The 144179-nt window shown below is 37.3% G+C and overlaps 8 protein-coding genes across 13 annotated transcripts; 1 reads left to right on the top strand and 7 right to left on the bottom strand.

Moving 5' to 3' along the window:
* Positions 1-20628: 20628 nt before the first annotated feature.
* Positions 20629-25634, bottom strand: LOC149923120 (sarcoplasmic calcium-binding protein 1-like). Its single transcript, XM_090163519.1, has 5 exons — positions 25372-25634; positions 25187-25300; positions 24238-24370; positions 24077-24180; positions 20629-21929 (listed from the first exon to the last, which is right to left on the bottom strand). Exons 1-5 carry the CDS (start codon positions 25477-25479, stop codon positions 21765-21767), a joined length of 624 nt encoding a protein of 207 aa, XP_090019645.1. The 5' UTR covers positions 25480-25634; the 3' UTR covers positions 20629-21764.
* A 653-nt stretch (positions 25635-26287) lies between these two features.
* Positions 26288-66183, bottom strand: LOC149923121 (uncharacterized). The gene is made up of 7 exons (XM_090162354.1): positions 66118-66183; positions 65313-65421; positions 60556-61012; positions 49051-49274; positions 30751-31226; positions 28088-28196; positions 26288-26637 (listed from the first exon to the last, which is right to left on the bottom strand). The coding sequence occupies exons 1-7, from the start codon at positions 66181-66183 to the stop codon at positions 26306-26308; spliced, it is 1773 nt and encodes a 590-aa protein (XP_090018480.1). The 3' UTR covers positions 26288-26305.
* A 1499-nt stretch (positions 66184-67682) lies between these two features.
* Positions 67683-76372, bottom strand: LOC149923122 (polyamine-transporting ATPase 13A3-like). Of its 4 annotated transcripts, none has more exons than XM_090162541.1 (24): positions 75928-76364; positions 74356-74562; positions 73801-73968; positions 73599-73738; positions 73331-73475; positions 73133-73267; positions 72999-73065; positions 72811-72939; positions 72478-72747; positions 72171-72406; positions 71888-72094; positions 71718-71822; positions 71504-71660; positions 71319-71439; positions 70931-71258; positions 70768-70869; positions 70591-70670; positions 70340-70492; positions 70110-70279; positions 69479-69629; positions 69258-69412; positions 68812-68900; positions 68495-68744; positions 67683-68436 (listed from the first exon to the last, which is right to left on the bottom strand). In XM_090162541.1, the coding sequence occupies exons 2-24, from the start codon at positions 74413-74415 to the stop codon at positions 68195-68197; spliced, it is 3660 nt and encodes a 1219-aa protein (XP_090018667.1). In that variant the 5' UTR covers positions 74416-74562; positions 75928-76364; the 3' UTR covers positions 67683-68194. The 4 variants fall into 4 exon arrangements, with proteins under 4 accessions (XP_090018667.1, XP_090018665.1, XP_090018666.1 ...); XM_090162539.1 differs by having other exon boundaries at positions 67683-68439; positions 75928-76361; XM_090162540.1 differs by lacking the exon at positions 75928-76364 and having other exon boundaries at positions 67683-68439; positions 74356-74994.
* A 60-nt stretch (positions 76373-76432) lies between these two features.
* LOC149923123 (SAC3 domain-containing protein 1) lies at positions 76433-77987 on the bottom strand. The gene is made up of 8 exons (XM_090162543.1): positions 77877-77987; positions 77747-77809; positions 77541-77669; positions 77325-77483; positions 77053-77259; positions 76850-76990; positions 76605-76794; positions 76433-76547 (listed from the first exon to the last, which is right to left on the bottom strand). Exons 1-8 carry the CDS (start codon positions 77924-77926, stop codon positions 76458-76460), a joined length of 1029 nt encoding a protein of 342 aa, XP_090018669.1. The 5' UTR covers positions 77927-77987; the 3' UTR covers positions 76433-76457.
* Positions 77988-86061: 8074 nt separating this feature from the next.
* On the top strand, positions 86062-87350 carry Urod (uroporphyrinogen decarboxylase). Its single transcript, XM_090162929.1, has one exon. The coding sequence runs from the start codon at positions 86218-86220 to the stop codon at positions 87301-87303; it is 1086 nt and encodes a 361-aa protein (XP_090019055.1). The 5' UTR covers positions 86062-86217; the 3' UTR covers positions 87304-87350.
* On the bottom strand, positions 87342-90320 carry LOC149923125 (interleukin enhancer-binding factor 2 homolog). The gene is made up of 9 exons (XM_090162928.1): positions 90211-90320; positions 89919-90020; positions 89665-89850; positions 89495-89597; positions 89231-89413; positions 88995-89161; positions 88741-88917; positions 87741-87834; positions 87342-87566 (listed from the first exon to the last, which is right to left on the bottom strand). Exons 2-9 carry the CDS (start codon positions 90015-90017, stop codon positions 87436-87438), a joined length of 1140 nt encoding a protein of 379 aa, XP_090019054.1. The 5' UTR covers positions 90018-90020; positions 90211-90320; the 3' UTR covers positions 87342-87435.
* A 2175-nt stretch (positions 90321-92495) lies between these two features.
* On the bottom strand, positions 92496-94099 carry LOC149923126 (uncharacterized). The gene is made up of 2 exons (XM_090163874.1): positions 93947-94099; positions 92496-93360 (listed from the first exon to the last, which is right to left on the bottom strand). The coding sequence occupies exons 1-2, from the start codon at positions 94024-94026 to the stop codon at positions 92610-92612; spliced, it is 831 nt and encodes a 276-aa protein (XP_090020000.1). The 5' UTR covers positions 94027-94099; the 3' UTR covers positions 92496-92609.
* Positions 94100-105603: 11504 nt separating this feature from the next.
* On the bottom strand, positions 105604-112355 carry LOC149923127 (galactosylceramide sulfotransferase-like). Of its 3 annotated transcripts, XM_090162617.1 has the most exons (6): positions 112207-112355; positions 111887-111984; positions 108852-108937; positions 108415-108548; positions 107587-107838; positions 105604-106926 (listed from the first exon to the last, which is right to left on the bottom strand). In XM_090162617.1, the coding sequence occupies exons 3-6, from the start codon at positions 108894-108896 to the stop codon at positions 106083-106085; spliced, it is 1275 nt and encodes a 424-aa protein (XP_090018743.1). In that variant the 5' UTR covers positions 108897-108937; positions 111887-111984; positions 112207-112355; the 3' UTR covers positions 105604-106082. The 3 variants fall into 3 exon arrangements, with proteins under 3 accessions (XP_090018743.1, XP_090018744.1, XP_090018742.1); XM_090162618.1 differs by lacking the exons at positions 111887-111984; positions 112207-112355 and adding an exon at positions 110964-111038; XM_090162616.1 differs by lacking the exons at positions 111887-111984; positions 112207-112355 and having other exon boundaries at positions 108852-109286.
* Positions 112356-144179: the final 31824 nt, after the last annotated feature.

A 144179-nucleotide genomic window follows, 5' to 3' on the forward strand; every position in this document is an offset into this window, starting at 1 on the left:
AAGCCTTTTTCTCTACGACAACGTTGCGTACATCAATGCGAAGAATCGCAAAAGGTACAAAGGCCGTTTAGCGAAAAGGGGGAATAAATTGGCGGGGTGACCCAGCTTGCGGTAAAGTTTTAGGTTTACATTCAATTCAATATAAATAATAATTGTTTCTGTAAATTTCTGTATTCAGGTAAATAAAATAATTTTTCCTCATTTTTCAAGACTATAGACTCTTAAACGCGCCTTCCCAATCGACCGCCATTACCTTACAGTCTACGGGGAGGGTGATGAGAAAACCGGTTTTGGGGGATGAAATTTCTGCGGTAGAGGGCTGGCTCGTTGGTTGTCTGTACGATAATGGCGGCGCCCAGTAAACGTTTCTAAAAAGAGTGTCTGTACGATAATGGCGGCGCCCAGTAAACGTTTCTAAAAAGAGTGTATACTGAGGGAAAGCAAAATATTAAACGGGAGCGGAAACTGAGCATTAAGTAATAAGCCCCATTTTCATGCTCGCTGGTAGTGGATAAAACTCGTCAAAATTGGCTTCCGCCACTCGCAAGCGTGAAAATAAAGCTAAAATATCTGTTTGAAACAGATCGACGCGGAAAGTGATAAAGTGTATAGCTGAAGCGGATTTTGTCGATTTTTACCCGCTACCAGCGAGCATGAAAATGGGGCTTTATAGACGATTAATGAAACGGAGTGGAACACGAACGGAAATAATATCGGATAAACAAACGGAGCGGAAACGGACGGAAAATATTGACGATAAATGAAACGGAGCGGAAAGGACCGAAATGATAGGCGACAAACAAAACGGTGCGGAAACGGACGGAAAAAATGGGCTTGAAATCAACCGTAGCGGAAACGGACGGAAATATTTGGATAGAAATAAACCGTAGCGGAAACGGACGGAAATAACGGACGATAAACAAAGCGGAACGGAAACGGACGGAAATAATAGGCGAGAAACTAAACGGACCGGAAACGGACGGAAATAACGGACGATAAACAAAGCGGACCGGAAACGGACGGAAATAATAGGCGAGAAACTAAACGGACCGGAAACGGACGGAAACAACGGACGAGAAACAAAGCGGACCGGAAACGGATATATGTACCATAACGGGAAACAAAACGGAGCGGAAACGGTGTGGTATTTTCGCTACTCTGCAGCTCTCTACCCTGAAATTTTCTTCCCTATTTTTTCCGAGGATTTTCCAATAATGACTGGACTACCTCCCCAGCCGCGTAGGCTAGGCAGTAGCGTGTAGACTGAAGTTTATTTAAGCCTTGTTGATTTTCCAAAATGTCGTACTTTGATATTTCGAACGCAAAAATCGTCAATAAATTATTTATAAAAATTAAATGTTATAGAAAATGGTCTAAATACAATAAAATAACTTGACATTTTCTGCCTTTTGTTAAGTCTTTTAAGATTCAAGAATACTTGTCGTGCGTGGTACGGCATCGGTCTACGCTTCGTTAACATCCTGGAGAAATTGGAAGGTTAGGCTTAGCAAAGAGGCCCATTTATTTGGTACATCGTTTTGAACGGTTGAACTATATTATATTAAAGCTGGTTTCCCACTCGACGGAAAGTATGCCGGAAAGACGATAATAAACGCCGAGCTGATAATTGATTCCTATTGGATATACCGCTAACGTTCAACTTTACGCTGCTAATTTTCCGTCAAGTGTGAAACCAGCTAACGTATTCCGACAATCTGTGAGCGCATTAAGGTTTCTTTAAACCTCTAGGAGGTAGAAATCCGCACTTCTCACAAAGATTATGAAATATGTCAAATTAATTTAGCATTCTATCGAAGTTATCGAGGGGCAGGTCACTTTCATTTTGGGTGCGTCTTAATCATAGTAATAGGATTAAATCAGGGTAATCATGATTAAATCAGGGTATTCAAGATTAAAAAATCTAATCCAGATTTAAAATCTAACCACGATTTAATCACTCTGATCACGATTTAAACGAGATTTAATTATTCTAATCAGGATCAGGATAATATTTTTAATCAGGAAAATCTAATCAAGATTAGAAAATCTAATCAAGATTAGAAAATCTAATCAAGATTAGAAAATCTAATCAAGATAAGAAAATCTTATCAAGATTAGAAAATCTAATCAAGATAAGAAAATCTAATCAAGATAAGAAAATCTAATCAAGATAAGAAAATCTAATCAAGATTAGAAAATCTAATCAAGATTAGAAAATCTAATCAAGATTAGAAAATCTAATCAAGATTAGAAAATCTAATCAAGATTAGAAAATCTAATCAAGATTAGAAAATCTAATCAAGATTAGAAAATCTAATCAAGATTAGAAAATCTAATCAAGATTAGAAAATCTAATCAAGATTAGAAAATCTAATCAAGATTAGAAAATCTAATCAAGATTAGAAAATCTAATCAAGATTAGAAAATCTAATCAAGATTAGAAAATCTAATCAAGATTAGAAAATCTAATCAAGATTAGAAAATCTAATCAAGATAAGAAAATCTAATCAAGATTAGAAAATCTAATCAAGATAAGAAAATCTAATCAAGATAAGAAAATCTAATCAAGATAAGAAAATCTAATCAAGATTAGAAAATCTAATCAAGATTAGAAAATCTAATCAAGATAAGAAAATCTAATCAAGATTAGAAAATCTAATCAAGATTAGAAAATCTAATCAAGATTAGAAAATCTAATCAAGATTAGAAAATCTAATCAAGATTAGAAAATCTAATCAAGATTAGAAAATCTAATCAAGATTAGAAAATCTAATCAAGATTAGAAAATCTAATCAAGATTAGAAAATCTAATCAAGATTAGAAAATCTAATCAAGATTAGAAAATCTAATCAAGATTAGAAAATCTAATCAAGATTAGAAAATCTAATCAAGATTAGAAAATCTAATCAAGATTAGAAAATCTAATCAAGATTAGAAAATCTAATCAAGATTAGAAAATCTAATCAAGATTAGAAAATCTAATCAAGATTAGAAAATCTAATCAAGATTAGAAAATCTAATCAAGATTAGAAAATCTAATCAAGATTAGAAAATCTAATCAAGATTAGAAAATCTAATCAAGATTAGAAAATCTAATCAAGATTAGAAAATCTAATCAAGATTAGAAAATCTAATCAAGATTAGAAAATCTAATCAAGATTAGAAAATCTAATCAAGATTAGAAAATCTAATCAAGATTAGAAAATCTAATCAAGATTAGAAAATCTAATCAAGATTAGAAAATCTAATCAAGATTAGAAAATCTAATCAAGATTAGAAAATCTAATCAAGATTAGAAAATCTAATCAAGATTAGAAAATCTAATCAAGATTAGAAAATCTAATCAAGATTAGAAAATCTAATCAAGATTAGAAAATCTAATCAAGATTAGAAAATCTAATCAAGATTAGAAAATCTAATCAAGATTAGAAAATCTAATCAAGATTAGAAAATCTAATCAAGATTAGAAAATCTAATCAAGATTAGAAAATCTAATCAAGATTAGAAAATCTAATCAAGATTAGAAAATCTAATCAAGATTAGAAAATCTAATCAAGATTAGAAAATCTAATCAAGATTAGAAAATCTAATCAAGATTAGAAAATCTAATCAAGATTAGAAAATCTAATCAAGATTAGAAAATCTAATCAAGATTAGAAAATAATCAAGATTAGAAAATCTAATCAAGATTAGAAAATCTAATCAAGATTAGAAAATCTAATCAAGATTAGAAAATCTAATCAAGATTAGAAAATCTAATCAAGATTAGAAAATCTAATCAAGATTAGAAAATCTAATCAAGATTAGAAAATAATCAAGATTAGAAAATCTAATCAAGATTAGAAAATCTAATCAAGATTAGAAAATCTAATCAAGATTAGAAAATCTAATCAAGATTAGAAAATCTAATCAAGATTAGAAAATCTAATCAAGATTAGAAAATCTAATCAAGATTAGAAAATCTAATCAAGATTAGAAAATCTAATCAAGATTAGAAAATCTAATCAAGATTAGAAAATCTAATCAAGATTAGAAAATCTAATCAAGATTAGAAAATCTAATCAAGATTAGAAAATCTAATCAAGATTAGAAAATCTAATCAAGATTAGAAAATCTAATCAAGATTAGAAAATCTAATCAAGATTAGAAAATCTAATCAAGATTAGAAAATCTAATCAAGATTAGAAAATCTAATCAAGATTAGAAAATCTAATCAAGATTAGAAAATCTAATCAAGATTAGAAAATCTAATCAAGATTAGAAAATCTAATCAAGATTAGAAAATCTAATCAAGATTAGAAAATCTAATCAAGATTAGAAAATCTAATCAAGATTAGAAAATCTAATCAAGATTAGAAAATCTAATCAAGATTAGAAAATCTAATCAAGATTAGAAAATCTAATCACGATTTAAACGAGATTTAATCATTCTAATCATGATCTAATCTTTTATATCAGGATTTAATCATTTAAACGAGATTTAATCTTTCTAATCAGGATCTAATCTTTTTAATTATATTTAAACGAGATTTAATCTTTCTAATCAGGATCTAATCTTTTTAATTATATTTAAACGAGATTTAATTATTCTAATCAGGATCAGGATAATATTTTTAATCATGATTTAAGCATTTAAATCAGATTAGAAAATCTAATCAAGATTAGAAAATCTAATCAAGATTAGAAAATCTAATCAAGATTAGAAAATCTAATCAAGATTAGAAAATCTAATCAAGATTAGAAAATCTAATCAAGATTAGAAAATCTAATCAAGATTAGAAAATCTAATCACGATTTAAACGAGATTTAATCATTCTAATAATGATCTAATCTTTTAAATCAGGATTTAATCATTTAAACGAGATTTAATCTTTCTAATCAGGATCTAATCTTTTTAATTAGATTTAATCATTTTAATTAGATTTAATCATTTTAATTAGATTAAATCATTTTAATTAGATTTAATCATTTTAATTAGATTTAATCATTTTAATTAGATTTAATCATTTTAATTAGATTTAATCATTTTAATCACGATTTAATCAATATAATCGATCGAATCGATTTATCATTAAAATCAAAACTAAAGTACGATTTAATCATACTAATCACGATATAATTTTTTTAATCAGGATTTAATCATTTTAAACAGACTTAATCATTTTAATCAGATTTAATCATGATTAAACGTGATTTAGTCAACTTAATCGTGATTAAATTGAATTTAATCAAAATAATCACGATTAAATCGGATTTAATCTTTTGAGGGGTGCGTCGTTAATCAAGGAAGTGACCTACCCCTCGGGGATATCTTAGATCACCTCCGTCTGAAAATTTTATCAGTCCTACTAATGGTGAATTTGAATCAGCTTGCGATACGTTTTCAATGCACAACTGACACAATTTATTTTCCTCCATGATCCGAGTAACGTTGCCAGCCAAATACGTTATACTTGCTAGTTTTAATGTTGCTCTCTGCGTTTCTGGCTGTTCGTCCAAACCACAGAGTAAATCGGTTACATCGGATGGTAGCAATTTGTCTTGGTTAAATGTATTTGACATTCTTTCTAATTCTTCTAGTCCAACATCAAGCCTAGCTTGTAGTTGTAAAAAGCTGTCTAAAGGAACGTTAGATGTTTTGGGATTTTATTTTGCAAGTGTCCCTTTCTTCAAAATATTTTCTAAACTGAAAATTGTAGCTCTGGCATCCAGCATGTCATTGCCTCCGGACATTTGTCTTAGGATATGAAAAAACCCTAACCGTGGCGTTTAATTTTCTCGTTAAAGTTAAATTTACTAGGGAGAGTCCTTTTAGATTTTAGAATCGCTAGCGACTGAAAAACCAACGATTCTCATATAGAGACTGTTACTGGATTAAAATAAAGACGGGTTAAACAACAACAATTTATTTTAGAGAAGCAAAAATTCGTAAAGTTACAAAATAATAAGGAGATCTGTTCTCGACCAGTCTCACATTTCAACTGCCCGCTATTCCTTTTTTACAGCGCCACTTTCTCCAACTGGAGGCAAGTTTTTTAACATGGTGGCCGGGAACAGAACCGAGGAGGATCCCATTGTCCCTCTCTCTTTTATCGAGGCGATTTTTCGGTATTTCCTCAAAGAGCCCGCGTGTCATAAATGGGCTTGGTGCTGCTCTGGGCCCAAGTTTACTTTAATGAGTGCAACTGCACTCGGGACAATAGCAATCCTCGATCGTTCCCCATCCGCCACCACTCTATTTTATGACTCTTGGCTTTTTAGGCCAAAGGGCCTATTTTACAATATTTTGTCATGGAAACATTTTAGACCAAATTATTATTAGTTTTTCCTAGCATTACTATACTTTAAATTTTGTCCTACATTAAGTTTTACCTAAAATTAAATTCAATTAGAATTACAAACCCAGAGTTTTAACAGGATACTGAAGAACATTTCGACAGCGTCGCTGGTTAACTTTCTTGTCAAGACAAAATGAAAGCCAGATTCAAGGAGGTCTTTCACACGAGATATTGTGGACATGCTAGTTATGTAAAGAGCTTCATGTGTTTCTTTGTTAGAACTGGCTTCTCGCATTCTGATAGTACACTATTCTGATACAAAAACAAATCATCTTTGAGCCAGCCAAGTCTCTCGTCATCGATTGAAAAAAAAGGAAGCTTGTTTGGATTTCTTGTCTCGTATACAATGCTCTTGGTGCCTATATTGTGCATATCGTACCATTTTTGAATAGTCTTCATGTAGGCTATAGTAGGTCCAGCGGTTTTGAACTTGTCAGCCAATGGATGGCTTCTTGGGTAGGTCTTCAGATACTGAAGAGCGGCTACGACTGGAGGAGAAAAGATATCTATGGCTCGCTTCACATTCATCTTATCAAAATTTGTTGGATAAATCGCCTTTCTTGTAAGGCAACGAACGGCTTTGATGTTTTCCTTCTTCTGTAGCTCGTAGAGCTCGATGACAAACTTGCCTGACACATCTTCTGAACCTTCTTCACTGATAGTTTCGAGAAACTTTGTTTTGATGTTCTTGATGATGTGGCTAGGATCAAAACTGAGATGTAAATGTCTTGATTCTCTATCCTCAGGGTGTGGAACTGTTGGAATAAGGGTGGTACGTGGACCATTTCCTAATAAGCGGAACATTGCACAATTGGTTTTGTGGTTATCAACTGAAAGTTGAAAGATAATAAATCCGCAAGCTTCTATTTATTGAATAACCGACAATGTTAACTGGTAAAGCTCTTCACCTGTGAGTTGTTTTGAGAAAAAGTACGCACCAGAGATGTTAAATGCGATGGAAATTCCACTGATCAAAAAACATAGAAGTTGATTGGCAACTACTGAATCCTGACATTAGGCTCTGATGTACTCGCTGTAGCTGAGACACTTTTGATGTGTTTCGTAGTGTCTTTTAAGCCGAAGATTCTGTCTAACTTCTTATCGTAGATGGCTTGTGGTTTGATGGTCATTTCGTCAATAATCAGCGAGACTAATCGGTTTTCGGGCTTAAGTTGACTCGCTTCTTACATCAGTCTTTCTTTGATGATTGGTGACACGCCTGTTTCACCGTTAATACCTCCGACATATCTTTTGAGCGTTCGCTTGGATGGTAAAGATAGAATGCGATAACGTCTTGGGAAGTTGTATCCTTTCGGTGAAGAAAAGTTCCATATAGCACGTTGTCTTACGGAAACTTCATTCCACGTAGGGCGCTTTTTCTTATAGTTGCAAACTATGTTCAACAAGAAAATAGCATCTTCATTTCCTTTGTCAGCGTGAGACACAAGTTGTTGACCCTTTTTTACTGGAGGCGTATTGGCTTTGTTGAGTTGATCCCAGAGAGAGTACTTTTCCTTTTGCAGATCCTGCAACTTCTGATTTTGTCGCCAAACTTTGCACCTCAAGTTGTTAATTGTTCTCTTCATTTGCTCGATGTTTTCGTGAGTTGGGGTATCAGGAAAAGTAAGAGGCATCTGCAGCGTATCAAGTTCATGTGGTGCAAATTGCTCTTCGATGCTAAAAGCGGGTTGATGAACTCTTGTTTCTTGAAAAGTTGAAGTAGATTCTCCTTTGGAAACTTTCGCAGGTGGACAATCTCTGGTAGTAGTCTTTCTTGGTTGTATGTAAGTTGGATACTGAGGGAACACAGATGGAATAGCTCCCTTTTTAAGTAGGCGTTTTTTGAGATTTTCACAGTAATCCGATCCTTTGAAATGTAAGCTACAAACCAGATTCCCTTTTGAACTGTAGGCTTCATTTACACCAAAATCCTTCCTTGAAATTTTTTCAATCCATAATTTGCAAAAACCTGTATTCGAGGAAAACTGATGAAATTCTACACTTTTGTCTAAATTGTCTTTAGATGTTGATAAACAAAGTGGCACAGAACAACGGTTGTATGGTATTTTTTAAGCTTGGCAGGTTTATCTGTTAAAAGAAACAAATTTACCACATTTCTGTATAACACAAACAGTAAGCTAATATAATCATGAATATATTATTTTTAAAATAAATTAATTCGATATAATTGAATGAAATAGTTTTGTGATAAAATATAAACATTACTTAGATATTTAAAAATTATTATACAATACAATGATTTATTACTTAAAAAATTAACATTTATAACTAATTATTGAACAATTTTTTAATTTTTAAATAATAAAATCAATAACAAAGAATAAAATTCAAAACTCAGTTTATATACTGCGATTATAAGTTAATAATTGTTTACAAATGTTAAGAAATCATGATCTTATTCAAATATTGTATTGAAAGCTATTTACAAAGCAGAACCTTGACGAACAATGAGTAGGCTTAGGAATTAACTGATATATTTCAAATTATGGCAATATCTTAAAAAAACAACTCTTTCAACCGAAAGCTTACTTTTTAATGGTGAATTGGTTGAGTTTTCAAGGTGAAATTGGAAGTAGTTCTAAACTGTTGAAGCAACCGCGAACAAGTTAATTCTCCCGCCGTTAAAATACATGTAAAATCGACTGAAATATTTGAATTTAGGGCGGGCCCGACAGCGCCTCTATCGGTAAATTCTCACTGTCGCGAAAATACATGGGGAGGAAATTCTTTGCCGGAGCCGCTATCGTCGCGAGGAGAGCGCACGCGGAGCAAGCGCGTGCAGGGGGTCGTGCTCAAACAAATGTTTAAATTTTTGCGTCAAAATATCGCTTTCTCATTGGTTAATAAGTGGGCGGAGCCTAAACAAAAGCAAATTCCAAAATACCAAACTCGTCATTTACGAGAGCCGGAAAAATTGTCTTTGCACCACGATTTCGATTTACGAAATCGTAACTTTACGACATTGTAAATCCGCTCTCGTAACTTTACGATCCTCGTCTCTGCACCGGGCCCAGTTTCTTTAATAAGTTGACGATTCACGATTTGTCCAGACGCCTTTCTTGAAATCTAAGTATTGGCTCGCGCATTTATTTGTATTTTCCGGATCACTTCTCTGATATGTAACTTCTTTTGGTTAAATTTTTTGGTAATCCTCTGAAGAGATAAAGATATTAAAATACCAATCCTGGTTTACTTGGTTGAGTTCGAAGGTGATTAATCCGGAGATAATTCGTATGAACAGAAGATTAGGAGAAGTTACTACGGAGCCTGAAATTCTCGAAACGCAAATGCCTTACAAAAGCGTGGGGGGGGGGATTACTTTCTCGTTGAAAATTCCACCCCCCTCAAAAGGAGAGAAGATTCTCGAGGGACGCTGGGTAAAGATACCGCCATCTAAAGTGAGCTAACGAAATTAAAATATCGTCTGCTATATCGTACGTATTACAAGGCTTAGATATTAAGTGTTGTTAGTCATGGAAGCATGGATTAAACACAACCTTTACTAAGTGTTTAATCCATGGTCCCAACTACCACTGATTCTGTAAGGGTGGATTAACTCTTCGTTTTGATGTCCACATTGGTAAATTTGTTAGCTTTTGAATCGTTTTTCTTTTTAATTTCCGGCTTAAGAAACCGATTTAAAACTTGGCGAAGGCTTAGTATTCTTTACAATTTTTTTATCGAAATTACATGCTTTTTCGTTTTAGATTCGCTAATTAAATAATAACTATGGGTTGAAGCATCCTAGGAGGATGGAAATTCATATTCATAGATGCATCGGTCTCACTTCCTAAGCTGTTAATATCCATAATAGATCGCAAAGACGTTTCAGCGGTTACATCTAACACATAGGATCCTTGGTTATATCGGCTGCCATTTTCCCGTGTTTCGATAAATTTCCACCAGGTACCGATCTCGGTCTTACTCCCGTGATAGGGGGGGGGGGGGCAAAATTGCCATCCCGCCTAGGCTTCCCCCCCTCTCTATCTGGTAAGTCAAATGCGCCCACAGTGGGCTCTATGGCTCTATGATAACTTCCTCTAATCTAATTCTGGTATGAACATATGTGTAAAGGGCATTTTCACTCACGGAGCCTTCTAACGCGATGGAAATTATGTTTTTTATCTTTACCCAATGACACGACCACCAGAAGGATGAAAATTTCGTCTTTACGCGCTATTATTAAGTTATTAATATTCGCGACCTCCTCTTCACTCTTTTTATTAAAAACCATTTTATCCACTACTTTATTCACCAACTTGCGCTAACTAATACAAACTCGTACAAAGATTACTGTGCTAGAAATACCACTGCAGCCGAGGCAACAATTCTAAAACTAAAACCAAAAATGCTAAAATCACGTCAGCGACCGCGAGTGACCCATTTTGAAGGTCATTTGACTCATTCCATTATCGCCCACGAAAAAAGGGACGAAAGGAACCTATCTTTTATTTTTAGTGGGGTGCAACCGTTTAAAATTACAAAAATGACCAGACCCGACTTCATTTTATATCGTCGGGGTCCCCGTACGAACACTAGTTTATAGTACCATATTATGTTTAATATACTATAATTTAGCAATACATTATTATAATAAAATATGAAATAAAACAGTGTATAACATTTATAATAAAAATATAATGTAATAATCATGAAATTATCAGCAACCTCGTTATTGGGAGTTCCGAAACTCACTTTGAAGCAATTCAAAGACTGAAGAGTCAATATTTTAAAAGACAGGGCCGTGCTTATGGGGTGGCGAGCCTTGCGGTCGCCCAGGGCCTCTAAAATTTTACCATAGGGATGTATATAACGGAGGGCCTCTACAATCAGTTTCGCCCGGGGCCGCGAGACCTCTAAGTACGGCCCTGTTAAAAGAACATTAATATGCCTCGCGGATACTGGTTTGTTTAATTACGTTTTCACGAACCGTTGCGAAACCTTATTTCCGGGGCCCATCAAGGGAAACCGCGGCAAAATGAGCATTAACTTATGTCGATTAATTAGCTTGTGGGTTAGTTTAAGCCCATCACTTTTTCGGACTTTATTCTATGATTTTGTGATATTTCCTTTATCAATTTTAAGCTATCATTGAGATATGAATGGGTGACAACTTGGAGCAACTCCTTCCGCGTAGTGTCATCAAAGTGAACTCTAGTGCTAGTGGGTGGGGAAAGCATAGAGGCAGACGACAGAAAAGAACACGTCAAACCAAGGTTCGTAAATCGGGCATGACGTAAAACTAACGACGAACTGCGAACGATAACATTATCCCCGCTGCTACGATTTTATACTTCTCAGAATGGAAATTCCCCAAAACTTTGTCTGTAGCGCCATCTGGGAAATGCAAAAATGGGATTTTAGAATTCTGATTGATATTCTGATTGAAGTTTTAAAAATGTGCAGATTTGCATTCGCTGACTATAGCCAAAGCCTTCTTAAATGGAAAAGTCAAGAAATACAAAAAAAAAATATTGTCTCGTGTATGTATTTTTAAAAGCATAAAACTAATATTAAATTTTATTTGAAATACATAGATATTATAGGAAAAGTAGAATTAGCATTATTTTTCAAAACTGATAAAAACAGTACTTCAATTTTAGCTGAAAATGTATTTTTAAAAGCATTGAGATATTTTTGGGTAAAACGAAAATTAACGGTTTTTTAAATTACTTAGATAGTAAACTAGCTTCAATTATAGCTGTAGATATAATTGTAAAATGCTTGTGATGTTGTTTGATAAAATAGAAGATTTGATGTATAATTGAGTCATTATTTCTAATTTAATTTACAACCTTTTGGTATTATTAAACATAATTATGTAAATAACTTTATCAAGTATTTGTATATAATCATAAGTCTATAATAAAGGTCATAGACTTATGATATAATCGAGTATATATCTAAAACATATTGCGACCGAATAATAAATTTCAAATCTCCCGCGCGGAATTTACCCCATTTAATCGACATCTAGCGAAATTTCCAAAAGGAGAAATTCAACCTCCTTTTTTTCTTTATGTCCAGTCATAGATTTAAGAAGGCTATTCTATAGCATTATAATATATAATTTATAGAGGTCGGTAACGGTTAATCATTATCCATGTTTAAATGGATTTTTTTCGGGAAGAAACTGTAAACAAAGAAATTTACCGGTTAATATTTCGGAAAATGATTAAAAAACATGTATTATTCGGAAAATTTTAGCTTTTTATCGAAAAAAACGTCGTTTTTTCCATTAATGTTACAAATTTATCAAAAAATTAATCGGATAATACAGAAATATAAATTACTTGATCAAAACGTTTTACGAATAATTTTGAGAGCTTTATCTATTGAATAAAAGTTAACCATCCCCGACCTCTATATAATTATGAAAAGTAATAGTAATAAATTATAGACTATAGGAAAAGTAGGCACTAGATGGCGTCAATCAATTCCCCGAGTTTGAGAAATGTCACTTCATGGTGCCAGCATTCAATATTTTCAAGGTCTTAGTTAGTATTATTATTATTAATGAAGGGGTGAAGGGCTAAGGAAATGCCCGTTCGCGCACGTCGACCGGAGGTCCATTGTGCAAACCCGAACCTTAAGACTTAAAAAGTCCAATATCCGACACAAAATGGAGAATCCTCTTGGCCGGCATATTATAGAAATCAGAAGTTTCCAGTTGATGCATACCAAGATGCTCGAATCTTTGGGCCGCGTAGTAATCGCACCTACAAGGTCTTAGTTACTTAGGCGTCCTTGGTGCAGCGAGGGTTTTTATAACGGAGCCTTGGCCTAACAGTTTTGATTATTTAATTAACTAATTGATTAGTTGAGAAGATATCATCTTATTCATCAAAGCTAGCTTCGTTCCAATTGGGCCAAACCGGTCTACTGTTGGGCATTCTGGATAATTTATAAAATCTTTAATATCTCTAGGGTTTACGTTTTTTTTCCTTTTATGTTGGACCTTTCGAGCTTATAGCATCTTTAACTAAATAGCGAACAAGCAAGGAGGATAGGAAGGGAGGCGAAGTAGGAGGGATGAACGCTCCAGCATCCTTGTAAGAAGTTTAGCGCGAACTCGGCGGGAAAATTTCGGAAAAATGGCGGCAACACGTAGCGTAGTGGCCGCAATCTTGCCGCCATTTTTCTGAAATTTTCCCGCCGAGCGCGAGCTAAGCTTCTTACAGGGATACTGGCGCGTTCATCCCTCCTACTTCGCCTCCCTTCCTATTCTCCTTGGAACAACCAAACCCCCTTTAAAGGGAATATAACCTGCAAAGCAATCTTTAAGGAAGACCCCTTCAATTTTTCAAATTTCCCTGTACAGTAGCGCCAAACATTTTTAAAGCCAAAGGCAAGAGCGGCTAGATCTGCAAACGTTGGTGTTCCACACCAAATACCTGAGGTTATATTCCCTTTAAGCGCTAGCCTAATTTTCTTTTTATTCCTGAAACTCGTAAACTTTGTAATGGAAACTAAACTTAAGGATATAGACCGTGACTAATTTCATCGACACTCGGTTTTCAACGTCAAACTTTATTTTTTATTCATTAAATATGGTGTATTTATAACCCTTAAGAGGCTGCTTTTGGTTTAATTACATTTACGTTTGATATATTTTATAATTATTTCATAGCACCGCAACAAGACAAACCACAGCTCCGTCCCGGTCCATCGCACTGTTTTTGCACACTTCCTTTTTCAAAGCATTCGCTCCGACATTTTATTTGCAAGTTTGACTTACATTCGCGGAAGACGCTTTAAATTGAAAAGAAAGGAAGAGATTTAAAAATTATCACGCTTTTTTCGCGTACTCGCGAATTGGGATATTTTCTAGGGGGTCCAGTGGCGTAGCCAGAAATTCGTCAAGGGGGGGGTCAAAGTATGTCAATGTTAATAGGGGGTCGAGAAAGGGGTGGAAATATAGTCAAAGGTAGGCCCAAGGGGGGTCTGGACCCGGAAACCCCCCTTGTCTACGCCACTGAGGGGGTCCTATTGATCCCTCGACCGCCTGAGGGTCCTGGCATTGGTATTATCAAGTCTGCTCGTCACTATTTGTTTACGGAACGACACCGCCATCTATCGGCTTTAAAAATAACTATTGGTGGTACTTGTCAAAACAAAGGGAGGCCTAAGCTGACGTCATGGGTGAACGAGGTCACGCTGACGTATGACGTCAAAGTACCATCTTAGTTCGTCTGCTTATTCTTCTAAGGGCGCATGTGTCCGATATTATTGAAACTCGCTAATTTACAAGAAAATCCTTACCATCTACCCGCCAACGCTATATCATGTACAAATTACAATATGTTAACTCTTACAAAGTTTACGTTTTCAAGGGGTAGCTTAACCTGTCTAATCTCAATGCAGCGTTCACCCCCACCGCCTTTCAACATATGAATGTAAACAAGATGTTACGGACATTTAAGTACACACAATCCCTCCTGATGTATTACCTATATATTTTGAATATTAAATCTAAAATTAAAAATAAATTTCAATCATCTTGTACCAGTGGTGTAGTCCTAAAATAAAAAGAACCGGGGCGCTACCGGGGTACAGCCAACTTCGATTATGCACGAAATCGAAGTTGGTTGTACCGGCAAAGGATTGTATTTTGTTTCTGTTTAACGAAATTATGCATCAAGATGATATTCCGGATAGCTGGAAAGAGTCACGTGTTACTATGGTTTTCAAAGGAAAGAGAAAGGCTGAGGAAGAACTCAGTTCCTATCGTCCTATAGCAGTAACGTCGGTCTTCTACAAAGTGTATGCCATTCGTTGGAAAGAACGCATTAGCGGGTATATGGAATTAAACGGCTTGCTCGATGAAGCTCAGTAAAGTTTTCGAAGAGGTAGAAGGATTTCGGACATTATTTTTGTGCTTTCTCAGCTGGTAAACTCTATCAGAAGCAGGGGCTCTCTATATATTCTGCGTTTCTTGACCTTCACAAGGCGTACGACAGTGTCAATCATGATAAGTGTTGGAAAACGTTGCGTGGCTTCGGCTTTGTCCCGAGTGTCGTTCGCCAAATTCAAAAACTGTACGCTGATAGCTCGTATATATACACAGCCCAAGGTGTTACTACTGAGGCGTTGAGGTGTGGTGTAAGTTTGCGCCAGAGGTGTACACTGTCCCCCGTACTGTTTATTTCTTATATCAATGGCCTTGCGGTGAGTTTGTCCGAGTCGGGAGTTGGCGCTAAGATCGAAAAGGTGGAGAAGGATAAAGGTGCCTCTGTTGGCAAAGTGTCGATCCCTTGCTTACTGTTTGCATATGACATTCTTCTTTTGGCATATTCTAGGGCGGATTTACAGGAGCTGTTGGATAGAGGTTCTGCTTATGCTGATTCCAAGGCGTTAAGGTTTAGCCCAGAGAAATCAAAAGTTTTGATGTTTGGTACGTCAAAGGAAGCTAGCCCGTTCCCCTTTACGTTGCAAAACGCCTCTTTGGAAGTGGTGGAAGAGTAAAGCTATCTTGGTGCCCTGTTCTGTTCCAAGCCTAACTATATGGAAAATCATGAGCGCAACCTTGTAGCTAAAGCTACTCGTCTACGGTGGGCGGTCAAGAATATGGCGGATGGATCATATAACAAATACAGTGTATCTAGGACTTTGTGGAAAGCTGTGGCGGTACCCACCACCATGTATGCAAACGATGTTCTACCGTATTCCCGGGTCTCAATCACAGCCTTTGAATATGCTCAGAGATAAGTTGGCCGTGCTGCACTTTCGGCGGGCCCTTTCGCAGCTAAGGCTGCAAATAAAGGTGAAATGGGTTGGAGCAGCATGGAGGAACGTGAAGCTATGAATAAGCTGAAATACCTAGGGCGGCTGTTACTTATGCCGGCGTCCATGCTTCCTGGTATAGTTTTTAGATCGCTGAGACTTCAAGGAGTTGAGACCAGGCTACTTAAGCATATGGCACAGCTTGATCGTGTCTATGGCAATGGCACGACCCGGAATACAGCGAGGAACGAGAGAGAATGGGCTGCTGTAGTAGCGCGAGATGTTCATGAAGCGGCGGAGAGGCGTTGGCGTAATGATGTCAAAAGCAAGAATAGTCTGAAGCTCTACCAAGTGAAACAGAAGCCACAAACCGAATCGTGTTATGATGGATCTTGGTGTAGTGGCCTCCTGTTCGACGCTAGAACGGGCTGCCTTCTGACGGGAGAGGCAATATTGCATCGGTTGTTTGGTTTTGAACCGGCCTGCAAGCTGTGTGGGAATGCCTATGAAGACATCGCCCATGTACTCTTTCATTGTCCGGTTGGTGAAAGCGATGAAGATATCTTTGAATGGCGCGTGCGGAACCCGGAAATCTCCTTAGAGCAGCGGTTCCCAATTTTTTTTGCTATGGAACCCTAAATTATCCACCTAATTCTGGCGGAACCCCAACTCATTTTTTTATCATCTTAAACTCTTGACACAAACAAAGATGGCCGCGCTGCGAATTCTCGGAACCCCTGTGACCCTTCCACGGTACCCCAGGGTTCCGCGGAACACCTTTTGGGAACCGCTGCCTTAGAGGAAGCCCTTGGATTGTCAGGAAATTTTCATCACTTGTATATAGTTAAACACATTCTGGTTACCTGGAGGGCTAATAAAGATAAGTGTCGTCTTGAAAATATTTAGGAATTTAAATGTTTATTCGTTAGATATATAATTTTATTGTTGCATTATGTAACTTATATTTGATACTTTCCAGTACTTTATATTATATATGTTGTGTATTGTTTTTAAACCGTGCTCCCTTCAATTTGGTGACGCCGCCCCGATTTCAAGGGGTTGTACTTTGTATGTGTTTACCAATAAATCTTAAATATCAAATCTATAAATGTACATCCAACTTCAATTTTTAACGTGATCGAAGCTGGCCGTACCTAGGTAACGATTTGAAATTGTTATGGTATTTTTCTGCGGGCAAAATTTATCATAAATTCACACACCCTTTATTCCAAAAAATGATATACGAAATAGAAGCAAGGCGCGCCCTGGCAAGTTGAAAAAAAGAGGCAGGGCCCGCCCTGGCAAAATGGAAAAACTAAGGCGGGGCGGGGCCCTGCCTTTGAAAAAAGCACCGGGGCGACGCCCTGCCCCGCCCTGGCCCGACTACACCACTGTCTTGTACATTAGCTTAATAACCCCAAGAGGAATTTTATCGGAAATGAATTTTTCGAGATATAAAGTAGCGAAACGCGGACACGTTATATTAAATTAATTGTTAGACAAACCGAATTTTCGAGATACCGGGGGGGGGGGGGGGGCAGAATAACATAGTGTGGGGAATTGGTGCATGTAGCGTAGAGCCTTCACACCAAGCGCGCCAAGGGAAAATATATACAAATATATATACACACACAAAAAAAAAACAGTGAAAAAGCGAGAAACATAATAATGAAAATGAACAATATAACTATAAAAAACGACCGAGTAAAATACACAATGAAAGGAGTTCTCAGATCCGAATGGCACGTCGGAGAATGACGCAGGTGGCAGCGACCACCTCGGCGAAGCCCGCGTGAACCGCCTTGAGGACCCCATCTAAAGAAACCGGTAGATGCCTCTTGTGGAGGGCGGAGTGTAAACGCAGCCGAGGTGCAAGCTGGTCGGGGCAGACGAAGATAATGTGTTCCACAGTGTCAACAGCACCGCACTTCGTACAACTGTCTGTGGGAGACAGGTTGAATCGAAAAAGTAGCGTCTTTGTCGCAAGGCGGTTGCAGCCGAGACGCGTAAGCTGGAGACGCGTGATTTCGCGTGAACCCGGTAAATAAGGTAGCGAAACGCGAACGAGTCATATCATCATAGATGGCGCCTGTATCAATTGGCACGAAATTCAAATATGACAAAAGGGCGTACGCGAATTGGCCTTAAATCTGACTTAAAATTAAAATTTATTAATGCCACCGAAAACGTAGTTCAGAAATGATCAGCTGCACCAACCAAGTCGGTCTTAATAAACCAATCGATGGCAAATGATGATATTAGGCTTAAAATTATTATTGAAACTTACTTGAAATCATATAAACTATAAACTAAGCAATGACAAAAATCTGTGAAATTACGAAAATGGTTCCGAAACGTGATACATTTTACCAAATTTTTCCGCAGAAAGCATTAGGAAGTCACTCCCTTATGTTAGTGGGAACTTAGTGCCCCAAGCGGAATAATTTCGCGTAAATCGCGAATTTTCCATACGTTCGTTAACGTAGGAATCATTTAAAGCTGGTGGGCCTTCTGAGTGCAGCGAGAACATATCTAAATTTTTTCCACAGAGGACGCTACTAACGTCGAAATCAAACCAGATACTTAAGCTACATATTGATCCAAACGGTGTCCCTCGCTTTGATTGGCTCATTTGTAAATAACTAATTATAATAAATTTGAATATTATAAATGATATATAAAATTTAGACTAAAGTCCATTAAGTAGAGTGTAAGTTATCTAATTATAAAAATTATGAACGACGTTATGGTTTCGCTGATTTAAATTTTAGCTTCCTTTGCTATTAATAGATGGCACCACGCTCTCCAGTAAAGTCGTTTTTCCGAAGAATCGGGAAGATCGTGGACCAAGAATCTAATGGGACTCACTGCTTCCCATATTTGGACACGGTAGGCGTAACCTAAATTTAAAAAATAAAAGGTTTAAGACTTTCTAAGCCTAATCATTTAACCGACAACAATGGCGCCATTTTGTAAAAATTGAACGTGAACGCTCCAGCTTCTCTACGGAAATTGACTTTAACGACCAGTGGCGTAACTAGGAACTCCACCCCCCCCCCGCGCGAAAAATGACTGGGGGCCCTTTTAAATAGCACCGATTTTAATCATAAACGTTTGGGGGACCCTAGTTCTCACCCGCGGGGCGCTATTTACGCCACTGATAGCGACGCCAGGCTTGTCCACATTGAACTAAAATTATCCGTGATTTTCCTATTCCCAGTATCCACGCGTGCTTTTTAAAGCCTGAACAGTGAGTCCCCTTAGATTCTTGATCCATGGAAAGATTCATAGCTATCTCTAATAACAAGGCCTATATAACGCAGCACGAATCCATACCTCTACTTGGAATGCTTATCTTGCCGTATAGCGTATGGTAAGATCACTCTGACGGCTTTGGCCCAGTGGCGTAAATAGCGCCCCCGCAGACCCCGCGGCGTGGGAAGGCCCCCGAGAACTAGGGGCCCCCAAACGTTTATGATTAAAATCGGTGCTATTTAAAAGGGCCCCGAGTTGTTTTCCGCGGCGGGGCCCCGGAGTACCTAGTTATGCCACTGCTTTGGCCCCGCCTACGAAATAAAAAATCCCCTCTGCGCGCGCTCCCCTCTCACATTGTTGTTTGTTAAGTTAACATAGTGACGTTAAAAAACCGTCAACAACCTCGAGACGAAAATCTGTCGCGATAAGCATTCCAAGTAGAGGTATGGATTCCTGAGCGTAGCTCTATGGGATCTCGGATCATAATACCAGTGGCAATGATAGAGCAGACAGTTGCTTTGAATCGCTTTAAATACGCGAGTTATGCGGGAGAACAGGCTTTAAAGGGAGTAATATTCGGACGTTATTCTGTCAGCTTAGAAGCGCGCGCAACTGTCGGAAAGGAGTGGGAAGGAAGAAACGACCATCTAGCGAGAGATTTCGACAACTATATAATAAATACTTAATTGAACAAATTAGGTGGCGAACCTATGTGGGATCCGTTTCTAGCTTTGTTAAAGGGAATATAACCTGCAAACCAATCTTTATGGAAGAACCATTCGATTTTTCAAATTTCCTGCAGTGGCGCCAAAGGCAAGAGTGGCCGGAGTTGCAAACGTTGGTGTTCCACACCAAATACCTGAGGTTATATTCCCTTTAAGAAACGTGTACTTCTGGTACAATTTTACACCATTTTGTGTTTCCTCTCTGGTAAAACAGCATTTACGACGCAAAAATTTAGGCATTTTACCCTCATAGGCGCTACCTCGGAAGGCGGCGCAACGCCCCCTATACTCGTTTGGGTCGCGAATAGAATCAATTAATACGGTTGGTTGTTATGGATGATAAAATGAGCGAAAAAGTAGATTAGTCCATTCGGAAAAGGGATAAAAAAACTAAACCCTAAACAAATTTGAAGAAATTTAAAAACTTAAAAATTCGATAAAAAGGTTTTGTGGGAATAGTAACGATATGGTAGAATATTTAATTACAACTTGAAAAATACTTTTATCTTTCGATTTTTATTGATACAACTTCACAAGTAAATTGCCCATTGTTAGGAAATTTCAACATTAATGAAAATTAAACGCTAGAATAATAAATTCACCTAGCTGATTCTAATCTACAGTATTGCATTACTTAAATATAAAATACCACAGTAAAAGCTGGTCTTTTTACTAAACGACCCTGGGTTAAAAGTATATCATCAATACCATAAGTAATGATGTATACAAAAGTGTCTGACACTTGGGCATACGTTTTACCAGAAGTAAATGAACCGAAGTTATCAGATTGCTATACTCCCCATGTTGGAGGCGTTTTCTTTATAAAGTTACATTTTGACCTCGAATTAAAAATTTTGCGCGCTTCTAGGCCGGAAAAAAAACGTTATTGTTTTTATGAAACCGTTTTTTATACATAAAAATAGCTAAACCCACAATTCCCAATTGCAATTTATCACGTCAAACGACGGGGATGGAAATTAGCTTTTATTTGACTCGATTTTATCATTATTTTCATAAGGAAAATGCCCTACGATTCTGAGCGCTATTTCGATAACTTCGGTTCATTTACTTCTGGTTTTACTACAGCTATTTCAAAAGAAATAACGAAATAGCGCATCCCAGTAACTACTTCGTCCAATAAAGTATCGCCAATTAATTTTGAAATAAAGTTGATAATTAAAAACAGTCTCTTCGTTTTGAGCAATAATATTTTTTCGAATTTCAGATGAAAACCTTTATTTTTCAATTTATTCTATTTTTAAATTTGAATATGGTTGACCAATAGTACTTAGCAACCAGAACCCACATAGAACACTATATTTAATTTCTGTTGCTAATCCTTAGTAGTGTTGCAAGTCGGAAAATTTTCCACGGAAAATGACCGAGGCCTTTTTTATGTTTACTGATATTAGACATTTTATATCAATAAAAAGTTAAAAACATTAAAAATCCATAAAAAGTAATTAACGTTTAAATTTTTTATTTTTCCGATTTGCGGAAAATTTCCCGAAATTCATAAAATTTTCTGGAAATTTTTCCGCATTTTATTTTACCGGAAAATTAACAACACTACTAATTAGTCTTTGGTGAAGAAAGAACGTAATAAGAAAAAGCTCGTGGATACAAGTGTCACACTTATAGTTATTATTTTACTTATGTCAAATACCAAGCCATGCAAAACCTCACTAACGAACTGGTAACTTTAATTACGGGGCGCTGCTCTCTTTAGAACCTCGTCCGCCATGTTGGGGTCCAACGGTCCAAATATATTCCTGCTGGGTGTGTCCGGATCCGTGGACGTAAAGAACTGAACGACCAGCTCTTGGAATCTGGCCAGGCTAATTCCTTCGCGCCTTTTGTCTTCGGTCTAGGAAATCACCAATTAACAATAAGTACATTGTAGCCTTCGAAATAATTAGATAGCCATATACACTTGGAATGTCCGAGAAAGGCTATTTTGAACCCGATGATTCTCAAAGAAACGGGCGTGGAATATAAACTAGAGATCCAAACAAATCCGGGATTTGAGTCGGATAATTAGGCTTAAGTTTCAACTTTATCCAATCGTGTTGGCGCCATCTGTTTCTATAAGCAGACACTTTTGCAAAATATATTAAGGTTTAGTTTTCCAATAACACGATAGATGGCGCCAACACGATTTGATTAAGTTAATTTACTAGGCCTAACTCTCCAACTCAACAGATACTGTCCCGCGAAACGGTAGGTCCTGGAAGGTGGATTTTGATCTCTATTTATTCTACCTCATTGGCGAAACCCGGCTCCTAGTCGAGAAGTTCACTTACCTTCTTTGCTCTGTTTTTTAACCTTCGAAATACGTGATTTCACGCGGGACTAAGAACAGTTATAAATAACCTTATAAATAGTTGATTTTATAAAATAAAAGTAGTCTGGCCCAACTTGCTAAAATGTAGCTTTTACGTCACAAGACCCAGCTTTATTAGTGTATTCTTCGCACGAGTGCTTTGCACGCGCGCTAGAAAAATCTATATTCCTAAGAGACTGTGACGTAAAAGTAACATTTAAACAATAAGGTCACGTTACTTTATAAATAGAACAATTCAACAAAGTTTTCAGTGTGAAAACTAATAGGGGTTTCTTAAATTCAGTTTCAACATAAGCAACTTCCTTTTCACCCATGCAAATGTTTTAATAATACTCTGTTTCGCCAAGGACAACGTAAACCATTACGTACTGACCGACTGACAACTCTCCGCGAACTTCTCCTAGTATAGTCTTAGTCGATAGCTACGCCGCAAAATTTTCGTTTCGAAAACGAAAACATTTGAGAGAGTTGGCCGTTTTCGGTCTATCGAAATCTGGCAGCCTTGCCTGCCTTCCGGCCTTTATCTTCCTACCGAAAATGGCCGACGATTACGCCGCCGAAAATATGTTACTAAACTGATCGGCGACGTTTTTGACCGTTATTTTGATATATCGACTAAGACTATTTGGAGGATGCCCGGAAAATCGCCCTGCAGTCTTTTCGACGGACCAGCCAAGGCCTATTGAAAATTGAAACCTTTTCAAAAGTGTAAATAACGCTTACTTTTGGAAAATAATGATGAATTATTGAATAACTTTTATAAACACTGGCTCCATTTCAGAAGTTAGTTTTTTTCGACTTTCAAACCTAAACGCGTGTACGCTCGTATTTCTTGTCATCAAACTAACCAACTATTTTGCCAACCGAAAGAGTAGGAAGCGACGAGTTTGCTGTTCGGAAACTTCCTATTTCGCAATCACTCCACAACCGACTATCATTAACCGAATTAATTTTGCGCCATACTTATGTTTACTATGTGTTACTTATGGTTTCAGGTAAGTCTACTTTCCGAGTGAGTGTCCTTGATATTTCTTTTCCCGGCAGCCAGCCAATGAATTCGAAAAAACGCGTGACGTCTAACATTCGACGTGGTTTAAAGGGGAACGGCCAAGCTTTTCCAAATATGGCCTTATTTCCGTATCAAAATATTTACAAGACCTTCAATATACTAACACGTACCTTTTTTTGTCTTGAAAAAATAGCTTTTGGCCCAAAAAGTTGAAACGAAAAATAACGCCAGGTGTTTGGGTTTGAATTTTCGCCGCCATCTTAGGGGCTGCCGCCAGCGCCCCTAACCCCGTATGAGCGATTTGCGAACTATCCTAACTTATAAAATCGCGCAATTTAGGCTTAGGTCTCTTATAACTGGAACGCGCCGCGCGTGAAAAACAAATTTTTTGCGTCTTCAGCAGCGCGCGCTTTTACGTTGTTTTTCTGTCTCACCGAGTTCTCACCAGGTGTCGCGGAGGACGCGCGCTTTTCGATTTCCCGAAATTATTTTATTAAAAATTAACCACTCAATATTTTTTGATGCGGTTTTCGCCATAAATTTTAGTATTTAATGGACCATAGGGCTATCTAACTGGTTAAAGCTTGACCGTTCCCCTTTAAGCCCCGCCCCTTTCTTGAGCAGCTTTCGCAGCGCATTCCAAGTGTCCTGATTGACTAACGTTCAACATAGAGCTGAAGGCGCTGTCAATTTCCCTCAGATTGGTGACGTAACACCAGAGAACGGCTCCCAAACGGTATTCTTCCAAGTCCCAGACGTTGTCACCTGTACAAAATAACAATAAGTTTAACCCCTACTAAGTAGTTTTGTAATAAAACTTACCTTTCTTGTCAATCATGTGGAAGACCTCAATGGAGAGATTTTGCAGAAAATCCGGCAGCTCACTGAAAGTGTTGGTATTGTTGGTCTTGGCGTACATGAAGTTCACGAGGTCGTCAAAGTGAACTTTACCTTCCTTCGGTGGAATTAGGTTTATAATTTTAATATTTCAAATTAATTAAACATTTCAAATGGCTAAAAGTTTGCTATTGCCGAAGGCTTAGTAAAAGTTAACCGTTTTTTAATGAAATTTTTAACGTAATTATATCTACTGAGGTTACAATGCGTAGGAGGGTGGTGGCAAGCCCTTCATGTCACGCGAGCCAACAGCTCCCTACACTAACTATTACCGTTAACCTCGACAAGTTTTTATGGAATTATTATTAAGAAGGCCCCGCAAACCAGGGAAAGGTCAACAGTTTCATATTAACCCTTGGCAGGGCCCCTAAGCTTCGAGCTTCTTTGGGGCCGTCAAACGCTCAATATTCCCTCCTCCTTGTGGCGCGTTGGCCCAGTGGCGTAGCTAGCATGGGTGGCACCCGGTGCGGATATCATGGAGTGCTACTTACTAGTCAAAACGTGAACTTCTCTAGTTTGTGTAATTTTTTCACCGTCAGGTGTCAGTGTCACCTTCAAAACGGCTCCTAATGAGTGGCCATCCCCCCTAGCTACGCCACTGAATGTGCCCTAGGCTTCAGCTTAGTCAGCCTTACCGATAATGCGACATTGAAAGTCAGGCAATTAGATGTTGGTTGCAAATACATAACGTTTATAAAATGTAGGTTTAAAATTTACCAATTATGTCTTAAAAGAAGGTCAGGAAAACCAGGGAAAGTCACGGAATTTTAATAAGAAGAAATTGTAGCTACATAACCACTACCCACCTAAAACGCCACCCAACAGAGTTCCGTCTGAAGGGTGGAGATCTTATCTACGTCACTCAGAGGCTTACTTTATCGACTCCAACATCCGAGCAAAGACTTTCCCACATCAGTCGGCTGTGAGTCAGAAACTTCTGGTGAATGACTTCGTTGAACGCTCCGTTGTTCTGCTGGAAGGTTGCTCTCTTCGCGAATTGGATAGAAAATACATCTCGTTCATTGGGGAAATCTCTATTAGACCCAAATATCTACGTACCAAAGCGAGTAGTTCGTGATCAGCCCACGAGATATAACCGTTTTTATCCGCGTCTAACTTCTCGCTGAAGAAGACCACCAACCTCTTCTTGTAGTCGTCTTTGGTCATGTTGCAATCCGGACTGGAAGTAGCGAACCGAACTCGATGACAAACAGCGGCGGAATGGACGAAGAGAGAGCCCTACGCGAACTTTTTTAAGTCAAATTTAGTAAGCTTTGAGACAATGGTGAAATAGGATACACATCTTCTTCGAAGACATTGTCTCAGTCGCTTTCCGGTAATCGAACACCGCTTTAAATTCGGTAGCTGAGGTAAGAAAACCTTCAAAAGAAGACCAAATGCTTCCACGCTCGAAATCCGACACGAAGAACATTTTATTGAGAAAATCTAGAGTTGTTAATTTTTCCGGAAAAATAAAAGGGGGAAAATTTTCCGCAAATCGGAAAAATCAAAAAATTTAAAGATGAATTACTTTTTAAGGGTTTTTAACTTTTTATCGATATAAAATGTCTAATAACAGTAAACATACTACAAAACATTAATAGCGTTACATTGTTAATCAGTTTAAAGCTAGTCTAGAGGTTTAGTTTTACTTTTAGATTCGAAAAATTGAGACGAAAATGCCGCTTTATTTAAATTTTGCAAACAACTTAGACTAATCATGGAATTAATTTTTTTTCGGAAAAATACGGAAAATTTTCCGACTTACAACACTAAAAAAATCCGTGTCCCCACCCTTGTGAATGAAAATGACAACGGTTGTAGATTGAGAAAACGGGGAAAATCATTTTTATTCTCTTTGAAACTTTACAAGGAACAGAAATATCGCCCTTCCACGAAACGGCAACATACAGAAAAAAAAATAAATATACAAGGTTTGGAAACAACTTTTGAAAAAGTAATCCCCACTGCGCGATAAATTATTATATTTTACTTAACCGTAAACTTGGTTGTCCCCGCCCATTAGAGACCTATCCCGGTCACTTTTTAGCCTGTTATGAACGGGGGAGCTCAGGTCTTGGAGACAGGCTAAGGGTTGGTAAGATGGACTGCCGAAGTCGCAAACGGTCAGCTCGTAACTGGACGAAGCCTGGTCGCGATTACGAGGGGACGAGCGCTCATCCGCGTACTGATTCTCGGACAACGAAGATCCGGAAGCTTCGAAGTCAAAGTTCTCGTCGCCTTGGCTCCTGGATGACGGCTCTCGATTCGATTGTTGGCAGATGAATTCCGGGTCGCAGACGAATTTGTAAACGTACCGCTCTCCTAACCGTAACGATAACTATTAGTTCCCGCGTGTGGGGGAGTCGAGCAGGGCCACGTTAGCGCCAGTGTCTAGGGCCCCCACTTACGTAGGCTTAGATTCCAAAGGTAGCTGAACCGCTACGCCCAGCTGCGCGCTTTGGCCTGAGGTCCATTGGGACAAGGGGGCCATAGCCCCGGGGCTCGGGGAAAAAAGGGCCCGGGAGCATGCCTTTTAGGGCCCGGTACAATAGGAGTCCTTCGCTTGCCCTTCACTTAGAAGGGTTCGCGATGACATCATTTGCCACGGGGCCCGAAATGTTTCTGCACGGTCCTGGGTAGTGCTCGGAATTGTTTATTCATTATTCACAAATTTTCTGATTTATTTAACAAACGTTGGTAAAAAGGATATCATTTTGACTTATTTAATTATGTTTTTTACGCAACCAAGCATTTATTTGGAAAAAAGTGGCATTTATTTAAATAATTGTTTGTTTTATTTAAATAATAGGCTTATTCACAATTATCATTTTCATTCAACTATTGGTTATTTAAATAAATATTATTTAAATAACGCCGGGCTTATTTTATTCATGGATAAAAATTAATCGAAATCCGAGCACTAGTCCTGGGTCCATCGCACAATGATTACATTACAATTAATATATAATAACTCAAACTTGAAGAAAAATAACAAATATCGCCGATGTCAAAAACCAAGGAGTAAGGTCTAAGGAATCCGCGTACACCGTACTACACGTTCGCGGCCTAGTATAAAAGTAATGAACAACCTAACAGCTAAAACACTTCCTTTCCTTTAAAATACTTAAAAAATACGAGAAACCGAATTTTCGTTTAAAATACTTAAAATATTTGACGATTACCGAAAGGTACAAATTCAGTATCTCACCCGCCACGAAAAACACGCCACGAATGAGTCAATTCCGAAACAACAGGATCCGGCGCGAAGTTCAGCGAACATTTTCCCCCGGCGAGTTAAAATAGACGATCATTTTTTGCCGCTAAATTCGCTCTCGAATCTCCTGAAGCGGTTTTCCACTCAACTCTTTATCTCTTAGCAGTTTCCCACTCACGAGTGCTATCCCCCTTTTTTCGTTTCGTAAGATTCACTCACTCATTTCTCTCTTCCATTTTTTATATTATAAAATCACTCATTCATTCTAGTTAATAAAAATTAACTAAGCATGATCAGCTCCATCTCCTACGATTAACGGTTTATTGCTTACCACTCATCTCGCGCTCCTCTCAGGAGAGTGAAAAGCTGTGAGCAGCTCCTCTCAAAATACTCATTTCACTCCATCGTGAGATGAGAGCGCCCATGTATGTTTAGGAGACAATAAAATGCTACGTTTGGGCCCTGTTAGAAGACTTTGCTTAGGGCCCAGTCAGAAGGCTTTGCTTAGGGCCCGGAAAACTGCTAACGTGGCCCTGGTTTTGAGATGAATATATTTACCCGCGACTTTCTGCATGATCCCCTTCTCATAGTAGTAGCGGAGTGAACGGCTCAGCTTGTCGTAGTTCATGGCTGGTCGGTTCTTCTGGACGCCCCATTGTCTAGCTACCTGTACGTTATAACGCATCAATTAATTCATTAATTTGTCAATAAAGAGATTAAGCAACGCGCTCTAGACGTTCGCGAAATTAAATTCTTTAAAATCAGTTAAATGGAAAAATAACTGTAGGTTTAGTTCCATTTAATTTTCTATTAACACTCGTAATTTGGGCTGTGCAAATAATTACACCAAATAATTCAATCGAATACCAAGTCGAATATTCGACCTCGAAATTGTTCGCCTGTATATTAGTTTTTTTTTTCAGATCAAAAACTTGAATATTCGAAAAATGTAGTAGAAAATATTTGGTATTTCAAATAGTTTGCAGAACTGGTCGAATAACCGAAGGGTATCAAGGCCATCAAAAGATAACGCGACGAATAGTAGGTATCTTTGGAATTTCCTAGAACTGAACGGTTAATCTATAACTAAAACTGTTTGATATATGAAATACTATTTAGTATTTGATCAGTTTTGTTATAAAATTATTCGGCAAAATTATTTGACGTTTTAAATATTCGATTTGTTATTTGCTAGAAAGCAATATTTGATATTCTATTCGCTCTCCAAAAATGGTATTTTGACACTTCTACTCGTAATACTAATTTTCACTCAACGAATACACTTTCCGCTAATGTCTAATGGTTTTGGAATTTTTTTTATTAAAATCCTTACTTTTAATTAATTTAATAATTTTTAACTTAATAACTAGTGTTATTGCAAACCCTCAATGAGTAAAAAAATTGGATCAGCTCAAAAACTACAGTTATAAGTGTCTCATTATTTAATTAATAAATTAAATATAACCAAAACTATTTTAGAAGTTTAACTCCAAATTAAAATTATTTTTCGCACTAATTTTCATCGTCCAACAAAAACGATAATTAAAAAACAATATTATAAATTGTTTATAAACTAGGGTATAAGGCAAAAGACGCTTTTAAACATACTAAAACAGGTAATTTTAACAACTCCGTTCGCTACCAAAAGATAAGAATAACGTAGAATAACATGAGCTGTTCTGCTTGAAAATGGTAATATTCAGTATTTTAATTTAATAACTGTGCAAATATTATACGCAATGTGACATAACGCTACCTGAAATGTACATTTTAAGCAAGTATATATATAATAATATTAAATGTAATAATAATTGCAATAATAATGTGATAAAATAAATTACTAAAAAATAAGGTTATAATATCACTAAAATAAATGAATAAGTCCGCCTAATATACAAAGGTGTTTCAAAAGGTTATGTAGGGGGTGAGTTGAGAAGTATGCTTGTTTTTTCCCATTTTCCTACGATGAGTTAAAAGAGTGCCAGAGAGTTTCAAAATGTGGCCTACTAGGTTTGGTTTCGTGTGATAGGTAAAAAAGAACTTTGTTAACAAATCGAGGTAACCAGCGTAAAAAAGTACAAAATACATATTTTGCTACTTTGTTCTTCTGTGTTTAATTAAACTCATTGCACATCTCTTATTTACTCATTTGTTGTTTGTTATTTATCTCAATTGCCACGCATTTGCAAATTCATCGTACCCCTGAAATTGCATTTCCGTTCTCTTTGGTTTTGAGCTTCTTGCAGCCTACTTCCAGGGGCTAGTAGGCCACTTTTTTGAAGCTCTCTGGCGCTCTTTTAACTCACCCCCTACAACTTCTGAAAATTTTTGCCTAACCTTTTGAAACACCCTGTAGAAACTATCGAGGATTCTTATTTAGATTTTTATTTCAAAAGTAACGTATATCGACTCGCTTGATTTTAGCTCTCCGATAGTGAGTTCGTCAGGATATCTAAAATATTCGAATCTCAAATTCTCAAGTATAAACGCAAAATCGAAACAGTCAAAAATGATCAAGTAAGCTTCGCGATTTTTCGTTCAAACGGTTATAGTGTTTTCCATTTGATTGCTCGAAATTCGCTCCGAGACTGTCTCTGACGTCATAGGTCTCATCCCGATTTCTATAGAGTAAAACCGCAAATCGATCATTCCACGAACATATTACCGCTCTTTGATGTTTTTCGTCGGCTTGTAATTTGAATTTTCGCGTCTTGGATTGCAATTTTGCCCAAAAATCTAATAGGAACACGCCAAAATTTCCTCCGATCTCGATTTCAATCCGTTGATCTGTCCAAATCGGCAGATCCGTTTTGGCTAATCTCCGAGCACCCGAGAGCGGGAAATGGAATACGCGAAACTTAATCGGAACAGATCGGAACACGCAAATGGAACGTAAAATGTTGATCAGAGCGATCTAGAACTCTCGAGAGCAATCAAATGGTAAACGCTATTAGAGAGCTGTGCTTTTTTTCAGTAATATCAAGAATGTATTGAAGTTACTAAGAATATTTCAGCATAGCGTTAACCCCTGGTACCATCCTCACAGCTTTTGCGGAGAAAGTTCGTCTGCATTTAAGGGGCATTCAAGGTCATACCATATAGAAAACTTGAATGGGAAAGCGGACGAATTTAAACTCCAAAGGCTGCGAGGATGGGAATCAGAATCCTGTGGTCCAATATTCTTAGTAGCTTCAATACATTCATGGTAATATGGTACTAACTTGCTCCGGATCGACTAATTTGAACTCCATGCCCCTTCCGGTCCACGCGATCACCTTGGAATTAGCCGGGTTGTCCAATAGCGCCACTAAGAACTGCCACAGCTGAAGGCTCCCCTTCCGCTGTTGGCATCCTTGGGCCTGGACTCCGCCAAAGTCCGGGTTGAAATAGTTGGCCTGATGGTGGCTGTGGTTGCCTGGACTCGGAGCCGGCGTCAAGGGAGACGACGGTGGTTCTAGCTTCACTTCGTTCTCATTGGGGATGCCAGAATCGGCACTGTACGAATTGGGATGGTGGATGCGCTGAGAGTGGCCGAAACCGTGCTCAACCAGGGATAAAGGTCGCTCGGACCGGTCGAAATGCGCCGGTGGCGAATGGCGAGCCTCAACGGAGCAGCTGTTCGATCGCGGCTTCGCTCTGACCGTGTTCGACAGATCGACGTACTGCTGTTGAACCGGTTCATGCTCGCAAGTAGTATCTGTTTGGAGAAAGGATTCTTGTGGGTGAAAACTAGGACTTGTTTAGTAGAATCTTATGTAACATAATCAATCACAGGAATCCATATCTCTACTTGGAATGCTTATCCCGCCGTATCGCGGATGGTAAGATCACTCTGACGGCTTTGGCCCCGCCTACGAGATAAAAAAATCCCCTTTGCGCGCGCTCCTCTCTCACGTTGTTGTTTGTTAAGTTAACAAAGTGACGTCAAAAAAACCGTCAGCCACATCGAGACGAAAATCCGCCGCGATAAGCATTCCAAGTAGAGGTATGGATTCCTGTCAATCATAATAGTTACCCAGCTTAAAATGTGGCTCTTACGTCACAAGACACAGCTTTATTAGTATAATCTTCGCACGTGCGCTTGAAAAACCTATACTCCTCTGGCGACTGTAGACTTGTTAAAGTAAAAGACTGTGACTTAAGAGCCACATTTAAACAAGAAGGTCAAGTTACTTTTTAAATGAACAATTATGCCATCTAGGAGCAACAAACACAAGGATAACGCATCCAGCCTTAGACACGCTATTAACGCCGTGTTGTGTACAAATTTCATTGGACGAACCTTTACGCTAAACGTTTTACGGAAAGGGGGAAGACAATTTCCGAATTTTCTCCTTCCAACGGAAGCAGGCGCTAAAGCGTCTAACCAATGAAAATTGTACACAAGAATTTGCACGACTTTTGACGGGTTGCGTTCTCCTTGCGTGGGGTGCTGTGTTTGTTGCTATATGCCATTTTCTTTAATGAAATTTTGTTCACGGGCTATGACGTAAATTACGTCACTTCCAACTCCATGACGAAAAACGCGTCATCAACTTTATAGATAGGAAACGGAAGTTAGTGTAGCGGTTTTTGGAAACGTGCGTTTCTAAATTTGACAATACCAAGTTTAGCTCGTGCCTCGCGATCACGTGATTTCGTTTCCATGGTAACCTTTTCAATGTTCGGTGTTAAACAAGGTCTCATTGAAATTTTTCTATGGAATTGTAACGCAGAGGCACCTTTACATGTATGTTATATATGGTAGAATTAAGAAATTTTCAGTTTCCCCTGTGTAAAATATACGGCTTAATATCTTCCCTACAAGCAAAAACACGTCACCTTCTACGATAATAAAATCAGATATACAGTCTTCAGACTTGAATGAACTATAGCGAATGATTCCCTCCCACTGAAAAGGATACTACACGCGGGTATCTATTATTACCAGGAGGGGAGGGGGGTTAGTCTGCGGGGGGAGGTCCCGAAAGTGGGCATCGCGGGAAAATAGGGCGGCTGGCCCGATTCGGAGCTAATACGGCGGAAAATAATGCTTTTGATGTTGTCAAGATGGGAAATCAATTCAGAGATTCCCCCGCCGCCGCAGCCCTCTCTTTTCAACTCCGAATCTCTTCGCTGGCGACCTTCCCAGACAGTCAGGGTGCGCGTGGGCTAACGCCGGCAGAAACCGCGACAATTATGTCGTCCAAAACTGTATCGAAAGAACGGAGGGTGACCGACATTATTTGCGATTCAAATGACGCGTTTTCGCCGAAGACCGTATCCAATTAGCCGCTCAAAATCATCCGCGGAAGCTGCGCTCTTCAATGACTGCCAAATTTATGTTATTCGCGTTATACAAGGGTTCCTACAGCTGTCCGTTACGCAGCGGGGGGTGTTCGTACAGAACGGATCCGACGATGAAAATAATTTTTGCAAAAAAATTATATAGCCTACTAGCGGGAAGAACTGACTTCATCATTCAAAGGAGACAATGAATATTTGCGAAGTGAAAAAGAGCAAATCAGCGCGACCCATTGACTTTAACGATTGGCTGTTATTAACGCGCGTGTAGCTCGGATCCACCTAGATAATACCCGCGCTATAAACTATCTGCATAAGTAACATAATACTTCTAAGTATGACACTTGTAGCCTTGCTCGTGCATTTTTTCTTACTAAATCCTTTCTTCACGTAAAACGACTATAATACTAGGCGAAAATTATTCGCTAGTTTTGGAGTAATTTTTTAGGAAATAGCGAGCAACTTCAAAATACAGTTTGGCTGTTATAGTATGGAAGAAGTTGGTAGTTTGGGGTAAAAGGTGTACTCTTTTCGTCCCAAAGCGAGCGAATAGTTTTGGCCTAATAATAATCAGCTAGGCTAATACCCTTGTTTACGTTTGCTCAAAGACCTATTTTTTTTTAAATTCTTCAAGTTCTTTAGGGTTTAGCTTTTTTATCTCTTTTCATTATGGACTAATCTACTTATTCGCGTATTTAATACCCTTGGCACCACCCTAGGCCCAAGTCATCTAGCGATTTTTAATGCCTTAAACATATGGCCGGGTTACAAACTTACAATGCGTAGGACGGTGGTGGCCAGCCAACAGCTCCCTACACTAACTATTACCGTTAACCTCTACAAGTATTTATGTATACAATCCACGCACTGGTTTATTTTGCTTGATAAAGTCGTAAGTTAACTTTAATATTTAACCTCGAATATCTCAGACCGCAGACGGAAATATAAAATTTGGGTTCTATAACGACACGTTAAAAATTTCATAAAAATCGGTAAAGTTTTTACCGAAGAACTCGAGGAAAAACCCCTTTATTCTAACTAGCAAGTTGCAGCTCTGTAACTCGTAAGTTATACACTCTTTGTGATTTGAATTATCTATTGGTCATCCAAAAAGAGTCAGAATTCAAATTCAGTCAATCATATAGTATACTTCAAAAATATTTCGTCTGTTGCGTAACCATAGAGCGGCTAAATACGCATTAAGCGTTCATTAGATCAGTTCAGGGGTCCCCAAACATTTTGAATGGCGGAACCCTTTTTTACCTGAAAAAAATCCGCGGAATCCCTAATGGGGTCGGGGCCAATCTGTGTTTTTGTTGATTTATAGCAAAAACATCCCCGGATTTAATTTGTCACTTTGGGGAATATTTTACTGAGAGCTAGTAACGGAGTGACGTCATCACAAGCGCTATCAACGGCTACGTTTAAGCCCTATTGGTTATTAGCACTTTATATATTTTTTACCAAATAGTTCCGCTCTATTTAGAAACTTTTTTGGTGTCACTGTGAAGAAAGGATAATACTTATAGGTACTAGGTGGTTTCTTTTCGCCTGTTCTCGGACTAAAAGTGTACTCTTTTTACCCTAAAACGTGTTATTCGCCTGTTCCAGGGATGAAAATTACTGCGCCCCATAAACTCTTCACTTGTTCCGGAGTATTAGGGCTACTCTTTTTACTCCTTCTGAAAACTAGGAGCAACAAACACAGCACCCCACACAAGGAGAACGCAACCCGTCAAAATTTCAAAAGTCGTGCATTTTCTTGTGTACAATTGTCATTGGTTAGACGCTTTAGCGCTTGCTGCCGTCGGAAGGATAACATTCGGAAATTGTCTTCCCCTTTCCGTAAAACGTAAGGCTCGTCCAATGAAATTTGTACACAATACTGCGTTAATAGCGTGTCTAAGGCTGGATGCGTTATCCTTGTGTTTGTTGCTCCTAGCTGAAAAGGCGGTGTAAGCGAGTAAATCGGATTTTGTCAACTGCTAGCCAGAATTTATCTGCTATAAAGGCTACAGGCAGCCATTTTGGAATAACGTTTTTACCCTGACTCGAACTCTTCTTACCGTACTCCGAAATCCTGGAACAAGCGAACAGAAACCAGCAATGTTACTTATGCTATCTGGTTATATTTTGAGAAACCTATGTGCTTATATAATTTTTCTTTCAAGATTTAAATAGAAAAATGATTTCTTCTGCCTGTTTTCCTTGAAGTTTGCTTCCCGCCGCGCAAATATCCTGGTGGTAGGCCAACCGCGGAACACGTTGGCCTACCACCAGGATATTTGCGCGGCGGGAAGAAAACTTACAGGAAAACAAGCAGAAGAAAACCTAGGCCTTTTTTAAAGGTAATCGAATTTAAGTTTTAATAAAAGTTATTTCCGCGTGTTTGTTTATTCATAAATTGGTCAAGGAGCTTGTCTATTCTAATATGCAAATGGAGGTACAGTGAAGGGCCTCTATTTTGCATATTTTGGGGGGTTTCCCTTCAATTTCGGTCACGGAACCCTCTTGGGGCTAGAAGAGGGACCCCCGTATGACCCCTCAAATACGGCGGACGTGGATTGTGAAATGGGTAATAAGACGGGAGCTCGTGCATTTTTCAGAGACCCTCGAGGCCAGAGATAATACGTAATCGGATTAGGAACATTGGTAATTTAGCCAGATAATCTGCCGTCTTATATACCATTATTTTGAAGGAATTTCCCATTAGCCTAGTTCTTAATATGACTCGTCATATCACGGTTTATTTATCATATTAGAGAGGCAGTGTTGCCAATGTACGAAAGTTGAAATTCCCTTTGCTGGATATTAAATTTCCCACAAATTCCCACATCTCTAATTAGCCTTTTCAGTTTACGTAGTGGCAAATGTAAGAAGCTCATAAACTGCTGGATTTTCGTCTGCTAAACAGACGCTTTATTGAAAAATCGTCTGCTTAGCAGACGAAAATCCAGCAGTTAATGAGCTTCTCGCACTTACCACTACGTGGCTCTATGTAAACTGAAAAGGCTAATTAGCCCCGCCCCCAGAAGAAACTCAACGGAAAACATGCCATAATATTTGGAAAATTAACTTTTTAAAATTAAATTTTATTGAAATGACAATTTTTAAACATTTTGGTTACTAGGCCTCTGAATTGATTGATTGTAGTATTAGCAGGCGCCTCCTTTATTTTATTTATAAAATCCCAAGATTCACGAAAATACACTGCTCTAGATAATTTTGGGCACACATGAAAATTCCCACAAAATCAACGTTTTTGAAAAAAATTACCTTTTTCCCACAGAGCCAAAATAAACCCACAATATGGAAAGTTTTCCACAATCGGGCAACACTGGAGAGGCTGAGCAAGACACGGCCAACTCGCGCCATAGCGGCCAGACCATTCGTTGAAGTTTCTATGTTAACCTACAGTACGAACAAAAATATATCTCGGCTGTGAGCGCCCCTAACGGAAATTTATTGTTAGAATAGTTTTTGCATTGAAGCCAATATAAAAACGAGCGTGGCGCTGAACGCCAATAGTATGTAGCATGGTTTATAGCGGGAAAATCCTTGTTCATGGAATTTCAGCGAAGGGGTTGGCCGCTATCGCGCGAGTGTCAAAGTTGGCCGTGGCAGAGCAGTCTAGAACCATTATAGTGAATTTCTCTAGTCACCTTCAAAGAGATAGAGAAGAAATAGAGGCACTATTGTATCTGGCGAAGTTGACCGGGAGTGTCGACCCCCTTTTCGCAATGTATGAAGCCATGAGATGGGCAGATTACGTGGCGCCATCGACGCGCGGTGAAATGAAATACATTATGCCTTTTGGAAAATCAACTGCCATTTGATGTAAACAAAGGATAGATGGCGTTGCAAATTCTGCCCATCTCCGTTTTCAAACATGCATGGGGGGATGAATTTTCCCGGTCAAAAACTCCCTCTATTTCTTTTCTATCTCTATGGTCACCTTGGTCTAGAACCGCGGTTCCGAGAATTCGCAGCGCGGCCATCTTTGTTTGTGTCAAGCAGTGTTTCCACTTTGCGGCGAAAACTGTCTTGGTGAGCACCAGAAATTTTAAAACCGGCGAAAAGGAACGGCGAAATTTGCGGCGTAAATATTTTCAGTCAGAAAAACTAAAAAATCATCGTCTCTATAGTCCCCCTACTGTGCCTCCATAATGGCAACCCATTCAATTTATTGGCAGAGATAAACTTTATCTAAAATAGTCACCTTTTGTAAAAAATAAATATATTGCCTAAATCTAAGATGGAAAACAAAGAGAAGAAACATATGCAATAACAATAAAGGAAATTAAGGTAAATCTATGGGGGAAAATTGTGGAGAAAATCGACTATAAGACCGGCGAAAACTGGTAAAATTTCCCCTAAAATAGACGAAAATCTAGACCGCAGAGTGGAAACACTGGTGTCAAGAGTCTTTTAAGATAAGTAAAAAAATGAGTTGGGGTTCCGCCAGAATTAGGTGGATAATTTAGAGTTCCATAGCAAAAACAAAAATTTAGAGCCGCTGGTCTAGAAGTTTGAACAACAACGTCGTGAGTCACGTGAACATTTTAGACGTTTTTATTTTCCAGTTTGAACTTCGGACTTTGGAGTCGAATATTTAACATCTTCAAGTCGACGCCATATTCCTGTCGAGCTACGAGCTTACGTGACACGTCATAAAATGTCTATAGTGTTTAAATCGGTTTAAATACCAATACTGATAATTATAATTTTCCAACTCAACAAATCGAGACAGCGTCATGACAACTTATTATTTATCTGGCAAAGTACTTGTTAAAAAGCGTAAATACTTGTTTGAATTGAAATACGCCTAAGCCTTGTACAATTAAGAGTATACAAAGAGCTAAATTTGGGGTACAACCGGGCACACGAAGAAACAAATAATTGTATTTCTACCCATACATGTTTTAGTATTGTTCAAACGACGTTTTGAATTATTCGTGTACCCCTAGTTAGCGAAAGGTACGCAATTTGTTAAAATTCGATTGCAAACGTACTTTGATCGCTTTAGCCGACGAGCTGAAAGCGCGCTTAAAGGGGAACGGTCAATCTTTAACCAGTTAGATAGCCCTATAGCGCATTAAAAACTTAAATTTATGGCGAAAACCGCATCAAAAAATATTGAGTGGTTAATTTTTAATAAAATAATGAAATTTCGGGAAATTGAAAAGCGCGCGTCCGCCGCGTCACCTGGTGAGAAGTCGGTGAGACAGAAAAACAACGTAAAAGCGCGCGCTGCTGAAGACGCAAAAAATATGTTTTGCACGCGCGGCGCGTTCTAGTTATAAGAGACCTAAGCCTAAATTGCGCGATTTTAAAAGTTAGGATAGTTCGCACTTGGAGGAGAGAAGTATACTTCCCTCCTCCAAGGTTCGCAAATCGCTCATACGGGGTTAGGGGCGCTGGCGGCAGCCCCTAAGATGGCGGCGAAAATTCAAACCCAAACACCTGGCGTTATTTTTCGTTTAAACTTTTCGGGCCAAAAGCTATTTTTTCAAGACAAAAAAGGTACGTGTTAGTATATTGAACGTCTTGTTAATCTTTTGATACGGAAATAAGGCAATATTTGGAAAAGCTTGGCCGTTCCCCTTTAACCGATTTTAAAGAATATTTTTCCTCGTACGTTGTTGTTAAAACTTCTAGATCGCTTTGCTCAACCTCTCCATTGATAAACACCAAATCTTACTTGTAACCAATAATTTTTACAACGATTTCGGATGCTATCAGTTTAAAAGAAGCTAAATGTAATATTTTCCCGATGATTTACTTAATTAACTCCCTATTTGTTTACGAGCTTAGCTAACAAAATTAAATAATATAAGGAATCTGCTCTAAGAAGCGGTGAACTATATATAAGTCCTACTTATGAAACTCTTAAGTAGGTCCCGAGTAAGTTAAGCTTTCGACTTGGGCGATACGTCGCATTTTGAAGAGATCACCGCTCGCTCGCGAGAGAGTACGCTTTGGGGCCATACACTGATTATTAATTCAAACGCTTAATGGGGGATTGCAGCCTGCAGCGCGCTACGAAGAGATGGCATTATGTTCGCAGGAATCGGATCAACTCGCGAAGAGGAGGGACGGACGGGAAATTAAGAGCACCTATAATGAGGACTCCGCCAAGGCTTCGGAAAATGACCCGGAATGCCCAGGCTTATGTTACTAAATACTCTCGAGAAGCCATTTTCCCAGCGATAAACTCGATATTTATCGAAATTTAAATTAACTTTCAAGTAAAAATATAATTAATTACGGTCTATAATTACTTTTGCTTTAAAATTAATTGTGAATACTAAAACGCTAAAGTATACACCCAAAAGTGACCCAATTAGATCTATTTTTGACCTAAATACGTCTGTAGAAGCACGGCCAACTTTGATTTCTCGCGCATCTCTCGCGCTACAGCGGCCATCTCATTCCTTGACGTTTCTGTGTTAACCTATGAGCAAAAGATGTGTATGACGTCAGCGCCCCTAGTGGATTATTATTTTTAGTATAGTTTTTACATTGAAGACAATATAACCACTGAGCGTGGCGCTGACCTACACATTATAGTACAGTTTATAGGGGGAAAATCCTTGCTCGCGGAATTTCGACGAATGTGTTGGCCGTAGTAGCGCGAACAGCGCGTGATCAAAGTTGGCCGTGGTAGAAGTGTTCCAACCATTTTGGAACATGTTGAGAAAATAAATTTAAAGATAAGACTACGTGGAAACAAAACTTGAGACTATTTACGGTACATATACAGTTTGAATAAATCAGCCCGTAAGGGGAGATTAGTAAGTCCTCAAATTACTCCGCGAAAGGAGAATGTCCTTGGCGTGGCCGACTAGCGTCCAATCGATGTCACAGTCGTCTCTTTGGAATCGCAAGAAGTATCGAATAACGAGATTGGGCTCATTGGCAGCGGTAGGAAGTACCCGAAGGTAGTCGGACACGATCCCAAAATATGCTCAACGTCCTCAAGAGCGTCGCCACCACGGTTGGGACATCCTGGGTCATCTTTTCTACCCCCGGGTGAAGCTATCTACCAGGGGCAGTTCTCGTTTCAAACTTAAGAGTGAAGTCCAATAGAAGCCAAATTTGAAGCGAGGGTGATAAAGCAAAGTAAATATATAAAAAACGTATTCATTTTCGGCGATTGTATTAACAGGAGCAGAAGTCGTTAATGTCAAGTTCTCCAGATTCGGAGCTTAAATTAGGCGGAAAAGTCAATTGAAAGCGTGGATTATTATAGCGCGCGTTTTCGTTTTCGCAGATTAAGTCCGAGAAAAGCGCGTTAACCCTTTCGCCGCCCCCCTCCGTTAATTGTTAAATGATAAATGGATTTTGTCTCTTCCTGCAGCCAAGCCATCGCCTCGTCTTCGCCCGAAAGGGTTAAACTGGAGGCGCCGCGGAGTATCCAAAGGCTTATCATTGTTGACACAGATGAGAAAGTGGCCCCTCTAAAGGCTCCGATTTACGATGGGCAAATAGAGAGTCATAATCACCCCGACGCGCGGACGACATCCACCCTTCAAATTTTGCTTTTTTTCCCTCTTGATTATTATTCGATCTTCCAAAGCCAGTTTTATTCCACCTTTTTCTCTTAACTTTAATATCGTAAAGTAAAGTTTCTTTTTTAGGATAGTTAGTATTTATACGGGAGTATATTTGGGCGATAGTAAGTTTCGTAAACGTGTCGCAGTTTTTAATAGGACTTTGACTTTTCGATTCTTTTTAAATTTATCGTTTTCCAATTTCGCGAGTATTCGACCACGCCTTAATACCCAACGCCATCTGCTAGGATTTCCTTCAAACATTTTTTAATCCTTTCCACCGAATTTGTACCTCCAAGTACTTAACTTTTTTTCACCCTCCTGTAGAGTTACTAAAGCGTAAGTGTTACGAATGTAAATGAATAACTTTTGAAAACAAACTAACAAAAACGACGTTAGGTGGCGGTTTACGCAACGGGGGTTCCGCGGGCAGCTTCCATTCAGGGGCCCTTAATATTATCAGGTCAGAAGGGGAGAGAGGCTGAGTTGACGAGAGCGTGAAAGGGAAAAAAACGCGTTTTCTGTAGCTGCGAGGCATCTTTGTGTCAGCCTGGTCCCTAATAAACACGTGTCAGCTACACGCGGAATTCGGCATTGAGCGGCGACCGAAATTTCCCCGACTGAGAGGAGAAGGATGAATCAGCGAAAATCCTGAAAAACTTGCCCAAAAACCCACGCTGCCTTCTCCTTTTAGGAAGGCAGTTTCTCTGTTCTCTTTCCCTTCTATTCCCATGCATGTTTTATCGGCAGATTACCTAAAATGTAACTTATAAATATATCGGTGTTTAATGGAATTGAAAGGACAAGATTCATCCCGGAGAAAAAAAAAGAGTCCCTATTAATAAGTAATTGCAGAAGTATACAGGGTGTTTCAAAAGGTTATGCAAAAATTTTAAGGAGTTGAAGGGGTTGAGTTAAGAAGTACGTTTTTTCCCCCATTTTCCTACGATGAGTTAAAAGAGCGTCAGAGAGCTCCAAAGTGTGGCCTACTAGTTCCCGGAAGTAGGGTGCAACAAGCGCAAAACCAATTGATTGCGGCTAGCTCGTGGTTGACCTACTTCGTTCCTGTTTGTTCTGTAAAACTAACAATACGTTTGTAACGAACCAGTCGCGGAGAAGTTCAAGTAAAAAATTAAGTGCCGTACCCAGAATGTGCCTGTCTCACGTAATCGACCTTAGACATTGGTAATGGTTCGTGAGACGGGGATACGCCGGTTCGGGTAGCTTTCCTGGTAGAGACGTTGAGCAGCCAAAGCATTTCTATCCGCTAGTCCATACACGAAATGAACATCCACCCGTTCTTCCGAAGTGAACGAAATTGTTGCGGTTTGAAAGCGATGAGAAATCGCGGTCCATCACGACTTTAAATACGGTTTAGTTGACTTTTTACGCTGGTTACCTCGATTTCGATTTGTTTATCACACGAACTTAAATATTTGCATTTCCCTGCTGCTTGGTTTTGCGCTTGTTGCAGCCTACTTGCAGGGGCTAGTAGGCCACACTTTGAAGCTCTTTTAACTCATCGTAGGAAAATGGGAAAAAAACAGGTATACTTTTCAACTCAACCCTTATAACTACTTAAAATTTTTGCATAACATTTTGAAACACCCTGTATATAAAATCTCTTACGAGAAAAGTATTGATTTTTATTATGTAAATATGAAACGTGTAAATTCGCTGTAATGGGGGTACAGTTTGAATATTAAAAAAGCCCCCCCCCCGTAAACGTAATAATAAATAACCAAAATAATATTTGTTACTACTTTTCTAATTTGATCCCCCGATCGTAACTGAAGTTACGCTTTTAAAAAGTAGCTGTATGATTTTGCTAAGAAACATATTTTGAAGATTCAGAAGGAACCTGCCCCTTGGAACCTGCTAAGGCATATGTTTCAAGCGAATAACTTTAGCAAGTTAGGCAGGGTTGCCACACGTCAGGGAAAACAGGGAAAGTCAGGGAATTTAAAAATATGACTAAAAGGTCAGGGAATTTAAGAATTTGTAAAAATTCAGGGAAAAGTCAGGTAATTTAAGAATTTTTAAAAATTTAGGGAAAAGTTAGGGAATTTAAGAATTTGTAAAAAATTCAGGGAAAAGTCAGGGAATTTAAGAATTTGTAAAAAATTCAGGGAAAAGTCAGGGAATTTAAGAATTTGTAAATATTCAGGGAAAAGTCGGGAAATTTAAGAATTAATTTGTAAAAATTCAGGGAAAATGTCAAAGAATTCAATTTTATCTTGACACTTTTTGAAGGTGATTTTACTCTAGATCTATGACAAATTCTATGATTATCATGTATTTCCTATTTTCCTTGTTTATTAAATAAGGAGAGTGAATTGTTTAGAGCGTTTTAAAAGGTTTACTACCAAAGCAAAACTAAGTTTCTTCAGAATATCATCGGTTCTTAAAACAAAAGTTAGTATTAACTTTTAATAATATAGTTAGATAGCTATGCCTTGGTTCTAATTATAGCGAAGAACGAAAATAAAACCAATTCAATAAATCCTTCAAAGATATGCTGGGACTATGCTGTTTCGTTTTAGATATATAACTGCTGTCTCACTATAGAGAAATTAATACTTCTTTCTAAGATATATATATTATTTACTTCTAGTATTTTGTAAGAGACATATTATACACTTCTGGTAGTTTATAAAAGATATATTATATACCTTTAGTAGTTTATAAGATATATATTATATACTTCTGATAATTTATGGTAGATATATTCCTTTTGGTAGTTATTAAGAAAAATATTATATACCTTTAGTAATTTATAAGAGATATATTATATACTTTTGGTAGTTTATAAGATCAATATTATATACTTTTGGTAGTTTATAAGATCAATATTATACACTTTTGGTAGTTTATAAGATAAATATTATATACTTTTGGTAGTTTATAAGATCAATATTATATTCTTTTGGTAATTTATAAGAGATATATTATATACTTTTGGAAGTTTATAAGAGATGTATTATATACTTTTGGTAGTTTATAAGATAAGTATTATATACTTTTGGTAATTTATAAGAGATATATTATATACTTTTGGTAATTTATAAGAGATATATTATAAACTTTTGGAAGTTTATAAGAGATATATTATATACTTTTGGAAGTTTATAAGATCAATATTATATACTTTTGGTAGTTTATAAGATCAATATTATACACTTTTGGTAGTTTATAAGATCAATATTATATACTTTTGGTAGTTTATAAGATCGATATTATATACTTTTGGTAGTTTATAAGATCAATATTATATACTTTTGGTAATTTATAAGAGATATATTATAAACTTTTGGAAGTTTATAAGAGATATATTATATACTTTTGGAAGTTTATAAGAGATATATTATATACCTTTGGAAGTTTATAAGATAAATATTATATTCCTTTGGAAGTTTATAAGATAAATATTATATACTTTTGGTAGTTTATAAGAGATATATTATAAACTTTTGGAAGTTTATAAGAGATATATTATATACTTTTGGAAGTTTATAAGATCAATATTATATACTTTTGGTAATTTATAAGATCAATATTATATACTTTTGGAAGTTTATAAGATAAATATTATATTCCTTTGGAAGTTTATAAGATAAATATTATATACTTTTGGTAGTTTATAAGATCAATATTATACACTTTTGGTAGTTTATAAGATCAATATTATATACCTTTGGTAGTTTATAAGATCAATATTATACACTTTTGGTGGTTTATAAGATCAATATTATATACTTTTGGTAGTTTATAAGATCAATATTATATACTTTTGGTAATTTATAAGATCAATATTATATACTTTTGGTAGTTTATAAGAGATATATTATATACTTCAGCTAATTTATAAGAGATATATTATATACTTTAGGTATATATTATACAGGATGTTATTTTTTAGTTCGGACAAGTTTTTTTTTAAAGTACTTCAGGTAGAAATTTGGAAATTTTATGGTTAAATAAATACACCGGGTACATTGATTGGTAAAATTTAAATTTTTTCTGAAAATATTTTCACACTTTATGAAAAATTAATTTTGCAACACTAGGTGCTCGATCAATTTTGTCAAATGAGAATTTGTAGAGCATCAACTGAAACCTTCGAATACTTTTGATTCAATGGAAAAATACTTATTTTTCACTGAAAATAAACTGGTTTGATCCTGGAAGGCGATAGTCGCGCACTTTATTACGAAAGTATACACTCTTTTACGAAGTCGGTCATTTCATTACAGGCCTAATTTAAAATAGTACAGGCAAGGGCACCTGCACGTGCTCATCAACTCGAGACGTCACGTGCACTTACCGCGTGAAGCGGCCATGCATGCGCAGTTGCACTATTTGAAATCAGACCCGTAATAAAATGGCAGCTCTCACAAATAAGGATGTAAAAGAGTGTATAGCTTACCCATCTAAAATTTCAATCGTTATTTTTGTTGCGAACGTTTTTTAGCGTTGAAAAATCTTGGAAAGGTATTTTGAAACATCTAATTACACATAAATGGTTTGAAGCTCACAAACATTTTTGGTTTTTAAATGGAAGTAACTTTTTGTGAAACATCATCAATCGATTTAATAATTTTATTCACGATTTAATAATTTTATTCACGATTTAATCATTTTATTCACGATTTAATCATTTTATTCACGATTTAATCATTTTATTCACGATTTAATCATTTTATTCACGATTTAATCATTTTATTCACGATTTAATCATTTTATTCTCGATTTAATCATTTTATTCACGATTTAATCTTTTTATTCACGATTTAATCTTTTTATTCACGATTTAATCTTTTTATTCACGATTTAATCATTTTAATCACGATTTAATCAATTTAATCGGTCGAATCGAGATTTTATAATTAAAATCAAAACTAAAGTACGATAATTTAATATTGATAGTTCTATCGCAATTGCGCTTGATTATCGTTCTAATTTCTATTCGTGATTTAATCATACTAATTATGATTTAATCTTTTCAATCAGAATTTAATCATTTTTATCAGATTTAATCATATTTAATCATTTTTATCAGATTTAATCATATTTAATCATTTTTATCAGATTTAATCATATTTAATCATTTTTATCAGATTTAATCATATTTAATCATTTTTATCAGATTTAAACATTCTAATCATGATTAAATGGAATTTAATCAAAATAATAATCTTTCGAGGGGTACGTCGTTAATCAAGGAATTAAGTGACCTGCCCCTCGACCTGAGGTTTCGTAACCGTATGTAGAAAGTAAAATAACCGAAAGATGTCATCTAATACTTTTATTGAAAATCAGGGTGTACGTATTAGCATCAGAGATAATGAACGTGCGCTTTTTGAAAAGAAAATAAAACGTCATGCGACGTGGAAGTGACGTAACGCTTCCGATGCGGTTACGTAACCTCTGGTGGGCTACTAGCTTAAAGCGAGCTGACAGTGACTTTCAGCAGACTTTGGTAATGTAGAGCCTAAGTTTCGTGAATCGGGTCATCCTAATTTTGACTTTGAGAACCCTGTTCTTGTATATTTTGCCGCATACCCTCGAAGAAGTTTCGCGACCGCTAGTGCCAATTTGGGTTGCAGTAAAAACCGAGTTTAGAAAATTTAACGCAAATAAAGATACCATTCATACAGAAGGACTGATTAATGCGGTGAACGACGATCCTCAATAGACGCCAAAAGAAATTATTCGCTCCAAAATAAAAACCGTCAAAAGGAAGGGTTTTTAAATTAAAAACGCGTGAATCTCGATGATATCGCCCATTTTTTCGTCGCACGTGTAATTATTTATTCTGATAATAAAATAGAATCACGTGGGCTTAGCAATATTTATCTGCATTTGTCTTAGCCAATAAGATTATCCCTTCCGAGCAAGCACGCGCCAATTTACACAATGAACCGATGAAGATTTTCAAATCAATTTCTTTTAAGATCTATAGATCTTAAAAGAAATTGATTTGAAAAAATTCAACGGTTATATTGTGTAAATTGGCGCGTGCTTGCTCGGAAGGGATAATCTTATTGGCTAAGACAAATGCGGATAAATATTGCTTAGCCCACGTGATTCTATTTTATTATCAGAATAAATAATTACACGTGCGACGAAAAAATGGGCGATATCATCGAGATTTACGCGTTTTTAATTTAAAAACTCTTCCTTTTGACGGTTTTTATTTTGGAGCGAATAATTTCTTTTAGCGTCTATTTACGCGCCATGTTCTCTTTTTTTTCTTTTTTGCTAGGCTAATACCCAAGGCACCACCTTAGGCCTAAGTCATCAAGCGACTTTTGAAGCCATTAATTCAGGTGGCCGGGTTACAATGCGTAGGAGGGTGGGGACAAGCCCTGCATGCCACGCGTTCTTTTTCTAGAGATGGACCTTTCAACCATCAAAATAATCACTTATGGCAGGACGAAAACCCTCCCTGAGGATTCAAACCTCTTCACCACGTTCAGTTCCAGCGCTGAAATGTTTGGGTTGGACTTTAAGAAAATCGTTTGATTGATCTAGTGTTCCCGCCTCAAAATCTCAACGGCCAGAACTATTGGCGATATTTAAAGAACGAACTTGCAGATGCAATCGACGACCTTGCTTTGACCCGCAAGGTCTCCCGATCTGACACCGCTAGACTTTTTTCTGTGGGGATTTATCAAAGAAAGGGTTTACGCAACTCCTATTGAAACTAGAGCTTGTCAAGAAGTAAGACTAGAAATGAGCGCGCATTTTATGATATGATTGTCCGAGCTCAAAATTGCGTTGTAGCCCATGGTGGTATAATTGAACCCACTTGGTAAACAATTATTTAGCGTGTTTGAAAAAAAATATTGTATTTAATAAAATCCGAATACTGAACGTGCAAACTATTCCGCGTGTGTGGCATTTGCATTTTATTACAACTAGTAGATTTATTCCTTAATTGGAGGTTTCCGTCGATTCCCATGATACGCCAATGAGTGCGTATCTTTGCTATATCTTCCCAGGATCAAACAAATTTATTCTGGCTCGCCCAACATGTCAATTTTTCAAGTCGCTCTTTTCAGTGAAAAATAGGTCTTTTTCCATCAAACGAAAGATATTCGTGGGTTTCAGATGATGTTCTACAAATTATCATGTGACAAAATTGATGTAGCACCTGGTGGAGAAAAAATAATTTTTAAAAGAGAGTGAATTGTTTTTCAGAAAACTATGAAATTTCACCATCAATTTCAAATTTGTAGGGTTAAGTAGTTTTCGTAAAAAATCATTTGTCCGAACAAAACAAAACACCCTCTATACTTCAAGTAATTTATAACAGATATATAATTTATCTTTTATAAATCACCAGAAGTATCTTTTATAAATCACCAGAAGTATCTTTTATAAATCACCAGAAGTATCTTTTATAAATCACCAGAATTATCTTTTATAAATCACCAGAATTATCTTTTATAAATTACCAGAAGTATCTTTTATAAATCACCAGAATTATCTTTTATAAATCACCAGAATTATCTTTTATAAATTACCAGAAGTATCTTTTATAAATTACCAGAAGTATCTTTTATAAATTACCAGAAGTATCTTTTATAAATAACCAGAAGTATCTTTTATAAATCACCAGAATTATCTTTTATAAATTACCAGAAGTATCTTTTATAAATCACCAGAAGTATCTTTTATAAATCACCAGAAGTATCTTTTATAAATCACCAGAATTATCTTTTATAAATTACCAGAAGTATCTTTTATTAATCACCAGAATTATCTTTTATAAATTACCAGAAGTATCTTTTATAAATCATCAGAAGTATCTTTTATAAATCACCAGAATTATCTTTTATAAATTACCAGAAGTATCTAATATATATATGTCTTATAAATTACCAGAATTATATAGTATAAGATATATATTATATATTTCTGGTAATTTATATGATATATATTATATATTTCTGGTAATTTATGAGATATATATTATATATTTCTGGTAATTTATATGATATATATATTATATATTTATGATAATTTATAAGATATATATTATATATTTCTGGTAATTTATATGATATATATTATATATTTCTGGTAATTTATGAGATATATATTATATATTTCTGGTAATTTATATGATATATATTATATATTTATGATAATTTATAAGATATATATTATATATTTCTGGTAATTTATATGATATATATTATATATTTCTGGTAATTTATGAGATATATATTATATATTTCTGGTGATATATATTATATATTTCTGGTAGTTTATAAGATATATATTATATATTTCTGGTAGTTTATAAGATATATTATATACTTCTGGTAGTTTATAAGATATATATTATATATTTCTGGTAGTTTATAAGATATATTATATACTTCTGGTAGTTTATAAGATATATATTATATATTTCTGGTAGTTTATAAGATATATATTATATATTTTGAATCGGGCATTCGAACAGAAGTGGTTATAGTGACGCTGTACAATTGGCCCTAACTCTAAAGCCGCGTCCACACAATTGCTTGAGACCAGTTTCCATTGCTAGTTTCTCTCAACGTCATCGGTGAAAAGTGGCATTCAAACCGACTTAAATTGGGTTTTAAGCTTGAGGGCGACCGTGGCTTTAGAGTGATAATGTCTATGTATAAATGAAGGTGAGAATTAACTGACCTATTCGTGTCCGATGGTTTTGAGGGTCGTGATCTGGTAGATTTGGCTTGTTGGCGAAAGGGGTGTCGTAAAGGCAGCCGGCGGCTTGAGGAGGAGCCCGTGGTGGATGATGATGGTGATCTTGCAGGCCCGCGCACTCTCCTCCCGCCGAATTAGTGGGGCTGGGCGTGGCCGATGGAGTGATGCAAGGGCCGACTTGGCACGAAGGACCACTCTCGGGGTTCCTAATTACCAAAAATCGAGTTCAGAGATGTAAGAATTTAACGAGATTGATAGGGTACTAAATATGCCCCATAAAAGAATGTCTTACGAGTATTATCGGAAATTGATAATAATCCCCTTCGGGTATAAGTATCTAACTCCTCTCTTCGCGTATGTGAAAAACGCGTTACCTAATAACCATTATCAGCTAATCAGCTAAGATAATACCATAAGTAATATAAGTATGCCAATTAACGAGATCTACAACCATAGTTATTGCGTAATCAAGATGTTTTCTCAGCGCAGAGCCCTCTAGTGTCTAAAATATGCGAGACTTCCGTTAAGATGAAATACCTGGTTTCCGATAGATAGGCGGAATATTAGGCTAAAATGATAAAAATTAAAAAAGTTTTTTCGGCGCCACCAGCTCATGTTTTTTTTATCACGCGTGATTCGCACGCTGGCTTCAAAACAGAGCCAAAGCCCCTCGCGACTCCAGAACGTGCTCCCCGATATTAGGCTTAAATTTTTATCATAAAGTAGTCATCCAAAATGGTAAGTCGCGACTCCTAGTCACAGTCTGTCAGAATTTATAGCCCGGTGTATCTAGTAACAGAGACCACACCACCGGAGGCCTATCATCATAGTGCCAAATCACAGCTTGAAGAGAGTATCAGTGCCGAAAAAAGGTTCAGTTAGAAAATTCGGGGATCTTAAACATCATTTTGCGCGTGCAAATACGCCGCCATGTTAGGGTATAAAAGCGGGTAAATAAGTCTGCTATACCTCACAATGTAAAGGTACTGTCACGCGCAAAAACGAACTTTTCAAATCGGTCAATTAGCATTAAAGCAATAGGAAGTGTCATACTTATTATTATTATGTTACTTATGCTAATACCCAAGAAACCAAACACAGGGCTGCAACACGTCAGGGAAATCAGGGAATTTAAAAATGGGCCTAAAACGTCAGGGAATTCAGGGAATTTAAAAATGGGCCTAAAACGTCAGGGAATTCAGGGAATTTAAAAATGGGCCTAAAACGTCAGGGAATTCAGGGAATTTAAAAATGGGCCTAAAACGTCAGGGAATTCAGGGAATTTAAAAATGGGCCTAAAACGTCAGGGAATTCAGGGAATTTAAAAATGGGCCTAAAACGTCAGGGAATTCAGGGAATTTAAAAATGGGCCTAAAACGTCAGGGAATTCAGGGAATTTAAAAATGGGCCTAAAACGTCAGGGAATTCAGGGAATTTAAAAATGGGCCTAAAACGTCAGGGAATTCAGGGAATTTAAAAATGGGCCTAAAACGTCAGGGAATTCATGGAATTTAAAAATGGGCCTAAAACGTCAGGGAATTCAGGGAATTCAGGGAATTTAAAAATGGGCCTAAAACGTCAGGGAATTCAGGGAATTTAAAAATGGGCCTAAAACGTCAGGGAATTAAGGGAATTTAAAAATGGGCCTAAAACGTCAGGGAATTAAGGGAATTTAAAAATAGGCCTAAAACGTCAGGAAATTCAGGGAACTTAAAAATGGGCCTTAAACGTCAGGGAATTCAGGGAATTTAAAAATGGGCCTAAAACGTCAGGGAATTCAGGGAATTTAAAAATTGGCCTAAAACGTCAGGGAATTCAGGGAATTTAAAAATGGGCCTAAAACGTCAGGGAATTTAGGGAATTTAAAAATGGGCCTAAAACGTCAGGGAATTCAGGGAATTTAAAAATGGGCCTAAAACGTCAGGGAATTCAATTAAATCTTGACACTTTTTTAAGGTAATTTTACTCTAGAACTATGGCAAATTCTGTTACTATTATTTAAATCCTTGAAAGGTTTTTTAACGTTGAAATAACTTTTGTACTGAAATATAAGTTGATTAAATTTATTAACTTCTGATAAATGTAAAAGTTAAAAACTGACTAATTTTGGCCTTAAAAAGTCAGGAAAAATTATTTAAAATGGTGAGGGAAAACAGGGAATAGTCAGGGAATTGGAACCTGATAATATTGTGGCAACCCCGAAATAGGCCTAAGTCAACTAGTGACTTGTGAAGTCAATTACCGTGTTCAATTGCGTGAGAGGGTGGTGGCAAGACCTTCATGTCATCAAGATTTTATGGTAATGAATCCGAAGAACTCGAGAGAAAACATCTCTAACCGCAGCAGGGAGATAACTTACAAACTCAACGTGGAAGGAGTTGTTCCGAGGCTAAAGTGGTCATCCAGGATTTTATTTCGAGAGGGGGGGTTCTAACGTTCGACCCCCTTTGAGAACTTATACTAACTTAGGATTTCCACCCCCTCCCCTTGATCAGTAATGTACCCCCCTCTTGATCCTTAAATACGCCCTTAATTTCTGTTTATGGCTAAGACTAAAGAAAGCACTTCACCTTAATCCTTACGGGCTAAGAAAAATGTCGACTTTGATACTTCCACCCCATGAAGGTTTATCATAAACTTATGGTATTAACTATAAAACTATTATGTATGGATTTCTTCCCTGGGATAAACGCGCTCTACATCCGTTAAATTAATTTGTGAATTAAATTATTCAACATACCACCTCTGTTTAAACTTTATTTATACTTTTCAGGATGTTTAAGAAATAATTATTGTTTTTTTTTCTCTGCCGGCTGGTATTATACGTTTGGAAACCCGCTCAGGAAAATTTCACTTCGAAAATTACATAAAGGTGTTTTTGTCTAGGCGGCGTTATACCATATCCAACGAATAAACCAATTAAACAATTATTCATATCAAATCTTTTTTATGGCTATAGAACCACTTTGATCCTCTACAGAACTCTGAAAGATTTCATAGAGTATATTTAGAAAAATGTCGAAAGGGACAAAGGGTATAGCCAAGCGATTTTCATCCCAAGTGCGTGAACCTTACGTTTTTTCTGGACTAAACGTTTGACCTTGGACGAATAATTACTGGACCCGAAACCAAATGGCACGCTTGTTGCTTTTACGGCAGCGCCGCTGGTAGCGCCGTTGTGTCAAGTATTGAAAAGATTTCTATCCAAATAATAAACACGTGCCCAATATTAACAGACGACGTTAGGCCTAGCGTTCTTAGCTCGTCACTGTCGTCAAAGCTTACACCTTTATTTCCATTTTGACTAGGTATTTCTAAATTTATAATCTATTTAAACCTTCACACAAACTATATATGCAAAAACATTAAATTAATTAAATCATTAACCTCTCATTTTTATTCCAATACAATTATTACTGAATAATATAAACCCTTATTAAAATTTCAAAAGCCTCACTTCTATTAAAAACAGCGGAGCAGACGACGGAATGCGGGTCATCTGACATTTTTAAGCACGTGTTTTGTATTTTTATAGAAATATTTCGCGATTCTCTCGATAGGAGCGCTGACGGGCGATGCAAATTGTGGAACAGAGGATTTTGCTTAGGTTTCGAGTCCAGTAATTATTCGTCCAAGGTTCCTGGAAGCCGAAATTCGATGGCTAAGTTGGAAGGGTTTCGGAGATGGGAACCGGAAGTTGAAGCTGGCAGTCGACAGGATGTAGATAGATAGCGAATAGCAGTGACGACCACCTTAGGCCATCGAGATAAATCTAGCTGAGACATTTCCAAACCAATACAGCTACAACTCGTCTAATAATAATCAGCTAGGCTAATACCCAAGGCACCACCTTAGGCCTAAGTCATCAAGAGACTTTTAAAGCCATTAATTCAGGTGGCCGGGTTGCAATACGTTACGTAGGAGGGTGGTGGCAAGTCCTTCACGCCACGCGACCCAACAAGAATTATTACCGTTGGCCACAATTACTACAAACTGGCTGTGAAAGCCGTAAAAATGGACTGTTTACTTTCAAAACGTTTTAAAAATGAATAAATGATTTTTAGAATGAAATTTGTTTTAATTTAAGAACACATTCAATAGAACACTTTAAGGGCATTTTAAGATCATTTAACCTGATCTTAAATTGTGGAATTTAAGAGCATGTATCATTTATGGTTCATATTAAGCACATACTAAGATCATACATTGTAGATCACTTAAGCACTTTAAGAACATTTTTTTTATTAATTTTTAAGATCATTTGAAGTTTTGAACATAACTAGATTACTTGTAGAGCGTATTAAGAATGTTTCCAAAATGATCTTACAACGTATATGCTCTCCAAAAGTTGGGAAGCATGAAAAATATTGGTGCGAGTTTTAAGGGGGGGAAATATTTTTCCTTTAGCTAGAAGATTGAATAATGGAACCACAAAATGACGATTGGCAATTTCCCAAAAACGACGCTGTTATCCAACGCATTTTCCCAACAAATTACCCAGAATTGGAACAGTGTCGTGACTAGGATAATGCATCTAACGCGGTGAATTGGAGCCCAGTTGGCGGAGTGCAACGTTCGACTCGCAACAAGAGGAGCCGGGTTCGATCCCAGCTTGTGGCACTGGGTGAAAACTCGGAACCACTCCTTCCGCGTTGAGTTTGCAAGTTCTTTCCCCACTGGTTAAAGGGGTTTTCCCTCGAATTATTCGGTTTCCCCTTCCATAAAAACTTGTTGAGGTTAAGTCTAGAGGTCGGGGACGGAAAAAAATGTAAACAAAGAAATTTACCGGTTAATATTTCGGAAAATGATTAAAAAACATGTATTTTTCGTAAAATTTGAGCTTTTTATCGAAAAAAACGTCGTTTTTCCGATTAATTTTACAAATTTATCAAACAATTTATCGGATAATACAGAAATATAAATTACTTGATCAAAACGTTTTACGAATAATTTTGAGAGCCTTATCTATTGAATAAAAGTTAACCATCCCCGACCTCTAAGGTTAACGGTAATAGTTAGTGTAGGGAGCTGTTGGCTCGCGTGGCATGAAGAGCTTGCCACCACCCGTATAGGAGGCATTGTAACCCGGTCACCCGAATTAAGGCTTTAAAAGTCGCTGGATGACTTAGGCCTAAAGTGGTTCATCGGCTCAGGTCGAAGAAAGAAATAATTCGGGAATTGGTTACGTCCCAAAACAATATTACAGAATATATCGAAAATGTTTAGGATAAATAGGCGTATGATATTTCCAATTCCAGCAAAATCCAATCATAATATCAAAGCATATTATAATTCTTTTTTCCCTAAACATAATATTTTTCAGGAAAAAAAAGAATATACGTATTTATAAATTGCATTTTTGCACCCCCCTCTTTGTAATATTAAAATGAAATAGCTTAAGGGGAGGAGGAGCACGGGGCTCGAGGAGGGTAGGGGTACGGAAGGATGGCTATTTTACGTCAAAGATGATGGCCGAAACCCGATCCGAGAGAGCCTGTTGTTTCTCCCCCGGGGAAGGCTTTCCTGCCGCGCCGCCGGGCCGGGCTTAAGTAGCCGCTTTCTCGATAACAGGGAATCCGATCGGCTGGACGCGGACGCCCGGCCGGCTGCCCGCCGTGCCTCCCTCCGGCCGTCGCCGCCGAGAAACGCTCCGACCTTGCGCGGGTCAGGTACGGCCGATACCTCCGCCTCATATTACTACTTTTACAAGCCAGATATACGGTTTCACTCGAGCCCAGCCTAGCTTCGCATTTTCGTTTAAAAAAATATTGCCAAGACGACACGAGGACTCTTTTCATTATGACGTTAGCGGCTTTTTCTGCTGCCCCCTCCCCGCCTTCCCCCGCGACCACCGTTCTCTCTATCCCTCAAGTGGTCATCTTATACTCCTATGATTTATGGACGGGAATAAAAAATGGAAATTGATGCTTTACGTCGTCTTTGGCCGAGATTGCTCGTATAGATCAAAGGTCCCCTCGCATTTAAATACACGGGCCATTCATAATCACTGACCAGACATCCGCATTTTATTTAGCGAATAATCGTGACTTTTAACTAAATTGTTTTATCCTTGTGGGCCAATTATGCCTACATTGTGTAGTTCTGAAAGTCCACTACGGCTCTAGAATACCTAAATATCCATCTTTTATCGGGTCCGTAAAGTTCCCTATTTTTATCAGGTCACTAAAGTTTCCAATATTTTTCACCAGGTCACTAAAGTTCCCAATATTTTTCACCAGGTCACTAAAGTTCACCTATTTTTCATCGGGTCACAAAAGTTTACCTATTTTTCATCGGGTCACTAAAGTTCCACTATTTTTCATCGGGTCACAAAAGTTCCTCTATTTTCCATCGGTTCACTAACGTTAATGTTTTTATCAGTTCACTAAAGTTCCCCTATTTTCATCGGATCACTAACGTTCCCCTATTTTTAACAGATCACTAACGTTAATTGTTTTATCAGCTCACTAACGTTAATTTTTTTATCAGCTCACTAACGTTAATTTTTTTATCAGCTCACTAACGTTAATTTTTTTATCAGCTCACTAACGTTAATTTTTTTATCAGTTCACTAAAGTTCCCCTATTTTTATCAGGTCAATAACGATAATGTTTTTATCAACTCAACAGTCTCCCTAGTCATGTCATTAAAGTTCCCAATTTTCATCAGGTCACTCAAGTTCCCAATTTCCATCAGGTCACTCAAGTTCCCTATTTTGAAAAAGACTATTTTCAAAAAGGTAGTTCCAATTTTCATCAGGTCACTTAAGTTCCCTATTTTGAAAAAGGTCGGAACAACCTTTTTGAAAATAGGGAACTTAAGTGACCAGATGAAAATTGGAAACTACCTTTTTGAAATAGTTCCAATTTTCAAAAAGTAAGTTCCAATTTTCAAAAAGTAGTTCCAATTTTCAAAAAGGTAGTTCCAATTTTCAAAAAGGTAGTTCCAAATTTCAAAAAGGTAGGTACAATTTTTAAAACGGTAGTTACAATTTTAAAATTTCTTGTTCCTTTTTAAAAATTTTTATTAATATTTTCAAACATGATTCCTATATTCAAAAATATGATTCCTACATTTAAAAATATGGTTCCTATAATCAAAAACATGGTTCCTATAATCAAAAACATGGTTCCTATATTCAAAAACATGGTTCCTATATTCAAAAACATGGTTCCTATATTCAAAAACTTGGTTCCTATATTCAAAAACTTGGTTCCTATATTCAAAAACTTGATTATTATAAAGAAATAGATCCTATTGTGAAAAAAAATGGTTTGTATTCCCAAAATGTGGTTCTCATTCCCCAAAAAATAGGGTTATTATTTCCCCAAAATGCGGTTCCTATTACAAAAATAAGGTTCCGATTACTCCCTAAATAAGCTTCGTATTTCCCAAAAGTACGGTTTTTATTTCTCGAAATCCGGTTCCTATTTCCCCAAAATAAGGATTCCTATTCCATAAAAGTACGGTTCATATTTCCGGAAATATGGTTCTTATTTTCACAAAATTCGGTTCAAATTTCCTCAAAAGAAGGGTTCATATTCCATAAAAGTACGGTTTATATTTCCGGAAATAAGGTTCTTATTTCCACAAAATTCGGTTGCTATTTCCCCAAAAGAAGCTAGGGTTCCTATTCCATAAAAGAACGGTTCCTATTCCATAAAAGTACGGTTCCTATTCCCCCAAAAATAAGGTTCATATTTCACCAAAATTAAGTTCATATTTCCCCAAAATTAAGTTCATATTTCCCCAAAATTAAGTTCATATTTCCCCAAAAATAAGGTCATATTTCCGCCAAAATAAGGTTCATATTAAAAAAATAAGGTTTTTATTTCTCGAAATCCGGTTCCTATTACCCCAAAAGAAAGGTTCCTATTACCCCAAAAGAAAGGTTCCTATTCCATACACGTAGGTTAATATTTCCGGAAATAAGGTTAATATTTCCCAAAAATAAGGTTCATATTTCCATAAAAATAAGGTTCTTATTTCCCCAAAAATTAGGTTCCTATTACCCTAAAAGAAAGATTCATATTCCATAAAAGTACAGTTCCCGAAATAAGGTTCTATTTTCTCCCAAATGCGGTTCCTATTTTCCCAAAAATAAGGTTCATATTTCCCCAAAAATAAGGTTCATATTTCCCCAAAAATAAGGTTCATATTTCCCCAAAAATAAGGTTCTTATTTCCCCAAAAATTAGTTTCTTATTTCCCCAAAAATTAGGTTCATATTACCCTAAAAGAAAGGTTCCTATAATCCTATTCTATAACAGTACGGTTCCCGAAATAAGGTTCTATTTTCTCTAAAATTCGGTTCCTATTTTCCCAAAAATAAGGTTCATATATCCCCAAAATGCGGTTCCTATTTTTCCAAAAAAAGGTTCATATTTCCCCAAAAATAAGGTTCATATTTCCCCAAAAATAAGGTTACTATTTCCCCAAAAATAAGGTTCATATTTCTACAAAAATAAGGTTAATATTTCCCCAAAAATAAGGTTTATATTTCCCCAAAAATAAGGTTTATATTTCCCCAAAAATAAGGTTCCTATTTTCCCATAAAGAAGGTTCGTATTTCCCCAAAAATAAGATTCATATTTCCCCAAAAATAACGTCATATTTCCCGAAAAATGCGGTTCCTATTTTCCCAAAAATAAGGTTCATATTTCTCCAAAATGCGTTTCATATTTTCTCCAAAATGCGTTTCCTATTTTCTTCAAAATAAGATTCATATTTCCCCAAAAATAAGGTTCATATTTCCCCAAAAATAACGTCATATTTCCCGAAAAATGCGGTTCCTATTTTCCCAAAAATAAGGTTCATATTTCTCCAAAATGCGTTTCATATTTTCTCCAAAATGCGTTTCCTATTTTCTCCAAAATAAGATTCATATTTCCCCAAAAATAAGGTTCATATTTCCCCAAAAATAACGTCATATTTCCCGAAAAATGCGGTTCCTATTTTCCCAAAAATAAGGTTCATATTTCTCCAAAATGCGTTTCCTATTTTCTCCAAAATGCGTTTCCTATTTTCTCCAAAATGCGTTTCCTATTTTCTCCAAAATAAGGTTCCTATTTTCCCAAAAATAAGGTTCATATTTCCCCAAAATGCGTTTCCTATTTTCCCAAAAATAAGGTTCATATTTCCCCAAAATGCGTTTCCTATTTTCACAAAAATAAGGTTCATATATCCCCAAAATTCGGTTCCTATTTTTCCAAAAAAGGTTCCTATTTCCCCAAAATGCGGTTCATGTTTCCGCAAAATGCGGTTCTTATCTCCCCAAAAATAAGATTCATATTTCCCCAAAAATAAGGTCATATTTCCCGAAAAATAAGATTCATATTTCCCCAAAAATAAGGTTCATATTTCCCCAAAAATAAGGTTCATATTTCCCCAAAAATAAGGTTTATATTTCCCCAAAAATAAGGTTTATATTTCCCCAAAAATAAGGTCATATTTCCCGAAAAATAAAGTTCATATTTCCCCAAAAATAAGGTTTATATTTCCCCAAAAATAAGGTTCATATTACAAATATAAGGTTTTTATTTCTCGAAATCCGGTTCCTATTAGGCCAAAAAATAAGGTTCCTTTTTTCCCTAAATAAGGGTTCCTATTTCCCCAAAATGCGGTTCCTATTTCCCCAAAATTATGGTTCCTATTTCTCCCTAAATAAGGTTCTTATTTTCTTCAAAATGCTTTTCCTATTTCCCGAAATAAGGTTCTTATTTTCTCCAAAATGCGGTTCCTATTTTCCCAAAAATAAGGTTCCTATTTCCAGAAAATCCGGTTCCTATTTTCCCAAAAATAAGGTTCCCATTCCCACAAAAATAAGGTTCCCATTCCCCCAAAAATAAGGTTCCTATTTCCCCAAAATCCGGTTCCTATTTTCCCAAAAATAAGGTTCCCATTCCCACAAAAATAAGGTTCCTATTTCCCCAAAATCCGGTTCCTATTTTCCCCAAAATGCGGTTCCTATTTTCCCAAAAATAAGGTTCCCATTCCCCCAAAAATAAGGTTCCCATTCCCCCATAAATAAGGTTCCTATTTCCCCAAAATCCGGTTCCTATTTACCCAAAAATAAGGTTCCCATTCCCACAAAAATAAGGTTCCTATTTCCCCAAAATCCGGTTCCTATTTTCCCAAAAATAAGGTTCCCATTCCCCCAAAAATAAGGTTCCCATTCCCCCAAAAATAAGGTTCCCATTCCCCCAAAAATAAGGTTCCCATTCCCACAAAAATAAGGTTCCTATTTCCCCAAAATCCGGTTCCTATTTTCCCAAAAATAAGGTTCCCATTCCCCCAAAAATAAGGTTCCCATTCCCACAAAAATAAGGTTCCTATTTCCCCAAAATCCGGTTCCTATTTTCCCAAAAATAAGGTTCCCATTCCCCCAAAAATAAGGTTCCCATTCCCCCAAAAATAAGGTTCCCATTCCCACAAAAATAAGGTTCCTATTTCCCCAAAATCCGGTTCCTATTTTCCCAAAAATAAGGTTCCCATTAACCCAAAAATAAGGTTCCCATTCCCCCAAAAATAAGGTTCCCATTCCCCCAAAAATAAGGTTCCCATTCCCACAAAAATAAGGTTCCTATTTCCCCAAAATCCGGTTCCTATTTTCCCAAAAATAAGGTTCCCATTCCCCCAAAAATAAGGTTCCCATTCCCACAAAAATAAGGTTCCTATTTCCCCAAAATCCGGTTCCTATTTTCCCAAAAATAAGGTTCCCATTCCCCCAAAAATAAGGTTCCCATTCCCCCAAAAATAAGGTTCCTATTTCCCCAAAAATACGATTCCTTTCCCGAATTATATGGTTCCTATTTGCCGCATTTTTTCGTTGTTTAATACCTAATTATTTTCCAGATTTTAGTTGGGAATTAAATGGTTTTTTAAATTACGCAATACTACAAATGGTGATATGAATGCGATTGAAGATACGAAAACGCCTTTAACGCGATTTAATACAATTTGAATCGAGGAGCGGGGGGACATTATTTGGGTGGATTTGATACGCGCTGGTACTAGAAGGGGGGGGGGAGGCGAAAGTGGTAAAAAGAGACGGTGTCAAATCGATACGGGGGGGGGAGGGGGTGTGGGAACGAAAGTAGTCCAAGTTGTTGTGTTTGGAACAAATTTGATCAGCTCGCAGAGCTAACAAAATTTTGTCGAGTGCCCTTCTCGTCAATGGAAGCGAGAGTGAGAGAAGCTGTTAAGGTGTCGTTCAATTTGCATCTGAATGAGAGGAGATTTTTTGGCGGCACAATGATCGCTCGAGCGACAGAGATGCGAAAACTTTCCAGCTCCGCGCGATAGGGGGCGCCTCTTACGAGCCTCCCTTCCCCGCCGACGCCTTTCAATTAGGATACCAGTTTACTTTGCGATCCTTTTTGCTAATTAGATTCGGAAATCCGACTAGAGAAAAATCGGACAGCCCCCCTCCGGACCAGAACTGTTTTGTCAAAGTCCAAAAGGACAAATAAAATCTGAAGAAACTCACCAATTCCTCCACCTTCTGGTTTCATTGTCGCCGGCGAAATTGCCACCCAGAGGTTGAATCTCGTTGAAAGGTCGGTAACTCTGGCCGTCCTGGTGGATAGGTCGGGGGGCACTTTTCGGCGTGGTCAAGTCGGGATGGTCGTCGCCGTAGCAGTCGCTCCGTTCGACGTCGTTGGTCGGTTCGAGCTGATGTTGGTCAGCGGGTCCTCTTTTGAATTCGTCTTCGCAGAATTTGGCGGAAATTCGGCAGTCCACGGGTAAGGAACTGGTCTGAAGGTGGTACCTCTCGTAGGTGGTGAAACATTCGCGGCGCGCCGGAGAGGCGTTGAGAGCCGGCGCTTCCAAGCAATTCACCTCGCCTGAGATGTTCGCCGACGGTGAGACGTTTCGATAGCGGCTCGCGCAATACGAACACGACGGCGAAAAACGGGTCCTACATTCGTAATGGCTGGGGTAGCCTGACAAAAATAATACATAGATTATATGGTACAAAAGTTAAAGTATTTCTTCCAATATATACCTAAAGTACCGCGTGTGTTTATTGCAGTGAAGATACAAATTAAAAAGATAATATTTTGTTGAAAACAATATTTAGCACAGTATCGTGTTTCACAATAAATTAATCTCCTAATCCAAAATTAAGAATATCAAAATTCAACTTTGATTGAAAAGTTAAATCCAAAATGTGTTATATTTGATTAATTCAAATTTGATCAAAATTATTTGATCCGAACAGAATTGGATTCAAACTGTGTGTACCTTGATTTCAGTTATATGCAAATTTTAAAATTGGAGCAATACGTTATCGAAGGGATAGTAATAATACTAGAAGTAAATGAACCGAAGTTATCAGATTGATATATTTCCAAATAGGATTTTACTACCTGATTAGAAAGCAGATACGTGAATACCCACAATTCCTCGGTGCCATATGTCGCGGATAAAGTATTTAGCTTTCCATTATTTCAAAAATTAGATTAATTTACTTCTGTAGAATAATTAATTTAGGTAGATATTTCTGACAATATTCACTTAAGAGAGGAATTTCGAATTTCATCGCTGTTTCCAACATTCGAGTAGTGTTTTTAACCCATTAACAATGTTGGACTACAGCTCCGTTTTTCAAAACTCGCAAAGTTAAAATAACATGAAATAGCCTAAACAAAAAACGTTTAGGTCTTTATGTTTATTTGTATGTCAGATAAACAAATACATAAGGGTGTAATGATTCACGTGACCTTAACAATGAATTTCTACAAACCACAAAAACCGATTCTAGATTGCAGCGAAAGCTCTTGATTTTTCTAAGCAAATTAAATCCTAGAGTTACGAACTGTTAGACGTTAAAAATGAATTTCTACAAACTATAAAAACGATTCTAGATTGCACCGAAAACACTTGATTTTTCTATGCAATTTAAATCTTACTATTCAGAACTTTGTTACATCCACAATGCCAAAAACCAGGGCCTAGAAAGCGAAGGGCAACACCCCTTCAAAATATCTAAAGGCAAATAATGTAATTGCAACTCCAACCTTTTGGCCGGCTCAAAGCTTAAAGGTATTAAAACCATAATATAAAAATGAACCCCATAAGAGAAAACTGTTTTTAAATTTAACCTTAAATCATCAAAAATCTAAAAAAAAATAAGTTTATAATGCGTGCATTCATAATTTAAAACCGATTAAATGACTTAAATCGATTTTGATGGAATTGCCTGTACTCGTAAATCCGATATTTCTAATAAACGTAACAATATTCTAAAAACTTGTATAGGGGAACGGTAATAGTTAGTGTAGCAATTGGCTCGCGTGACATGAAGGGCTTGCCACTACCCTAATACGTATTGTAACCCGGCCACCTGTTTAGGGCATTAAAAGTCGCTAGATGACTTGGGCCTAAATTGGTGCCTTGGGTATTAGCCTAGCTGATTATTATTATTATTATAATTGTTTATCTCTCTAAATAACCAAAAGAAATATAAAATTTTCAAAATATGGTGAAACGTATTGATGACTAAGTAGAATTCAAATTCTGCACAGATACTATTTAAATAGCCATTAGGTCCGGAGACTATAATTTGGCATCTTAAGCCCCCCTTTATCTCTCACCCCAACACTGGGACACGCGTCAAACCGGGTAAGGGTGACCCCTGACAAAAGGGATTGTTCGAGTCCATCTTTTCGCGCAGTCTCCAGGACGTGGAGTGCCCCCTCGACCCCGACCTCACTAAGCTCGCGTCTACGGGGTGTGTATTACGACCCTCCAGCCGAATTTGCAAGTAAAGTACCTCATTGAAGCCGAGGGGTCCTGGGCAGCCCTCCCTTTCGCAAATGTATCGCTTTCAACACTCACTTTCAAATTTGCGTTATTCGTCGCCCCTTAGCTAACACTTTCCAACGCAACTTCGAAACGTCTACGGTATCCGCTAGTAAGCCTAGAGGTTTATGGATCGTCCACGGTCGTCTAGCTCTTCATTCAACCCCCGACTCTTTCGCGAGTCAAGGGGAGAGGAAATCTCAACCACAATAGGCCACGACAAATCCGTGAACATTAAGTTTGAAAGGTATAATGTCTAGAAATAACCCCCCCCCCCATTATTTTTTTATCCGTCGTCCAAAACTCAGGATCCGGAACCAATTGAATTTTGTTTGCTTCTCTGGGAGCTATTATTGAAACACGAGAATCGACGAAAAACGTATTTGAAAAAGAGTGTATATATTCTCTTCTCACTCCTCCACCCTCGTGTCTGTTCGTCCCCCTTTGGAGGCTATTGTATCTAGTATTCTACTTTAATTGAGCAGCTCTTTGTTTTTATTTAGATTGGCTAAATTAATTAGATGGCTCTTTGTAATGGCGTTATAACATTCCCCTAATTACATTACTGCCACTTTTTTGTCGAAGATTTGACATTTGGAGAATAAAAACCACATTGGCACGAAAGGGATAGCTTTCTCTCGAGTAATATTTTACTCCGAGAAAACATTATTGGAAAACTGCTTAGTTTTAAATCAAATGCGAAAATAAACTCTTGTGGCAAATTTAAATTTCACCGCGTTCTCCTCTGATGAAAAAGACCCGCGGTTATTCGACCAGTTTGCAAACTATTTGAAAATACCAAATACTTTTTTCCTATCTTTTCTAATATTCGACCATTTGATCAAGAAAAACGAATATTCGCGAACTTTCCCAAGTGCTATTCGATTCGACGAATCGAATATTCGATTTGGTATTCGATCGAATTATTTGGTCTAACCAAATATTTTGCACACCCATACTCCCTTCACTTACTATTACCGCAGGGTGACCACAGAATATTTTTAATTCCTTTAAAGGAATTATAGGAAATTTATCAGTGAAATATCTAGGAAAATATATAGAAAGAAAATTGGGGGTAAAAAGGAAAATATAGGAAGGAAATAGAAATAGGAGAAAATTAATTATACAATTAAGAGAAAACGGTTGTCAAAATTATTTAGAAGGGGAAAAACATTCAAAATAAAGTGGAGCACCGATAGCAATTGTTCGAAAACTATCGTGGAACAGTGTTGGAAATAAGCATCTTTAAAACCTAGGACAATATGAAGACTTCTAAGGGTAAAATATCAACTATTTTAATTTTTTCGGACGTTTGAGTTGAAATAAAGGTAATTATACAACATTTAATGAAATTATAGCCGAAGAACTCGAAAAAAAACCACTTTAACCAGTGGGGAGACAACTTGCAAACTCAACAGGGAAGGAGATTTCATCAAGTGCTGGGATCGAACCCGGTTTAATTAGCTTCGAGGCGAAAGCATGTAGCTATGATTGTACTAAAACGAGTACGCGTACTCTGTACTCTCCATGGAGACTACCCGAGGTGTTTTTCTTCGATTTCGTTCAAACTCAGGTTGTAAGTAGACCTTCGTGCAACTTGGAAATCGCTTAAAGGGTGGACAAGAATGGGCTTCGTTTTGCCATGGCAACCGAAAATGCTTTTGACAACTTAAATCTGATTTTGTTTACGGAAATTAACATTATTTAATTAATTAGAAACAGAATTCAGAACATGTAATTACCACAATTTACGCATTTTACACATGTCAATTTGGGTAAATATTCTTAAATTGGGTAAATTGTGGTACACATTAAGCGGGTAAATTGTGGAAAATACACGTTAAATGGGTAAATTTAGGTAAATTTACCTTGATTGGGTAAGTTTGGGTAAATATACCTTGATTTGGTAAGTTTGGGTAAATATACCTTGATTGGGTAAGTTTGGGTAAATATACCTTGATTGGGTAAGTTTTGGTAAATATACCTTGATTTGGTAAGTTTGGGTAAATATACCTTGATTGGGTAAGTTTGGGTAAATATACCTTGATTGGGTAAGTTTGGGTAAATATACCTTGATTTGGTAAGTTTGGGTAAATATACCTTGATTTGGTAAGTTTGGGTAATTTGTTTAAATATGGGTAAATACACGTTAATTGGGTTTTAAGTTGTCCAAAACACTTTCGGATGCCATGGAGAGTACCGCCTTTGGTAGTACAGGTTACGACAGGCTTTACACCAATTACGCGTGCGGTGGCGGAGTGGTTAGCACTTTCGCCTGGAAGCGAGAGGAACCGGGTTGGAACCAAATCGGAAATAAGCACCTCGGGTAATCTCCTTGTTGTCCGAAAAGTGGATTTTAGTTTTTTAAACAATAACGCTGAGTTCATTTGAGTTTAAATTAAAGTCATGATGAAATGAGGAAAACGAAATGAATGCTACCTTCATTTGATGATTCAGGACTGGCGCTCGAAAAGTAATGCTCCTCCGTGATTCCGCAAAACTGAGTTTCTCGACGAATTCTGACCTCGGATCGCTCCACGAAATAAGCCTGCGAAAAATCTAGAGTTGTTAATTTTCCGGAAAAATAAAATGTGGAAAAATTTTCGGAAAATTTTCCTGCAAATCGGAAAAATAAAAAATTTAAACTTTCAAGGGTTTTTAATTTTTTAAACTTTGTATCGATATAAAATGTCTAAAAACAGTAAACATACTACAAAACATTAATAGTGTTACATTGTTAATCAATTTAAAGCTAGTCTAGGGGTTTAGTTTTACTCTTAGATTCGAAAAAATGAGGCTAAAATGGCGCTTTATTTAAATTTGCAAACAATATTAGACTAATCATGGAATGAAAACTTTATTTTTTCGGAAAAATACGGAAGATTTTCTGACTTACAACACTAGAAAAATATCAAAAGCATATCGTTGAAATATTTAATAGGAAGCTCGAACGCGAAACGAATATTATTCATAAACTTAAAATAGACGACTTTAAACAAACGCTAACACCAGCTTAAGAGGTTAAAAATTTACCATAAAGCGAACTTTTGACTGTTTCTAACTAAATATTATATATTCGAGTAACAATCGAAAATATTTAACGGTAATATATTTTTTGTAAATATAAATATATTAAAATTAATAACTTAAAATGAGTAAAGTAATATTGTGGAATTTAAAATAACGCTCAACAGGTTGCTATCGCGATGTTAATAAAACGTTTAATTTCGGTAATAATACTTACGCCGGAAAGTCCAACGCGGCAGTTTCTGGGCGCCGAAGGGTTGGCTTTCGCGTCCCACGAAGACATGTTACCGATTTAGACGAGTTGGGGTGGCACAATGCGCCCAGCCGACGGGGGGGAACAATTTTGTCATATTGTCATCGGGAGATCTTCCATCTTATCGGGTTTGTACCACGCGGCCCAACTCGCAGGCGCTAAAGGATGGAGACCGGCCACGCCCCCGCGCGGGACAGCCCCGCGAGCGGGCTTCCGACTCTTACCTTCCAGCCAATGGGGGGAACGAAATGACGTGACGTGCCCGGCGAATAGGCGTCAATTCCAGCCGCTATTCCTGCCATTTTATTGATTTGGGGATGACGAGTTCCTGTTGCTCCTTTCGGTGCCGCTCGACGCCAATTATCACCCTAGCGACACCTTTCCAAAAATACTGAACATTTCGGTGGAAAATCAAAATATGATATTTCGGCGAATTTGAGGTAAGAAGGTAGTATTTAAAGAATTTATTACCATAGATTATTCCAGAGGAATTAATATCATCAATATTATACAGGGTGTTTCAAAAGGTTATGCAAAAATTTGTATTGGGTGAGTTGAGAAGTACGCCTGTTTTTCCCATTTTCCTACGATTAGTTGAAAGAGCGCCAGAGAGCTTCAAAGTGTGTCCTACTAGACCTTGGAAGTAGGCTGCTACATAAGCACGGGGATGCGCCGGTTCGGGTACCTTTCCTGGTAGAGACGTTGAGCAGCCAAAATATTGCCATCCACTAGTCCATACACGAAATGAATATCCGCCAGTTCTTCCGAAGTGAACTCCATTGTTGCAGTTTGAAAGTGATGAGAATTCGCGGTCCATCACGACTTTAAATACTGTTTAAGTTTACTTTTTACGCTGGTTACCTCGATTTGTTTAGAAAGTCCTTTTTTACCTATCACACGAACCCAAACCTTAATGTTCGCGTTTCCCTGCTGCTTGGTTTGGCGCTTGTTGCAGCCTACTACCACGCTTTGGCTGCTCAACGTCTCTACCAGGAAAGGTACCCGAACCGGCGCATCTCCGTCTCACGGATTTTTACCAATGTCCATCGTCGATTACGTGAGACAAGCACATACTGGGTACGTTACTTTATTTTTTACTGGAATTGCTCTGGGACTGGTTCTGGTTTCGCGCTTGTTGCACCCTACTTCCAGGGGCTAGTAGGCCACACTTTGAAGCTCTCTGGCGCCCTTTTAACTCATCGTAGGAAAATTGGAAAAAATAGGCATACTTCTCAACTCACCCCCTACAACTCCTTAAAATTTTTGCAAAACATTTTGAAACACCCTGTATATTACGTAGTTGATATTTGCTTGATTTAAGAAAAAACTCGAGGAGTTATTCACTGTTGCAAAATTTTGTACACCTGATTTCAGATTTCATGTGATTTCAGTTTTGATTTAACGTTATGAAAGCTACTGATTTGAAGTGATTTCAGTGTTTTCTATGCTGATTTGTACACCTGATTTCAAAAGTGGTTAACCCCTCGGAAAAAATATCTTAAAAATAATGTATATATAACGTAAGTAAATGAGATAACTATATTTCATTTTAATTAATAATATTAATAAGTTTCAATGAGAAAATACAGAATAAGTCCTAAATGGAGGATTTGTAGTATTAAGATAGAAGCTACGTAACCAATCCCATGCGGTTTACAAAACCAATGGCTTCGGTTGGTATACTGAGAAGCGAAAGGGGCTTTAAACCGCGTATAAAGGTTTGTTTAAACTTAACGAATAAAGTCTTCAAATTTAACGTCTGACATTTCGATAGAGAGACAAAGAGAACACGAAAACAACGACACGAAAATGTGGTGGTAGTGTTAACAGTTGGTCCCTTGGAGGAAATAGGTTCGTAAAATGCACGCCGTATTATATTAGTTTAAATAGAGTTTTGTCTTATCGTTAATTGAAATAAATGCGCCTATCGAGCGTGGTTGTCGATGGAACCGAGTCGCGGTTACCATACTCACCGAGATATTACGCTTTGTCCCAGAAACACCCGCGAAAGTTAAGCCTTAGCTTATCGAGGGGCGAATGATTACACGAACGAATCGCGATTGGAAGATCTGGGCAATTCGGGGGTCACTTGGTGGCGCGCGCCGCCGTCCTGAAATGTAACGAAGGTGGTCAGCGGCTGGCGACTCATCGGGTCGAAGCCGTACGGCTCGTTCTGCCGCTGCACCGACGCCTGCCAGTTGGGGGAGTACGAATCTTCGTTGGGACGACGCGTCCAACGGCTCGATGACCGCCTGGTCAAACTGGCGTCCGTCTGGTCGTCCACTGCTAAATACAAAAACATATACGACGCCATTCAAACGAAGACGCGAAATAAAGCTACCTTTTCTGATTAGCGACAATCGAGCCATGTCTCCTTTGCCGACCGGTGGCCAGTCGGGATTGGCGTTGATTTCGTCTTCTAGTCGTTCGAATTTATAGATGGCGCCTCGAATCTTTCGTATTCTGGGTAGTATTAGTTCGAAGATGATGTATTGGATAAATAACGTCTCCCACAAATAGCAGAATATGAAATTGGCCATGGACAGAGCGAAGATCATCAAGTGGTATTCGATGTAAGGCGCGGTTTTGAACTGTCTCCGGGGAGAAAGTAAGCGATTAGATCCGGGATGTTTCGCGCGCTCAATTTGCGGAACGTACATTGATGTATTGGCTCATAAACTCGGCCGGGTAGATGGTCAACCAAGCGACCATGAGAAATTGTACGACCACAACGCTGAGATAAAGTTCTGTTTCAAACATAAAATAATAATAGATATCTTACCATAAGGTTATGAATTGGCCTAGTTTTTCGTGCCGTTTAGATTAAATTGGGTTAGGTTTATGATAAATTTAGGTTCCAATATAAACACTAAGGTCTTTTGGTGGATAAATTACTTCCGGTTGCTAGAGGGCTTTTGACTAATGAAAATAGGGGACCGTTGCTACATTTAGTGATAATTTGTTCAATTTGCTTCTTTTCATCGTTAGAGGCGCTCATCTTTTAGGTATAAAGTAAATTTTACGTCACTGAACACGCGGCTATCAACAATTATTTCGACCAACTGACACACTTATGGAGAATAATTATCGACTTATGATCTTACTGTTAGAAAGGAAGTCTTTTCTGTAGGGCGGGCCCGGGGCGAAGATGACGGCTGCGATGACGTAGGACATCATGTTGGCGCTTAAAAGGGTGGTGCCCAGGTACGAAGGAGCGGACTGATGCGTTTTACTTTGATCGTACACGAAAGGTTCGTACCTTAAAGCGACGAATTAAGTCGGTTAGCGAAGAGACAGGCGAAAAGTTGAAAAGCGGTGGTGTTACCATGGCTGATTGATGCAATAGAGCCACGCCAGAACGTAGACTCCGATTTGAATCAGGATGAAAGTAATGATTGAAAATTGAGGTAAGAAACTAAGAATACTTCGGATGGGCGGCCTCTTGGCCAGGCCCGGAAACGCTTGCGTACTGCCGACTGAGGATCAACGATATATTATTACAAACGCGTATCACATACGCCATAAAATAGCATCAGCTCATCAGACTTGAAGTACCAACCAATTCACCGCGGGAGAGCATGTGGAAACGCGCTAAATTGTAAACTATGAAGCGTCATCCGTTGAAATATCCACGTTTAAAGGTTATATAACCTCTGGTATTTGGTGTGGAACACCAACGTTTGCAGCTCTGGCCGCTCTTGCCTTTGGCTTTAGAAATGTTTGGCCCCTCTGTACAGGGTAATTTGAAAAATTGAAGGGGTCTTCCATAACTTTGCAGGTTATATTCGCTTTAATCATAAAGCACCAGGAAATACGTTGATTAGAAATACTGATCTGACCCCTTTATTTGTTTTCTTTAATTTTAATATTATTTTAAGTGGTTGTTCGAGAGACACCATTCAAAGTTTAGTACTCCTAGTCTGATGAGTTCCTAATATTAGTATAAAGTACTCAACAAATTATAGGCGGGAATAGTCCCAGCACAATGTCAATGACGACATAGGCTCCGTCCGAAGGTTTCTGCCCATCCCAGAACATGAACAGAACCGAACTGAGCAGTACGAAACAGTAGGTGACCATGTAGCGGAATGCTCCGAAAGTAGCTGTCAAAGTCGCTCGGCCTTCTCTATTAGAAAAGTAGATTAAATCCGCGAATAAAGGTTACTCACGGTGTTCTATAATTTACCTGATGACGGTAGGAATGCACTGGATATTCTGCTTCTTGGAGGTAAAAGGTGCCGCGACTGAGGCCTCGGCCATCGACAGGGACACTCCGGCGTTGGCCGTCTTCAAAGCGCCGCAATCATTGGCGCCGTCTCCGCACATACCCACTTGGTGACTAGTATCGAAAAGACGCGAGCAATGTTAAATTACATCCGGTTCCGTTTCGCGCAAATCCGACATCACCGATGTCCGAATTGAACTTACACTACTCACCCAAGGTGCTGTAAAGCTTCTATTAAGTGCAGTTTCTGTTCCGGCAGCATTCGAGCGAAGATGGTTCCTTTGTGAACTATCTGCGGGGTAGAATTGCCTCAATCAAGTCGGATTGAAGATGGACTAATTACTTTAATTAGCCCATGGATAGAAAAGAATACCGCGATGGAAGTTTACTTTTTTCAATAATAACGGGTCGTGCGTCCTTATTAAATTGAACGTCTTTCCGTCCATTGCCAAATGATATTTTCCCAGTCGAAGCGCCGGGATGTGCATCTCCTATTCGAAAAAGGCGCGATTTTAGTTCAATACTTTTCGTATCATAAACTCCATCACGTACCTCTACTAGTCCATTTTGACCAACGTTGATTTTTTCGCTGTAGCCGGGTAATTTTGAGTAAGTATATCGAACTCTAAGACGAGTAGCGCTCGAATGGGTCAAGTCCGGTCCACCGTAGTCGGCATCCACAGAAATGACCGAATCGCTCTCGCTGACCATCCCGCAATCTCTGGCCACGCTTATGGCCGTCAATAAATTGTCACCGGTGACCATCAAGGATTTAATATTGGCGTTTTTCAACTGCCTCAGAGCCGGTTTCGATTCGATCTTCAGTTTATTTTGCAGCACGAGTAAACCTTGAAACTCCATGTCTTCTTCCAATACGCCTCTGCAACCGTAATTTGCGAATAAATATCACGAATTCGTAGTAAAACGTAGGCCTCCGTACCTGTCTAATTTGCTGACCTCCTCCCAGGCAAAATCACGTGACAAAGTTTTCTTTCCAACGGCAAGAACGCGAAATCCTTGTCGGGTATACATTTCCAACACGTCGTAGAAGTTTTCGGGAACTACCCGATAAAAAACCAACAGTTTTACAGATATGGTTATCTATATCGAGAATGCTAGTCATACCCGTATCGAAGGCGGAGAATGAGTAAATAACTTCGGGCGCTCCCTTCATGTACACTTCGTAGCAATCGCTTCCCACCGTCTTAGTCACCACTGTCATACGTTGCAAAAGCGACTCGAAAGGAAATTGACGTAAAATACCAATCTCCAACGGGGGTTGCTATTCAACGAGATATTTGAATAAAAATACATTTTCGTAAATTTTAAACACCCGTACATTTAGGTCTTCCAGAGTTACAGTCTTAGGGCTAACGATTCGAGGTGGAAGGATATCGAAATCCGCCGTCCGATCCACCATCCCAGGAACGGGTTCTTCCAGGTCCTTAAACGGTTCAAGACGAACGTGGTAACATTTTCCAACTGACTAAAGCTAAAGCGTATACTCACCCAATCAGCGGCTTCGAAAATTTTCATATCTAACGTATAGCCCATCAATTTACCATCAACTTTGGTCAGAGAATGACACGTAGTCATAGCCACGAGTAAAGGAGAACCGGCGATGGTCGTAAAGTCCCTGACTGCGGGCTGGAAACGAGCTTCCACAACCGGAACAACACCGGACAAATCCAAGCTATCTTCGGTGAGGGTCCCTGTCTAATAAGAAGGGTTTGGCATAACGGGAGAGGACCAAGGTCATCTACAAAGTAATATCGAAGAAGAAAAAAGTAACCTTGTCGAAGCATACGACGTCCAGTCCGCCACAAAAGTTGATGTACCGAGAGTTGAGGCAGAAAATGTCGTGGTTGCGGAGTCTTTTTTGAGCGTGAGCGTTGATACTGGTCATGACGGCTGGTAGCAGCGGCGGAATTACGAACGTGGCCACGTCTATTACGATAATGATTGTGTCCTTAACTAACGCCCCTAACGAGTGCCACACGACAGTCGTGTACACCATAGCCGGGACCCCTTTAATGATAAAACTCTGTTTCAGCGTATTTGGTTATATTAATTCGATGGAAAATAACGCTCTCTGTTACCCAATATAAGAAAAATGATCATGCTGATGAAAAGTTCCCGGTAGAGTCTGAAGTTGACGGGCTTTGGAAATAGAATGGAGCGGACTAAGTCTCCCTTGACAGTAGTGAATCCCGTTCGGTAGACGATGGCTTTGGCCGGGGAACCTTCCTCGGCTTTGGTTTGAAGAACTTGCGTCCCGCAAAAGAGAGTATTCTTCTTGTTGTTAATGGGCGAATACGGTACGCTGGGGTCATTGGATATCGCTAATTTCGTTATCGGTATACTCTCGCCTACGCGAACCTTAGTTTTAATACGGGGATCATAGAAATTATCGTGAATACATGGTATCTTACCGGTCAGCATACTCTCGTTGACCACGCAGCTTCCATTGACCAGAACGGCGTCGCATTCCAACATGAAGTTTTGCTCGTGTAGAACCAGGGTATCTCCGGGGACTAGCTCGTGCGACGATTTACGAATCTCTAGAGACGCGTAAGAACGTAAAGCGAATATCTCTTTGGTTATGGACATTGATACTTACCAATTCCGTCCCGAACTACGGTAACGAACGAATGCGAATGTACAGTGTCCCTTAATGCGGTACTTTGCTAATAAGTACCGTATACGTTAATACGCAATTTCAATACTCAACGTATCATTAAATTCAAGGAATACCTTTCTCGTTTCCCATACTGTGGCGCTAATTGAGATAATTGACAGAAATAGGATGCACAATGAAAATTGATAATAAACTTGAATGAGCCATACCACCACGATGAATATTTGATAAATGTAAAAGGGACTGGTAACCTGCGAAGTAACATAATTAAGCGCCAATTTCAATTCAATGAGAGAGTATGGTTGGACACTCGCCTCTTGCAACACTAAAGTATGAACCGGTTTAACGTCGATGAAAATAGAATTTTCCGTGTACAAATCTAGACGCTTTTTGACTTCGTCGGAAGTTAAACCCGCCGTTGAGCTATGAAACGAAGCGCAGTTCTCCAAGTCCAGACCCCTGTTTAATACGCGAGAAAATTGAGTCACTGGGTTATTGGTTCGATTCGTGGGTAAGCGAGCACCCATGGATCGAAGAAACCATAGAACAAATTCTATGGTTTCGCTAAAACCTCGTTCTCACCCGACTTTGGTGAAGAGGAAGAAATCCCTCTGCCAAACGTATTTTAGTCTTTTATTGAAGAAGTAAATGTGTTGATTGGGATTTGTAGCCGTTATTTGCGGCTTGATTACTTCTTCGATGTACTCTTGATCGTACGAATCCTGGACAGAGCGTACGAATGACGTTTTTGTTACGAAATGATTGAACGAGTGACGCTAGGTACCTGAAGAAGAATTTTCTGGGCCTCTTCCAGGGAACATCTTACGTGGCTTAATTTGATTTTGACGCTAGGCTTGTACTGAAGGAGAATTAATAACAAACCCCCGGTGCATAGAACGAGTAGCCACATCAACAGCGTTCGAGGAGTTGAACGTCTAAAGCCCGATATTATCTAACGAAATCAATATAGTTTGACTATGTAGTACTTCTTATGATTGAAAATACCCATTTCGCGAGATGGAAAATTGGAAGCAACAAGCGTGCTCAATTCAGCATACATCTACAATTTTGCTCGGTTCCGAGAAAATGTACGGCGATTTAAACGCTCTTCTAAGAACTTAAAAGGCGGCCGGAGTTTGGAACAACAGAAACGTTTACGTACATCCTGACAGAGGCTTGGAAAAAAGGCAAGCGGGGGGAGATGACAAAACGCGGAAGGAATATACGACACTATTTTGCATATAGCGTTTTGATTATGATTGATTTTGATAAGAAGAAATGTAAGGGAATAACAAAAAGGTGAAATAGTAAAGAGAGAGAGAGAGAGATCTCGGCCCACCATTTCATCTTCCTGGCCGACGTTGATTTTCTCGATGACGTCCGCTTGTCCCCGACCCATTTTCTCTCAATTTCAGGATTGTCCGCGTGAAGAGTGGGCTTTTTTTTCTCACAGGATCATCTTGTCCGCTGAGTTACCATGATCGAGGCGAATTCCGATAGGACTAGTCTGCGTCGGAACGGGGTTTATTAGGCTATACGGCAATGCCTGAAACAACAAAAAAGGCAATCGGAACAACACAAATGACGAGTCGAGGTTGATGAGGTGCTCTCGACGGCCGTACACAACACAGGAAGCGCGCCTGTAATTGTAGCGGAGAAGATATATTCCTGTATCTCTTCGTATACTTGATGGGGGCACAGGGGAGCGAGATAGATCGTGGTTTAGCGTTCAAACGAGCGCGTTGTATACGCCTTTAGAGACGTTTGTTGTCGTAGCGGGTAACTGGAATGTCGATTACAGCGAAGGGACAATTGATAGTTAATCAAATGAGCCGATTGAGAAACACCCGCCTCGCTTTCGCGTGAATTCTCACCACCACACCGTAAATGAATCCCGAACAATAGAACTTATATTGCATGTCCTGAATTGAAGATTTACTACGATTTAAGTATAGAGATTCTCATCTTCTCTTCAACGTTTTGTCAAAAGGTAAGAATTATTCGCGGCTCGTCTTGCAATAAGAGAACAGTTAATTTTGAAAATATTTTAATTTTATAGTTTTGGTCTAATTTTTGTTAACTAGTACAATTTAAAGAACAATAAAATTATCTTAAAAAAGAATGTCTTGAAATTTAAATTAACGCGAGGCATTTCGGAAGCCAATTGATTTGGGCATCGGGTAAAAAATAAGTTCATGAGGTTCTCATTAGAATGGACATGCAGAGATTCACAATGGGTTAAAGAGGACATAATTTTTTAAAGCTATTCCACGACGTGATATTAAATGGTATTTGAACGCGAGCATATCAAGGTTAAGTTTGTGTCCGGACCTGGGGGTCCGGACACAAACTTAACCTTGATCAGGTCTCACGCAAATTATCCTTAGCTACGCCACTGTTTAAAGACGAGGGGGTGCTTTAACACGTGTTAAATTACCATACCGATAACAAAAAAAACATACTTAAGAGAGTCTATATTAAGGTATTAAATCATCTAAATATGACGCAAAATCGCGCGCATTATAAACATAATAAAAGACAAACTTCTTCTTTCTTTATTGGATTACACGGAAAAAGTTATTTTGGGACAAGACATTTTAGCCGGTGTATGGATATAGGTTCGTATGTCTGTCTTTTTGGAAGAATTGAAAGGGTAGTAAAAACCAACGAATTTACCTGAGCAATAAATGACAATTAAGTATAGGCTAACAGCTCAAATGTTTTTTAGTCAGTGGCATTTTTTAAAAATTAAAGAAATATTATTTCACATGAAAAATGGTTTTAATAACGACGTATTTCGTCACCAATATACTTTGGATTAATAATTAAAAATTGTAAAGAAAAATACTATAACTACCAAAATTACGACCTTGAAATAACATTTATTGATATTAAAATTGGGGGAAATTACCTAATGGAAGCCTCATCAGATTGAATCCTTAATCGTCAAGATCACACCCGATTAATCCTCAGATTTATAATTAAAACTAATGCCGGTTTCGGAGTAAATTTTCTCGATTCTGGTGGAGTTATAGAATTGACTTACTACCTCAGAAAGAGCTACGATTAGCACTGGGCTTGTTTGAATGGCTTCTGATAAGGCCGGCAAAGATTAGAATTAATCACATGACCCCACCCGGCTCTTGTTAAGGCTTCACCATTGACGCAACCTTCCACCTCACAGTACGGGGATGTAAAATTGAGGTTCGCAAACATCTTACATTTCAAAACGCTGATAAGGTCTAGGTCTCCGCTTTGTAGATCCTTTTGTGAACGGGAGGGAAAGAACGTATCTTTATCTTCCAAGACACATAATATGGCTTTAATGAAAGCTGTGTGTAGCCAAAAGGCACTTTTCTAAGGCTATCGAGTTACAAATAACTCGATTAATGCGTGATAAGAGTATAATTCCCGATTTTATAGGTTAAAATAAATATCTTTTTATTTAATATTATTTGCACGTGATATTAATTTAGATAAATTTTCAGTCTCTAAATTATCATCGAGCCATTTTTCTCTCCTCGCTGACCTCTGTCAAAAAAATAATTCATTTTTGCTTTTTTACAATAATAAATGCGTAACGCTTACCATTGATTTATCAGTATTGAAAGACATTTTGGAAAAAAGTACAGATTGTTTTTCAACTTTCAGACAGTAATATTCGCAAAGCTGAGCTGTATCTTGGACATTTTCTATTCTTAACCAAGAAGATAATACACGCAAAGGGACATGATTATTTTTGCAATTAAAACCAACTGATAGTATCCGTAGAAAATTACTGCAATAAAAATTGCATTATTTAAGTAAACAAAATTTGTAAACATTTAACTCACAATCTAATTAGTTCAATGTGACGATGTAAACAGCAACAAATTAACACTGATAATTGGGAAAGTAGTTTTAAAACTCTATAGAAATTTCCATTTAAAAAAGCAAAATTTATTTTTAATGCCAATTTTACAACCACGGTATTCCTGGAAAGGTAAAAAATATATAATAACCAAAGTAAAGAAAACTAATGATAAAATATGAAAACCTGATGTTTGATGATAACTTTAACACGTAATGTAATGCTTCGGAGGATCCAAGATTGTAGATTATATAATAGGCGACCATTTCTGATATGATTTCACTTTCATGGAAATTTTTTTCATACATAATTAACAGACGTTTCAAAGATTCCATAAGTAAATTATTATTGATATGAGGGTCATAAACATTTAATGTCATTTCTTCACATAATCTGTGGTATTACAAACATTGAAACAAACTAGCGTGTTTAAATGTTCCAGATTTGTTATGACTTACTGATAAGACGAATAAATATAAAATCTAGTAGATGCTTCTAATATCCATATGCAGTTTAAATCCGTAAGTTCTTGGATAGTCATATCTAACCCAACTGCCCTCAAACGATCAGCTACAAACTCGTATATTGAATTCCAATTCTCATCCAACGAGACAATGCTTAAAAACGGCAAATTAATCTTTGGTAAATAAATGAAGTAAAATAAAGGTTTTTACCTATTAATTAAATATTCAACAGTGGTTTTCAAGACATGTGAAGGTCTTAAATCATCTAATAAGAATTCCCCTTGCCCAGCTGATGGTCGGGAATATTGTTTGACTGTTTTAGTAACGTCGGCTTTTGGTCTAAATTAAAAGATTTTCTGCATAGCACAGATTATTTACTACATTATTAAAATCTGGGTGCTGGTAAAGAGTAAGACCTGATATCTTTTTCAGTAGAAGATTTAATTTCAAATTTATGTAGCAAACGTTCACGCTCTCTCCTGAAAATATACGAGGCTTACAGGAACCTTTCTTTTAGAAAGTATCTAACTGTTTTAAAGACCTTACCATTTCATTTCACGTAAAGGACACATTCCGTTGCATTTACCAACTTTCATATTTCTGCTTTAGAATCCAAATTAAATTTCACGAACAAAGCCCTAAAGTCAGTCGATCTGTCAAACCTACGCCACAGCGTTGCCAGATCGAAAATCTGAAATTATCGTATCTAGGCCAAAAAATTATCTATTTTCCTGGAAAATTATCGTACATTTCTTTTTGGCGCTAAATTTTAATTCATACAAAAATGCGTTGAATTTAGATGATTTTTTTAAAGCACTACAGGAGTTTTATTTCAGGGAAATAAACAAAATGTCTATTATCATAATTAAATGAACTGAATATGATTAAAAATGTATTAAAAAATGCGGTAATAGCTAGGAGTAATAAACTCACACTCAGAAAATGTATATCATTCGCTTTTAAGTAGAAATGTTATATAAATTAATAATAAAATATAAATCGTTCGTAGGTTTTTAAAAAAATCTAAAGATTATCGTACATTATAGTACGTTGAGGCAGAATTATCGAAATAATGGTACGATATCGTACGCCATGAAAATTATAGTACGCCCTAAAAATTTTGATTAAATTATCGCACTGTGCGATAATTATCGTACGTCTGGCAATGCTGCTACGCCAGAATGTACCCGAATGCGCATTATGCGCTATTTCCATACAGTAAAGTTGTCGAAATAATGTATATTTAAAATATATATAACGCAGCTGTAGTAGTGTTGTAAAACATTAAAGGGGCTCCAAAGTTCTGTGGCAAAATGTGTGTAAAGTCAGTAAAGTGCGAAATTTACGGTTGACTCTGCCCGCCTCTGCCAAGGCCGAGTGAGGGGTTGGGGGGAATGAAAAGCATGCTCAATTATCTTTTTTTTTTGCCACTGAACTTTGAAGCCCCTTCAAACCAGGGTTGGCAAAATCCTTGTTTTTTTCAAAAAGAACAAAAACAATGTTTTTTATTGTTTTAAACAAGATTCATTGTTTTTAACTGTTTTTAAATCAATCAATAAAAAACACATAATAAACTATAAAAAACTATGTTTAAAACACGTTTTAAACTATTCATTATGCTTATGAATCAGACTCACGAGTAAACTCATTTAAAGAAATATTACGTATCATTAAAAGTGGCATAATTACCCTAAGTGTGTCAATAAGATGAATTTTTCAATGATACCTTGTTTAACGAAAGTGACATAAATGACGTCATTTTTTCCAGTGACGAGCATTAAAAATACCATATAGGGTACTTGAACGGAATTCGTGAGTCCTAAGTTTCTTTGGTCTGTTTAGAACAAGCTCTAATTGAAGATTTTCTGTGGGAAAGGCTCCTATTGGCACACTTAGGGTAATTATGCCACTTATGGTATTATAAATAAACTCACAGGGAGAAGAGTACACGCATATTTAAACGAGCCAAGAATTTCGCTAAGCGTTGTTGACCAACCATTGACGGCCTTAGGGTTTTCGATGCCCCATGCAAATACTACCAAACCTGTAGTAGTTTTTTTAATATAGCTATCATCCTGGAATTTTCGGTCGCATAGTACTAAGGGAAAATAGCTAGTTATCCACACATTGTTTTTAGTTTTGGTAAAAAAAATCGACCGAAATCCCTTAATTTTTATCTAGGAGTGCCACCTAGTCGGTTTTAACCCGATCTGTCCAGACAAGCCGTGTTTCTTGTACCGGCACAGCCCGACTAAACAGCAACCCTACTTTTATCTCGTGTATAGGTAGGGTCCCAAATAGATTTATATTGGCAGCTATATACATTCTATTTAAACAAAAAGAAAAATTCAACGCGTTCGTAGGATTTTTGCAGTGGTAGGAAATTTATGAAATTATCATATCGAGCCCTTTCAGTCGCTCTTTTCAGAGAATTTTAAAATCAAACTACCCGTTACCAATACAATTTACCTTTCTTGAGCCTTGGAATGGTTTTCTCTACCTTTTCCCTCATATTGATTAACCAAAATCTTACAAAAAACAATGAAAATTTACCTTATAAAAAACATGTTTAAAACAGATAGTTTAAAACGTTTAAAACAAATTGGTGTTTGTTTAAAATGTTAGTTTTAAACGTGTTTCAAACACTTGTTTTAAACATTTTGTTTAAAACTTGCCAACCCTGCTTCAAACCAGCCTTGGAAATAACGGTGGTCAGGTGGTCAAAGACCAGTTAATTAATTGCTCAGACCAGTTTATTTATTCAAAATTTGGGGGTCACTGGTCACCGTGTCCAGTTTATTAATTCGAAATAATAACAAAAAAACAGAAGGTGATCAGTTTAATAAGTCCAAATAATGGGAGATGCCCTATTAATCCAAGGTTTATATCAATTTTGATTTCCCTATTGACTGGATTTCGATGTATAGCGACTCCACTTACTACCGCCGCGGCCACACGTCAAGGTTTTATGTACAGTCCCTTCGATCGCATCCCTCGAACGAGTCGAAATGTCTAACCCCGCTCTGGCCTCAAACCCTCAATCATGGACTCTAAATTTAATGCCTCAATCCTCTAGTCTCGCTTTCCCCCGAGTACGGTAGGCTACCTGGCTACGCGGTAACCATGGATTAGTGTTAATCCATGCGGTAACGGACCGGGGACTCTGGAGTTACGGGGCCTAGAGAAAGAGAGATAATACGGTAAATTACGAGGGTCTTCTAGGCTATGGTAGTAGTCTTAGGTGAGATAGTACTATATTGTACTATTCTTGTGGTACTCATAAAATAAAGTTAACTATATTGAATACGTGTAAAATTAATGTTACCAACATAATCTAACTTCTAAACATGTAGTATAGGTTTTTTTTATGCTTATAAATGACATTGGAACATTTTATATAAGACCAGTTTAATAATTCATAAGCTAGGGGTCACTGGTCATAAGGACCAGTTTAATAATTCATATGCTAGGGGGTTACTGGTCATAAGGACCAGTTTAAAAAAAATCCTTATTTCCAAGGCTGCTTTAAACTACGCAAGAAAGTGAAAAAAAACTTTGGATGGGGTAAATATATTTCTTTGGAATAAACGCACAATATATAAATAAGCCCTAATTACAACTTATTATTACTTTTTGTATGAATGTATTCATTTCAACGATGAATATCGAACTGCATGATGTAGTCTGGCAGATAATATCATGGTCTCAGCATAGAAATCTCAGCCAATCAGAGCTAAAAGAGTGGTTCTGCCAAGAATTTAATGTCACCAGAGAGAATGACGTCACCTATCTCCCGCTATAGTAGCGGATCCAAGGAGGATTATTATCCTCCTTGGCGGAACCACTCTACGGCCTCTCATTGGCTGAAGATTCAAGGCGAACTGGCGTCAAGCTCGGCCGTAGGCGGCAGCATTCTAGTTACCTATGAGATTTCTATGGGTCTCAGTCGCTAGGATGGGAGGGGCTTAGTTACTATGACGTTGGTCTATAGTGCCGCTTATAAGAACCTTGGACGTTGGTCACGCGCCTTCGCGCAACCGAAAGGAGGGGGTGATTCTGTAAAAAATCGAATGGGAATTCGATCCCGATACCCTATACCATGGGTCAAATAATAATAAATCGATTTATCATTATTTGGCCCATGCCTATACCATGTCGATATCGACTTCGACAATTTGCATTGATTTATGCTTATTCGAAATCTTTACCGGATACCATTCGTCGAGATCTCGAAGTTCGAAATCTAGTTTTCGATTGGCAAATTACTAGCAGACGAAAAACAACAAAGCGCGGGAATATGTTCATGGAATGTTCCATTTGCGGTTTTACTCTAGTCAATAGGCGCTTAAATAAAACATCTTCCCAGAAATTGCCAAGAAGTAATATTTCCGACAGCCAGGACTCATAAGTTATTATTTCTATAGTGGTTGTTGAAATATTAGAAAGCTGGAAACTTTCTCGAACGTAACATCGGTTTTTGCTAAGCCTTAACATGCCAAAAACGTTGCCTGGTTTAAACGAAACACTTGTTGCATACCGTACTGCAAAAGTAATATGTTTAGTTCTAAATGAATGAGTTTTCATCTTTTTCCAAAAGATAATTTTATATGAAATGAATTAACTCTGCCTCCATGAGAAACTTTAAAATTGCCCGGTATTATAAAAATATTACATATAATTTTATTTATTTATACCATAAGAGGATGATAATAATAACAATATTATCTTCTTATACTTAGTTTTAGTAACATTATATAATTTACCTTAAAATATATTATCGACAATTAACATTAGTATGTTCCTTATATACGTGAGCCGACGCGTTTCTTATCTGACGCAAAATTCTTATGAGGGCAAAAACGCGTCTACATTTGGCTTAAATATGACTTTTTGGCTAGCCATTCTAACCGTTTAACCGACCGACCGGAAATAGCTCCTTCCCAGATGAATTTGAAGAGGGGAGTAGAAACCGAGTATCTTTTACTGAAGCGTCCATTGGAGCGAGATCTATGACGTCAGAGACAGATTCAGAGCGAATCTTGAGCAAATGGAACATTCCATTATAATATTCCCGCCCTTTGTTGTTTTTCGTCTGCTAGTATATTGAATTTTCGCGTCTTGGTCTGCCATCTTGCCAAAAAAATCTAAAAGGAACACGCAAAAATTGGCTCCGATCTCGATATCGATCCGTTGATTTGTTGATCGCCCAAAACCAATCTGCCGATTTAATCGGCAGATTGGTTTTGGGCGATCTCGGAGCCGCAGAGAGCGGCAAATGGAACACAAGAAAATTGGTCGGAGCAGATTCGAGCACGCAAATGGAACATAAAATGTTGATCAGAGCGATCTAGAGCGCTCGAGAGCAGTCAAATGGAAAACGCTATTAAAGAAGATCCAAAGTTCGGTGGCAAAATGTGTGTAAAGTCAGTAAAGTGCGAAATTTACGGTTAACTCTGCCCGCCTCTGCCAAGGCCGAGTGAGGGGTTGGGGGAAGGAAAAGCATGCTCAATTTTCTTTTCTTTTTTGCCACTGAACTTTGAAGCCCCTTTAAACTACGCAAGAAAGTGAAAAAAACTTTTGATGGGGAAAATATATTTCTTTGGAATAAACGCACAAAATATAAATACACACTAATAACAACTTATTATTACTTTTTGTATGGATGTATTCATTTCAACGATGAATATCGAACTGCATGATGTAGTCTGGCGGATAATATTATCAGAGAGTGTAAAGATTACACTCTCTGATATTATGGTCTCAGTCGCTAGGATGGGAGGGGCTTAGTTACTATGACGTTGGTCTATAGTGCCGCTTATAAGAACCTTGGACGTTGGTCACGCGCCTTTGCGCAACCGAAAGGAGGGGGCGATTCTGTAAAAAATCGAATGGGAATTCGATATCGATACCCTATACCATGGGCCAAATAATTATAAATCGATTTAACGTTATTTGGCCCATGCCTATACCATGTCGAAATCAACTTCGACAATTTGCATTGATTTATGCTTATTTGAAATCTTTACCGGATACCATTCGTCGAGATCTCGAAGTTCGAAATCTAGTTTTCGATTGAAAATTGGATTTCGAATATTTACAGAATAACAATAATAATAATAATAACGGCGCTAGCTTCTCCGAGGTAGGGGCCATAGAAATCAGATAACAAACTAGAACGATTTTTGAGATTTTGTCGTGGGTTCCGATTAGAACTTTAAAAAAACCCTGCCTTTGGTCCATGCTTTTCGTTTGGCTGGCAACGAAAGTTACGCCATCGGTGCCAAACTGGTGAACTAACACTCCATTTCGCCTAAGATTAAATGGCCGACTTTAGCTTGACGCTAACGCGGTTTTTTTAAATCTTTAAAGTAACTTCTGTTTAATTAAAGTTGAAGAATGGCTCAAAACTGCGTAATCAAATCGTGTAAGAGTACATACTCAAAAGAAAACATATCTTTTCACAGGTTAGTGTTAGAAATAGTTTTCTTTTTAGCATAATTTCCAATCGCTAAGAACGCACTAGAAAACGCGTTTCTTTCAAATCATAGAAAGATTGTTTTTATTAATAAAAAATGAAGAATGGTTCAAAATTCCGTAATTAAATATTTTAGGAGTTATGAAACTAGCTTTTAAATAAACCTTGAAACTTATTTCAATTCATATTTATAATTCACCGATGACAAAATTCGTGAAAAGTATTAATATCGTTCCGAATTACAACCTACTTTCTAAAATCTAATTTTTCTTTCTAATACGCGCGTTGACAACACATACTTTACCTAGCTCGGATATCTACATGGTGCGGGAAAAATATTATTTTTGAATGTTATAAAGCGATAAGCGATTTTTTAAGACGATTTTATATTACAGTTAAGTTCATATAAACGGGAAAAATTGTCAGTGGAATATTTCTTATATCATTTGGTAGGTTAATTAATGATAATTATCGCCAACTTTACATTAATATCAATGGGGTGGGGGAAAACTTTTAACCAAGTTACGCGCGAGCGCGCCTCTTTAGGCAGCGCAGATGGCGCTACTGTCGTTTTAGCCAAGAATCTAATCGGTACCTTGTCAGCCATTCGATTAAGCGTTCTAGTTTGTTATCCGATTTCTATGGTAGGGGCTTAGGGCCTATGATCTAGCGTCTGGTACAGCCAATTTAAAAAGTCACAATAAGGTTTTTTCTTAAATAAAATTATCAGAATATGAGCAAACGATGCCAAAAGTACATTAAAATGATAGTATCATTATTTATAAAGTCAAATTTACCAAAAACGATGGGGAATTGGAATTTTCGCGTCTTGGTTTGCCATCTTGCCAAAAAAATCTAAAAGGAACACGCAAAAATTGGCTCCGATCTCGATATCGATCCGTTGATCTGTCGAAATCGGCAGATCGGTTTTGGGCGATCTCGGAGCCACAGAGAACGGCAAATGGAACACGAGAAACTTGGTCGGAGCAGATCCGAGCACGCCAATGGAACATAAAATGTTGATCAGAGCGATCTAGATCGCTCGAGAGCAGTCAAATGGAAAACGCTATTAAAGAAGCTCCAAAGTTCGGTGGCAAAATGTGTGTAAAGTCAGTAAAGTGCGAAATTTACGGTTAACTCTGCCCGCCTCTGTCAAGGCCGAGTGAGGGGTTGGGGGAAGGAAAAGCATGCTCAATTTTCATTTTTTTTGCCACTGAACTTTAAAGCCCCTTTAATAGAGTAGTATCACCTCGTAGCTTTGGCTATGGCCGCCATTTTAGGCGCGTTTTTTTTTCTATAGGAAAAAGCATGGGTGACGTTGCGTGATGTAGCACTGACACTATTGACTAGCTTTCTGGACCAAGGCTTAGCGGGAAATTTTGGTTTCTTAAATTTTAATACACATTTTAATAGGTAAGAATATTAATAATAAAATCCTTTATTTATCATTATCAATAAATTTTGTTAGAGTACAAGTATTTTTCTGAGAATCACGATTCATTTTCTTTGCCGGTTAAAATCACGCAATCTCGGAAACATATTTTGGATCGAGTCAACGACAAACACCTTTCTCCTGATTGGCTTAGGTGATTACGTAAAACGCAGAAAGGCACCGCCCATCTTAGCCCCACATAAGGTAGAAAGGGTCATGATATAATAATAATAAAAGCTTATTTCAGGTAATAGAAAGCTATGCCCTATAGTTCGATATTCATGGTTGCAATGAATACATTCATGGATTTTGGTGTTATTTTGTATAGTCACCGTTAAAGCCTAACGGCCGAAATACCGCGTCTATTCTAAGTTGATCTTTTTCACTTTTTAGGTTATATCCTGCAGATTAACGGTGGATTTTTTTCTGTTGTACAAGCTCTGTGCACTTTAGTTGGTGGTTGCTCGAAACGCTGAGTGCGCAGTTTTCAGCCAACCTCTAGTTTCTAAGACAGGCCAGCGTTGCCAAACCGTACGAGAATTATCGTTTTGTACGATAAATTGACCTTCGATCCATAATGTTCGATAACGCCAATTGTTTGATAAATTAGTAATTACTCCAATTTACTCACGAATTGCAATTTATACCACAGAGAAAAGTCTAAGAAACTACGATCTTGCACTATTTATCCACTGAAGGCCTATTCTTTTTCCTTTCCGTTGAGATTAACATTCTCGTTGGTAAAATTTTTGTGGTCATTTTAAACGTTAATAATCAAATGTGTTAAAATCGTAAAATATACAAAAAAAGTCCCAGATAATTATATCGTGAATATTAGTTTTTCTATCGTACGATAATTTCCGGTGGCTGGCACGATAAAATTGCGTGATCAAGTTGCCAACGCTGACACCGGTCCTTTTTGAAGGCCAATATAAAATTCGGAAGAAAATTTCTTTTATATAATCTTTCTGTAAATTAAAATGGAACATAATTTCCCACCGATGAAAAATGAAGTTCTACTACAAGCGATAATGGGTAAACCAACACCTTATACTCCAGTGTGGATCATGAGACAAGCTGGAAGGTACCTTCCAGAATTCAGAGAAGTTAGAAAGGAACACGACTTTTTTAAAATATGTAGAACTCCAGAACTGGCGTGCAAAATAACTCTACAGCCCATAGAGAGATTTCCATTGGACGCTGCAATAATATTTTCCGATATCCTAGTAGTACCTCAAGCAATGGGAATGGAAGTAAAAATGGAACCGGGAGTTGGTCCAGTTTTCCCCAACCCCTTGAAAACACCATCAGACATAAAAACTCTAAAAACTGTTGATGTTAAAACTGAATTAGGCTACGTTTTTGATGCTCTTACATTAACCCGGCATCGACTCGAGGGAAAAGTGCCGTTAGTAGGGTTTAGTGGAGCTCCGTGGACATTGATGGGTTATATGATAGAGGGTGGTGGTTCCAAAACCATGTCTAAAGCTAAGAAATGGTTGTATCAATTTCCAGAAGAGAGCCACCAACTGCTAAAACTTATAGCTGATGTAGTAATAGAATATTTAGTACATCAAGCTCAGGCTGGAGCTCAAGTGCTCCAAATATTTGATACGAGTGCCGAGTATTTGGGACCCTCAATGTTTGAAAAATTTGCCCTGCCTTATTTAGAAACTATAAGCAAGGAAGTGAAGAATCAATTAACTAAAAGGGGTTCCAAAGCCGTACCAATGACAGTATTTGCCAAAGGGGCTCACCATTCAGTTGACAAATTAGCTAAAGCTGGCTATGACTGCGTTAGCATTGATTGGACCATACCACCCAAAGTTGGGAGAAGTTTGGCTGGACCTAACATTACTCTACAAGGAAATTTTGACCCATGTGCTCTCTATGCACCCAAAGATGTCATAAAGAAGTTAGCGGAAGATATGGTTACCCAATTTGGAACTCAGCGTTATATTTGCAATTTAGGGCATGGAATCTACCCAGATATGGATCCAGAAAACGTAGCTGCCTTTATAGACGCGATTCACTCTATATCCAAAAAGTTGAATGAAAATAAATAATTTCTATTTTGTATAAATTATTTTGGTTAATAAACTAATTGGTGGTTTATGAATGATTTATTCAACGATATAAATGGGTGTATGAATGCAATTTAAGATTTTTCTTCCGTTACAATATTTCATTCTTCACATTTAGGAATCCATCACATCTTCAGGTGATTCTTGCTCCATGTCTTCCTCCTTTTTGTCCGGAGGTTTCTCATAAGCCTTCCCCAATGGAGAAACAACAATCCCGTCCCAAACGCTCATTTCGGTAGCAATTGCTATATTGGTTTCATTAATAAAAATTATACAAGTTTCTCAATTTTGACAGCAAATAAATCTTTTAGAGAACAAACTTTTGGTATTCACCAAAATATAATAAATCTCCTTATAATAAAACATGCGACTTTGTAAAATTCCTCCCTTGCCCCAAAAGTGAAAAAAATAAAATATACCTCGACTTGGACACTTTTCAACTCCAATGACTTGTTTCATTCCTCCGTGAACAAAGACTCGTAGAAGTGTTTGGGCAGTTAAACAAAGCGCATCCTGCAAAGAAATATTACAGCTATTATAGACCCAATGCACTAATAACTTAATAAGGAGACGACCAGAGGTGATTTCATTTGAATTCGGGGGATAAGTAGACCTTTACGTAACTTGAAATTTTCCAAAAGGAAAAGTTTTGACGGGCTTTAGTTTTGCAACCAAAAAGGTTTTTGATTACTTAAAACCTACTTTTCCCTATGGAAATTTACATGGAGAAATCGCATATTTTAATGGTCCCCCCTTTGAAAAATTTTAAAAAATTGTACATTGGGTAATTTCTGATAAATTGGGATAAATGCATGTACATTTGGGGAAAAATAAGGAAATTGGGTAAATACAAGTAAATTTGGGTTATATTATTTAAAATTTTGCAATTCACTTGAGTTTACCCAAAGGGCATGCCACCACCCTCCTACACAATGTAACCCGGCCACCTGAATTAATGGCTTTAAAAGTCGCTTGATGACTTAGCCCTAAGGTGGTGCCTTGGGTATTAGCCTAGCTGATTATTATTATTATTATCCAATTTTACTTCCATAACCTAAATTTAATCAATTTTACTTGCATTTACTTAATTTACTAATATTTATAAAATGGGTAAATGCATGTACCCATTTTAAATGATATAAGCCAAATTTACACGCATTTACCCAAATTAACTTAAATTTACCCCATGTGCCATTTTTTTAAATATTTAAAAAAATTTCAAAGGGACCATAAAAATCTGCAATTTCTCCATGTTCATTTCCATAGGGAAAAGTAGGTTTAAACTTTAGAGTAATCAAAAACATTTTTGGTTGCCATGGTGAAACTAAAGCCAGTCAAAACTTTTTCGTATGTTACATAAAGGTCTTTTAATCCCCCGGGTTGTCTCCTTGTAAGTTAAAGAGTTTATTCTGTAAATACCTGTTGTTCCAAGCTTAGAATAGTGTGTACACGCACATTTCCACTTTCACAAGGGTCTGGAATTCCAGCAGATCCAGGCAAAAACAAACCAGAAGCTAGCAACTGCAAAACTCTTTTATAAGCAGCAGCTAATCCCAGAGGTTGCCGAGATGGGTGACTAGTTATGGAGTAATGAGCCTAAATAAAATAACCAAAATATTTAAGAAATTAATGGTAAAGATCAATAAGAATACTTTGCATTTCAGTGAACTGACCATTAGGTCGATAATCCAAGGGGTTAAAGGGTGAAATCCTTCAAAACGACTACGTAAATCACGAAGCAAACGTATCAATACTTTGATACTGGAATGATGGGTGTTTTCTTCAAACCATCGCGAATGTCTTATGGCTGCCAAATGATTTTGCAACAATTTCTGGTCAACTACAATGAAAGAAAATGAAGCAAATAATATTTCAAAGTTATTGTTAGATTGGAGTAAAACAAAATTACCATGTAATTCAGGATCTAGCTTTCGGGTATTTTGGGGCAAGGTGGTTATAAGAATTTTGGTCGTTGCTTGCTGAGTTTTGAGTTCAAAACCTCCCTCAATGGGGTTCAAAGTCAAAACTTCTTTAGGGTCCGCAGCCTTAACATCTTCCAAAACTTTGTTACCCAAAGCCTGAACAGCTTCCACTATAAATTTGTTAGACAAAATTGACTTGATTTATAAAATATTAAAATTTGTATTTAACATAATCAAACTAATGAACATACAAGTGGGGAGTGTTTTCAAGATGACGACCACGTCTGCGACATTATGGCCTAACATCATAGTTCCCTTTTTGAAAGAGCCAACTTGACGTACTTCTTCAATTTGCTATTATACAAGGTATTATAAAAATGATACTCTGTTAAATAGATGTATAAAAGCCATAATAACATACACAAGCGTCAAATGTCCCAGGTGCTACTGCTAGGTTCTCCAAGACAGTCTGAATCTTCGTTACAAGGTTAAGAATAGCAGTTTGTTCCTGAGGGTTCGGGGATAAATCTGTGTTTCTTTTTAACAGAGCCTGTGTAATTACGCTATCATCCGGTGCTGGTTTAACTCGTTGAAAGAAGTTTTCACACTAAATTACGCAATTTGTAAAGAAAATTTTCTAAAAATTTACTACACCAATACAACTAGTTATCTCACAGCGTGGAAATCAAAAGGTAAATGTGGTACAAAGATCTTTGGCTTGAACATGCCAGGTCGACGGCCACCTCGTCCTCCTCTGCCGCTTCCTCCCCTCATAATCTAGTAGTCAAACACAAAGGAATGTATACCAAGTATTTAAAATTATAGCCAAATTAGCCCTAAAGGTTCTCGGTTAAAAGACCAAGGCCTAACTTTTCGCCCCAAAATTCTTGTTCCCCGTAAATAAATAGCGTAAGCGCTATAAAACAATGAAAAATAAAAAAGAAAGAGCAATCAAATTAAAACTTACTGATATTAATTAAATGATCAGTCGACAAAAAATCGACTTACGCGTACTCGAACCAACGGACACAAAATGAAAATGGAGAGAATAAATTAAACTGCGACCAGACTCCAGAGAGAATGCTGCGACTGAGCGAAATGCCTGGCAGCGCTGTTAAGCCGCTAAGTTTATCATTTTGGGACGTTGGAGTCAAGGATATTAGAGAGAAAATGCCCTATACGTTGATTGAAACGAGGAATAGATGTTTCTCTCTCTATCTTCTAGTGACGTAGACAGTGGTGTAGTCGGGCTTGGGCGGTCCAAGACGTCGCCCCGGTTCTTTTTTTTTCAAAGGCAGGGCCCCGCCCCGCCTCAAGGGGGCCTCGATCAAGAAGATGTTTGAAAAAATATCTGTACGAGTTAAAATTTATGACGTCACCTAGATGAGCCTCCGTTGATTTTCAATACGTTCTCATCTGGGTGACGTCACGATTTTACATAACATCGCAAAACCCGTAATATTTTGATAAAAAACCATGCGATCGAGGCAACCTTATAGTTCCCTTTTTTACGAACCTTGGCCCAGCCTTGGTTTTTCCATTTTGCCAGGGCACGCCCTGCCTCTTTTTTTTCAACTTGCCAGGGCGCGCCTTGCTTCTATTTCGTAAATCATTTTTCTCGAATAAAGGGTGTGTGAATTTATTATAAATTTTGCCCGCAGGAAAATACCATAACAATTTCAAATCGTTACCTAGGTACGGCCAGCTTCGATCACGCTAAAAATCGAAGTTGGATGTACATTTAGAGATAGAAAAGAAATAGAGGGAAGATTACCACGTTAAGGCACCCCTGTTTTTGACCGGGAAAATTCACCCCCCCCCCGTATGTATGAAAGCGGAGGTGGGCAGAATTTGCAACGCCATCTATCCTTCTTTGTTTACATCAAATGACAGTTGATTTTCCAAAAGGCATAATGTATTTCATTTCACCGCGCGTCGATGGCGCCACGTAATCTGCCCATCTCATGGGAGTCATGGCTTCCTACATTGGCGAAAAGGGGTCGGCACTCGTGGTCAACTTCGCCAGATACAATAGTGCCTCTATTTCTTTTCTATCTCTATGTTTATAGCCATAGAAATCTTATACTCCTACCTAGAATGCTCCAGTCTACGGGAGAACCTTATGCCAAGTAATTTTGTAGCAACGACTAATGATTATATAGTCTTTGCTTAAGCTTCAGCCAATCAGTGGCCATTCATTGACTACGGCAAGGCGGTTAAAAATAGTAGAAGCTCAGACGATTTTTACAGGATCCATCCGATCCAAGCTCGCAGAATTCCCATAGGTTTTTGCTGGCGTTTTTCACATGAACCACTTCAACGTTTTTGGATTTTTATTTAATAAGTTTTAAGATTTTTTCATCTTTTAGTTTTGTTTTCATATTTAATTATTATAAGGAATATTTAAATGCCATTGTGAGGAAGATAAATACGATTTCGTTTAGGTTCGCTTTGAAAACTTTTAAGCCTAGGCCTGACATAGGCCCAACTTTTAAAATATCAGGCAATGCCAATGGCAGTTTTGGGAGAAGCAGTGACTGAAGGTCCTTAGTATTAACCTTTGTATTTAAAGGTTATTTCACATTTAAAGTTAGTAATATTATATTTATTATTATGTTTGTTGAAACTTAGATAAACAAAAACCTTATGAAAGAGTAATTATATCCCACTAAAAATACATTACACTAAAGAATGACACTTATGACGAATTGACGACAGTCATTGAATTAAACAGCAACAATCATACTGATAATTGTCTTATTTTTCAAAACTTTACCTTCTATTTAACAATATGCTTTTTCTCTGAGACGTTTAGCTAAGATAAATGTCTCGCACTCTGCTTAAATTCAACATTCCACTATTAAACAACATAAGAGATAATTCTCAACGAAGACCGATATTTACAATGTTAAATAAAGTGTTTTTTTAAAAAAACGGATATTGCAGTAATTATAGTCCTGAGTTGTTGTTCCACTAGGCTCACTGAACTTCCTGAAGTTACTTTTACCAAATCATCAATTAGGACTACACCCCTGGACGTAGAAAACCCATTTACACGGAGTGAACTCCCGTATTTTAAAGAAACACCTATTCCTTGATTGAATGAAGCGGAGAAGAACGGGATAAAAGAGGCTGAATTAAGATCGAAGAGGGGGAGGAAATTATTGCCTTCGGATTTCACTGTTCTATTTAATGCTTCTGAACTACATTAGTTTTTATTAAACATCATTTAAACGTTACATTAAAACAGTATATGATTTTTATATTTAGAAAATTTTAACCGCGATTAAAAATAGACATTTTGCGATTTAACAATTATATCACAAACATACCGATATTTACTTGGGACATTGACAAATAATAATCCTACACAGTTGCTGGTAAATCAATATTCCTGGCTAAAGCCATAGTATTTTGTATCTTACTACAATGGACGTCCAATCTAATACCACTTATATGGGGTATTTGTTTATCTTTGCAAGTGCAGTCTTCATCACTCCTAACTTTCATGTAGAAATTCTCTTCCAGCTTGTAGATCTCATACTTCCCGCATATTTGACTACGCCGAGGGTTCGTAGTCAGAAACTGCACCGTATCTTTGTGTACGTAGGCCTTGGAGAAACTCAAATTCCTGGAGTAGACATCGGGCAGAATTACTTTGTAGGAGCAAACGGTCCATTCGTTTCTTTGCCAATGACTCGGACAAATCACCTTCAATGGGAAACTCTCCAAAGTTGCCTCGATGTCAATATCGAACTCTACGGTGGCATTGGCTCGAGCACTATTACGTTTGACCGCTTTGTACGAAGACTCTGGCTTGGACGAATGGTCGTTGTACTTGGCTTTACTCAAGCTGACTAATTGCGATAGCGTAAGGGGGTTATTGAGCTCCGAATACCTGGATACGTAAGCTCTATTCCCTTCCAAATCGTACGTTTTCCGTTGTTTATTCGTTAATTCTAATTCATTCGAAGTATCAGTGAATAACTGACCCTCTCCATTGGCGAGCTGCAGAAGCAGGTCCATATTTGGAAATGTTGGCGAAGTTTTGTCAGATTCTTCGGGCGATTGTTCCGAGGACTGAATAGAATTTCTGGGATGAGACAAATAAAAATACCTAAAGGCACAAAAAATCATTAAATCAATATCAGGATGATCAATATCATATAATATATATCTTACGAGAGAAGTCCATTGTCCTATCTTGCTAATGTTATTGCTTTAGATACGTACATTCACGGGATCCCGCTTATTTTTTAAAATACGTTTCTGAGGAAAATATATAGTGCGGGGCAAAAAACATCATACAAACATTTCCTAATACTCTTCACATAGGAAAAAATGTGCGTTATAAACCCGTAATAATATCCCCAAGCGATGTAATTTTTACATTTTACATCGATTGACAAAGTAATACAAGCCGCTAAATTTTGAGTCGTGTTCAGGGCAATAGACGCTTCAATAAAACAACTTCATGGAAAATAAATTTCCATTTCAAAAAGCACCAAATAAACAGTAACTTGCGGGTCCAAAATATTACTTCTTAGCGATTTCTTAGAAGAACGTTTTATTTAAGCGCCTCTTCGTTACCATTGAAAGGTGCATAAGTTTAAATTTTAGTTCTTAGATGTATATTTATCTCGTAAGATATATATTATATAATTATGATAAAAATAATTTAGTTATAAAAACCAATAGCTTACGGATTGGCTTCGACACGAGTACATTGTCCTTTGGAAGCAACGTACAACAAGCCACAGCAGAGCAATATTAGCTTCATCATTGAAGTATTTAAGACGCGAAATTAAGACAAATAAAGTAACGATTTCGATTAATTTCACCGGTGGTTTGGCGCGTTCGCAAACTATCCCAATTATAACTAACATCGCAACTGTTGGATTCTTATATAGCCCAGGAAATCAGTTTTAGCCTTCTCCCCAGTTAATTAAAGGAAGGTTAAGCTATCAATTGTAAATATCAATTAAACAAAAACCCCTTTATGGCCGTTCTTTTATCCCATTTCAGTTCTAAATATAAATTAATCCAAACACTGCCCTTTCGACTGATAACAATTTGCCCCCTCCTCAAACTGGCTTCAAACGTATCTCGACTCTAATTAACCTTTTATACCCTTGATTTGATGTATTTTTATCGTTACCAGTTATGACGTTTCAGGTACGCATAAATAATTGTTTTAAGATAGAAAACTACTAAAACTACTTTGATTAAATGACGTAAATGATTTTTATTACTATTATTTTGCATTAGGCTTAGGGTTTAGTAAAATCTGTGATAAAATATATGGAGACTTCGGTCAGACATATCGTCCTCTACCCAGGGCCGTGCTTAGAGGTCTCGCGGCCCCGAACGAAATGCATGGGCGAAACTGACTTGTGAGTGTAGCGGCCCTCCGGTATATACATCCCTATGGTAAATTTTTAGCGGCCCCGGGCTACGGCTCGCCCCCCCCCCCCTAAGCATGGCCTTGCCTCTACCGACCGAGTTTTAAATTTAGTTTGGGATGAATCTATTTAACCCTATCATTAGCCACGGTATACTGCCAAAGTACGTGGGACCGAGCCTATTTTCGCGCCACACGAGTGATTTACTTCATTAAGCCAATAGCGAGCTAACAGTTTTACATCACACGACGTCACCCATGCTTTTTCCCATTGAAAAGAAAATTCTACCCAACATGACGGCCACACCCTAAGCTACGGAGTGTTAGTTCCCTATAAGAACGAATTCGCAAATTATGTCGTTTTAGGGCAAGATAGTTTACGAGAGCAGAATAGCCGCGAAATTACTTCTCACGGACGGTTCGCGTTTTTTTGTAAAAAATAAGGTTTGAAGTTATAAATATTTCTAGAATAAAAATACAAAATGAAGGAATGTAACTCCGATTTTTTTAAAGCGATTCTATTGAGTGCCTGTGAGGTTTTTAACAAATTCGCTGATACTTTGGAAGAAAACCTGAGGACCCAAATAAAGGCAGTGAGATTATAAATTTTTCCCTGATTGATATTTTTTCTTAATTTTATTTCTGTGGGGGCTCTGCCCTCGTTCGTTTTTACCTGTGGGGGCTCGAGCCCCAGAGGCCAGAGCCCCCACGGGATCGCCGTCACTGTCAACCCTGGTGCCAAACGCTAATAGCGTCTGCACGGTCTGCTAATTCGGCGCCTATCTAGTTTTTGATTGTAACCAAAAGAGGGCGTAGCGATAACTTTCGGTCGCGTATTTCACTAAAATGTATTACTTCCACCCGACCAAATTTCAATAATTCTTCGATGTAGGCTGCTACTATATAGTACGCGCCAGACGTTGATAAGAAGAGAAACCGAAACCTAAAAAAATGCTAATCTCCCTACTCGAAAAAACCGTTTCATAATACAGGTACTCGAATGGAGAGCCATTTGGGGGCCTGGCAACTATCTAATTAATAAGCAATTACCTGGCGGCGGGGGTATGCGAGCGGATAACAGCAATGACGGAACTCGATTCAGTTTCCCAGAATAAATATGAAAACATGGTACGTCACCGTACTTAATCGAACCGGATACAAAAAAAAATTAGTTTAGTTAATAATAGTAATAGGCTGTACAGAAACGTTAGTACAACATTTTTAAACCGTACTTTTTAGTACGAAATTTTCAAAGGCTAGTACGAAATTTAATGAAGCTGTAGTATGAAAATTTTAACTCTATAATTAGAAAGTTTTCAACCTCAGTTAGAAAGTTGAAATCACCAAAATATGAAAGTTTTAAACTAGTGTTGTTAATTTCCGGAAAAGTAAAATACGGAAAAATACAAAATTGAAACACAAATTACTTTTTAAAGGTTTTTAATGTTTTGAAATTTGCAAACCATATTAGACTAATCATTATTTTTTACGGAAAAATACGGAAACTTTCCGTAAAAAAAGACCTCGGTCATTTTCCGCGGAAAATTTTCCGACTTACAACACTATTTTCAACCTCAGTTAGAAAGTTAAAATAACCAAAATATTAAAATTTTAAACCTTAGTTAGAGGTTAACGGTAATAGTTAGTGTAGGGAGCTGTTGGCTCACGTGACATGCAGGGCTTGCCACCACCCTCCTACGCAATGTAACCCGGCCACCTGAATTAATGGCTTTAAAAGTCGCTTTATGACTATAAGGTGGTGCCTTGGTAAGTTGGGTATTAGCCTAGCTGATTTTTTTATTATTGTTAAGTTAAAATAACCAAAATATGAAAATTTTAAACCTTAGCTAGAAAGTTAAAATAACCAAAATATGAAAATTTTAAACCTTAGCTAGAAAGTTAAAATAACCAAAATATGAAAATTTTAAACCTTAGCTAGAAAGTTAAAATAACCAAAATATGAAAATTTTAAAACTTAGCTAGAAAGTTATAATAACCAAAATATGAAAATTTTAAACCTTAGCTAGAAAGTTAAAATAACCAAAATATGAAAATTTTAAACCTTTGTAAGCAAATAAAAATAAATATATTATGAAAATTTTAAACCTTTGTAAGCAAATAAAAATAAATATATTATGAAAATTTTAAACCTTTGTAAGCAAATAAAAATAAATATACTATGAAAATTTCAAACCTTTGTATGCAAATAAAAATAAGTATATTATGAAAATTTCAAACCTTTGTAAGCAAATGAAAATAAATATATTATGAAAATTTTAAACCTTTGTAAGCAAATAAAAATAAATATATTATGAAAATTTTAAACCTTTGTAAGCAAATAAAAATAAATATATTACGAAAATTTTAAACCTTTGTAAGCAAATAAAAATAAATATATTATGAAAATTTTAAACCTTTGTAAGCAAATAAAAATAAATATATTATGAAAATTTTAAACCTTTGTAAGCAAATAAAAATAAATATACTATGAAAATTTCAAACCTTTGTATGCAAATAAAAATAAGTCTATTATGAAAATTTCAAACCTTTGTAAGCAAATGAAAATAAATATATTATGAAAATTTTAAACCTTTGTAAGCAAATAAAAATAAATATATTATGAAAATTTTAAACCTTTGTAAGCAAATAAAAATAAATATATTACGAAAATTTTAAACCTTTGTAAGCAAATAAATATAAATATATTATGAAAATTTTAAACCTTTGTAAGCAAATAAAAATAAATATATTATGAAAATTTTAAACCTTTGTAAGCTAATAAAAATAAATATATTATAAAAATTTTAAACCTTTGTAAGCAAATAAAAATAACTATATTATGAAAATTAGAAGAACTTTTTTTATTTTTCTACAAGATAATATCGCTGATAATTCATCCGACAATGAAAGTACCGTTTCAAGAAACCAAGCAACTGTTCCACCTTTAGTGAAGCTTCCAAAATTATCAATTCGCCCCTTCGGCGGGAAATATAGCGAGTGCCAAACGTTCTAGTCCAACTTTGAAAACGTTATTCACAACAACGAAGGACATGGGAAATTAGATAAGTATACTTATTTACTTTCTTATTTGGTGGGAGATGCCTTAATGGCCGTAGAGGGTCTAGCAATATCTGAGGCCAATTATGAAATGGCAATAACAGTCCTACAAGAATGATTCGGCAGAAGAGACACTATCGTAAGCGAGCATATGAACGTCTTATTGAATTTACCTACTATAAGAAGATCGAGTGATATTTCCGGCTTACGAAAGCTATGTGACACATGCCGAATTCAAGTGCGAAGTATAGAAGCGGTAATAATGTTCCTTCAGCAGCCGCATTAACTACGAAGACGTGAAGAGTTGTCTATACTGCGAGCAAATGAGTTATTCAACTACAAGCTGCGACGTGCTGATTGTTACTGAGAAAAAGAGCATTTTAATGCGTTGCTTTATTTGTTTGAAGGAACGACACCAAGCGCGAGATTGCAGAGCGAGAAGCAACAACTGCCGGAAATGTACTCAACATTACTATACTAGTATATGGGACCAAACTAACAACAGCAACGACTGTCATGACAGCGCAGACAAGTCTGAGGAAAACTCGGAAAGACTCAATACCGGCCATGTTAACCAGTGCGCGCTGCAGTTCGAAGTCCTATTGCAAGCTGCCTTAGCGACAGCTAAGAGTCCTATTGGAAGTAAAACGCAACGAGTCCGATGCCTTCTTGATAGTGGTAGTCACGTCACTTTTATAAAGGAAAAGGTATCTAGACAGCTTGGCCTCGAGGAAATTTTGGAGATAAACAGTTTCGGAAGTTCAAAGAGACGGAAAAACAAGAAATTTCTGAAATACTAAACGAATCGCTTTACGTCGATGATCTTTTGCGGCGCCGACTCGGTAATTAAAGCTCGCAAGATAATCACCGAAGTTGATGAAGTTAGAAAAAGCTAAACCCTAAACAAATTTGAAGAAATTTAAAAACTTACTTTATAAACTTACAATACTGACACTATGAACCTACGAATTTTTCCGCGTCTAAAGGTCTTGGTTTATCTTGGGATAGTAGCAACGATACTTTAATTTTCCAATTGAGATATCTTCTAGAGTTCATCCAAAGCCGCAGTAATACGAAACGATGGGTGCTCAAGTCGGTTGCGAAAGTATTCGATCCATTAGGGTTCCTGTCACCATCCTTCTACGCATTGTAACCCGGCCACCTGAATTAATAGTTTTAAAAGTCGCTTGATAGCTTAGGCCTAAGGTGGTGCCTTGGGTATTAGCCTAGCCAAAGATAATTTAAACTCGTACCCTAGATTCGAAATCACTCTCTCGCGCGTTGCCGATAGCGTTTACCCACTTCCCGCTGGAACTCAGAAAAAATTCGCTCCATGGTTTACGCCTTACCGCAACCGATGGAGCCCGATTTTTCTGAGGTCACGTGCCGGAAAAGGGTAAACGCTTCGTAACAAAACCTTCAATGGGAAAGCTCTCAGTATTCGAATCTAGGGTACGAGTTTAAATTATCTTTGGCCTAGCTGATTATTATTATTTTTATTATTATTTCTGATCCGTGCGAAAATACTTTTACAGCAACTGTGGAAGGCGGCTGGGATGCCCCGTTGCCCAAAGATCTATAGAGGAAACATTCGATTCCTGGTGTCTCAATTTGAAGGACATCAGATCCGTCAAAATTCCTCGTTCCTACTATCAATCGGTTGATGAGATCGAATCTGTTTTACTGACGCCAGCCAGAAAGCGTACGCCACGGCCATATACCTGAAGTATCAAAACAAACGGGGGATAATTCAATCCCCACTGGTTACGCAAAAATCTCGAGTTGTGCCTTTAAAGAAAACTTTAACGTTACCTCTCCTCGAACTCATGGGCGCTGTTTTGGGAGCGCAACTGGTCGATCACCTGCTTTCCACTTTAACTACGAAACCTAATAAAGTTTTCCTGTGGACTGATTCTGAAATTGTTTTGGGCTGGATCAGGGGATCTGTAACCAGATGGAAGCCGTATATTGCTAATAGAGTGAGTGTAGTTCTCAAACTCTCTAATTCGATGAATTGGAATTATTGTAGAAGCGCAGGTAACCCAGCCGACTTACCGACTCGAGGAAGAAAGATGAAAGACTTGGCTGAAGATAATTTTTGGTGCAGTGGACCAAAATGGTTGCGTGAGAATCCAGTAGAAGTTCTTATTAAAGCACCCATTGAAGAATCGTTCCACGAGGTTGAAGAGCTGAGAGCCTATTGCCATACGCTCGCCATCGTTGCTTCACCACAGATTACTCCGCCTCTAGAAGTCAAGCTATACCGGATTTTAAAAGCTCTCTATCGAGCAACGGCACTTCTCTTCAGATTCCGACATAATTGTCGTAAAAGCAGCGTCAAAAGGTACGGAGAATTCAGCGCCGAGGAAATCAAGACTGGGTCAAGACAACTCAACTAGAACAGTTCCCAAAAGAAATGCATTGTCTTCAGAACCAAATGAGTATAAGTAAATTATCTAAAATATTAACTCTACACCCTCAATTAGTCTCTGACGGCCTACTGAGCGTCGGTGGAAGGTTGAGGGGAAAGGACTTCTCTTATCGCGAGAAACACCCGTGGATACTAGGACCTGATCATCCATTTGCCGTATTACTGGTAGAAGACGCCCACGCCAAAGTCACGCACGCCGGAGTTGCCATCACGACAGTTGCCTTACTTGAAAATTCTGGATGATAAAGGGCGCTGTCAGAGTTTCGGACGACGCGAGCTCCTCCCTTGGAAACGTGCGGTTTGGATTTTTCCGGTCCTTTGTAATGTCGTAACGGTGAAAAGAGTTACGTGGCTTTATTTACGTGTGCTGTAACGCGTTCGGTACATCTAGAACCAGGAAACTACTGAGGTATGTCCAAGGTTCCATTGGGACGGTGATACGAAAGCGCGTCGAGAAAAAGGCGGGGCTTAACTACGTCAAGTGTAAGACGTAACACAACATTTCAAATTCATTGGCTGGTGGTTTGACGCGAAAATAATGCGTCGTCATGGTAACAAATAGGCGATCTTCCCGCGCAAAAAAGGCTTATAAAACAATGGATTTAAAAACCTCAATTTGTTATCGTACTTGATATTTTGAAGTAATTGTAATGTTATTCGTGAAAGAAGTGTAGTGATACCAAATTTTGGGTATTTGTATGGTTATAAAAGAGATAATCAGGTAAGCTAATAATATAATAACCATGACTAGGCTTAATGACGAGTTTTCGTCGAATGAGGGTAGCGAGGCACCAGAGTTTTTCTCGTGAGTTTTCCCGCTTTGAGACACGCCCATTTCTACGAGCTTCATCACGGCCGTAAAAATCTTTTTAAGACATTCCAAGTGTATACCTATATGGTTTCCTGCTAGAACTAATGTCGAACCAGTCTACGGATAACTTTCTCATGGCGTTCCGTAGGTTTGTCGCGCGTAGAGGTATTGTAAAACGAATATACTCGGACAACGCTAAAACGTTCAAACGGGCAAAATGTGAACCTAGCGAGTTATGGAATCATGTAGGAACCAGTAAAGTGGAGCAGTATTTCGCGAATCTACAGATTTCTTGGAACTTTATCGCGGACCGTGCCGCCTGGTGGGGTGTATTTTGGGAACGCTTGGTAGCATCGGTAAAAAACGCGCTCCGGAAAGTTTTAGGTCGAGCTAAACTAGCTCGTGAAGGATTAGAAACTGTCCTTGCAGAAGTGGAAGCCTCCATCAATTCGCGCCCTATCTCGTTCGTCTCAGAAGATGCTAGCGATCCGGAGCCTCTAACTCCAGCACATTTTTTAATTGGAGATCGACAATTCAGTTTGCCGTCAAGAACCTTCTCCAAAGATACCGCGACGAACAAATTAGAACTATTAACACTTAACAATTGAGTGGTTATTTACTTATTTTTACGATTGAATTCAAGTCTATCAATTTCCCTTCATTGCTTCGGTACTTCGTATGTACATCCCTTACATCAGAACTTACAACGAAAATGAATGTACGTAGGTACACTAAGTAAAGTAAGTTTAAGAACCATTTATTTTTAAAGATAAAATTAAAGATACAATTTGTATATAGTATCGCTCGCCAAAAATTAAAACTAAAAAATAAACTACTGTCAAAGAAAAGTTACTCGTACCTTTGAAAGGAATAAAAACAGCAGTGTCGTTAAGCGAATCACTCGCATAGATGAATATTGAAAAATTAATAAATAACTAAATTATTTCGCAAACAAATTACAGAATTTTCTGATATTAAATAATTTGGAGGCCCATATATTAAATTTTGGAGGCCCCTTAAAGGGGCTGGAAAGTGGGGTTTTGAAAAACGTCATCCGTGACGTCATTAACAAAATTTGGCGCGTAGAACTACTTTTTCTCAAGTTCGCGAAGACGTAAACAGGCACCGCTGTGTTGCGATTTTTGTATGACGAAATCCAGCGTGGTCTTGGTTAGTGTTAGCTGAGCTCGTAGGAAGTTTTCAAATTTCATTAATCTTTATTGAGATTTAGTTTAGTGAACAACAAATGTTTAACGAAAAATTCATTTGAGTGATAAGGTCTTTTGGTAGTAGTGTGTTCGTAATTTTTTTAATTATTATTTATGAGTTTCATCGAATTTTGTAAAAAAATGCTAGATGAATCGAAGCCAATTTCTTAGGGCCTTGGTTTCACTGGAGCATTTTGATAAACCTTAGTACTACACCACAGTTCTTTTGCCTTTTCCCACTTATCTAATTCACCAACAAGAGATATTTTCGAATCATCACGTTTCCGTTTTTATTTGAATTAAACTCGTTCATTAACTTCATTATAATTAAATAAATATTAAAATAATAGAACCAAAACCACGTCCACGAAGGCCCGAATATCTTAGTTCGCGTATGAATACCTGTCACTAGTTTATCTCTGGTCGCTCCTCACTATTTTCAAAACATCTCGGTCAGAGCCAAATTCCTCAAGCGGGGAAAAAAGTAAATAAAGCAGGGTCCGGATTTTTTTGGAGATACCACGTCACTAGACGATTTCAAAACCCCACTTTCCAGCCCCTTTAAGACGACTTTTGGAGGCCCCTACCAAAACTTCAAGTAGGCCCAGGCCTACCCAGGCCTGTTGCTGGCGCCGCTACTGGTACCGCAGCTTCTTTTAGTACCAGAAAATCCCTCACACGCCGTCTAAAATACCAACAACGTCTCATTGAAAGTTTCTGGAAGAGATGGCGGTCCGAGTATTTACTTCAACTCCGCTCCGCACATCATCGAACTCGTAACCAGCCTACAACGCCGCTAAAAGAAGGTGATGTCGTACTTATTTCTGACGACAAAATGACTCGACTTAATTGGAAGATGGGTGTAATTGACGAAACATTTGAAGGTCGTGATGGACATATCAGATCTTGTTTAGTTAGAGTAGCTAATGGTGTAAAATTACGTAGACCAGTACAATTACTTAACCATTTAGAAATTAGGACTTAATATTAAACTGCAACAGTTTAATCGGGGGGAGTTGTGTTGTGTTTAACTATAAAAAGCTAGTATAAAATTTTTGGTAAATAATAATTTTTTGTAGATGTAAATAGGTTACTTCGATTTGTGTTTATTGTGCTCTGGTTCTATACGCAATGTAAAACTGTTCCAATTTTCTTTGCTATACGCAGTTTAAATAAACTTAGCTTACGGCGAAATTATTAAAACTTAGCTTATTTTAATAATTAATATTATTATTCTCTAAAATCCCCTTCAAACCAATTATAAAGATAAAATTAAAGCTATTAAGTAGACCTGGAATTTAAATTAAATATCCTAGTTAAGATCATCTCCAGCCAATCAGAAACTTGGTTTCATTTTCACGTCATCTTCTTAGATGACGTGAAAATGAAACCAAGTTTCTGATTAGCAAAAGGAACGTTAAGGAGCTTTTCGAGTAAGTCTGTCCGGGTGAGAGAAAGTGAAGTTAAGAGAATCCCCCTTGAATCAACCGAACCATCCAAGTTTCATCTGGTAACGTCCAATCCGAAGTCGTTTGAGATACTCAGATCTTTAAGACACCGAAGTGACCGAATCCCTCCGAAGAAAACAATCCCTTGAAGTCAACCGTAACGTACAAACATTTCCTTAACCTCCTTCTCCTGGGTCGAAATAACTAACCGTTCTCTAGAAATCATGTTAAGAGACAGAAACCCGAGGGGTCCGTCACTTAATGTGTACAATATTCGGAATCAAGGAGTCTTAGAGTTGATTCTTGTTGATTCCAAAGATTCGTGATTCCAACTGTATTCCGTGATTCCATCAAGATTCCGTGAATCCACGTTGATTCCGCGATTCTACTCGGATTCTATGATTTCACACTGATTCGGTATGAATACATGATTTCACACTGATTCGGTATGATTCCATGATTTCACACTGATTCGGTATGATTCCATGATTTGGGTATGTTTCCACGATTTGGGTATGATTCCACGATTTGGGTATGATTCTACGATATAGGTATGATTCTACGATTTGGGTATGATTCCACGATTTGGGTATGATTCGATGATTTGGGTATGATTCCACGATTTGGGTATGATTCCACGATTTGGGTATGATTCCATGATTTGGGTATGATTCCATGATTCGGTATGATTCCATGATTTGTGTATGATTCCAGATTTCAGGTATAATTCCAGCATGATTCGGTATGATTCCAGCATGATTCTATGATTTGGGTATGATTCCATGATTTGTGTATGATTCCAGATTTCAGGTATAATTCCAGCATGATTCGGTATGATTCCAGATTTCAGGTATAATTCCAGCATGATTCGGTATGATTCCAGCATGATTCGGTATGATTCCAGCATGATTCTATGATTTGGTTATGATTCCATGATTTGGGTATGATTCCATGATTTGGGTATGATTCCATGATTTGGGTACGATTCCATGATTCGGTATGATTCCATGATTTGGGTATGATTCCATGATTTGGGTATGATTCCATGATTTGTGTATGATTCCAGATTTCAGGTATAATTCCAGCATGATTCGGTATGATTCCAGCATGATTCTATGATTTGGGTATGATTCCAGGTATGATTCCAAAATTCGGGGATGATTCGAAGTTGATTCCCTTATAATTCCATGATTCGAACACGATTTTTTGATTCTGAAAAATTTATGATTCCCACCTAGATTCCTGCGATTCGGAATCAAGGAATCAGGGCCTGTACATGATTCCTTGAAGTGACAGACCCCACGCAGAAACCTCTAACTCCCCCTATATTTTCGGAAGTTGAAGCGTCGCGAAAATATCCGAACCCCTAGTAAAGAAAATGGTTTGTTTAACCTCCACCAAATGGTAGCCAATCCTGATTTGTCTGAGTGTTAATGTATATTATTTTGTGTATGTCAATGAAGAGATTTATATAAAAATTAAATTTCCGTTGAGAATACGATTCATTTTCATAATAAATATATGATAAATATATCAAGCGCCGATCCCCAAGCGGTAATAGTTGAGTACGAAAATTCTAAACATTGTTAAGAAAATTTTAAATGTTAGTACGAAGCACTGAAAAGTTGGTACGAAAACTGGAAACGTTAAATGTTACCATATGTAACATAATTACTCATAAGTGTGCCTCTGTTTAACATCTCTGTATTAAAAATTTTAATGAGACCTTGTTTCACAGCCACCAAAGGAAATACGGACTAACGTCGCATAAAACTGGTTTTAACTTCCTTCCTTTTTAGAACTAGTTTTGATGACGATAAAACCGTCATCGACTGGGAAGTGACGTCAATTACGTCATATCCTTGCAACAAGGTCTCATTTAGAAAAATTTCCTTCTGGCACACTTATGAGTAATTATGTTACATATGATGTTACTAACCTTTAAATGTTAGTGTGGAAAGTTAAAATGGTAGAATATTAATAGTTACAAAGATACAATACAAGAAAACAGTAAACTTTTGTATTTAATTGAAACGAATTTTAAAGAATATTGCAAAATACAAAAACAGATAAAGGGAAGGGAAACAGAGTGATGTAACGAAGAAGATTGTCTTTCGTACATAGTCTTATACTCTTTTTCATTTTCCACTAATCTACAGCTATGATTTGTACGAAACTTGCGATATTTCAAACGAAATTTGTGGCGTAATCGTGCTACGGATGGCTAACCTACAACTTTGTTCTCGGTTGAACCGAAAATAGGACATCGATTACCGAAATATCTCTTCACTTCGGTTAATTAAGTGATTTTACCATGGAAGGTCGCCGCGGTCGAAGGGTGTGATGAACGAAACTGAGAAAGTCCATCACCCTGATTGGCTGATATGTGTCGCGTATATTGACGCATTCATCCCAAAATGTATCGAGTTAATAAAGTGGATTAATAATTAGACGTATCTACCTGATATAATATCCCTTTGGTTTCAACTACGAAACTTTTCGATTTCGAGTAGGCACGGTGATTCTGGATTGGTATTGGACGAGACGAGTTTTCGTTGTCGTTCTCGAAGCTTTTCGGTGTAAGGCAATTCGGCAGTGGCTAACTTGTAACAGATATCGGCTAGCCCGACACCCTTCTTAAGAACGAAAGAGTAGACGTTATCGCTGTAGGCGCGCGCTCGGTCCGAGACGGGCGTCTCGCCACTCACCTCCAGCCTCTGGACGCAATGCTCGTACCAGACTTTATTCCAAAGCCGTAAATTATCTACTTCCGCCTTCATTTTGGCGCGACCAAACTCTCGAATCGAACGTTTCAATTTGTCCCGGAAGTATTCGTAGAGAACCCCGTCGGCGGAGTTGTACTCGGCCAGCTTCTCGCTGACTTCGGAGGACAGTCGGACCACCGTCGACCGTTGCCGTTGGTTCTGCGAGAAGTAAACCATGTCCTCGGTGCTCCAACAAAGTTTGTTCTTGAGGAGGACCAACGACTCGTCGAAGAATTCCGATATCATGACTAAATGGAAGGTCTTTTCGATCTCCGGGATGATTTCGAGGCGAAGACGGGTCGCGTTTGACCAGTTGGACTCGTCGTAGCCCAGATCGAACAGCATCTGATTCGGACCAATGCGGCGGACGAAGCGATTGGAGCGCAGAGTGTCCCTGGACGAAGGGTTGGGCTCTAAGGCGAATTCCTCCAGCGTTTTCCCCACGTACTTGTCCATTTCGTAGTAGCCGAATAAGGACTCGAAGAGGTTAACGGGGTTCCGGAGAATGGTGAAGAAGACAGAGTCCATCGGCAAGACGGAACGGACCTCGTCGCGGTCAAACCTTTTACCGGGTATAATGAGCGAATAGGGTTCATTTTTGATTAAGAACCAGATTGACCCACGTACATATACAGGGCGTTTCGAAAGGTTATGCAAAAATTTGAAGGAGTGGTAGGGGGTGAGTTGAGAAGTATGCCTGTCTTTTCCCCATTTTCCTACGATGAGTTAAAAGAGCGCCAGAGAGCTTCAAAGTGTGGCCTACTAGTCCCTGGAAGTAGGCAGCAGCAAGCGCAAAACCAAGCAGCAGGTAAATGCGAACATTAAGGTTTCTCAAAAATTTCAAACTGCAACTTTGGAGTTCACTTCGGAAGAACTGGTGGATTATCATTTCGTGTATGGACTAGCGGATGGCAATATTTTGGCTGCTCAACGTCTCTACCAGGAAAGATACCCGAACCGGCGCATCTCCGTCTCTCGGATTTTTACCAATGTCCATCGTCGATTACGTGAGACAGGCACATAATGGGTACGTTACTTTATTTTTTACTTGAACTTCTCTGCGACTGGTTCTGGTTGCAGCCTACTTCCAGGGGCTAGTAGGCCACACTTTGTAGCTCTCTGGCGGTCTTTTAACTCATCGTAGGAAAATGCGAAAAAACCGGCATACTTCTCTAAAATTTTTGCATAACCTTTGGAAAAACCCTGTAGAAGAGAAACGCACCTCGTATGATGGCAGAAGATATTGAAGCCGATGGTCGGGGTCATTTCGGCGGACAAGAGGGAGATGGAGAAGGGCTGAGGATGTCCGATGTAATTTTTCCGCTGCGGAAGCAAGAAAGAGAGGTTGCGAGTATCACCGAATCGCATCAAAATGTTCTGGACGGTAGAACTGGCGCATTTGTGAGTCTTCAAGAAGAAAACGTTCGTCGCAGGAGGACAATAACCCTCCGTCGAAGAAGGAGGAACTTGATACCTGGCAGAAACAAATAAGAGAAAGTAACAATAAATACAACGGAGAAAAAAAGCAACATACGGCTATTATTCGAAGGACATTTCGAAACGCAAAATACTGATAGTTGAAATAGCAAAGTTTTATAGAAGAGGACCTGGGGGAATTTTATAATAACCTACAGAAAAGATATTCGCATTGGTGGAGCCCTTTTTTGAGCATACTGGGTATTTCTTTTACGGTTCTATTCGCGTATACAGACGTTTCTTATCTCATTTTGTTTTTGAAAGACACGGAGTTTCTGGATGTTCGATTGTTAGTGGCGAAATTCTACGAAGGAATCGATCCCAATCGCGGTTCATAGACGGAATTTCGCGTCGAAGGTACTCGCGTTGGTACAAGTATACTCCAAATAGGAAAGCGTTGTGGTTGTAGATACACCCCGGGAAAGCGAATATTTAAAAAGAGTAGCGAAGAAAGAAATATCGGAAAAATTGGAATGGATAAAAAGGAAAATATTAGGGAAAATTGGACAGTTTCATTTGGGGAAAAACCTACAAAACCACGATTCGAGGTGTCATAACAACTTAAGAAACTTACCTACATCTGCTGGAGAATACGCGCGTAACTACGGTCAGTTGCTGTTGGACAACGGTCATTCGAAGGAAACTAAGGCATGTCAGGAGCAGCAAGAGGACCACCAAAGAGACGTTCCATCTCCGCGACAAGGAAACCTTCGAGAACCAGGAAAAGTAGTTCAAATTTAAAGCCATATATCTAGTACCCTCGAAAAACAGCTTGTCATAACGCTATCTCTAACAGCAATCTACTTAAGTACCCGCTTAAAACTAAAGGACACGATGTAAATCCCGCATAAGGGCGCCAAACGTCTCCCGACTGTCTGAAAAACGGTTAATTATTTAATTGTAGATAAACAGTCCGCTGGTTATAAATTGTTTCTAACAACTCTCTAAATATCAAGTTAGGATGGAGCTAATTTTTTTTAAACAAATCTAATTAAAAATATTTGAATTTACCACAAAAACTTTCCATATCCGATTTCGTCCATTGTTTTGAGACATGGTCACGTCATTTCCACACTAGGGTTGTTTTCGTACCTGACCTGGAACCCGAGACGTTAATTATTAGAACGGTTCAACACACCCTCGCGGAGTGAGAGTCAAGTGTGTTATTCAAACTAGACTATAGCTACGTTCAATTTGATAAATTATTCTTCATTCTAAAAAGAAACAAAACGAAAATGGCCGAGTCCATCAAACGATTCGTTCCGACTTTGAAGCCGCGTTGCTGTTCCTTTCAGATTGGGTGCTAGCCAAGATTAATGGTAATGCGAGTCAAAGCTTAAACAGACGAGGGTAATCCCGAAGAAAATAGCCAGGGGGAGGTGTCGAGGGCTTAATAAGGAAGTTTCAAGTGTTGGAAATTACGAGGGGGGCACGGTGACGAAATTTTGAAATTTGAGACGACGCACGCGGCTCGCTGTTTTAAAAAACACGATCGGTACACCGCTTTGTCTCTGAAACGGAAGTTTAGTCTTTTAGCCATCAAGGACCATTAGTTAGGTTGTAAGCTACACTAAACCAATTAGGAAACTTGTTGTTGTCGAAGGTAACGTCAATCGAAGTGGTAAAGGTCCCCGGGGTAAAGGTACGCTTCTCGATGGTAGAATCAATAACGAATATAAAAAGGGTTGAGTTTTTCGGAAGCGAAGAAACCTATAGCATTGTTACCTCGCCGGTATCAGTTTTATGGCTTTTCTTCTATTTCGACTACATACCGGGCCAAGGCCTTTAGATAAGATATTATTTTAGAGAATATCTTACGTCTAGAATAGCTAGCGAATAAAGTAGGTACCATTGGATTCGCGTTAAATGGCTGCCTGCTAGAAAGAAAATTCTCCAAAGAGATGCTATTTATGAGAGCGAGGACGAGGGAAATTGAGTCCAATGACGGGCCGCATAGATCTTTGGGTGTGGTCACCAACCGAGAATTTGCTCCTTCTAAAAGAACGAAATTCTATGTCGTAATTCTGCCAATTAGATATCCAGGGAATTGCCAACAATGGAACGGGCCAGGGGTAACTACCCGGAAAATAATTGATCGTCACGCGCGGTAAATTAAACTATAGACGTTGAGAAGACATTGACCACTATTTAAAAAAAAATCTCTAGAATCTCTAAGAATTCTTTGAGCTTTATGGAGACCGTTAAACTAAAAAAAAATGAATAAAATTAAAATTACAGGAATGGTAATTTATGGTAAAATATTTGAATAAAAATGCTATACCACTAAAGTATCAGTCCCGTTATTGATCTTAATAAGAAAATTATAAAATCTATAGAATCCTTTGGCTTTATAAATACTTTATTAAACTAAATAATAAAAAGGTTTTTTTTAACATAAAAAAACAATAAAAACTTGAGCATCCTTTTTACCAGTCGAGTAATTTTAATTTCACATGTATTGTCTTTATGGTAAAAGATTTTAATTTATCTGAACTGAAAAATATTTTAAGATCATTTTGTTTAACTGGTTATTCTTTATATTAATCGATTTAATAGATAACCTTAGATTTAAGATTGAAAACTGTCATCTTCCAAATATTAGTTTTACAGATGACTTAATTCCTTTGGGAAAATATTTCCATCCAATATAAGATCTAGTCTACAATTTCGGCACTTCAAATATTTACACCCAAGCACCGACTTCTTCGACGAAATTTCACGTCGGTTATAATAAAGATGTCTCTCGTATATACGCTTGACGAACTCCACCCATTCTACAGAGGAAAGGTAACTGCGGAGTACATGATAAAATTTATATCTCCATATTTAGGACGGATACGCGTACACTATTTAAAAGATGTTCTATCGCTTGAATGTTTCGGCTAAAAAGGTTCGAGATGGGAGAGGACGGAAGGCAAAGTAATCGACGTCCAAGTCACGGAAGAATATCATTAATCTGTGTACTCTCTCCCTTCTCCGGTTACGAGCTAGCCGAGGTACCAATATAGGTGGGTGCTTGTTTACCGTCCTTATTATAAACTCTTCTGGACAAACAGAGAGGCGCTTCTCCCAATTGTCTCCAGAAAGACGTTTAGCAAATTGAATAAAATACGCCACTCCTACCTGCTTTCGGGGATCAGTTAATACGCTTTAGGGTACGTTTTCGTAGACTCCGACGCCGCGAAATTTTGACCGGCGGCGGTGACCCGATGATTTTCCATCTGCGGCGGCGGCGCGATCGCTTTTTTGTGGGCGGCGGCGTTGAATCAAAATTTGACGCCTCGGCAGCGATCAGCTACGCCGACTTTTTTGACGGTGTCGGCATTGAGCCAAAATTTAACAACGGCGTTTATGTGAAATTTCGTTTTCATTGTAGGAAGTATTAGCAATCCCTTTTCTAGGAGTTTCAGACACTTAGAAAATAAACTGTCTGTTATATGCGCTAGCAAAGTAATAATTGAAATGGGATAAACTAAGAACTACATTTTTGTTAAAGCTGCAACAGGGGCGTAGACAAGGGGGGGGGGGGTTGAAATCCAGATACCCCTTAGTATCGAAAATTTAGTACAGTCTAAATTTTCACCCCCTACTCGACCCCCATCTTAACATTCACATACTTCGACCCCACCTCCCCTGGGAAAATTTCTGGCTTAGCCACTGAGCTGCAAAGAGACTGATATCAACGGAAAATCTGGTAGCCCTTTTAAAAAATATTATTAACCCATCGGTGGCGCGCCGTTCAAAATCGTGCGGCGGCGGGGCCTGCGTTATCGGAGGGCTTTATATTCGTATCCCTTGACACTATATAGCCGCGTTCACACTAGACACTTTGGAAACGTTTTAAAACTGTTTAGAAAGATCAAATTAAATATTTTCGGTGTCAACTGTATTAATAGGCATCCGATAAATACATTCGACACCAAAATTTTACAGTTCCATCTTTCGAAACCGTTTCAAAACGTTTCCAAAGTGTCTAGTGTGAACGCGGCTTATGATTAGTCCATGGTTCAATTATAAGGTGATTAGAAAAACTCGTCCTTGCTTACTTTATTTCAAATATTTAGAAAAGACACTCATTCCAATCGTCGCGTGATTTGAGTACGTTTTGTAGGCTGTCCTTGTGAGAAGTCATCGGCATTGTGAACTGAAAATAAATTTTTGGAAACTATTAAAAGAAACTGCTGCCAAAAGGAAAAACGAACTATTAATTAAATTTTATTGTTGTTTTGATTCGAAATGGGTAATTACGTAGCTCTTTATTTAATTACTATGGAATTTATTACGTTTATGTCAAATTATCATTGTCTAAAACGGTCTTTTACAGATACGTATAGAAATCGCGGCTGTCAATAAGATAAAATCTCACCTGGTGAAACCACGGAAGAGAAGAAATATTAGCAGAGCCACCCGAGAGAGAGATAGAGGCAGAGATAACTAGGCAGCCACGGAAAAGAATAAAAGTGTGGATAGAGTCAATCGCATCTCCCGCTGGTCAATCGTCGTTGGGCTCTGAAATGGAAGGTGTGCCAGAGACGAGTCCACGCAGTCGGAGGCGGTCGCCACCAATACTACCACCAGCACCGGGCGAAGACCCACGCGTGGCTTACATATTTCTTCTTTTTATTGTCTCCCCGTGCAGGTAAGTTTAATCACGTGGTCTCGCCCCCAGGAAATCGATAGAATGGGGGAGACCACGCTGCTAGGAAAACGAGCGGCGATTTCGGGCTCATCGACTCTCTGACCAGGTTGAGGCGGTCGAGAGCGGGTGGCCACGGAGAAATACCCACAAATTTACAGCCACGAGAGAGAGAGAGCTCTCAAAGTGGAGCTGTTTATTACGGGAACCAAAACGAAATTTACCAGACGAAACTAATTTATTCAACCACTTCCACCAAAATATTACGTTCCTTATTCCATCTGACCCACCAAACGGGAAGTAAACGAAAACATCTAAAAATAATAGTAACCAACGTATAATCTGAAAAACGTGGTTCAATATTATAAAGTTAAATTTATTTTGGGAGGACACGTTTGACGCATTACCCTGTCCACGATACGAAGACGGGGGAAGAAAGATATTACAAAAATGACATATTAATGGATTTGCCAATATACCGTAATCGAAACATATTCAGTTATTTTTATATACGCGGGATTCTTTTGTCAAAAAATGCTGGTGATATCTCGGTTTACCGGTAAAAAAAATGCTACAATGACTCATTATTCGTATTTGCGCCAACACATTTGAAAAGTAAAGGGTGATATTTCAAGTAGGAAATGTATTTAGATGCAGTATTTGACTATACTTTCAAGATAAATCGCGCGGCAAACATCGAGATACTTTCAACTAAATTGTTTCGGCATGACGTGACTCTTCCGTTGTTTAAGCCCAATTTCCGTTAGATCAACAAACACAAGAAGCCAGCCAGTTGTAAGCAACGGGAAAAAGGTTTTAAACGTTTCCATTATTGTTGCGTTTCCCGTTCGCGCTAGCGCTAAAATGATAGTTATATGTATATCAAATCGACCAATTTTAATGACCAATTCCACTTAAAATCACTGCAGAAATGGACCGTATTTGTCTGCCTTTATTATATTATATTTAAAAGTGAACTATCCAAAACTCTCTTTTAAAATGACAACTTATTAATTCATAACCTAGAATAAAGGTTTCATTCAAATTATGGCGAATAAAATATCAGTTTACATAACCTCTATAATGTACACCCGGGGAATTTTTTACGATCTCTAATACGGGCACTACAATATTGACTATTACAATAAAAAAACCGATAATATTTTGAAGGGGAAAATAAGTTATATTGGGCGTAAGGTATATAAGATGTATTATGTAGCCCCGTTTTTGAAGAATTAGTTCAAGGATAAGATCCGCCTTTCAGCTGCTCTGGCAATTGGCCAGTGGACAGACACATTCGCGGGCGGACCTCCGATTAGCGCCACTATCGCTACATCGCCGGGTACCCCTATCTTGACTAGACAATCACCTTTATTTGATCTCGACGAAAAGGGGTCAATTTCATCGTAAAACCTATACGCCTAAAATCGATTCCGATTTTAATTGATTAAACTTGTTTTATATTCGTTGCGCGATACGCAAATTGATTATATGAAATGTATACGGTAGAATAGGCAAACGTAAAGTAAAATTTCGTACGGTAGTATTGGGGATAAGGGTCAGGGGCCTTTACTAAAGGTTGGGGTTAACGATAATAGCATATGGTAATAGTGAGTGTAGGAAGCTCTTGGCTCGTGTGGCATGAAGGGCTTGCCACCAACTTCCTACACATTGCAACTCGGCTACCCGAATAAAAGTCGCTAGATGACTTAGGCCTATAATTATTATCTTTGTTAATCCGCCTTATAAATCTCGTTGACGCTTAAAAACGATTTCTGATTGATTGTGAAGTTCACACATACGCCGCAAACGAACTTGGCGCTGTGTGTTGCTTCCAGGTGATGATGGTGAGCTATCTTAATTGCCCGTTAATTGTTGTTTGTGACCAAGGCCTATTGAAAATTAACACGCTTTCATAATTATAAACACTGGTTTCAGTTCTGAAGATATTTTTGTGAAATTTGGGACAATAAACGCGTTTGAATTGGTATTTATCGGCATCAACTTAACGTGGTGGTCATTCGTTGAACAAAAAGATAAAATACGGCCTTGTCCTGCTGAGGTAAAGTGTTTGGTTTAAGTCTTGAGAAGTTAGTAAACGAAATTTAATTATGGATCGCGTGTTTATCCTCCGATTTTGTTGAAACTCAGGGGTTAGGTAGACCTTATGGAAGTATGAAAATGCCCAAAGGGAAAAGTTGCAATGGGCTTTAGTTTTCCCATGGCAACCGAAAATGTTTTTGATATCTCAAAACCAAAAACTCCATTTAAAAAAGCATGGGATTTTCTCGGTTTCACAGGGTACTTACTTAAGAAATTAAAAAAAAATAAATTTTGAAAACTTACCCAAAAAGATAAATTTGACCTATTTTGGGTAAATTTAATCGACGATTTTGTGTAAAATTGATCAATTTTGGTTAAATTTTAATAAAATTTGGGTAACCAAGAAAATCTCATGCTTTTTTAAACGGAGAGGTCAAAAACATTTTGGGTTGCCATAGGAAAACTAAACCAACTTTTCCCTTTGGCAATTTTCATACTACCGTAAGGTCTACCTAACCCCTGAGTTTTAACAAAATCGGTGATAACTACCTCGTAGTCTCCTTGTCAGTAGCAAGTTAAGAAAGACAAAATATCTGGTACATGTCACATGTGGCGGAAAGATACTAGCACGAATTTCCGGTAAATCGACGGCGGGAATTTCGAATTTGGCCTGTTTATGGTTGAATTTCTAAGAATAACCCGCGTGAGTTATATAATTTTGGAAAATACCATCTATTGCGTTATATTTCAAAGTGATAATTAATTAATTAACATAGATGAGATTTAAAATCAGTTGCAATAACTTACTTATAAAAATCCGTTTGGCGAGTCCAGGGTAAGTATAAAACAGGTAATGCCGAGATTACGACGTTGACGTACAGAAACATGCGATTTGATGATTTCTTAGGAGCATAATACTAAAAATATGCTAAAATGAAGTTTAAAAATAAAAATATATGGTAAGTGAGGGTAAGAATGGACATGGCGAAGTTTGGACACTTTTGAAAAATATTTATTTGAAAACTTATTCTTTGATGCCAAAGCGCAAAATTGGTCTCATTTTGAAGCCTTAAACATACCCTAAAACATGCAGTTTATTACTAAATATTTACACCACGACAATTTATACAGCAAGTCTTGAAATAAAACAACTAAAATTATCGAAAAAAGTCTTGAAATTTCATTGGAAATTTCGTTTTGTGGCTTAGGAAATAAGATATAGTATGCAAACATGAAATGGTGAAATAAAAATAAATTGTTTAAGTATTATTTTAAGCAATTTCGTGTTTTTCTAGTACACAAAATTTATAATGTAATGAAGGTTTTGCCTTTTTTATAAGCATTTAAATTAACTAGTGCAAAGTTTAAGATTGGACAGCCTACCTTGTGATCAATCACATGTCGATTGTATTCAATTTTAAACGAGGTAGGATTTAGTTTCAGGTCTTTCCTTGAAAGGAAACTTTAAAAATAAGTTTTCATATTCAAATTTCCCGGGAAAGCAGACGGCTGACTGCGTACGGCTGTGAGGTTGGAGCTTAACGAAACACGTAGCTAGTTCCCTCTATGAGGCTGCCTCGCTTACATTGTTAGGGGTTGTTCACAAATTACGTAACGCAGAAAAACCACTTTTTAGACTCCCCCCTCCCCCTCGTAACAAAAAGTAACGAATGGAAAGACCCCACTTCTCAAATTACGTAACAAATATTGCCCCCCCCCCCTTATATTATTATAGTACGTAACAACTAATATGCTGGTAATGAAGTACAATAAGATCAGGTACTAAATTTTATTGTTTGTAATTTAAACTTGAAATGACAACTGTATTTTTATGCAACACTTTATACCCACCCATGGATTTTATTGTGGTGTCTTATCGGGGAACGCTTTTCCGTAAGCAGATATGAGGGACGTAAATAGAGCGCTTTTGTCCATTTTTAACAATGAAAAATCAATCTAAACTGAGGAAAAAATTTAAAACTTTAAAATTCACGTGGTAGATCCAGACTAATCGTTCTCGCACTTTTGTCCATCCCGAGCGGGGGAAAATAGGCGAAACTGTAGATCAAGGTCATATGAAATTCTTTTAAACGTGAGTAAACCAATGAAAATGCTTATGTTTTTAATAATTACGACTGTTTCTGAAAGTTATGAAAATTTTATTTTACGATATTAAAAATAAGATGTGTTACGTAACATTTCAGTGAACCCTCCCTCCCCCCCACGTAACAATTCGTAACGCTTGCCAAAACCCCCCTCCCCCCTACCACGTTACTTAATTTGTGAACAGCCCCTTAGTGAAGGAGAGTCGAGAGGTCCGACACCATTTCAAATTTCGTACACGCCAGTAATTTGAAAATTTCTCAAATGTTTTGGCAAATTTGAAATTTTTTATCGATTCCGACAAATTTCTCAAATTTAATAAATCTTATGAAATTTGATGGTTTTCCGCAAATGTTTATGAAATCTTGCAAAATTTTGTAAATTTGAATTGAAATTTTAGAAAATCTTGAGAAAATTCATAAATTTCTACGGGAAATTTAAGAAATCTTAAAAATTTACAAATTAAAAAAAAAAAAACCCGAAGGAGAAATTTCCAAAGATACTGTAAACTATTTCTGTGATAACTGCACACCAGAAGTATAATATGTAATATATTAATATTTTTGTATATTAATATTTTAATATTACAATATCTACCCTATTAAAATATTTGTTTCCATATTATTTATTTGCCTTAAATTACTTCTTAAAACCAAATTAACTGTATAATTAGGCTTTATCTTAAAAAAATCTTTTTTCAAAATTTTCCACTAAGTTATGTTTTTTTAAAATGTCCAATGATAGACGAAATTGTCCAAAAATATACCTTCTTGTCCATAGTTTTCCTAATATTGTCCAAAGTTAGCGAATTGGTGTCTAATTTTAACCTTATTGTCTTTAGTTAACACCCCCCCCAGTCCAATTCAAAACTGTTTTGTCCAATGTTTGACTTACTCACTTCATATCTTAAAATAATTATAGTTTTAAAAATTCACAAATTTAAATACCAAAAACCAGAGTAAATTAAAAATGAACATTCATTATTTGTATTTCAAATCGTTTTAAAATGATCTACTCTAAATTTGTGTTTTTAAATGGAATTTTACAAAAAGTGTCCATTCTTACCCTCACTCACCCTACATTTAATATTTATTGATCACTTTGAAATTTACGCAATAGACATTTTTAAAATAGATTAATATAACACGCGTGGGAACCTTTAGGAATTCAACAGAAAATCGGCGAAATTCAATATTAATTAATTGGCCCCTCGTCACCTGCAACTCACGAGGAGACTACCCGAGGTGATTATCACCGATTTTGTTGAAACTAGGTGGGTGTGTAGACCTTATGGTAACATGAAATTTCACCAAGGGAAAAGTTGCAATGGGCATTAGTTTTGCCATGGCAACCGAAAATGTTTTTGACAACTCAGTACGTATATTTTCCCATTGAAAATAACATGGGAATCTGAGCACTTCTAAGGGTGAATAATTTCAAAAAAAAATTAAATTTCAAAACCAAAAAAAAATAGATAAAAATTGACAAATGAAGTTAATTTTATGACATTTTGATGAATTTTGGTCAATTTTATCAAAATATATAAAAATTGATCAGAATCGGGAAAAATAGAGAAATATAAAGATAAAAAAAGTTTTATTTGCCAACTAATCGCCAAATCGAAGATAATTAATGAATTTTATCAAAATTAATCAAATGGAATTTAGTTGTTTGAATTTGATCAATTGAGCAAAATTGGTAAAATTTGATTAAACTTGATTAATTGCCTAAAATCGGGTATAACTTGATAAAACAGATAAAGTTTGATCAATTTGATCAATGTGATTAAAAATTGATCAGAATTGATAAAATGGAGAAAGGCGACAGATAACGTTGAAAAAATGTAATATTGACCATTTTATCACCAAATTGATTTTAATAAATTGGTTATAGGCCTATCCAAATTGATAAAATGGAAATAATTTGATCAAAATTGATAAAATTTAAATAATTTGATGAAAATTGATAAAATGGAAATAATTTGATGAAAATTGATAAAATGGAAATAATTTGATGAAAATTGATAAAATGGGAATAATTTGATGAAAATTGATAAAATGGAAATAATTTGATCAAAATTGATAAAATGGAAATAATTTGATAAAAATTGATAAAATGGAAATAATTTGATGAAAATTGATAAAATGGAAATAATTTGATATAAATTGATAAAATGGAAATAATTTGATCAAAATTGATAAAATGGAAATAATTTGATCAAAATTGATAAAATGGAAATAATTTGATCAAAATTGATAAAATGGAAATAATTTGATCAAAATTGACCAAGTTGTAATTGATTAATGGGCATAAATTGATAAAACTGATATAATTTAACAAATGTTAAATTAAATTTGGTCAATTAGATCAAAATGTATCAAATTCGAATAGAGTTAATGGATTAAAATGGAGAAATTCGAAAAAAACCGTTTAAAAAATGCGATATTGACCATTTTATCACGAAATTCATTTAATAAATTAGTTTTATCAAAATTGATAAAAAGGCATTAATTTCGATCAAAATTGATCAAAATTACTAAAATTTATTCAAACTTGATTAATTGCCTAAAATCGGGTATAAATTGATAAAACCGATATAATTTAACAAATCTATAAAATCTGATGTTTGTATATTGGTTTGTTGTTCTTTATGCACGTCTAAAGATAGTTGTCCGATTCGCCCGAAATTTGGACTGCGGCATTACGGCGCCTATCGTCAGGTTTTAAATGTGTCTTGAGTTTGCCAACCTTCGTAGTTTTTGACCACGGGACCAATTATAACCCGTGACCGCAAGACCGAAACATGGGATTTTACCTATATCTCGCTCTGCGTCAAATCAGATAGAGGCGTTTTGATTTTTACTGGGTTCGTTATAGTAGTACACGGTTTATTTTTATAGAGATACAATGGGTTTATAGTAGTACACGGTTTATTTTTATAGAGATACAATGGGTTTATAGGAGTACACGGTTTATTTTTATAGAGATACAATGGGTTTATAGTATTACACCAAAGAATATAAAGCTTTATATTCTTTGAGTACACGGTTTATTTTTATAGAGATACAATGGGTTTAAATAGGTGTACATGTACGGGTAGAGCTCGGCGTTTGGATAAAAATTAACCACTTATTTTATTTTTATCCGTAACCTACAATTATCCGTAAATATAAATTATTTTTTGCATGCTAAATAGTAGCTTATCCATAAAAATATAAAATATTTACGATTAATAGAATTTGTGTCAGTACGGGGTTTTATGAGTTATACCTATGTTTGAGGGGTACATGCGTTTTTAATGGTTTCAAGCGGTATACAGGGCCGTGCAAAGGAGGGAGGCAAAATGCGATATACAGGGGGCCCAGCAGTAAAGGGCCAAGAGGGAATGATTGGGGACCGTAGATCATTTTAAATAAAATTTTGTCAATTCGATCAAAACTTGTACAATATATTTAAATTAAACTGGGTAAATGTAATAATATTTAGATTAAACTGGGTAAATGTAATAATATTTAGATTAAACTGGGTAAATGTAATAATATTTAGATTAAACTGGGTAAATGTAATAATATTTAGATTAAACTGGGTAAATGTAATAATATTTAGATTAAACTGGGTAAATGTAATAATATTTAGATTAAACTGGGTAAATGTAATAATATTTAGATTAAACTGGGTAAATGTAATAATATTTAGATTAAACTGGGTAAATGTAATAACATTTAGATTAAACTGGGTAAATGTAATAATATTTAGATTAAACTGGGTAAATGTAATAATATTTAGATTAAACTGGGTAAATGTAATAATATTTAGATTAAACTGGGTAAATGTAATAATATTTAGATTAAACTGGGTAAATGTAATAATATTTAGATTAAACTGGGTAAATGTAATAATATTTAGATTAAACTGGGTAAATGTAATAATATTTAGATTAAACTGGTTAAATGTAATAATATTTAGATTAAACTGGGTAAATGTAATAATATTTAGATTAAACTGGGTAAATGTAATAATATTTAGATTAAACTGGGTAAATGTAATAATATTTAGATTAAACTGGTTAAATGTAATAATATTTAGATTAAATTGGGTAACTGTGTTTAAATTGAACTGTAATTGGTTAATCTTGATTAAATTCAACGAAAACTGTTACATTTGTTAATAGTATTTACAATGTTTGCGAAATTTAATTAAATTGGATGAAAGAGTAAACGTGAATAGATCTCCATTTTAATCCATTAACTCTGATCAAATTTAACACATTTTGATCAAATTGACCAATTTTATTTAAAATTTCTTAAATTATATCGGTTTTATCAATTTATACCCGATTTTAGGCAATTAATCAAGTTTGAATAAATTTTAGTAATTTTGATCAATTTCGATAAAATTAATTCCTTTTTATCAATTTTAATAAAACTAATTTATTAAATGAATTAGCTAGGTGATAAAATGGTCAATATCACATTTGTTTAAACGTTATCTTTCGCCTTTCTCCAATTTTATCCACTAACTCTATTCGAATTTGATACATTTTGATCGAATTGACTAAATTTTATTTAATGTTTGTTAAATTATATCAGTTTTATCAATTTATGCCCGAGTTTTGGCCATGAATCAATTTCAATAAATTTGGTTAATTTTGATCAAATTATTTCCATTTTATCAATTTTGATCAAATTATTTCTTTTTTATCAATTTTGATCAAATTATTTCCATTTTATCTATATTGATCAAATTATTTCCATTTTATCTATATTGATCAAATTATTTCCATTTTATCAATTTTGATCAAATTATTTCCATTTTATCAATTTTGATAAAACTAATTTATTAAAATCAATTTGGTGATAAAATGGTCAATAATTTCAATATTAAATTTATCTTTCGTCTTTCTCTATTTTATCTATTCTGATCAATTTTTAATCACATCGTTCAAATTGATAAAATTTTATCGGTTTTATCAAGTTATACATGATTTTAGGCAATTAATCAAGTTTATCAAATTTTACCAATTTTGATCCATTTTAATTAAAATTATTAATTTTGATCAAATTCAAACTAAATTCCATTTGATTAATTTTGATAAAATTCATTAATTATCTTCGATTTGGCGATTAGTTGGCAAATAAAACTTTTTTTATCTTTATATTTCTCTATTTTTCCCGATTCTGATCAATTTTTACATATTTTGATCAAATTGACCAATATTCATCAAAATATCATAAAATTAATTTCATTTGTCAATTTTGATCTATTTTTTTGGTTTTGAAATTTAATTTTTTTTGAAATTATTCACCCTTAGAAGTGCTCAGATTCCCATGTTATTTTCAATGGGAAAATATACGTACTGAGTTGTCAAAAACATTTTCGGTTGCCATGGCAAAACTAATGCCCATTGCAACTTTTCCCTTGGTGAAATTTCATGTTACCATAAGGTCTACATACCCATCTAGTTTCAACAAAATCGGTGATAATAACCTCGGGTAGTCTCCTCGTGAGTATAGAATCTTTCCACTTCATCGTCTGCTACTATTTCTGCAATTTTTTTTTACAAAGAATAACCATAGTTTCAACTTGAAAAAAAATAGTCCTTGTCAATTTAAGATAAAATTGTAAGAATAATGTGTAGCTATGCAACGTATTTATTGACGAGTTTTTTTTCTTACAAAGAGTAAAGTTACTATAGTCTAGACCAAATAAAATTGCAGACGACAGATCAGAATTTAAAAAAATTCCAAAAAGACCAAACTATCAAGATGATATTCTATTTTTCTAGATGACGTATGTTCCTTAAATAATTACTGATAACTAGGCGTAGAGTGACGTAAAATTGACGTCATACCCACAAAGATAAGCACCTACGGCGGGCACGTGTACGTACTTAAAAAGCAACTATCAGGCTGAGGCGTACCGACCCGGGTTAAGGGGGTTAACATTTAACCGGGCGCCAACCTGGCTATCATGTAGGGGGCGCCAAAACACTCCTATCTTTAATGTACAATTGTTCCTTCAACCAGTAATAATTCCTATTCTTCGTTCAATAGAATTTTCATTTTTCAGATTTCTAACTAAAACAATTTCTAGTTTTTCCAAAATTTACCACACTATCTCATATCTATGATATATAGCAGAACACGTTGGCCTACCACCAGGGTATTTGTTTGAAAGGAAAGTAAATTTAAAGGGGGACATACAGAAGAAAACCTAGGCCTTTAATCGAAATTACAAAGGACGGACTAATATTGTGGTTGGTAAATTAATCGGTATGTTATATAAAATTTGAAGTAAGACTGTACCAACGACGATACCAAACTAACGGTGAAAGGTAGTCTAGACTAAAATCACGGTCTTTAATAAAAACTACAAGCTATTTTCAATATTTTGTATATAGGCGGGCGCCATTTTGAAACTTTTTAACCTCGGTACGCCACTGCTATCAGGCGCCAATTCAACGTCTATGACACAAAAATGAGTGGTCATTCTACAAATGGATCTCGGTAAACATTTAACACGTGGAAGACAGGGAACTGACCGGAGGCCAGTGGCGGAAATAGTGCCCCCGCAGACCCCGCGGCGCGGGTGGGCCCCCGAGAACTAGGGGGCCCCCAAAACGTTTATGATTAAAATTGGTGCTATTTAAAAGGGCTCCGAGTCGTTTTTCGCGGGGAGGGGGGGCGGAGTTCGTAGTTACACCACTGCCGGAGGCACAATATACACCAGGGTGATTAGTCTGAAGCCTAGGGGCACACCAAGAGCAGGAGCCAAGCAGGGGCTCACTCCTCTCTAGGGGGAGGGAGGGGTTGATGGGCCTGGCCATGAGTTAATACGGTACTGCTACTGACGCACTTACGTGAACTGGAATTATAAAATTATTATTATTATAAAAAAATAACCATTGAGTTGGGAATAAATAGAGGTACAACTAAATCTGGCTGGCGCGGGTCCAATTTCTTTCAATAAGGAAACTTTATCAACTTAATCGTTCTACCGTGGCGGCATCTTTCTCTGGTGGTGGCCACTATATGGAAATTGAATTTTTGAGCGAATCTGACGCGAAATTGAAATGTATGATTTATCGTAACAAACAAACCTTTGAAAATGTTTAAAAATAATTTTAATCTGCCAACACGATCCTTTTTAACACAAGTTACGGTGAGTTAGCTAATAATTATTTATTTTTAGCCATACATCTTTACAAAATATAGATGGCGCTACCGCCTAATTATAAAGATGAATTTCGTACAGTCTTCTCAGAACAGGTCCCGCGTAACCAGGGCAACCGAAATCGTGATTGTAATTCTAGCAGTATTATTCCCAATACAATGGAAATAACCATGACCAAATCTAGAGCGAGGGGAAAATCTAATTGTCAGAAATAACCTATCATAATTCACATTTTAATGCTAAAATACTAAAATTGATGTTGCCAAATTACGGCAAAAAACCGCAAATGGTCTATTATAACATAATGGTTTTTAAATGGCGCAATTGCGGAGGTCACCTGAAGGAAACACGTCGAAAAATTCTTGTCACACACCACTCATTTAGCAGCGAAACTTTTAATTGTCGGTACGTTACAAAAAAAGACAACTATGACATTAAAAATCTGGATAAATGCCAAATGGATTACAATGTCAGTGGCGCGACCGACGCGTAAGCTATATAAATATTTCCTATTCTAGTTTTTTTAATTTATCTTTATAAATTAACGCCGAAAGACAAATGGGACCTCTCGGCTGGCGACTGACAAAAAACCGCGCCATTAATATTCCGGAGGAGAGTCGACCTACAGGGGCTGGTACCCTTCACCGGCCGAGCGGAGCCAATCGCGCGCTGGGGCTGTAATGGCTCCGTAATTAATCGAAGCCGCTCATTCGGAGAAGGATGCTTTTAGTCAGGATTAAAGTGTCCCGATGGGACGTTCAAGTTCTCATTCCAAAATAGAAAATTACCTCTATCCTCTTTCTGATCAATTATATTACCCAACCAAATCTCGAGGTTTACTGGATCGGAAAATTTTAATAAACAAATTAAATCAGAGGGGTCTTATCGTCCAGGGTTGAAGTTCGCCGAAACATCAAACGCGGTAAATTTAATAGAACTCGGTCGTAAGATTACCGAAACCTATAATCCATAAAAATGGCTTTGTTTCGCCTTATAATGATTGCGGTTATGGCCGCTATTTTCCGTACGTGGTTTGATATAGAGGGTCCCAGTCGATTGGGTGTGGTTTCAATAGATCGAACTACCGAGGAAGGGCTGACCTTTATTTCTTGTTAATAATTAATGCCTATAACTATTAAAGTTTCCATAATAATCGTAAAATTTTACGTTATTAACATATCCGCCGTGGAATGCGTTGATTTTCAATAGCCACATTGAAATATTACGATAATTCGCAATTTATAGTTTTATTAAATTTGTTCGACTTTTGGTAAACTTCAAAATAGACAAAATGGGGATTATATATTTAAATTGAAAGATTGAGTTCGGTAATAAAGAGTGAATTTTATCGACTTTATGTTTCTGTAGAAATAAATTTTAATTGAATAACCCTTAAATAGGTTCTGATTTGATGCTGTTCGATAGCGAAGTAGTCATTATAAAATGAGTCGCGTCGTGTACGAATGTTATCATAAGTAACATAATAACAATAAGGATGACACTTCCTATGGTTTTAAATTGGCTAATTTCCTGACCGAACCTTTTCTCGACACTGACATTCTCGCCAAGCTCCGATTTGGACTAACACTCGAGCTGAGTAGTGTGTTATCGTCCGTGGTAGTATATTTCGGCTTGGGCATATTTAGACACTAGGGTTCTCTGCGCTGACAACTTAAACTTGATTACGCAATAGCTCTGAAAATAAGTTATAATTAATTTCTAATTGGCATACTTATTGTTGTTACGTAACCCGGCCACCTGTTTAAAGGCATTAAACGGCGCTCGATGGCTTGGGTATTAGACTAGCTGATTTTTTTATGTTACTTATGATGTTATTGTAAGGCCCTTAAATATCTGTATATTATATATTGATGTTTTATTGTTATAATATTTAACAAAAAAAATACATTTCCTTTTTAAGACATGATTAACTCTATAGTTAATTAAGTTATTTTTAAGTAGGTGAACGTAAAAATTAAACATAATTGTAAAATCAGCATTTTTAGTTAAAGAATATATTTAGTGTTCGGAATTGTTTATTCATTATCCACAAATTTTCCGATTTATTTAAAAAACGTTGGTAAAAAGAATATCATTTTAACTTATTTAATGTTTTTTACGCAACCAAGCATTTATTTGAATAAAGGTGGTATTTATTTAAATAATTGTTTGTTTTATTTAAATAATAGGCTTCTTCACTTTCGATTATTTAAACATTTCACAATTTTTATTCAACTATTGGTTATTTAAATAAATATTATTTAAATATCGCCGAGCTTATTTTATTCATGGATAAAAATTAATCGACTGCCGAGCACTAAATATATTGTTAAAACAATGGTTTTTGTTTATGAATAAATAGATTATTCGTTAAAATTCGACTTTACAAAATTAACATGTGCAGAAAAGAAACTGAAAACGTGGGTAAAACCGCAATGGTCAATTTCTTGGAATAAAGGAAATGCTCCTCGGACGGAAAGATTTCACGGATTATACCAGGTGTGTCTTAGAGGTCGCATAAAGGTATAAATACATAATCCCGAGGGGTTCAGTTGGCATCCAGATAAGGTCATTGTGAAACAACCACAAAATCCCCTCCCCCCCTGTCAAAGGAACCGCAAAACAAGTTACGGAAACTAGTATCCGGTCCAGCTTGGCGCACCCTTATGCCATTCACGTCAGCGCACCATTGACGACCACTTTTAAAGCTCGCTCCTAAATACTACGAGTCTACTTAATCGTAGTGAGCGTACCAAACCGGTTGGTCTCTCCTGACTGAATCAATCGGAATACTTGGACACTTAAGAGCGCTTGTTTTACGTAGGGAGTATTTTTTAAAGTAGAAGTTATTTTAAAACTTAAAGTTTTCCGAAGTTGATCGAAGATGGCTTCAAACGACCAGGAATCCGCGAAAGGAAGAGCCAAGTTCACTCCGGAACAAATACAGAAGTTACAATCGATTTTCGAGCAGTTTCAATTTATCGACGTTACTCAAACGCGACATCTATCGAAAGAATTCGGCGTTACTAGTAGGCAATTGAGAGTAAGTACAATAATACTTAAATAATCGAGGTGATAAAGTAATTTCCTTACGAGTTGGGGAAAATATCGATAATTTAGGCTTTTACGTGATTTTTATTTTAAAAAAGATAATGAAATCGATACATTGATATTTTTACTGAGAATGTTTATGTTATCTATAATTTTTCATTGGATGTAGGAGTGTGGATAAATATGAACGTGTAGTTTATTTAAAAAGATCTGATAAGTTTTCAGTTTATTTAATAAAAACCAATATGCGTTCAATTTATAACCAATATCAGTCATGTCTCCTGCCAATATTCGATCAGTTAATTTAATAATAAGCAAAATGATTCAGTTTATTTAATAATGAGCAAAATGCTTCAGTTTATTTAATAATGAGCAAAATGATTCAGTTTATTTAATAATGAGCAAAATGCTTCAGTTTATTTAATAATGAGCAAAATGATTCAGTTTATTTAATAATAACCAATATGCGTTAAGTTTATTTAATAATAACCAATATGCGTTAAGTTTATTTAATAATAACCAATATGCGTTCAGTTTATTTAATAATAACCAATACGCGTTCAATTTATGTAATAATAAGCTATATTCATTCAGTTTATTTAATAATGAGCAATATCCGTTCAGTTTAATTAATAATAACCAATATGAGTTCAGTTTAATTAATAATAACCAATATGCGTTCAGTTTAATTAATAATAACCAATATGCGTTCAGTTCATTTAATAATAAACCAATTTGTATTCGTAATTTAGAACTGGTTTCAAAACAAGCGAGCAGCCATTCGTCGTAAGAAATTCAAAGAATCTGGAGAAAAATATCCTCTGCAATTGAAAGTTCCCCGAAGTTGGAGTCCCTTCGCGAGCAACGAGAACGCCCATTTTCCGTATCCGGGTTCCAGTCGCTCTCCGAGCGTGTCTCCGTCAAAATCCAGAGGAGACAATTCGAGATCGCCAGAGCCAAGGAGCTTCGATGAATCAACGTCGAGTGGAGCCCCGTCGCCGGCTTCGACGTCCAACTCTGGCTACAGTGGTAGGACGTCTCCATCCTCATCCTTCATCTCCAGCGCCGGAAACTCTCCGTCGCGAAGTCCTCTCACTTCCGGTTACGGAGCATCGTCTTCATCCTGGGACAGTCCCACCAGCTACGGACCGTTCCTGTCGCCGGCGTCGACGTTCGCCTCCAAATTATCGCCTCGTTCCTTGTTCCAGACACCGAGGTCTTCGAGTCCTTTGGCTGGTCAACAGGGACCTTCATTGATGGCCTGGAGGGCTCCTCTGTCCGAATTGTCGTTGAACTATTTATCGGATTCGTCGGTCAACTCGACCCCGGACGTCACTCCCGAAGAAGAGAGCCCCCCGAAGAGTCTTTTCCAGATGTACGTCACCCCACCCACGGCTACTACCACGACTGACGTGGACCCTATCGATTGGACTCTGGAGAATATTTCGCCTAGTATCGGTTCTTTCCAGCAGATGGCGGCTTCGGACGATGGAAATCAATCTGGCGTTCCGTCCCATTCCAGGGACTTCGATCCGGATTCAAAATCGTTGTTAGACCTCAACTCTTTGGCTCTGGACCAGTCTGAGGACCCCGCCGACAATCACATCACTTCTTTTCTCTCCGAAATGGAGGCTGATTACGAAAGGAAGCAACGGAGCGTCGAAAACATCATTAGCTACTTACAAGACCCTTGAACACGACCTCAATCCAGATCGAACAGTTGCAATATGTAAATAAGAACTGGTTTTTTAATTATTTATAAAAATATTTGTTGATCTCTGTAAAATGCAATACTCTAACACTTATTAAACTATTTTTTATTATTTCTGAAAAACGTCTTTGCGTTCTAGTTTTAATCACTATAGTTTAGGGTTGGCTAAGTTTAATTCAATTTGATTTAAATAAAATGATAATTTTTTTGAATTAGCTATTCTCCATAACTAGAAATGTATATAAATGCAGGACTAAAAACTTTTAATAGGTTCTAAAATATTTCTAATACAATGCAAATCTGAACGAACTAAAATATTAAATAAGAATTAAAGTTAATTAAAATTTAATTTAATTTTAAGTTATAGGCCTATATCAGGGAAAAAATCTATCAATTAGACAGATAAAGAGCCATTAATTATTGTAAAATAAATGAATATAAAACAATAGATATTTATATAAAATAAAATGAATAAAAAGTAAAAAAAATAATATAATTCTAAAGATGGCAGCTTACGAGAATGCCTCGAACGTTGTAATATATAAGCCTTTGACAATAAATATTAATTTTCCTCGATTTCACGACAATATATGAAGGAAGAAAACATTTTATTTATAATTTAAAAGGAAATACTTCATTATTAATTAACTTAACATTCGGTAATCTCTGAAATTCATTTTCGTCCACAAAAATATCATACTGTTTATTTTCTTCAGCATCAAGACAGTAAACTGATTAGAATATTAGCTGCTATTCTCACTCATCTCAAGGGAACTCGTGGAGAAGAGATTACGTCACTTCTTGTGAGAAGGACCGTCCAAATTTAGAGAAGTGAGAATTGTCACTATCAAGGGAAGAATTCTTAGAATTTTGACGCGCTCTAGGTGTTTCTATAAAATACGGGAGGTCACGTGTAAATGTTTTTTTCTACGTCACTAGCTATAATTATTGAAGATAGAGAGTACGTGCTGAGGCCGATAAAGATTTTGGAATTTGAAGTCCACGTGCCAATTAAGTACTAAAAAATTTATAAGCCCGTGACACCTAGGAGCAACAAACACAACACCCCACACAAGGAGAACGCAACCCGTCAAAAGTCGTGGATTTTCTTGCGTACATTTTTCATTGGCTTGACGTTTTAGCGCCTGCTGCCGTCGGAAGGGGAAAATTATCTTCCCCCCCGCCCGTAAAACGTTCAGCGTAAAGGCTCGTGACGCTCGTCCAATGAAATTCGTACACAACCCTTCGTTAGCGTGTTTAAAGGCTAGCTGCGTTCTCCTTGTGTTTGTTGCTCCTAGGTGACACGGAGAAAAACATTTTATACTTTAATTTGTGTATGCTTTTATTTTATGGAAAAACCTACTGATTTAAAAAAATATATAAATTTGGATTTTTATTAAAATGAAAAACGCGCCATGGTTGTTACGGCTATTTGATTTAGATGGATTTGATTAGAAGAATTAAAATCGGAGAGAATGAGACTATTTTTAAAAATTAATCCCCGTAACAACAACTTCTCTAAAACTCATTAACGAATTCAATTAGAGAGAAAAGTTTGAGTCCTAAAGGAGTCTCCCGCGATATCTTCGAAAGTTCCCAGACAATATAATATAGCAATTTTCCCCAAAATGATAAAGTCGAAAAGCAGATAAGAAGGACTTTAGGTCTTAAAATAGAGGATTATATTTTCTCCAACAGCGAGCGACTCTGTCTCGCCGTCTACCGCTTTTAATTTCCACAAATTTCCACAAAACGGGACCTTTAAATAGACTTCTTTTTCGGTCGGGAAAATCAGTTCTTATTTTTATCGTCTCGGCGAGAATTAAAGGACGGAAAGATTGGAAACAAGATAAAGGCCGGTTCCACACTCAAGGGGAAATTAACCGCGTAAAGTTGGCCGTTGAAAGAAATAATTTTCACCTCAAAGTTTGTCGTCGTGATTCCTTCATTTTTTCTCCAATCGAGTGTGAAACCAGAAACCACCGCAACAAGATGTCAAAGAACATTGTGGACACAATTCATTAGGTCTAAAGCCCCATTTCACGCTAGCTAGTAAAAACCCCTAAAATCTGCTTCCGTTATTTGAAAATGGATGGTATTCACTAACACAAAAACTCTAGAACGACGAGTGTCGATGCAAAAATTCTAGTTAGGCCTAAAAGGCTGGTTTTCACTAGTGCAAATTAAAGACAGTGAGTGTCGGCGCAAAAATTACAGTTAGGCCTAAATGGCTGGTTGTCACTAGTGCAAATTAAAGACAGTTAGTGTCAGCGCAAAAATTTCAGTTAGGCTTAAAAGGCTGGTTTTCACTAGAGCAAAGCAAAGACGGTGAGTGTCTGCGCAAAAATTACAGTTAGGCCTAAATGGCTGGTTGTCACTAGCGCAAATTAAAGACAGTGAGTGTCGGCGCAAAAATCCCAGTTAGGCTTAAAAGTCTGGTTTTCACTAGAGCAAATTAAAAACAGTGAGTGTCTGCGCAAAAATTACAGTTAGGCCTAAATGGCTGGTTGTCACTAGCGCAAATTAAAGACAGTGAGTGTCGGCGCAAAAATCCCAGTTAGGCTTAAAAGTCTGGTTTCACTAGAGCAAATTAAAAACAGTGAGTGTCGGCGCAAAATTCCCAGTTAGGCTTAAAAGTCTGGTTTTCACTAGAGCAAATTAAAAACAGTGAGTGTCTGCGCAAAAATCCCAGTTAGGCTTAAAAGTCTGGTTTCACTAGAGCAAATTAAAAACAGTGAGTGTCGGCGCAAAATTCCCAGTTAGGCTTAAAAGTCTGGTTTTCACTAGAGCAAATTAAAAACAGTGAGTGTCTGCGCAAAAATTACAGTTAGGCCTAAATGGCTGGTTGTCACTAGCGCAAATTAAAGACAGTGAGTGTCGGCGCAAAAATCCCAGTTAGGCTTAAAAGTCTGGTTTCACTAGAGCAAATTAAAAACAGTGAGTGTCGGCGCAAAATTCCCAGTTAGGCTTAAAAGTCTGGTTTTCACTAGAGCAAATTAAAAACAGTGAGTGTCTGCGCAGAAATTACAGTTAGGCCTAAATGGCTGGTTGTCACTAGCGCAAATTAAAGACAGTGAGTGTCGGCGCAAAAATCCCAGTTAGGCTTAAAAGTCTGGTTTCACTAGAGCAAATTAAAAACAGTGAGTGTCGGCGCAAAATTCCCAGTTAGGCTTAAAAGTCTGGTTTTCACTAGAGCAAATTAAAAACAGTGAGTGTCTGCGCAAAAATTACAGTTAGGCCTAAATGGCTGGTTGTCACTAGCGCAAATTAAAGACAGTGAGTGTCAGCGCAAAAATCCCAGTTAGGCTTAAAAGTCTGGTTTCACTAGAGCAAATTAAAAACAGTGAGTGTCGGCGCAAAATTCCCAGTTAGGCTTAAAAGTCTGTTTTCACTAGAGCAAATTAAAAACAGTGAGTGTCGGCGCAAAATTCCCAGTTAGGCTTAAAAGTCTGTTTTCACTAGAGCAAATTAAAAACAGTGAGTGTCGGCGCAAAATTCCCAGTTAGGCTTAAAAGTCTGGTTTTCACTAGAGCAAATTAAAAACAGTGAGTGTCTGCACAAAAATTACAGTTAGGCCTAAATGTCTGGTTGTCACTAGCGCAAATTAAAGACAGTGAGTGTCGGCGCAAAAATTACAGTTAGGCCTAAATGGCTGGTTGTCACTAGCGCAAATTAAAGACAGTGAGTGTCGGCGCAAAAATCCCAGTTAGGCTTAAAAGTCTGGTTTCACTAGAGCAAATTAAAAACAGTGAGTGTCTGCGCAAAAATTACAGTTAGGCCTAAATGGCTGGTTGTCACTAGCGCAAATTAAAGACAGTGAGTGTCGGCGCAAAAATTACAGTTAGGCCTAAATGGCTGGTTGTCACTAGCGCAAATTAAAGACAGTGAGTGTCGGCGCAAAAATCCCAGTTAGGCTTAAAAGTCTGGTTTCACTAGAGCAAATTAAAAACAGTGAGTGTCGGCGCAAAATTCCCAGTTAGGCTTAAAAGTCTGGTTTTCACTAGAGCAAATTAAAAACAGTGAGTGTCTGCGCAAAAATTACAGTTAGGCCTAAATGGCTGGTTGTCACTAGCGCAAATTAAAGACAGTGAGTGTCGGCGCAAAAATTACAGTTAGGCCTAAATGGCTGGTTGTCACTAGCGCAAATTAAAGACAGTGAGTGTCGGCGCAAAAATCCCAGTTAGGCCTAAAAGGCTGGTTTCACTAGAGCAAAGACGGTGAGTGTCAACGCAAAAATCACAGTTGGGCCTAAAAGGCTGGTTTTCACTAAAGGAAATACAGTGAGTGTCGGTGCACAAATCACAGCTAGGCTTAAAAAGCTGGTTTTCCCTAGGGTCTGACGTCGATGGAAAATGACCAGCGGCTATGTAAGCATTAAAAATTAGATTAAGAATATAAAAAATTAACAAAAGGACTTTATTCTAAAATAAGTTACCAGTGCTACTGTTTCCATATCTTACAAATGAAATTTGAGACTTAAATTTTTAAAACTACATTAACTCATTGGGAAAACGGAACAGCTTGTTAGAAGGAAAAATTCTCGTCTTTGTCCAACTTCGATCAAAAAAAATAATAAAAGATTGGCGACGCATTAAATAAAAATAACAAGACGTACGACGGTCAGAAAACACACAATCCTTCTAATGTGTTAAGTTTGTTTGAGCTATTCACAGCAACCTGCGTCGCCGGTACCACAACCAATATATATCCACGGTCACACATAATTGTATTTACACTTATTTGTTATACTTTGAAAGCATCGAAGATTCCTTCGATCAGTGTCACTCTTATTTTTTACTTCTGATCACAATTATTTGTTACTACTAGTTAGCCGTTGAGTGTCACACTAATTTTTTTTGGTTATACGACAAAGACTAGTTCGATGAGTTTCATACTTAATTGTTACTTCTGATCACACTTATCTGTTACGTTAAGTGTCACACTTATTACTTCTGGTCATACGCCGAAGACTAGGTCGATCAGTGTCATACTTAATTGTTACTTCTGGTCATACGTTGAAAGGGCGGCGCACTCTGAACGGCCTTGAAAAACGCTAGAGGGAAACGGGCGCGTAGACCTCTATAAACACGCGGATTTACAATGTTTGAAATTGCGGGGGTCCGTATACTCTACCCAAAAAACCTTAGAATGAAAATTAAGGAACGTATTTGCAACTCTAGGTTATATGTAAACCACAGCTATTCAAAAATATAACTCTCATGAAAATCGGACTTAAATTAAGGAACGTTATGTAGACTTTTAGGCGAAAATATAAAACCGCGAAAATTAGGGTCCCGTAAACTACCCTGGAAACGATACTTAAAATTAATATTTACTGATATAACCGAAGGTGTAGATCCGCTGAATCCTAACCTAACCAAAAATATTTTTTTAACGTTACCGGACTTAATTTAATAACTTAATAAAAATAGTAAATTGGGCTCCGATTTCAAAAAATTATGAAAGGCTATCGATGCCGAGCTATGTACATTCGAACGAGATATCATTGTCTTTTCTAGATCTAACTGTTGAAGAGATACGCCCGACACGGCGGCATCGGCGGCATCGGCATCGGGTACACTGTACGTGAAACCATATGTAACATAATCACTCATAAGTATGCCTTAAAAGCATTTTCGTTAATGAAACCTTGTTCACGGGATATGACGTAAATTACGTCACTTACAACTCCGTGACGACATACGCGTCATCAACTTTACTGATGGGAAACGGAAGTTAGTGAGAATTCCTCGCGCGTTTCTGGCTTTGCCAATGTCAATATTAGCTCGTGCCTCGCGATCACATGATTTCATTTCCATGGTAACCCTTTCAATAGCGCAAGGATTATAATCATTTTTGCATTTTGTGTCCGCGTGAAACAAAGTCTCATTGAATTTTTTTCGTTGTAAATATTATACAGAGGCATACTTATGAGTAATTATGTTACATATGGTGAAACTAATAAACACAAATCCCTAGGATTGTGTGTAAAAACGCCATGACGCAAAAAAATCTCCGTTAGCCTGGGTTGTATTTTTCTGAAAGGCCGACTACATAGTTATTCGGTTTACTCTGTCTTTCACTGGTAGTTGGCGGCTTGCATAGCAAATGTGTCTTGCAACGAGCCAGCTTCCAGTGAAAGACAGAGTAAACCGAATAACTATGTAGTCGGCCTTTAAGGCACGTGAAAACGTTTGTACGTCTCAAAGTTGAGTGACTCGCTTTAGTGGAAGCCAAGGCGTAGGCCTAATATTTTTGCTATTGTGAAGCAAAAAATATATGTTTGAAACAGATCGAAGGGGAAAATTTAAATTATTTCAGAGGAATCAAATTTTATTATTTACCCGCGAGCTTAAAATGGCGCTTAAAGCCTAGCTTCCACTCACAAGTCAGTGGCGTATATCATGTTGTGCTAATTACTAGTCAAATCGTGTAAAAATGTTTTTTCCAATTTCCCACCACCCCACTAGCTACGCCACTGTTTCCACTAGCCTTCGTAACGGTGCGACAACAATTTTTGGACCGTATAAATGGTTTTACATTATGACGCACACTAGTGGATACGAGGCTTAACTAAAAACCAGAATTCAAGTTGGTCTTCAGTGATTAATAAAATAGATTCTTAAATAAAACCTGTTCTGTTATTTGCCTAGAAGTAGTAATACATACTGGCCAAAATCTTTATATTTTAAAGCGCGCGCTACTTAATATTTCAATACAGAAGGGCTCGTTCAATTTCGCACGCGCCTCCTGAAAGACAATGCGCGCGCGCTATCAACTTTAGCCTTACAAATAAAACTAACATAAACACGTGACTATTTTATTCAGTGACTCGCGCAAGCGCGTAGGAGAGGAAAAGAAAAATAGAGCGGCATTTACTGAAGCGCCTATAAGAAACAATTTTATCACCGTTTACCAATGAAATTCCGTCGAAATTTAGTTTTCTTGAATGTGCAACTAGCTTCAACCTAGGAGCAACAAACACAAGGAGAACGCAGCTAGCCTTTAAACACGCTAACGAAGGGTTGTGTACGAATTTCATTGGACGAGCGTCACGAGCCTTTACGCTGAACGTTTTACGGGAGGGGGGGAAGACAATTTCCGAATTTTCCCCTTCTGACGGCAGCAGGCGCTAAAGCGTCTAGCCAATGAATATAATGTACACGAGAAAATCCACGACTTTTGACGGGTTGCGTTCTCCTTGTGTGGGGTGTTGTGTTTGTTACTCCTAGCTTCAACGATGCTGCAACGTAACGGCTCTCGCCATTTCAATACCTTAATCGGAAAATATTTAATTTAAGGTGATAAGCAAACGATGAAACGGAATGTCATATTCGCGACGTTAGAATTTGGTCAGTAATTATAAATCCCATTTTCCCAGTGAAAGGGTTCAATCTTTGACAAACGCATCAATCACGTACAAGCCGGAAAGCCATAAATTAAGTTAAACCAAGAATTAATTCGGGTTAGCTGAGAATATGTGGGTAGCGGCCGGTTCGCGTAAGGTAAACCACGCCCTTCTGCCTTTCCACGTGTAATTTTTCCCCCTTTCTGCCCGTAGCGGGGAAGGTACTCCGCTACGCCGGCAATCTCTGCCAGGTTCACACCTAGGAGCAACAAACCATGGACACTGTATCTCTAGCCGGACGGGAAAAGCTGTAGCTTCCACCATACAAAATCTCCTGCCGCCGCCACCGTCTCTCTGTAAAGGGGGGAGGTTCAAGAATTTTGAAAGTTTCGGGCTGTCAAGGCCATATAATTCGTCACGTGGTCGACAAAACGTTCCGTTTGAAATGGGGGTTTACATTCTTCGGAATGACCTTGACGCTTTAGTCCCATTCGACCGAAGTCGGTTTTTGAGGTGTCCCATTCGACCGAACGCTTTTATGTGTCCCATTCGACCGAACGCTGCTATATAAATTGGCTTTTGCTATGTTTTCAATTTAGTTACTGAAGTCGTTTGCAATGGAGCGGATAGCTAATAAAAGAGGGTATTTATACATCAATAATAATTATTTATTCCGTCTTAATAAAAAGAAAGATACAGAAGTAACTGAACCAAAACTGAAAGAGTAAACTTAACCAACTCTAAACTAACCTAACCTAACCTAACCTAACCTAACCTAACCTAAACATGGATCTTCGATAGTACATACCTTATAAATAAAACACCAAATAACCCCGCCAATTGGGCTACATTTTAAAATTCTTTCGGTCGAATGGGATTTCGGTCGAATGGGAATAAACGACCTTGACGGCCCTGAGAATCGAGTACGGCTGCCTATTTAAAAGTCGCTAAATGATTTAGGCCTATGGTGGTGCCTTGGGTATTAGCCTAGCTGATTACTTACTTACTTACTTATTTCAGTTAATACGAAGTAGGACGCAAATGGACACTTTTTGGACAGTGAGGGGGTACCTCTGTTAAGCTGCTTTTCCCGTCCCGTTAGAGATACAGAGTCCATGAACAATCACAGCAACCCACAGAAGGATAACTCAGCCCGTCAAAAATCGTGCATTTTCTCGCGTACAGTTTTCATTGGTTAGACGCTTTAGCGCCTGCTGCCGTCGGAAGGGAAAAATTTGGAAATTGTCTTCCCCATTTCGTAAAATGTTCAGCGTTAAGGCTCGTCCAATGAAAATTGTACATAACACTGCGTTAGCGTGTTTAAAGGCTAGCTGCGTTCTCCTTGTGTTTGTTGCTCCTAGTTCACACTTATCCGTAAAATCGCTTCGTTATAGATAACTAGTTTTCAATGATTTTTAAATTCCAAACATTAAAACCGAGGCCTAGCACAAATACAGGTCCCAAAGGCGGGGGATTCATTTCCTCGCCTTAAAATTTTCGTCGATTTTAAAAGTAGATTACAAGCGAAATAATTAAGGGAAAATTATGAAAGTAGTCTTAAATAAAACCTGGAAACTTACTAAAAATCATATGAAAAATTCAAAGTTGAGTACAAACACTAAAATTATTAAAAAGTCTCCGAATTGCAACACAGTTAGGAAAACAAATTCCCGTAGGAAAAGCATTAGGGAGAAAAAACAATTTTCACGAAGTTCGTGTCTCCGCCGTTCGGCAGAGCCACTTGATTTTTGAACCCCTCCTCTTCTATGGAGATGTCCGCTCCTATTGACTGAACGCAGTATCAGTCACGTGCTTCCTCCATGGCCTAATATTCCGCCTATCTATCGAAAACCAGATATTTCGGCTTAACGGAAGTCTCACGTATTTTAGACACTAGAGGGCTCTGTGCTGAGAAAACATCTTGATTACGCAATAGCTATGAAAATCAGTTTGGTTGGAAATCTCGTTAATTGTCATACTTATTGTTATTATGTTAGTTATGGTATTAGTATTTTCAAAATTCTGGTCAAAATTTGAAATGACGTTAAGCCTTGGCTATAAGCGAACCGGGGTGAAACCATTGAATTGGGAATACCGCTAGAATGCCAATTTCAATCTGCCTTCCGCGAAACAATTTTTGCAAAATTGAGAACTCTATCATTTATTGGTGGCGCCATCCGCTGTTAGCGGCGGGAATTATATCGCATACAATTGAATTAATGGTACTAGTGTACTTGGAAAGTAATAGATGGCGCCACCCGTATAATGATATAGTTGACGGCTGAATGCACCGACTCGAAATTTTAGAATATGTTTCGCGAAACCACGGCTCCCGAACGCGCCTCTGTCATTCTAGCGGTACTATTCCCAATTCAATGGGTGAAACGAATAGTTCTTTCTATAAATTTTTTAGGCTTGCCCAACTTGTCTAACATGTCTCTGACACGTCACTGAAACGTCACAACGCGTCCAACTATATTTACGCATAATCCAAGTTGGCAGTTATTATATCCGGTTTCCGGTAATTTGGTCTTAAATCCTTCGGTTAACTACTGATTAATAGTAAGTTATTTATTTTAGAAATTCAGTTTAAATATTTTTGATAATTATGACCTCATCCGTGACCCGCCAGAAGCATGCTTTCCTTGTCCCCTTTCAACCCCCCCGAATTTATAGAAAGAACTATTACCGTCGGCGGTCAAAACTGGCATTCAAACCGACATAGCTCTAGTGTTTAACCTTAGACCAAGAAACACAGGGACGTCTCGCTCATGGCATACCCAACGCTTTATTTTTCGGCGGGGTTTTGTTGCGGCTGCGGTAAATAGAGGGGGGTTAGGTGATACAGATAGTCAATAAGCACCATCCATGATAGATAAAAATAACGTTTTTTAAAGAACTTGAAAAAAATAAATAATCAGCTAAGAGTTACATATTTTTAAATTATTTTATATTTTTTTAATATTAAAAAACATACAAGAAATTTAGTTTTTTGGAGCCATGCTGTTGCAGGCCACGTGCTGACAGATTGTAGGGCTGTGCACGTGACTCAAATTTAGCCAATTAAAAATTGACTAACCTTCGCTACTAGCGACACAGCACGAGATAAATAGGCAGCCGCAACGAAGCTTCGGGCGCGAAATATCTACCGTGTGACGTCCCTGTGTTTCTTGGTCTAAGGTGTAACCAACGCTTTAGTGAAGGCCAGGAATCAAGAAAACGGAGCCATAGTGGCCGCCACATGTTATCCGATAACCTCAATACATTAGTGGTTACACCCAAACTATACGATAACCATTATCCGAAAACCGTGAAAAAGTGTGGAAAATGGGATTTTATCCGCGAATAAATGGATGAGAAAGGGGTAGCAACGGGGGGATGAAAAGAGATTCACTCCGAAATGATGTTACGTTAATTAAGAGATTTGAAGTAAGGGCGTTGGGGGGTCCTTTAACGGGTCGTACGCCCTCCTCCGCGTCACTTCATTTACGGGCTGTCACTTGTCATTTATATCCATCCGCAACGACTTAGGTGAAGCGGCATGCCAACTTACTCTCTCTCTCTCTGGGCCTGCCATTTGGGGACGGGCCGATTTTCCCAACGGTGAGAACCATAATGAATTAAAGGTTTATCCCTTTCTCGACTGCAGCCGCGGCTCCTTCGAGAGATAATGAAATCTAACGCCGTACCCGTTCGCGTTTTATTTTGAATATAAATATCCCCCACGGGACGGCCGCTTTCAAACCCACCCACCCACACGGAGCCAGTTTCCGGATTAGCAACGAACTTACAAGTGCTTTAATTTAAAAGTAAAATTAGCTCCCCAAAATTTCCAGAAAACTCATTTATTTATCCGCTGGCTCACAGGCGCAGCTGCATCTTGGACAAATTGACTAGGACAAGTCAACCAGCGCGGAACTAAATGGAATTGAACGAAAGGTTTGGTATCCCGCTATATCGCACCGTCGTACCTCCGCCCGGAGTTTTCAAACATTCGATAATTTGATACTTGTTTAGGGATTTAATCGTTGATTAATTTCAATAATAGAGTACGTTACGTAATATACCGCAAAAGGATATCAATATCAGTTAAAGGGACGCGAAAACTCTTGAATTTGAGGGTGGGGCTACGGAAGTGCTGAGGGGAGAAGCTATCGGCCATTTGGATAGATTTTTTCAAACGATTCTCGGCTCTTTCAGTAAAATAAATAAAAAACACATGAAAAAGCTACTATAGCGCAAGTACTAAATGAGGGATACGATTAGTCCTTTTTATAAAGTAACGTTACCTTATTGTTTTAATGTTTCTCTTACGTCACAAGGCTACGAGCGCGCGCTTCAGTCGCTAGAGGAATATTGGTTCTTCTAGGGCGCGTGCAAATTGTGCGCGCGTCGAATCTAGGAGGATGGAAATTATGGAGTAGACTAGGTAGGTAGGCTTGGCAAAGTTAAACTACTGAACTTAATACAATGTAGACATCTAGCGGAAATAGTTGGAACTTAAGGAAATATTTTCGTCTGCTAGTTGTGGGCACGCCACGTGTTTTTATAGTTTTTAGAACGAAACAAGGAAAAGCGTTCAATAGACGCTAAAAGAAATTATTCACTCCAAAATAAAAACCGTCAAAAGGAAGGGTTTTTAAATTAAAAACGCGTGAATCTCGATGATATCACCCATTTTTTCGTCGCACGTGTAATTATTTATTCTGATAATAAAATAGAATCACGTGGGCTTAGCAATATTTATCCGCATTTGTCTTAGCCAATAAGATTATCCCTTCCGAGCAAGCACGTGCCAATTTACACAATATAACCGTTGAATTTTTTCAAATCAATTTTTTTTAAGATCTATTTAATATTCCAAGAACACAATTATACTCTTTTTTCCAAAAATAAAAAAGAGATAAATAATAGTTAATGTTAATCTAGTAACACGGCCTGCCGTAAGATGAGGCTATAGGCTTAGGTTAAATTTTAGCTCGAACTACGTTAGCGTAGGTACGAATACAGTTTTCCATTCATATTCCTAGGTAGAATAAATAAAGCTGTGTCTTGTGGCGTAAGAGCAACATTTTAACTAGTTGGGCAAGACCACTTTTTATTTAATAAAATCAACTATTGTGGGCTTTTGTAGCTTGAATAACTTGTTTAGATTTTATTTTTGGCGACATTCGAAACAAGTCGGATCCGAGACTTGCTTTAACCAAGGAAGATATAGCGTGTATCTTCCTTGGCTAGACTTGGCTGACTAAAATTCCGACACAAAAAAATTCTGCTAAATTTAGAGGTTTTCCATTGGCTTAAATTGTGACTCCCAAAATTACTGGGATCAAAAGTAGCATAAGACCCAAAAGTGTGTCAGCTGTACCTATAATAATAAATAATAAATATAATCAGCTAGGCTAATACCCAAGGCACCACCTTAGGCCTAAGTCATCATGCGACTTTTGAAGCCCTTAATTCAGGTGGCCGGGTTACAATGCGTAGGAGGGTGGTGGCCAGCCCTGCATGCCACGAGATCGAGCCAACAGCTCCCTACACTAACTATTACAGTTAACCTAGACAAGTTTTTATGGAAGGGGAAACCGAAAAACTCGGGGGAAAACCCCTTAAACCAGTGGGGAGAGAACTTGCAAACTCAACGCAGAAGGAGTTGTAAAATTTCTAGTGAGACTAGTCACACTATAGACTACATACCCTACTAGTTGGAATAGTACTAGCAACTTTATATTTAGTCTATAGTCTGGTGCGATTTTATCTCTTCGATTTACTCGCCCGTTGACATACGTTCTAAAACCACTCACTCGGTGGCGCTGGAGTTCCTCGATTTTGATGACGTATTTTCCGACCCCACTTCGTTTCCCTTTTTTACTTTGCGACAAACTCTCATTAGCTACTATACCGTTCTGACACACTTTTGGGTCTTATGCTACTTTTGCTGGGATGAATAAAACGCAGTCCACCTTGTTACTGGTTCGTGGTGAAACAAACCGTTAGTGAAGATTTTAGAATAGAATAAAGGTACACTGGCATACTTATGAGTAATTATGTTACATATGCTATTAGCGTTAGCCTCAGCCAATTTTTATGGAAAGGGGAAACTGAAGTCCACTTTGGGTCTATTGTAGAAGAGGAAACTATCATTTTAGAGGTTCACCACGAGATCATTTAATAAGTCAAAGGAACAATGATTATGTGAGAACATTAAGGTCAAATCTGATCATAAAATTAAAGCGCCTATTCCGAGTAAGTGAAACGATTCGAGAAGGGGGAACAATTGGAATAGTCAATGTTCCCTCCAGAGCCTAATTCTCAATGCAACAAGGACGAGGCCCGGGGCGACTATAAGACTGCCGTAATCAAACGCGTCCTGCAAGACGTCCATTTGAATGATTGTATTTAAAATGTCATTGTAATTGTAATAAAACGATTTTCGGCAATTGGAAAGATTACGAAAGCGAGTCATTGCTATTTCAGCTACATTTTCCAACTAGAAACTCTTTAGAAAGCATCAAACGCCATACGAGAACCAGCTTCAAATTTTACTTCATATTTGGTTTACCTTTACCTTTTGAAACGTGAAATATAAAATATATTTTTCTTAAACAAACTATAAACTTATATTATAATTACAATTATGTAATTACTATTCGCGACCGAAACTATTGTAGGTGGTGTAACGGCACTAACTTCTACGAGGTAGCGCCTACGATCTAGCGTCTGCTATATATAGTCAAATTAAAAAAGTTATAAGAGCGTTTTTTCTAGAGTTGTAGGTCAGAAAATTTTCCGCGGAAACTGACCGAGGACTTTTTTACGGAAAGTTTCCGTATTTTTCCGTAAAAAATAATGATTAGTCTAATATTGTTTGCAAATTTAAATAAAGCGGCAATTTCGCCTCATTTTTTCGAATCTAAAAGTAAAACGAAACCTCTAGACTAGTTTAAACTGATTAACAATGTAACACTATTAATGTTTTGTAGTATGTTTACTGTTATTAGACTTTTTATATCAATAAAGAGTTAAAAACATTAAAAACCCTTAAAAAGAAATTTATGTTTCAATTTTTATTTTTCCGATTTCCGGAAATGTTTCGGGAAATTTTTCCTCATTTTTTTCCGGAAAATTAACAACTCTAGTTTATACTTAAATAATATATTTGCTTATCAAAATATAAGCAAATGACGCAAAAATTATATTAAAAGGCAAGCATCATTATTTATTAAGTAAAATTTACGAATAACGATGAGGAAAAACTAATAGCGTCTCCTATAGCGGATCCACCTATCTAGGTTTCATAGGCTAACCAAAAAGGGGCTTACTATTTCCCATAAGGAATGTACTTTACTACAAAGTGCAAATACTTTGTTTGAATTAAATATGAGACTTCTAAATATACGACATTTTAAGGGTAGAACAGAAGGTTAGTCATTAATATGTTACAGAGTAGGGGAAGAGTCTCCACGAGATAGGGGGAAGGCAGTATACAAACACTTTACTTCCGAAATCGACCTATGGGAGTCGGTACTGTCTAAGCACTTATGGTTTTCAATTTGTCATCGTTCCTGCTTTACCAAAACTGTAAATATTTCTTCGAATTCTAGGGAAACCGCACTCGCTTTGAAGGTTTAGGCAATATTTTTAATACGTAATGGATAGGCCTAGGTCATCTTTATCCAAGTTTATCGAATTCTATTGATTCATTTATATTTTATATAAAAATTTCACTTTATTTTAATTTATTTCTAAAAATAGTTTCGTATCACCCTTTATTTGTCGAATTTTATTATCGGTGCGGGTTATTCCAACCAATTCGAGAATGCATATCATAATTTTATCTTAAAAAATTTTTCGAATTAAACCAACTAATCCCCAAAATAACATAAATCGTGACATTCGTAATTCTCATAATGTAAAACAATTTATAGTAAATAAAAAAATGAAATTGATTGATTGATTGTTGAAATCTGCAGGCCACTGTGATTTTAGATGGTTGAGCATCGTTCTAAAAGAATTTGCACTCATTTCAGACATTTTGCTAAAGCAGGGTACACCACGACATAAAAACGTGTTTGAACAAAGCGGACACAGGTTTCTGGACACTTAGTTTTTCAAATGTTTCAAAAACCGTTCACAGTAGAAAGTCGATTAATACCTTTATGGAAAGTTTAAAAAACGGAGAAACTTTCTGCTATTTTAAATATTTAAATATTGAATAAGTATTCGACCTAGGCCTAATACACCGAAACATCGCCTTTTCAACCAATACAAATT

This window comes from Leiobunum rupestre, chromosome 11 (assembly GCF_980474605.1).
Source record: "Leiobunum rupestre chromosome 11, qqLeiRupe1.1.hap1, whole genome shotgun sequence".
Taxonomy (NCBI): Eukaryota; Metazoa; Arthropoda; class Arachnida; order Opiliones; family Sclerosomatidae; genus Leiobunum; species Leiobunum rupestre.

Bases quoted from the DNA above. Each gene is read 5' to 3' on its own strand.
- LOC149923120 (XM_090163519.1), bottom strand. From the start codon at position 25,479: ATGACCAAAGACGACTACAAGAAGAGGTTGGTGGTCTTCTTCAGCGAG. The intron at 24,181-24,237 runs GTAAGTTTTATT...TATTTTGTACAG, and splicing joins CCACATGATTGACAAGAAAG to GTGACAACGTCTGGGACTTG. The intron at 21,930-24,076 runs GTTAGTCAATCA...GTGATTTCCTAG, and splicing joins CCTTCAGCTCTATGTTGAAC to ACCGAAGACAAAAGGCGCGA.
- LOC149923122 (XM_090162539.1), bottom strand. From the start codon at position 74,415: ATGGGTCGGGGACAAGCGGACGTCATCGAGAAAATCAACGTCGGCCAG. The intron at 73,969-74,355 runs GTGGGCCGAGAT...TGATTTCGTTAG, and splicing joins TCGGCCAGGAAGATGAAATG to ATAATATCGGGCTTTAGACG. The intron at 71,661-71,717 runs GTACGGGTGTTT...CTCGTTGAATAG, and splicing joins TAACTCTGGAAGACCTAAAT to CAACCCCCGTTGGAGATTGG.
- LOC149923125 (XM_090162928.1), bottom strand. From the start codon at position 90,017: ATGAGGGGAGGAAGCGGCAGAGGAGGACGAGGTGGCCGTCGACCTGGC. The intron at 89,851-89,918 runs GTGAGATAACTA...TGCGTAATTTAG, and splicing joins TACCTTTTGATTTCCACGCT to TGTGAAAACTTCTTTCAACG. The intron at 89,162-89,230 runs GTAATTTTGTTT...CTTTCATTGTAG, and splicing joins GCTAGATCCTGAATTACATG to TTGACCAGAAATTGTTGCAA.
- Urod (XM_090162929.1), top strand. From the start codon at position 86,218: ATGGAACATAATTTCCCACCGATGAAAAATGAAGTTCTACTACAAGCG.
- LOC149923126 (XM_090163874.1), bottom strand. From the start codon at position 94,026: ATGATGAAGCTAATATTGCTCTGCTGTGGCTTGTTGTACGTTGCTTCC. The intron at 93,361-93,946 runs GTAAGCTATTGG...TTGTGCCTTTAG, and splicing joins ACTCGTGTCGAAGCCAATCC to GTATTTTTATTTGTCTCATC.
- LOC149923121 (XM_090162354.1), bottom strand. From the start codon at position 66,183: ATGTCTTCGTGGGACGCGAAAGCCAACCCTTCGGCGCCCAGAAACTGC. The intron at 61,013-65,312 runs GTAGCATTCATT...TATTTTTGTCAG, and splicing joins TCCTGAATCATCAAATGAAG to GCTACCCCAGCCATTACGAA. The intron at 31,227-49,050 runs GTCAGTTAATTC...TTCTCCAAACAG, and splicing joins AAACCATCGGACACGAATAG to ATACTACTTGCGAGCATGAA.
- LOC149923123 (XM_090162543.1), bottom strand. From the start codon at position 77,926: ATGAAAGTTGGTAAATGCAACGGAATGTGTCCTTTACGTGAAATGAAA. The intron at 77,810-77,876 runs GTAAGGTCTTTA...GTATATTTTCAG, and splicing joins CCTTTACGTGAAATGAAATG to GAGAGAGCGTGAACGTTTGC. The intron at 77,260-77,324 runs GTAAGTCATAAC...GTAATACCACAG, and splicing joins TATATTTATTCGTCTTATCA to ATTATGTGAAGAAATGACAT.
- LOC149923127 (XM_090162617.1), bottom strand. From the start codon at position 108,896: ATGTCTCAAAACAATGGACGAAATCGGATATGGAAAGTTTTTGTG. The intron at 107,839-108,414 runs GTAAGTTTCTTA...TGTTTCTGCCAG, and splicing joins GTATTCTCCAGCAGATGTAG to GTATCAAGTTCCTCCTTCTT. The intron at 106,927-107,586 runs GTGCGTTTCTCT...ACCCGGTAAAAG, and splicing joins ATCTTCTGCCATCATACGAG to GTTTGACCGCGACGAGGTCC.